The 143,578-nt window shown below is 49.5% G+C and overlaps 1 protein-coding gene across 5 annotated transcripts; it reads right to left on the bottom strand.

The window, feature by feature from the left end:
• Positions 1-86,850: 86,850 nt before the first annotated feature.
• Positions 86,851-140,709, bottom strand: TNS1 (tensin 1). 5 transcript variants are annotated; one of them, XM_032692681.1, is made up of 32 exons: positions 140,519-140,709; positions 132,680-132,718; positions 130,473-130,514; positions 127,654-127,703; positions 127,116-127,287; positions 126,739-126,789; positions 126,094-126,216; positions 125,722-125,786; positions 125,526-125,609; positions 125,292-125,404; positions 124,711-124,771; positions 123,423-123,498; positions 123,174-123,303; positions 122,739-122,804; positions 122,028-122,189; positions 111,827-113,527; positions 109,345-109,425; positions 105,645-105,829; positions 105,252-105,390; positions 102,864-102,956; positions 101,924-101,959; positions 98,419-98,593; positions 96,808-97,676; positions 95,366-95,452; positions 94,587-94,718; positions 94,078-94,170; positions 93,472-93,549; positions 93,298-93,369; positions 93,050-93,218; positions 92,753-92,821; positions 92,412-92,444; positions 86,851-91,373 (listed from the first exon to the last, which is right to left on the bottom strand). In XM_032692681.1, the coding sequence occupies exons 1-32, from the start codon at positions 140,543-140,545 to the stop codon at positions 91,229-91,231; spliced, it is 5,418 nt and encodes a 1,805-aa protein (XP_032548572.1). In that variant the 5' UTR covers positions 140,546-140,709; the 3' UTR covers positions 86,851-91,228. The 5 variants fall into 5 exon arrangements, with proteins under 5 accessions (XP_032548572.1, XP_032548568.1, XP_032548569.1 ...); XM_032692677.1 differs by lacking the exon at positions 140,519-140,709 and having other exon boundaries at positions 105,315-105,390; positions 132,680-132,715; XM_032692678.1 differs by lacking the exons at positions 109,345-109,425; positions 140,519-140,709 and having other exon boundaries at positions 132,680-132,715.
• Positions 140,710-143,578: the final 2,869 nt, after the last annotated feature.

The raw sequence follows: 143,578 nt of genomic DNA, 5'->3' as shown, positions 1-143,578 counted from the left end.
GGCATAGCTGGATCTCTCACATTAGGTGTTTGGAAATGTGTCTACAAAGACGTATGCCCTGCAATGTTTACTTTTCAAGTATTACTTAGAAATTATATGATGGATAACTGATACTTTTTTTTCATCCCCTCTTGGCTGAGGGTTTCCCTGGAACTTGAGACATGTCTCTGCTGAAAAAAGTCACTCAACATTTATGAAGAACAAAAGAAAGAGAAGGTTATTCAGCGTGTCATGTAGTTTCACCTGACCCCCAGTGGTTTCAGGGTGTATGAGACATACCAAGCATCTTGTTCAAGTCAAAATCAGACTGCTTGTAAAACTTAGACTAATTCTAGTGATGCCAGTAATCTGCATGAGCTGTTTGAATAACTTCTCTCTAATACAGCTGTTAACTGAGGGGAGAAGGATATGGGCTAAGAATCAGCAGATTCGGGGATCAGTAATCTTTGCTGACTCAAGTAACTTTGGGAGCCTCCCTTCATTTCCCTGGAGCCCTTCCTCTCTCTTCTTGTCTGAAGCTTCTTCAATTCAGAGAATTTTTTCCACATTTGTTGTGCCTTGTTCTTACACAGCACATGGTACAGGGAGCCCTCAGCCATCACTGGGATCCACTGTAGGCACTGAGTTAATTTAGAAATAGTATTAGGCTGCAGCATTTGGACAAATGACATTGGTGAAGAGCAGCCACTGGGGGAGGTTGGACTGCACCATGAAGCTGAACAGCTGGAGGAAAGTAGAGTCTGGTGTTTTGAGAAAAGTCCTTTTAAAAGCCAGCATGTGCTTAGGATTCAGTAAATAGTCACTGAGGGGCAAATTCACCCTTGGCAAAACCCTGACCCACGGTCACATTGGAGGTAAGCGTGCTTCCCTTCTATCAGAGGGATTTGCAAGCAGAAAGAATTTTAACAAGGTCTTCAGACGTGACTAAAGACCCTGTTTGTTTTAGATCAAGCTCACTCCACCCCAGAGCCCTGAATATATCTCTTGTTCATAAAATATCGAAAGCGCAGCTATGCGTTTGTTTTCAGGGGAGACTCCTCCCCCACACTCAGCCCAGTTCACCTGTTAAAAGCTCATGAGAAATTGTATCCATGTCATTCCTGTCCCTGTAACACTGGTGCATGGTGAAAGCCAGCAAGCTGGTTCTCCTCATGTGAATATGCTGTCTTTTAAGCCTGTCTTTATCTGAAGCACACTGACTCTGTTCCAGGGTCAGAACTTATGCATCTTAAAACACAGAAAAACACTCTCAGAGACTCTCTAGGAAACAAAATAACAATGATGATGATGATGATGTTAATAGTAGTAATAATGATAGCCTTTGAGTCTGCTGCTGTACCCCCCACAGCTCCTTCTGTTAGTGAGAATCTTATTTCATGGGCTCAAATGAGAAGTCACAAACAATTCAATTACTCGAGAGTAATATCCTTTATAAAGAAGAGCCCCTGCTGCTATTCCTTTGGAGGGTTCTCCTTTCCTGCTCTAAGCAGCTGTGTTGGTATTTAGACATAGGATACCAGCTCAGACTCTACTTCCAGCACAACTTCAACTTATATCCTTCAGGCTTTATAACTCCCCAGATGGTCCATAATGCTTGTGTAGCAGTTAGCCAGCCAAACAGTGCTTGCTGCTTATCTGGTGTATAACTCTCTGGAATGCGTGTGTGGGGAGAATGAGAAAAAATGCCAGATCATCTTCCCACAGAACATTTCCTTTCTTGTCCTCAGCCTCCCCTCTCTAAGCCCAGACAGAAACAAAACACCAGCTAGGGAATCGGCCACATTTGCGTTGCAATGGACTTGATCCTCGTGTCTTTTCAGAAGCAGCCTGGTCTTTTGTGGCTGTGAACCTTTGATGCCAGGGCATTTATGCTGATCTCTGAGCGTGTGACAACCTGTTTAGCTCTAGCTTAAATGACAGCACCAGATGGAAGTTAGTAACAAAGCATGTCCAAAGCTAGCAATTTTCAAAATAATGGAAATTCAGAGGATTCCTGCTGGCAAAGAAAAAGAGGACAAGAGAGAAAGAAGTTGCAGGAAAGGGTGCACCACACTGCTAACTTTCATAAATTTTGTGAGGGTCTTTTGCTAGATTACCCTTTAGTCTCAGCTTTAGCTTGGGTCTTCCTTCACCCTATATAGAGCCACACTGGTAGCCCCCAGCATTCCTGGTTTAGTTCTTGAGATTGGCTAGTAGATGTGTCTAGAGTGAAGGAAATATTTTGGGCAATGAATAAATCAGGAATACCTACAGTGAGTATAAAGATTACTGAAGGTGTCTCCAGTTCTATTTTATTCTGCTCCCCTAGCAGAGACCTGATTTTGCCTGCTTGTTTGTTCTATTCTTGACTTAACCAGTATTGGCAACATTGGGTAATCCCCATCCTAACACTGTGGGCAAATGAGACATTTATTTCTTTTGCCAGCGTTGGTCTGTTCTGATATTCAGCTACCCTGGAGCAAAGTAAGGGAGGCCAGGGGAACACACGGAGACACAGATGGAGGTTTTCATTTCAGATTCACAGCTTCAGAGATTCCACACTTTAATACAGAAAGGGAAACTTCTGTTTAGTGTGAAAAACAAATTAGTAAATGTTGCTGTTGTTGCTCAGTTTTTTGTTTTCATGAATAACTGCTGAATTCAGAAAGTGTTGGTCTTGAATGTCTCTTGTGGCTGGGCAAGTGGAATGAACAGATATCACTGGTGGTGGACATCTCAGGAGAAAGAGCAGGTTGTCACAGAATGTTTTGTTACACAAGAAAAAAAAAACACAGGGTCAACCACTTGCCCTGGGTTCCAAACACTGTGACATTCCCGAGTAGGAACTCTGGACTCTAAAGAGTGGGACACTGATTAATAAAAAATACAAATGTACTAAATAGAGGACAGCAGCGGCAAAAGAGCAGTTTCATATTCTCTTGGTGTGATGGTGCTGATATATATTGTGACACTCCAGTACGTAACCATCCCCAGCCTCATTACCAAGTATTGCATAAACACATGAAAATGTATTCAGCCTTCTATTTCTTAGTGGGAGTTCCTAAGTTTCTTTATGATTTTATCTTCTGTGGTTAAGACCTTAAATAAGAGGGACTGTGGACAAGGGTAAAGTGGAACAGAAGATGAGTCACAGAAAGATCACTGAAATATTTTGGTTTCTTTTTCCTAGTATTTTCAAAGGACTTTAGGACAACATTCACATGATACAGAATTCGTAAATCCCCAGTTGTAGGTAAGCAAGGATATTTAGTTATCTAGCTTCCATTTTACTCAGTGCCTGAGTCTCCCTGGGGTTTGCTGTCCAGAGCCCCAATGACAGTATGTTGGCCACCAAAATCCCTCAGTTGTTAGTTGTTCCTTGATGGCTGAATGAGTGCACTGAAAGAATTAATTCAAAATATATCTCATTGTCTTGGTGTTTCCACCTTTTATTGTAACTTTTTCTTAGTGCCTGCTGAGTGTCTGTAAAATGGTCCCTTCTCTTCCACACTATATGACCCATATAGTAGACATCAGACAACTGAGCTGGCCAATGAGTGTTCTCTCCCAGCAACACAGCACTCACCTAAAAATACAAGACTTGCACTACCATGCAGCAGTCCTCTTGCTGACATGCTTTGAGGGTGGCATACTACTTCTCCCTTTTTCCTGAAATTATTCCACAGGCTTTAAGCCTCTACCAGGAAAACAGAGGGAGTGGAGAGACAAAAAACGTGACATTAAAATTCAGATGCCAAGTTCAGTAGCATGAATAAAAATTGTCTTAACCTCTGAGGTCAGGAGGTCACCAGCTGGAAGCGGAAAATCACCACCAGTAAATTGCTGTGGGTTGGAATGATGAATGCCCGTTAGTACCAGTGAATTTCAGAAGAATCTCAGCTGTAGGGAGACAGGGCATCTTGGAACAAGGCTGAACAATTCCCAACTGTGTTTTCTTTCTTCTTCAGTCTGTCTTGTGCTCTTTCTGCTTCCACAGATTTCTCAGTTGAGGCAGCAGAAGATTAAACCCTTGTGGGAAAGTCTTGTGGCACATAATAGGAGTGAAAGCAGTGAGATTCCATAGGGATTGAGTGGTATTTTAAGATAATTGCTCTCAGATCCTATGGATCTCAAGAGAGGGGGAAAGTGCTTCAGAACTTGTGATTTGCAAAGTTGGCTGGAGCACAGAGGTGGGTCCATTGCCCTAGTAAGATAAGATCACTGCCACTTACGTCAAAGTACAGCCCGGTCCAACTGCAAGCACCCTGTACCATGTACATTCTCCTTGCTTGAGCCTAAGTTAGAAACAGTCCAAGTTAGGAAGGTGCTGAGTTGATCTTGATGGAATCTAACAGTCCATCTTTATCTTGTAGGGTAAACATGGGCACATTTTGTCTGGGTTCCCCATTTTGTTGCCATCATTCATCATTCCATTGCTGTGAATGTCAGCTTGTAGCCTTGTGGGATGTCACTGCTTCACCACTATCCAGAGTAATGGGTTCTTGCTCTGTTCATAAGATGTAAAGCAGTGAAGTAATACAAATTAATGAATATCTATACAAGTGAATAGATGTGTCCAAATCACTCAGGCTAGTCCAGAATTCTAGGGTGGGGAATATTTCAGGTTAAGGAGATTGGACCACACCACAAAATCCTCCAGTAATGATACAATTCTCTACAACACTTTATGGGACACTTGAATATAAGCCCTTACTATTAAATTTGGTTTGAGGTTTCCATAAGGGAAAGGAGCCAGCTTGCATTTCAGATGTCATTTGTGTAGGGGAAGCTGGACAAAAAGCAGAAAGTTGGCAGCAAAAAGTACCAGGCTTATTTCTCCTTCCTTCCACCCTTCTCCAACCTCTTTGGCTAATCCCCAAACCATGGCAGAAGCTGAACACTACTTTTCATTGAGTGACATACCTGGCTCTAGAAGAACACGCCCTTGTGGAATTGGCACTCGGGCAACATTTCCATTCCTGCTGTACAACACTTTTCTTTAATGCCTTCCAAACTAAAACAAAACCATGAGGATCTGCTACCATGTTCTGCTCATTATATTGGTTTTATGAGGGTGTGGAGTTTTCTTGCACCATGGCAGGATGGATTTGTCACTGAAACCTAAAATACAGCCATCCGGCTTTTTATGGTTTTGGTTTGTTTCTTGAATATTTACCATTTCACCCCAAATCAATCCACAATCATTTCATGTGCTTTTTCAGGAATGTGTTCAGCCTTTAGAGCTAGAACACCATTGGGAAATCAGACATCCTGGACTCCCTGTGTGGAAAATACAAAGGATCATAGCAAACAAGACTGCCAGAGACCTCCAAAAGTCACTGGAAAAAGTCATTCCAGTGCAGCATGGTTATACCTGTGCCATTTCTATCCTCCTCTTCCAGATTTTAAGGCTTGTAATTCAAGAAGCCCTGATAGACATATTTCCCCATGTGATGTGTACATTGTCCCCAAGTCACTAGAGCTGTTTGTTTCAGTTTTAACCCATTGCCTCTCACTCTCTCTGCATTGACAGGCAAAGCAGGTTGTTCCTTTTTTTTTTTTTGCAGCTTTGTGTGTGCACAAAGATATCTATCATAGATCCCTTCAGTTTCTCTTCTCTAGACTAAACAACCCTACTTCTTTCAATCTTTCTTTCTAAGTAAGATCTTCAATTATTCCTGTTACGTTCCAGCTGGTTTACATCTTTCCTGAAAAGCAGTAACCAAAACTGCACTCAGTATTTAAACTGAGGCCCTACTAATGGCTATATGAGCGGAAGAATTGCTTCATACTTACAGGCAGTTCTCCCACTTATCCATCACAATATGGTGCTTGTCTCTTTCCACACACCATGATTATGTTGGATTATGCCCAATATCCAACCTTCTCCAGGCAATTCTACTCCATCCTCTGGCAACTCAGCTGATCATTCTGCTTAAGGACAACATCCTGCATGTTTCTTTATTGAAATTTATCTTATTGTCCCTCTACCTTACCCAATGTCCTCTGAAGCGAACAGAAAGAATAGACTCTGTACTTACATTGTGATCCATCTGCTCTGTGAGCATTCTCCATGAAAGACATGCGACATGCAGAATTTGCCAACTGGACATTAGAGGAGCATTTAGAGACGTAATTAAGAAAGCTACGTTCTTGACCAGGATACACCACCCTGCTGTTGCATGGCACTTCATCCTGTTATCCTCCTCAAGAACTTCTGAAGCCTGATTCAACTATAGGGAGATTAAGAGTTCATAGGGATATAAGGAAATTACTTTCAGGTCTTATGGGCTGCAAGGGGGACTGAAATAGTTCCTTGAGCTACTTGAGGGAATCTCTCTAGTAAATACATAAAACGTGTGTCCCAAAGGACATCTACCGAGGCCGTGAATTTTGAAATTAAACTCACAGTTACATATAGGTATTATGTTGACTTTGCCACTTCCCATACTGTGCAAAGGGCTTTGAGATCCCCGGGTAGGAAGCTGATGTGGGAAACCAAAGTTCTCATTCCTTCAGCTGGTTGAAGGTCTGGATTTCAGTTGAAAGGTTTTTATAGTACATATGTTTTTTAGTGGTGGGATAGGTTATTCCAAGCTCTCACATGAGTAAAAGACAGGAGTAAAAGTAAATTGAGGCAGATGGTTTGCTTCCCTAAGCTGGCATTCCTAATAAACAGCTGTGTTTGCACAAAGCTTCAGTAGACACACGGATGGGGAACAATATAGCTGGAAAGATGTCATATTAGCACTGCCACCTTCCAGCTCCTCCATGGGTTAAAGAGTCCAGCATGGTCCATTGCTCCTCCTCCTTCCTTCTTTTCCTAAAAGTCTTGTAATGTGTTTCACAGAAAGTACCTTTTCTCTTCCTTTTGGTGTAATATTAATCTTGGGGGGAAGGGAGGAGGGGTTGGGGGAGGGGACATAGTGTTTTGAGGTTCATATTCCCCTTGCAGTTAATCTCTTTAACAAACTCCTTTAACAAATGAAAGGTCTGACAGGAGGCAGAGTCATTAAAATGAATTAAAATGCATCCAGGAGAGATTAGTAACGAAGCCACTCACCAGACAATGCCCTTTTTCTTCTCCATGTGGACTGCTAGGAAATATCCCAGATTACAGAACAAAAAAAAACAGTTGAAAATGCTGATCCTTGAAAGATGCACTGTGTTCTCTTCTGTCCTCGACTCCTTGCCCTACACAAGTACATCTGCAGCCAAGAGAACCAAGCATAATCTCCTCAGGGGGAGGGTCGGAGGGATTAGATTTAAGTACCATAGAGCTTGCAAACCCTTACACACACTGAGGACAGGTCAGCAGACAGTGATGGTGAGCCCAGTGGTACACGATATTGTCTACCATGCTGGTGTGGTAAGACACCCAAACACATCTACCCCACTGAGGACCAGGTCCAAAGGATAAAGACGGAGAGTATGGCACAGGAGAGGGGCCAGGGTGGAGTCTGCAGTGGATGCTGCACACAAGCTTCAAAAGAGAATTTTGGGGAGGGGGGGGAGGGAGCAGGCAGGGGAGGAACAAGAGCAGTCACCAGTGCCTTGGGGAGGAACAAGAGCAGTCACTAGTGCCTTGATGGACATAGACAATGGTAATGAGAAATGCAGCTGTAGGGAGAGAAACTAACTGGAATTTAAAAATAAGTTTTCCTAACTCCATACAGTGGTCATCCAGTATTCCAAACGAGGCTATATAGATCCTCTTTGCTTCAAGAAATCTATTATTTAGCCAAAAACTATCCTGTGTTCTGGTCCATGATGGAGAGAGACCCCAAATACAAAGCTACATACCATATGCAACAATGCTAACAAAGACAGTGATATTTGGATGATCTTTTCCTCCAGCTCCTGTTGAAGGCAGAGACTTGTGATAAGGTGTGGGAGTGTAGCCTGTGCTGTCAGGTGAAGTCAGTCAATTTGTGACCCACATGCTCACCTTACCATCAGCAGCAAAAGAGACAAGATAAAATCCAGTGCACTAAAGCTGGTCTGCAGGACTCAAGCCTTCACAGAAAGGGCTGAGAGGTCAGAAATCAACAGTAGGTTGATAACAAGTCCTCTAAGTGAATGATAAAAAAATAGACAGATAAAACCTGGAGGGAAAGAAATCAGATTTCAAAATCTCCTAAGATTTTAAAAATATTATTTTCACTGTGGGAAGGTCTCTCCACCACTGCTCTATCTTGGTTCTTTCAGATCTCTTCTGCTTTTCTTTACAGTTGGAAAAGGGTGCAGAAGTTCCCTAAACATCCAGCCACCACCTTGGCAGTTTCTACAAACCAGAGCAAAACCACCTTCTACTTCCTAAGGTGATAAAATAATAACAAGAAAAATATCTTTAGTTTTGAACAGTCAAATCCAGCTGATAGAGCCTGAGTTTCCCAACTAGCCCATATTTCTGCCTGGAAAATTGCAGCTCCTGTATCTCAGGTCAAGGCTATTGATGAATAAAGATTCCCATCTGCAGCTGGAAACTCAGCAAAACTTCCAGGGAAATAAAAAGCCATAATAAGCTTCTCTGCTGACATGAATGAAACTCTGAGCTATGTCAACCGAGACTATATCCCAAAGTTTGCTGCTGACAGAAAAACAATGAGATAGTGAATTGATGAGGGACCCATTTCACTTGTGGTCTGCAGAGTTATTATATCAAAATATGTCTGGCAGAGTTTAATAGTGTCAGCATTTAATGTTCAGCATAATGTCATTCCTACAGACCAAGACAGACACTTCCCATAGGTGATTAATCTTTTACAAGCAATTTAGCCATCGTAAGCAAAAAGGGATGAAATGTATTAATGGGGGGAAAGGCTAGGGGCAAACCATGCATGGAGAAACATTTCTCTGCATTAGTCCCACAAAATTACAAGTGAGTTACAACTGATAGATTTAGGACAGTTCCTGTTGAGTAATTGTATTCCATGAGGGTTTTCAATACAATATGATATTCATTTTCACTTTATACAGTAGAGACAATAACGGCTACAGGTGCACAGGCTGTCTTGCTGGGAGGAATAAAACTGTGATTGTTTAACATCTGACTTTTCTCACACAGTTACAGCCTTTAGATTCGAGCTATATTTTGCATATACCTCAGACTTGGATTGTTGGGGTTTTTTTATACTCCAAGAGTCTAATTCTAAAAAATGCAGGCTCTAAAGACCCATTGTCAAATGAAACACATTTCCCTTGTTTGATTTGTTTTTTCCTCTCTTGCAATATCAGCTTTCACTACAGAAATGCAGACAACCCCATGTTTGGGTAGAGAAATGAAACCACCAGCACACGCAGGATGTACAGGTGCCAGCCCAGGCTCCCAAAACCCAAATCCCAAAACAGGGACTTTTGTGTGCACTTCTGAAAACCTGGACATCCCTGTAAACATCTCTCCGTCCTGCAGGACTTTATACTGTTGCTTTTTGCTTTGGCACCTGATCACAGTTCTGCTGTGTCCTTCTGGGACTTTCCTGGTCTCTCAAACAAGAATAACAACAACAAATCCAACAAGCCAAGCAAAGAGAGAGTCTGAACTTTCTCCTGGAGAAGATAGTATGCCTGCCAGCTGCCTCCTGTCCCAGAAATGAACTCTCCTTCCTTCTGCTCCCCAAAGACACACCACACTTGCTTGTGACACAATTGCCATTAACCATATCCACCTGCCAGGGTGACTCTATTTCCTTACAAAGGACACAGCATCTGAGCTGAAGGTGGGACAGGAGGGAAGCCCAGCAGTGTCTAGCAAAAACTTCCTGTAGGGTTTTCTCTCCACCAGAAAAGCTGTAGGTTCATTCTGATCAGGAAGTAACTCAGGACTTTTTCGTGTGAAAATGCTGGATCATTTTATTATGTTTATACCCGATATTTCATTTTAGGGAGAAAACTGATTGCCCCAAAAATTGTTGTGGTTTCCCTGCCATGAAACACTGAATTATGTCTTCCTTCATACTTCAGAAAATTAAAACATATCTTAAACACTAACTTTTTCTATTTGCTGGGAGGGGGGAAAAAGTGGGTAAAATCAAGTTAAGAAGAACTTTATTTTTTCAAACAAAGAGTGGTACTGTTATGGCAAAATGGATTTTTTTATTATTTTTTAAAGGAAAAAAAATCCCTCCCTCAACTCCTTTGATTTAGGGAAATACTGAGTTTCAACAGATTTATCTTTTGTAAGTGTCTCCAGGTTAACTGCCTCTGGACTTTGCTCTTTTGCACCTCTCCAGGAAGAAAATAAATCCTGTCAGTTTTGCTTCTAGGCTTGTAGGGACCAGCAATAAAACTTCCCAAACCATCTTGGTGGCCTGGGAACATAAGCTCTCCATCCACTCCCTGGGCCGAGTATCCAGAGTTCCCTTTTGACCGTTTTCCTTGTATTCTTGTAACTCCTGCTATGTGCTGTTCACAACAGCTCTGTATGAGATTACACTAGTGCTGATTTTATGTACTTTTTCTCTCCATCCCTGTGCCTTAAGGTGCAAATTCCCATCACAGTTTTCCCCGTGGATGAAACAAAATGTCTTTGTTGTGTGTGAGCAGAGGCATCCTCGTCCTCCCACCTGCACCATAGTGAGAGCCGGGGTCTCTTCAGCTGCCAAGTTTTCTCAGAGCTTTTAGAAATGTAGCATTGTTGGTAGCCATGCTTGTCTCGCAGATGGGAGGCAAACCAGGACTCAGAAAGTCCTGGGAATGGCACAGACAGAGGGACACACACACAGCCATGCAAGCACAGAAAGAGCCAGGTAGCACAGGCTTTGCTTCTTTAGGAAACAAGGCTTAAAACAACCAGTAAAACCCATGCACCCAGTGTAAATCATACAATAGCATTCACTCATGCCAGGATTTCTGAACCTGTTTTTAGAGCATTATGCTTAGACCCAGAATTAGCTGAGGGTCTTGTTGCTCATCTGAAACCATTAAGCTGTTCCCCTTGTGAACTCTAATCAACATCTGAACCCGTGTATCCTCAGCATAATGTGTCACCTTCCCCACTCTTGGGAAACGAAGCCCTCCAACGAGTGCTGAGGGGATGAAATATGGATTGCAGATGTTGAACCAAAATAGGGCTCAGAAACAAGTTTGTGGAACTGAAATACAACTTCCAAAACCTGTTCCCCTCTAACATTTCAGTCAGCTGTTCAACAAGTCTTTGGGGGGAAAAGGACTGCTGTTTCTTCCCTTCTTCTTCCTCTCCCTTTTCAATTTTGTATTTTTGAACAATTATTTATTCTCTTTTATCTCTAATTATTTATTTTCTGTGCTTTAACATCAGCATACATTTTGGAAGTCATCTCCAAAGTTTAGTTTTGTCATTGCTTGTTGAAATGTGGGAACCTGAAATAGATCCGCTGCGGTGGAGGCAGAGAAAGTGCTGGGCTCTTCCAGACCATATGCATTTGTTTACTTTAACTTAAATTCATCTTTTGTAGGGAATAATTCTAGTGGACACTGAAGGACACATCTGAGCATGCGTTGCACGCATCCAGAGCAGGAGAAGGCTCCTGAGCTGGTCAGGTGTTTCCACTCATACAGTCCAAAAGCAGGACTCTAGTTGAAGGCATTTTGAGCAGAACAGGCTCTGGAGCCCAAGCAAGTCATTAGCAGTCTTTCAACTGACTTTGAAGCAGGTCTCTGAGACCCAATCTGTTTTATATGGTGGAATGTGGAAAAACAACCACTGCAGCTAATAAAAAGAAGGGGAACAAAGCAATATTCCTGTGCGTCTGCCAGCCCTGGCTTCTCCTGCCCCTTTGGTGCCTGCAACTGGCCAGACTGTACCCCTTCCCCACTTGACTCCTGTAATTTTCTGACCAATTTAAGTATGACCTGTAACTTCCCCTTTTACATCACTCATGAATTTGAATGCCTCCTAATTTTAGTTGCACCTTATAAATCCAGTGGAAGTGACTGTGTGATCATAAAACCTTGGACTGACTCCCAGAGGAGCTACTCTGGTTGTGAGCAATACGCCTGACACCCAAAATGGATCCCTTTGGGACTAACGCACAGGCACACACCCTGCACGCTCTATACATGAGGACACACTCACGCACACCCACATGAGCTAAAGCTACAACAAAACCTGAAGCAGGAGGTATGAACCATGACTGCACACATGAAGCTTCCATATCATACACGTGTTTTTCCACCTCTGTCCATTTCACAGCCAGATCTCTCTGGACAGCTTCACACCTTCGTAAATAAAGAGCATTTAAAAATAGCTCTCCCGAAGGCTCGCCTGAATGAAAAAGATCAGGGCTGAGGGCTGATACGGATCAGAGGAGTGGAGGGAAAAGGCACTGCCCTTCCAGCCTCGTGGCCTGCGACACACACAGAAGTGTCAGCAGTCGGTGCAGGTAGCTGGAGGCTGACGTTTATTTTGGCACCTGCCAAGGTGACTTTGTTGTTGGGATCTGGGCTTGGCCAGCAAACTGTGCTGGTAGGACAGCATCCAGACTAATGTAATAAGCCGTGTCTTGAGGGAAGCCAAAAGAAAAGACAAAAAAGACCACACACAACTTGGGGTTGGTGCCTGGATTTTACAGGAGATTGTGGGGGGCGGTTCTTTTTTTATTATTGTTTTTTGTTTTGGTTTGGTTTTTTGTTTTAAACTACTGTCCTTATTTTTCTCCTTTTTGTGAAAATACTTAGGGACTTGGGAAAAGATTTGAGTCATTATGAAAATGTAATTCTATCTCACGATACAGCTGCAGTGAACCAGGGCAGCTAGATCTGGGGGAGTCAGCAAATCAGGCTCTCTGATCAGGAAGTAGGGAGGCCTTTGGTCAAATTTAATAGAAATAGACTTGTTATATTTGGAACATTTTATCAGAGAACATGTTGTCTCTTTAATGTTTTGTATCTTCTTGTCAGGCACTGGGACACTTCCCGCAATAAGAGCAGGCTCTCAAGAAGACTCAGAGATGTGGCTGGGCGGGGGAGAAGGAGCTGTTAAGATGATTTCTGGCTATCAGAAAACTTTGTCCAGGCTGAGAGGAAAGGTTAACATTTACGTAGTATGGGTTGCCTGTAGGAATCTCTCTCCCTCCAATAACATAGGGAAAAAAAAGCCTTTTACTTGTCTCATCTGTCAGCTAAAATCAAAGCAAAACACACCTCATGATATTTACAGGTTAGGTTTTAGACAACTGGCTAGTCTCTCTCCTCCCTGGTGAACCACTGCTATTGATTTAATGAGCTTTAATGCAGCAAATAAACAGTAAAAGTCAGTCCAGCTAAAACCATCAAAACCACTGGGAAATCCTCAGGTCTTTGCAGTGGTGTTGCCAGCCTGTACAATGATGGACAGAGACTCTCTGCCAGTCCAGTTCAGGGGCAAATAAGAAAAGATTTGCACAGCACTTAGCTCTAAGTGACTGTCTATGGAAAGCAGAAATAGCAAAGGAGACAGTGAGGCAGTGTAGTTTTAAATTATTCCAGAAAGTTATAATTTCCCTCAATTCTTTACTCAAGAGTCTCCATCTGAAATACTTTGGACAGTTTTGGGCCCCCAGTATGAGAGAAATTTAGAGCAGGTGAAGAGGAGTCAGTAGAGAGCCTCTGAGATGGCTGGAGGGCATGAACACAATGTCCAAAGAAGGGTAGAAGCAGGAAGTTGGGCTTGAGATATCCACCAGCTTCAGAGCATAAAGGGTAGGCTGGTGAACATCCTTTAATAGGAAGAATCTATCTTCCCAGACCCCAAAAATCCCATTGGATAGATTGTGCTGGATTTCACTGGAGGACTTCCAAAAGGAGATTTTTCTTGTCTGATTCTCTTTTGGTTGTCTGTTATGACAGATCTTCATGGAGTCTATATCTCCTATGTCTCGATCTTGTGTTTAGCCAGGAGCAATCTCTCTAGACTTGCCATCCACTCTGATATCACAAACTACAGGAGGCCTCCTGTGAAAACTTCTTTGACTAGGAAAAAAATCTGATGAGCATCTGCAACATTTCCTTAGAAAACAAAACTAAGCTAAATGTGGAAAAACAAAGTGTTTCTCCTCACAATAGAGAGTATCCACTGTAAGGAGCTGCTTGGTTATCAGTTTATTTTAGAGAGCAGATGTCCAAAATGGAAAGACCTTGACAAGTTCCTCTTTATACTGTTACATCTGATAGCAGAGATGTCAACTGAATGTCTCTGATAGCAGAGATGTCAACTCCTGAGGGGCTCCATCACCTTCAGACACAAAGCACAGGACTTCTCTTGAAGTTTGGGACTTTCTCTAACCTGCAGATGCAATTGCCTGCTGGATTCTTAATACCATATATGAACAGACAGATAGTAACAACTTTCCCTTCCTTCTCTTTCCTGTCTATTTTTATCTGAGTAGTCTGAAAAGTCCATCGCCTGAAGGTATAAAAAAGGTTGGTGATAAAACTGCGTGTATTTCCATCTGTTGTTGTTTCTTGCACTCAGACATTCTGCCTGTTCAGAGTTAATTGTACGTTGGCTTTACTTCTCATAAAGGACCCAAAGGACTTTGACCCTTGGCACTTACACAGGTTTTTTACTGTAGTCTTATGCACATAGATTATGCACTCTGTGTGGAAAGGAAGTAGTTCTCTGAACCTGACTTCAGAAGTCATGAACTCCAGTGCATGTACTGGCATATAAGGAGACCCTAGGAATTTAGCATTTCCATCTCATTTTGCAACATGAGTATCCCCATTCTGATACAAAACACCTACAGACTTAATCTACCCTTGGGTGAAATGAATTTTCTCATAACTGTAGCTTAGCCCAAATAATTGTATGTGCTATAGACACTTGACACAGTGGGGTAGAATTAATAAACCAGAGCTGCATAGACCATTCCTGTGGTTTAGCTTTAGAACCTCTCTATCGAAAACTTAGGAAATGAAGAGTTAAAAAGGAAATCCACATGTGTTTATAGCCAAATGGACTATAATGAACGTGTGAAATGAATTACCAAGAAAAGCCTTTGGTAAATTATGGTTTAAGCATAAAGGCCAGTCAAAAAAACCAGGTTGAATGAGAAAATGAAAGACATAAAGTTCAGAGGGCAACAGTTACAGACAGCTGACAGGCTTGTCAGAACCAGCATACTTCTTCTCTGCAGTGACTCACGGTTTTCATCTGTTACCATGTGTGTCCTCTCAGAAAGAGAGCAGACCACCTATGAGATGCTGAGCTTTCCCTCCACGTGCATAGAGATGTGCCCATACATTTATAATCAGAAAGCTGTGTGGTCTAGGATTTCAAGGGGGAAATAAAAGTTGAATTCAAGATCCTGAGTTTTAATCCCAGTGGTTCCCAAAGGCTCATTGCACCAAACCTGAGAAAGTCACTTGCTTCTATCTGCAGTTAAGGAATATGAGACCTTTGGGGAACCATGTTTTCTAATGAGTAGATCTTTCTTGTTTCCTTGCTTATTTCTGACGAGGATAATAAATACAAAATGGGCCTATTTAGATAGTACATCTTTATGTTTCCATTCATTCACTTCTTTGTTTGCTTGCTTTGTCAAGTGGTCCAGGCTACAAGTAGGAAAATATTTTAAGAGATGCCCAGCTTTATGCACAAAACTTCTACCTGAAGATTTGGCTGCTGGTCCTTGTGAGTCAGTCCCAGACCTTAAAACTACCACAACCACGTACCTTTACCCTGCTTGCCTGACTCTCCTGAAATCAATCAGAGCTGCTTACCCAAAGTCCTCACCTCCTTGTTGTTGCTGATGGCTAAAAATTGGTGCAAGTCCCAAAAGAAGCAGGATAAAAGACATTTGTTACCCTTTCATGCTAAGGCAATCTTGTTCCCCTTAGGTGCTTTCTCTAGGCTAGTTTTGAATAGTTGAGCAATAAGAAATTTTCATCGCTGCAGATTATAAGGCTGCAGACTGATGGCATCTTCTTGTCTTGGCTTAGCAATGTAGTCAAGACAGTCCAAACTGTCTTTGCATCATTTTCTTGAAACTGATGGCCTTCAGAAATGTACAGGTGGCTTCCCTGGCTGACATGCATTGGAGGCTCCTGGGCATGCTAAGCCTCATAGTATGTAAGAGTCACTGGAGGCAGAGATGGTGCCAGACTTGTATTTGTATTGGAAAGGACAGTTGTTTCTCAGGGCACTCTTTTGTATCATGCAAAATATAAATTTCTTCAAAATTTCCAGCCATGGAAGGAAGAAAGTTTTTCCAACTGAAAACATGAAAACTTTCCATTAAATGCCAGATTGTGTGATACAAAGCACTGATAGCCCTCTGGCCACAGCTGCTTCTGTTTAGTCATAGTGTGAGCAAAAAGACACTCAAATAACACATTTGCACTGGAACAGCCCTTGCTCTAACTTGCATTACTGCAGCTGGACTCACATCAAAACCCAATGCACCGTGTGGAAAGCAATTACCCACTGCAAAATGGTGGAATGAAAAGCACTCTTCAATATCCCCTTTCTTAATGGTGCTGAACCAGATCCGGCAACACAACAAAATACTTGAGACTCTTTCTCTCTCCCCCTCCTCCTCTTTCTTTCCCTCTTTTCCTCTGTTTTCAGCTGCATTGTAAGATCCATCAGGCATGCTAAGCTGAGAGCAATTTTACCAGAGCTTTTATCGGCCCATCCAGGTTCTTGACTGGCCTGGCAAGACTTGTGTAACTCCTTGTAAAACTGTGAGGATTCTGGTTAGGGGCCACATTGCACTAATTTACAGGATATAAACAGATATTGTGAGACCAACCATGAGATATGGGGAGGATTCAGCTAAGCTTCTTGAACAGACTCTGGGGCCCAGCTGGTGGCCAGACGTAACCCGGACACATAGTTTTGAATCTGGGAAGGGATGAGTCGGGGAGCTGTGGGAGCAAAGGTCTGCAGAACCCATGGCAGAAAAAAAAACACTATGTGAAGCCTTTTAAGAGATGAGTTGTTAGAGGTCCCATTTCACAAAACAGGTGCTTGTTTTTCTTCAGCAAAACACATACATGAGAAAACAAATTGCTGTAGACCAAAACGACAGCCTTGTGATACAAAAGAGGGAGTTTGCTGAAACAGCTTTGCATCTTCAAGTGCGTCCAATGGTGTGCCTTATTTGGGAGATGCAGCCTGTCAGGTTCAAGTGAATTAGATCATTGATTTTCTGATGCAGGAAGCACAGTAAGATTTCCCAGCAGCCAGGAGGGTGGTTTGTTTGGGTTGGGGTTTTTTTATTATTAGAATTCCTGTTTTTCCTTGCTGATAAAATTTATGTCAGAATACAATGGCATTTGTAATCTAAATAATTTATAGCCTCTTTTTTTTTTTCAGTTGTTCTCCTTATTTTGTTTCCCACCTCCCTATGGGAAAGGACCCCACGTTTGGAGTAAAACATCTCCATTCAGTGGCTTGGGGGTTTCTTTTGCCACCTTTAATACTATCTGTCACCTACTAGCAGGCTAGAAAGCTAGTGCCCTATCAAAACCCTATACCTCATTCTAGATGATACATAATCCCAAATGAAAAGGTAGTTCCTTCCTCAGAGAGGTTGCTATTTACCCCCACAATAAAAAATGCAATATAGATGAGCACTAACAAAGTAAAGAGGACACAGAATTAGTACTCCACATGGAGAGATATCCAGGTCACCCAATTTCAGACACTGCCCCTTGTTGTCCTTCACTTCTGTCATCTCAGCATGGCCCATGACAACACTCAGATTTCCCATTCCATAGTAATTGCTGGTTTGCCAAGAGTATAAGTCTTGACGTAGTCTTACCCCAAAGGGCAACACTTGTAACACACCAACCCATGTGGTACACCGACCCCATGAGTGCAACAGAGTGTGTGCCACCCACTACAAGTGATAACCTGGGGTGGCAATTTGCAGAACACACAAACTTTTCCCCACCAGCTGGTGAGTGGACTGCTGAGTATGAAGTGGATCTGCTTTTTCTGAGCTGCTGTGGTGGCTGGTCAACATCAGGGGTATCTCCCCACTGAGAAGTGACTGTGTGATGGTTAGGCAGGGCCAGCACCAATAAGGAGCTGTGGAAGTTGCTAAAGGCATTTTAAATGAGCGGGACATGAAGAATATATCTCTGCACTCGAGAGGTGGATACTCAGCAGTTTTGGGGACAGGCACAGAGTAAAGAAGAGGAGCTGTGTCTCAAAAGCTGCCATTGAGAAGCCCTGTTGTAGTGAGTGCACAAGGACTTGGGGGAGGATTAAAAGGAGAGCCTACTGGGAAAGCAGAAGGAGCTAGCGAGAAGAGCAGCGAACAAACGCGCTAATTGCAAGAGCAGCAAGGAAAATATGACAGGGAAAAGAGTCAAGGGGAAGCCAGAGGGGCCCCATCAGCCTGCTGCTTGGTCGGGTGCAAATGGTTTCAGCAGAGGCAGCTCACAGCTGTAGGGAGCAGGTGCAAGGGCAGACGGATGCTGCCCTGAACCTGGGGAGAAGGCTGTAGGCAGGAAGGAAACTGGTTTTCCCAAGCTCCAAACAACAGCACGCGAAAGAGAGAGAAGAAAGGAGAGCAACGTTCAGACAGAGGAGAAACAGTTCTGTCACTCTCCACTTCAGGAGCATGATGGGCAGATGAAAGATGAATTTACTTCAGCCAGTCCTGTCAGATGTTTCTGAGCTATGGGACTTATCAGCTGTCAGAATAGAAAAGAATAAGCTAAACAAAAAGCTTTCACAACCCTCATTCCCAAATCTGTGCGTCATAGTGTGCCACAAAAAATGATTTCTGGCTTTTTCTTTTTCTTTCTTTTTTTTACCCCCTTTTCTCTGCTACTACTAAATACTTTTTCCTTTCTCTCACTGGACAGCTGGAGAGAATCCAGACGGCTGCTGTTTTTGTGACTGCACAGTGAATGCAATGTGGGGATGCTTGTAGGTGGCTTTCCAAGTAGCCAAACACAATGGTAGCAAGGGGCAATGTGTGTGGGGAGCAGAGAGTTTTCTCTGGACTGAAATGGCAGAGGCGATGGCAGTGTGGGAATTCAGGGCTTCCTATCTCTTCATTCTTCCTTTATCTACCTCAAAACCTTCTGCTTCTCTTCCCCTGTGCCACCTCCTTTCAAGGGCCAGCCTGTTCAGATGGGTGCCACCACACAAAGCCCGGATGTCTCTGCACAACAGTCTCCCTGTGGATTCAGCTGGTGGCTTGTTCTAATTAATTGCTTTTAAGATGGAGTCTGGAGGTAATTGTCAGTCCAGATACTCTTGACTAGCTCAGATGAATACTCAGTACTGGGCTGGAAGAGAAGGACGTAAAAGGAGCTCTGCTGTGACAGACCAACACCCCAGTGATGCCCCCAAATCAACAAGTAGATTGAGTACTGAGGACTCCTAAGGACTCTTGTAATTGAATTATCTGATGATCCAGCAAAATGTCATCTCTGCAGCAGAGGCCTGGGGCAGGTTGCTGGGGAATAGGACTTGCATGGAGTTGTCCTTCCCTTGCACGGTTCATGTCTCAGCAGAAAAATCTCACACAAGAACCTCTGAACCACAGGCTGCGGAAACTTTTAATCATTCCTGGCTCTTCTGATAGCATTTTAAGGTTATTTTCTAGATTAGCCCTCACTGAGTGTCCAAGAGAATCTGAGTAGCAAGGTTCAAAGAGCAGAAACGCTTAACAGCTTGACCCAATGGGGAGCCTGGCTTGAAGAGAGAAATCAAACCTCACATTCTTTATCCACCAGACACAAAGGGGTAACGCTTCCTTCCAGTTTATCATGGCTTTATGGATTATTAAGCATCAGCTAAGCTACTATATCAGTCTACATCAGCAGTCTCAGTGTAACAAACACAAGGGAATGTGGTAACCTATGTAAAAGAAGGATCTCAGATAAGCTTTGTTACCCTTTGCTTGGTTCAGGCCAACAGTAAACACCCAGGTGGTTCCTTTAGCTCTGCCGATGCCTGGTAACTTGCCATGCTCTTTATCATTTGATTATGACCATCACACTCACCCTGTGGACTTGGTTGACAAGTTTCCTTCCTTGTTTTTCTCTGCATTTTGGCTGTGTCTTCACATCCTGTCCCTGGTTTGTTTCTGTCAATTCTTTAAACAGCTGCTGAGTTCTGCTCCAGAGGTGGCTGCATTCCAGCAGTGGGGAATGTGACTCCTGACATATGGGAGAGCTGGTGCCATGTGTCAGGAGCTGTGAAGCTGAGAGATGTGACACATCCATGTCAGCTTGTCAGCACTGTGCAGCCCCAGAAGAGGTCCCAGTTTGGACATCCATTTTATTATCTTCATGTACTTCAGCTTGGTTTCTAGCAACAGTTCCTTGTGTTCATTTCCCGGCCTTTAACTGGAATCATGCCCTCTGAAAATCTCAGCAGTTGCTGTACACTGAATAGGCTTCACACATGAAATCCCATGCTGGAAATGACCCTCAGTCATCAACTGCATGCAGCACCAGAGAACAGAGCTGCTGAGTGTGATACTGGTGTCAAGTATCCAAGCAGCTGGGATGCTCTTTGCTTTCCCCATACTGTGTTAGGAAGGGTCATGCTGCATTTGCCACGCTGAGTTGGGTCCCCATTTTCAAAATATTTTCTGGGCTTCTCAGGAATCTCCCTCTGGCTCCCTCAGTTATTAGCAGGTGCTTCACCACATCCCTCTTCTTTCTCTCTTGCAGTCAGCTAGTGCCAATGCCCTCCACAAACAAGGGTATCTTCACCCATTCGCTGCTGCCCCTTGTGTCCAGCGGGTTCCAATGTGTCTGAAGCCTCCTCTGCTTTTTTTCCCAGAACAGAAACAGGATGTTGGCTGTGCAAGAAAGGATCTGTGGGTTTGCTGCGTTCATTTTTTTCTCTGTTGTTTCACAAGCCATCATCTGAATTCTCATGGACCAGCAGTGATCTGTGAGCCATCAGCTGGGAGAGTCAGAAGCAGAGAATAAAATCTATGACTCAGTTTCCCACAACTCAATTCCTTTCATGCCATTACTGACCAGTATCAGTATCACGAACTCCAAAACTGCACAACCTACTCACACACTGTGGACAGTGATTCTACTAGCACAGAATAACATTCCAACATGGAGAGGAGGCTGAGAACATGGCAGAAAAGCTGAAGTCACTGTATCTAGCAGAAACGCCTAACAGCTTGACCCAATGGGGAGCCCGGCTTGAAGAGAGAAATCAAATCTACTTACAGCAGAAGAACATGAATTTGTAGAGCTCCACCCTTTCCAGCTGAGAAATTTGCCAGAGTCCTTCTACTTTAGCCAATATACTGTCTCTGCATCCCCTTCCCTCCAGAAGATCTCTTTTCGACAGCTGCTTAAATGGACCCTCTGCTTAGTCCTTTTTTCAAGCCGTTCAGGCCAGCCTCACCAATAAAGCTCATCAGTTAAGCCTCAGAGAGAGTCATCTGCTTCTCCCCAGGAGATGCATGGCCATTTCCATGGATTAATATCCCTATTCCACTGTAAAATCAGCCTACAATTAGGACAGTTAGGACACACTGTGTAGCAGATTGTCATGAAAGCTGTTGCTGGCCTCAACTCAGCTTAAGGGGAGAGGAGGAAGAGGATCTTCAGCTTGGCCCACAGAACAGGTCCTACTGCCATTCCCTAGGGCCAGGAACAGACTTTGCTCAGATGATTTCAGTGCCAGGACACATAGAAGAGAAACAAGCCTCTACAGCAGGGTCAAACTAGGGTCTAAGCTCTGTATACCTGGAACATGCTCCAAATTGCTGGAAGTAGAACAAGGACCATTTTGCTAGCCAAGAAGGATTGTGATCCCCAAGCACTGGGGTGGCAACCCAGAGAAATTATGTGAAATGGGAACCCAGTCATGCAGAATCAAAGAATATAACTTCTCTTTCTTTTCAATAGAACATGTTTCCTATGCTTCACTTCTGTCCTTTAGCTGGAATAGAGCAGAACGAGGCAGCCTGTGTGTGCTTTAGCTCAGAACAATGAGGACATATGTCTTTGGGGATGAGAGAGATATTCATGTCAAATTAAAAAGTAAAGACTGTTGGAATAGCCCAAAGTACAGCTGTAAGCCAGAGATATAAACATTTCCAGCCTCCAGGAACAAGGAAGGGGGCAAAACAGGCAAGCACAGAACCAGGAGTCACACATGGGCACTCTGCACTTACATCCATCACTTACTAGTACCACTAAAACCCAGTCCACTAAACTTTTACAGCAGGAAGAGGAAAACCATGCCTAAGCAGAGCCATTTCTTGAGACATTTCCACATGAGCCTCTCCTCCACCAAACCAGCAAAGCCTTATTATTTTTACACGTTATACCTCTACAAACTCTGGTCCTTGCTTATTTCTCTCCCCTCTGTTCGTTCCCTTGCATGATGAGTGGCAAAGCCCTAAGCTCCAAAGATAATGCTGTGCCAAGGCACTTAGACACGGCTATGTCTGGACATAGAATATTTTTCTCTGATTCTCAACAGTGTTGTCTGAATATGTCACTGCTTGCATGGAGACAGGACTTCTCAACCTCTTTATAATACAGCACAGGGCTTTTGCTCACCCAGGGAAGCTGAGGCACAATAGAATCTATCCAAAGTGCCTCCCACAGCCCCTGAAATAGACTTTAAATCCTACTGTGATGTCAAAGTTCAAGAGAGCAACTGAAAGTTTCTGCCATCAAGAGTTTTGGGGAACCTGAATCACATCTGGGATTGATGGTAAGGCTGATGGTTGCAGTCATGGTCGTCATACCTTGCCTTGCTATCTCAAACACTCTAGAGCTGGGAGGTTATTAACATCTCCTGAGCAGTTATATTCATGTACACAACAAGAGGCTTAACTTCAAGATGGCCACAAAGCCAACAGAAGCACCTCTGGTACAAACAGAGATGGAAAAAATACAAAATCGGTCAGAATTAGTTGAAAGTTCTTCTGAATTAAAAGGATGAGGACAGGATTTTGCATACAACAAAAAAAAAAACCAGAGAGCAGTAGCACCTGTGTCTTATCTTAAAATTGATTTTATACTACTGGAGTGTATGCAGATGAAACACAACTCAGTATCACAAACTAGCAACAGAGATGTTCATGACACAAACACGATTATTATTACATTATACATACAGCAGTATACATACAGCAAGAACAAGAGGCTGTAACTACTAAAGGAAAAGTGTAAATTGAAACTATCAGCACAAGCCACAAGCTGCTGATCTGTGTTTCCTACAGCAGTGATGAAAACATCACTGCTGGCTCACTGCTAAATACATGCAAACACTTACCAGAGGTAAAGTTGGTGCTATAGAGTGATGCACTTGTAGTGGTGTCAGCGCTATACAGTTTCTCTCTAGCTCAAGAAGGTATATTCCCTTTCACACCAAAGGATCAGAAGATTAACTGTGTACAGCTATTGCAGAGTCTATAAGAAAATAATAAACTACAGCACAATGCTGTTCTTGTTGTGGAGTCAAATGGCAGTGATTTCTTTGCTCACCAGTGAAATCAATCCTACATCTACAGGACTGCTTTCTTGGGCCAGAATGCTCAAACATGATATTAGACAACCAGAGATGTTGAGGGGCTTTTTCTTATACTAAGCCAACACAAGGATAAATTTCAGTTCATGCATTATTTTTCCTGGTTTGTCTTTACATTGGCTTATCAAATTGTGAACATCATCACCTGCCAGGATGGAGGAGATGTTTTCACAGACAGATCACCTAATTTATATTTCCTAGATTCATGGATTTTAGGACCACTATTCCAGTTTCCTTAGTAGTACAGATTAAAATCAAGAATGGTGTAAAATATCAATACCATTGAAAGCAGGACAAGAGCACACATCTACAACTGCAAGAGGGCATTACAGAGGTCTAAACAAAGAGATTGATAGGAGGTGATTGTAGCTTGGCCCTCCTAATGTAAGGCTGAAAGGAGACAGGCTCATAACAAAGAAAATTAAGCCCTCCACATAATTCATCACTGAACAGTTCATGTCTGACACCAGACACTGAGAAAACGGAAAGCTTGCATGGATTTAATAACTGAATTGATAGATTAATGGAAAAACAATCCATCAAGGGGTCCTACTCACAGATACAGCACCTGTGAGCCACCAGATGCTAGCAGAGTTACCTATGATGCATCTTCCTTCACCAGGCACCCACTGTTGGCTTCTGTCAGAGAGAGGGTTTGGGGCAGCTGGACTTTTGGTTTGATATGGCTCAGTCTCTCTTATGTGGAAAGCACTGACAGGCCACACTGAATTTTCAGGACCATTCTGAGCCTGACACCAGACTTTTCATCTCTACCTGTAGGCAGTGGATCTGTCAGCATAGTCCAAGGTTATACTGAATCTGAGGCTGGGGCACCATGTGTTCCATCAGGCTTGACCCCTGCTTCCCCCCGAAGTGGCTGAACAGATTCGAATGGGTTGATCTGGGATCATCCCCCCAGTCATTCACAAAACTACACTTCAGTGCAATGCAGACACAGCCCCTGGGACTTGTGCTCCTCTGTTTGAAGTACAAACCCTTCACATTAGTTGTCTTCTAGCCTTGGAAAAATACTTAAGGTGCTTGAGCATGAAACCAAGCGAGTCTCCCCCTTCGTCCCCGCCAGGAAGCGCTCCAGAGGGGTGAAATTTGTTTTTCTGATTAGACTTCATGCAGCACGACCTTTGCCATCTCCAAGCCAGGTCAGCCTGATTAATGGGCTGTTGTCCCAGCACAATGAGGACCAGAGGGTGTGAGGTTGCTAGGACATTCTCCTAACAGCTTATGCAGAAGAATCACTCTTGGATTGCTCTGCACCATTAAGCAAAGAACCTGGGGGTCTTTAATTTATCAGGTGGGAAGTGAGGATAATTACTTTTCAAGCAGCCAATATACCCAACGTGCACTCACAGCGGAAGCAAAGCAGGGAAGCTGGGGGATTCAGACACTGTTTACATTCCAGTGAAACTGGATCTCAGAGCTATACACCAAAATTGGGAAGGGAGTGTCGGACTGGGATGGAGAGGAGGACAGGCTGTTATATAGAGTGACTGACAGATTAATCTAATAGTCTGGACTCTGAGGCTCCACAGGTGTTCAGACCAGTGATCAGACCAGCCAAATTTGCAGACAATAAATCCCAAACCTGCATGGGGCCATTGTGACTAATTTTGCTAGGGGCAATGTCAGGTGTGCGATAGGATACAGGGCCCCCCTCCCACACGAGGACTGAAAGGATCCAGTGAATATTGAGAGCATTTTGAAAAATTAATTTCTTGCTCCTTTCCTACCTCTCTCTGGTTTTGATATCACACTTTATTGTCAGGATCTTTGGTCATCACATAAACATAAAGAGAATCAAATCCTGAAGAGGGACAACAGTTTCCCTTCTGAGCAGAAGGCTGGAATTGTTTCCTGTCACAACAGGACTGCAGTTACTGTTCATTTAACTTTCAGGAGAGGGATTGAAAGCATAAATGTTACATGATGGTCTCACCCAAGAAAAGCTTGCCTTATATGTTAGCCTGGGTCCAGGACCTCCCTGCACTCTTTTCCTAAAGTGAAGCAGTCGTTTGACCAGTGACTGGTCTCTGGAACTGAGGTGGGTCAGGTGTACCCCACCTGGGAAATCATTTGGGATAAGCACGGACAATGAGGGATGATAGATTCCTCCCAGCTGTCTGAGAAGGAGGACCAGTGAGGCTTGCTGTCATGCTCAGGAAGATAACCATTGGGAAGGAAGCAGCTGAAAAAGAGGAAATCTAAATGTGCCTTTAAATACCAAAACAGCTCCAAAGCTGACCAAGAAGTAGGAAGAACTTTGTAGGACGCACAAGAGGGTTGGAGAAAACACAGATCTTATCTGAGAGGAAAAGTGACTGAAATCTTGCTATGAATGTTGCTGATAAGCCTAGCACACAGTCTTTCCTCACATTCTATACAACCAGAAGACACAAGACTTCGTATTTTGAGTCTCTCTGTGTGACATCCCACCATTGCATAAAGGGAGCTAACACTGAGTTATCACATCCCTCTCCCCTTCTCTGCACCATCCCACAAGAGACATGTAAACATCATACCTCTTCCAGCCTTTAGGTGAAACCAACTCATCAATGATATCTTCATAATATTTAGCAGATGCTTGCACCTCTCCTGGGCTCAATAAATACATTCTGGGCTCATCTCCTATCCCTCTTAAAAGCACTACTTAAAAGAACAGAAGAGGGGAAAAAATAACCCCAGATGCAGTGCAGTGCCCTGCGGTCTCAGAGCCTTCCTCACACTGAAATCCCCCACGAATGAAATATGTCTCACTTGGGGCAAGAGGTAAAGAAATGGTGATCTATCAGCTGCTAAAATGCGTCAGCACCAAGCAAGGAAGGGGAGAAGCAGGCCCTGCGAGGACAGGCGGGGATCACTCAACAGCACAGGCAGCAGTGCTAGCTGCAAAGGCATTTACGGAGGCCATCAATCCTCCTGTTTCTAGGTCTGGGCGGCCCATCAGCTGGGATCCAGCAAGAGTTTCCTCCCCTGCATCATGCAGCACTGGTGCCAAGGACTTGAGTTATGATGCTGAGTAGTGTAGGGGAAAAGGGCTTTTTGTCTTTTGTAATATACAGTGTTGGCTCTCCATCAAAAACAGTATAACAGGCTGCACAGAGCATCAGACTGGGATGTCCAAGTCTTGAAGCAGCAGGATGGCTGCAGGTGGCGACAAGACAGTTGTATATAAGCACATTGCATTTGTGTTTCCAGCTCCCTGGGAGAACAGACAGGATGATATCATTACTCCTTCCTCTGGAGTGCCAACAGAGGTCCACAGGAATCACTCTATTAAATGCCAAGGGAGGCTCTACTTCTGTGGTGGTGAAAGGAGCTCCTGATCCATGACAAAGACTGGGCTGCAGGTATGCCTTTCACCCGTTGTGCTGTTTTCCCCATTTTCCAGGACTGCCCTGTGACCCAGGTGCTGTATGTGAGGTCTTTAGGCACAGGATGAAGGCTTTGCCATGTGCTTGGCAATGCCTGGCAGCTAAAGCTGTTCTCCATGCAGAGCAAAGAGGCACTGGTTCCCCAGCACTAGAAATAGTAAAATACCACAAGCATAGTGTAGTTTCAGTAAAGAAATGTAACCACACGTGAGCAGGGGGAATTCAGCTTTCTGGTGGAAATAAAAGGGTAAAGCAATGCTCTTAAGACTAATGAAATTATCCTGGCTGTCATCAGGGCTGGCTGAAAAAAAAAGGGGCTTTTCCTGTTGATTTTGCTATTTCCTCTAGACAGTACTTATTTCCTTCATTTTCTCTAAGCTGTCACACCTTACCCTAGTAATCTCAGTGGTTGCAAGGATCCCACTCTATGTATTTGAAAAGGTCCATTTAGACACAGAAAACTCTGTACTTTATATGAGCAAAGTCGTATGAGTAAATCGTCGGTTCTTTTAGGAATTTATATGGGCAGAAAGTCAATTCCTGGTAAAATGGCGTTAGACAGTCATCTTTAACTTCCTCAGTTTTTCTTCTTGCCTAACAGTAAACTGTCATGTTTTCAGGTGATTAGAAAGAGATGGGCACCTCCTACACACACACACACACACACACACACACACACACACGCAGTTTGTTAGCCTGTGAATTTAACTGAATCATGAACTTACCTGCATGTGATAAAATGGGATCCTCACGTAGGATTTTCCATGGACCTTATCACACATCACACTCATCATTATGCTACACAAAGCTCTAGAGATTCAGCTTACTAAATCGCCAGTTATCTCCATATTACCTCTGACATTTAAAGATCCTGACCAGCTGCAAAGAGTATGGTTGGGTAAGGCTGCAGATAACCTCTTGCCCCTCTGTCTTCTGAATGGAGTAGCCACCTGGTCAAGGTAGAAATGTGACCTCCACAAAGGTATTGAAAATGGGCATTAACATGGGTAACATGGCACTTGACAAGTTAGAGAGAAAGACTCTGTTAAAAAAAGGCCTAAAATGTTTGTAGCCTAGTCAAGAGCTTTGAGCGAGCAGATGGCCTGACTGCAGCTCTACTAAGTCAGTTGAAATGGTTTCATGGCTGTGAACAACTTAAAGGAACTGTTTGCAACACCCGCCACAGTACATATGCTTAAATAACACCACTTGACCTGACGACTACACAAACAGAATCCCCTTTAGAGGACCGTCTTGTAGCACCTGTCAAAGATCCTCCTGATACTCTAATGCGAGGTCTAAGTGAAGAGATGGGGAATCTAACACCACACCCACATGCTGTCTAACCCCACAGAGAAAACACAGGCAATGTGAAATCCTTCCCAATCTGTCATCCACAACCAACCTGCCAGAAAGCAGCACGTATCTGTAAATACACTGTGGGAAGGAAAACTCATTGTTGCTACACATAAAAACGTGTTTCCATCAGGAGAGAGGACTGAAATGTGTTCAAGGCTAGTTCAAGGTTAGTCAGAGCAAGAGGGTCTCCAAAGTACATGCTTCCTAAGAGCTCTCAGTCCTTTCCACTGTAAGCACCGAGCATGGCTTGAATCAATATTGCCAGTGCAAAATGTGTTCTTCATCAATGGCACAATGTTAAGGTGAGCCTATGCTTTGCCTTGCCTCTCTGTAAGAATGGATGTCAATCGTCAGTTGCTAGGATCATGATTTAACTCTCTGGAAGATAGCAATGAGATTCCTGAGGGCAGTTCATTCATGTGGGAGTTTTTCTGCATTTGTCACTAGGTGGAGGTAGACTTTTCCAATAGATCATATATTTTACAACTTTACTTTCCCTGGGTAAGTGATGTTCCTGTCAGAGCAGCAGAATTTGGCAGTGCTGCTCTGAACCTCTTTCTCTCTAGCTCCACCAGTTTGATTAACAATTGCTGAGATGAAGAGTTCTGTTTCTTTCCCTAGTTATGTTTAAGGTTTAGCACAGTGGGGCTTTCTGATCACTAGAGATTTTAAGTGTTATGTAAATATCATAATACTTTATCATGTCATTGATTGCTCTTGGGGATGGTCTGGGTATTTTCAGGGTTGGATGCTACTTACAGATATGGAGCCCTAAGTAGTGTCTACATGCAAGACATGAGACTAAGGTCCCAATTAATTAATGGAAATATAACATGAACTGTCAATACATGACCAGAGAACTGGTGAGATGACGAAACTTAGGTGCCTACTCTGTTTATAAAGCATACAAATATGTAGCCTAGAGAAAAGAAAGAGGGGATGTGATGTCTAGAATATCTCAAAGATCTGTGAAACAAATATATTGACTAGATAGAGAGATGGTAGCAAAAAAACTCTTTCCCACAGATGAGAAGTACATTCCACAGAAGATGAAGTACTGTCACTGTAAGTAAGGGAAAGATGTGGCATCCTGCGAAAAGAGAACTTTGCCTATGTATTTGGCCTTAGTATACTGTACCACAAAAATTGGCTGTATCATTGATCTGAAAATGCAGGACCGGCAGAACTCACTGGGGAGAGAGTTCATTCATAGCAGAGGATGTTAAGTCATTTCTCTGAGTTAAGCAGTAATGGAAAAAGTACACCTGTAAGGACTGTTTGTAGGCATCCCTATGAAACATACCAGGGAAGAGATGGAAGAGATTACTCAGTCCAGACTACAGACAACTCCATCACCAAAGCTGTGAGACCAAGCCTGTGATCTGGGCCTAGGAAGGTGATCTACCCTTCCTTTCTCAAGGCTCCCCACTGCAATGGAAGAAAGCCATTTCCTTTTAAAGTTTCTTTGCCTGGTCTATGAATTAAGGCACTGCTCTCCAGGGATATCCATCTGGAATGCATCTGACATATTTCTCCAGTGTTGCATTTGGCTCATGGGAATTGCTGTCGTCCCAAATAAGATCAGGGGTCCATCTACCCCATCTGCCTGTCTCCATAAACAGACAACACCAGATGCTGGAGGTGAAGCTGCAGGAAACCCCTGTGGTCAGGAGTTATAGGATATCCTACCAGGGGAGACATTTTCCTTCAAAAATCCTATTGCTGAATGTTAACGAATGGGCAGGAACGTGAGGTTTCTGCCTTCTCTAAGAATATGTGCCTGTGCGTGAACACAAGAAGTTACTATTTATGGGTTACTCTCCCTCAGCTGAGCTGCTGTAAATAACCATATATGCCGATAGCCTGCTCCTGCTGAGAGAGAATATGTGTTCGCTTAAAACTCAATGAACTCCTGGTTCAACCCTGGCTCTTCCTAAAGAAATAAACTGCAATAAAATAAGAGTTTGGCTCATGTTTGATCCATCTGAACACACCCCACTGTTCTTGAATCAAGTATGCATTGAAGCAAGATCATACTGGAATTGCACAGCAAGTGAAACTGTGAGAGCTGGCTGTGTTAGGTGCAGTGCTTTCACAACAGGACATAAATCTTCTCTTGAGAGCAGGAGGACAAAGGGAAGTTAAAAAGAAGAGGAAAAACAAGGTGATGTTCTTATTTTCTACGAAGAACTCAGACAGAAAATGCAAGCTTGAAGTCTTGACATGATGTGCTTAGGTTCATATTTTTGTTTTACAGAGTGAAAAAAATAATAAAAGCCTTACATTCCACAGCAGCAAGTCAGGACAAAGAGGAGACTGAAACCATGTCTGCAGGAGGAGAAACTGCAAAGATGCAAGACAGTTACCAAGTGAGAAAAGGAGCCAGCACTGTGGGAGTGTGAGCTGTACCTCCAGGGCTGACTACTTGGAGACTGAAAGTAACCTTCCAGTAAAGGCCTGATCCACAGAGCAATGTGGGTGCCCGAACCCAGGAGTTCCCACTGACTAACTCCTTCCTCTGAAAAGGAGTTGACTGCAAATAATCTCTAGGAAACAGAGGGAAAACGCACCTTCTGCAACTCCATGAATTTCAGCATAGGATGATGTGGAAATCATTCTACAAGACTCGTCAAACTGTGTTTGATTGTTTGCACCTACTATAAGGCATTGAATGTCTGAAATCTTGTCAGCAGCAGTGAGAGCAATGGCCAGAGTTCCAGAAGGAGAGGTGTTACATACATGATGGATGAGAAAGGGTTAGGTCTGATACAGTGCTCTTGGACTTGATCACAATTATCTACCTTGTGCCAGTTTTCTGATCAGGCAAAACCAAACACAACTCTGTGGCTTTTCAGGTCTCAGCAAGTGTCCTATCCTTGGCACCACTGGATGGAGTCAGGCTGGCTTAGCCAGCAGGTAATGCGTAGCTAAGCAGGTCATTTGGCAGACACGATGACTGCTGAATCCCGGGGTTCCTATGGCTTTGTGCCTCATGAGTCATCACCCATCCCAATTAGCTGGTATTAGAAAAGACTGAGCTTTCTCCAGAAATAGGAAGTGAAAGAGTTTCCCTTTTCAGCCAATTTTTCATCTCATAATACAATTCAATACACATGAGATGGTCAAGCATTGAAACAGGCTGCCCAGAGAGGTGGTGGAGTCATCATCCCTGGAGGTATTTAAAAGATGTGTAGATGTGGTGCTTGGATACATGGTTTACTGGTAAACATGGCAGTGCTGCGTTAATGGTTGGACTTAATGATATTAGAGGTCTTCTCCAGCCTTGAAGATTCAGTATTATGGGGGAAGAAAGACAAAGCCACACAGTGTAGTCTTGTTGCTTTAGGAACCAGGGTGGACAAGACAACAGCCCTCCTTGAAATTACTGCCTCTGAGAAATCACCCACTCCTGGTCTGCAACTGAGACAGAGCCAATGCTGCCAACCCTTGCCAGACAAACCCTCTGGCCTGCTCTTAAGGAATCCTAGACTTCCACATGTCCAGCCTCTCCCAGCAGCTTGTAAAGTTTCAGTGTTATTCCGCCCACCTGAAGAAGAAAACATAATATTGAACAGAATAAGACCCTGAGCAACTTGACCCAACTTTGAAGTGAGCCCTGTTTTGAGCAGTAGTTTGGATTAGAGTCCTCCTGAAGCACCTAAACTGTCCCAATACAGACAAAGTGCCTCCAAGGGGACAACCACTGCTGGAGATGTGTCGCAAGATTCCTGCTGTTGGGATGCAATCAGGCATTGATATGATGAGCCTCCACAGCAATGCGCTGGTTTGATTGCTGAAAGACAGCTGCCTCCAGCAAAGGTGGAAAAGGCAGTCTCCATTTATTGGGTTTATTTAATCCTCCCAAAACTTGTGCCAATCAACACAAAAGAGCTTCTCTCAGCAGGGGGAGGGGGGAAAAAAATTACTTAGCCCTCATTCAAGGAGCTAACCGTCTTGTCAGCCTAACACTTGAAGCTCCTGAGGACTACCTTGTATCTCATCTCTCCTCTTGCATTTCAGCTTCTGGATTTCTCTTTTCCCTCCTCTCCCATTACAACAGTCTTTGAGCCAGTCCTGGCATCTCTCTCCCTCTTGTGCAATGTTTGCCTACTACATGATCCGCTTTCCAGCAAGAAGTTTCTCCTGCAGTAATGAAAGCTGACAGCAAACAGGGACCAAGACTCTTTTTCTGCAGAAATGCACACACCTCGCAGATTCCTACATGCTTCTTGCTGTTGGCCATAATAAATTCTCCTGGCAGTCATAAGCAGAATTAATGTACGTTTGAGTCCCCAGCTGGGGGGGCTGATGGCACAGTAGATAAAATAAAAACAACTATTGTATTTCCAAAACAGCACTGGGGGAGATGTCTTTTCATGTGACACCACATCGCAAGAAATCACATGGATTTTCTCTAATGTGAAGCTTCAGGGGATTATTGTGTGAAACAGAGAGGCAATGGCTTTCTACAGCTCTGCATCTGAGTCATTTCCAATTGTCTATGCTCTCACATGTATCAAAGGCTAAATCTAGAAAAATCTAGGCAGGATATAAGGCATTCAGGAAGGAGATATTTCCGGAATAAGATCTAATTGGTATCTGAGACCCCACAGCACAGAGCTTACTAGGTAAATCCAGCAATGTCCGAGATTGCTTTATGTCCTTTGCACTTATTGCAGAGTTGACCATGAGGCAGGGATGTATGTTCCTCTGCCTTTCCTTTCTCCTTCCAGCCAGGATAATGAACTGAGCTCCCACAACACACTCACTTCCAAGAGATTCCACAAACATTTTCAATAGCAACCCTCTCCTCCCTGCTGGATACCACCTCATGTTGGTGAAACATGGTGGGTGTTTAAACAGTCTTGACCTCATAGAGCAGATTAACCCAAGGGGTCAGAAGCATTTCCTCCAGCCAAAGAAGAAGGAAGTCTTTGGGAAGAGCAGCATGCAGTTAACCAGGTAGTAATAAGGTAAAGGCAACAGAAGCCTTTCCTGCAAGACTTTTCCACAATGCTTTTGCTGACTGAAAGAAGACTGTGTCCCTTTGCTACGTATAGGTATGTGCCTCTAAGCAACTATCCATCTCTCTCATCCACTGCATGAACAGCTGAGTCTGCACGGTAGGAGGCCCTACCAACACAGACTGCAGAGCTCTCAGTGCTGCAGTGAGCTGTTGAGCACTCATCTGCATGAATTAGATGCAGAAAAACAATAAACCAAGTTCAGAGTTCCTGGAGCTAGCTCCTGTTCACTATCCAGATGAAGACTTGAGTGCTTTCCTTGCAATCTACACTGCAAAAATTTATTCATTGGGATACTCGGGCCATTTGCATTGCTGTACACTGTGCTACAACACTCCTGGGAGACAGCATCTTCTCTTTTCCAAACCACTAGGCTAGCGATGCATTGACCTACAAGACAGTCCAGCCAGGCAAATCTAGCACTTGTCCCTAGTAGATTTTAGGGGAGCAATGGCAAAATGCCACCAAACACCCAGGGTCTAAATGAGTTGTGCACTAAGCAGATCAAGTGAGAGACTATCTTTGCACTGAAACCATTATAACAGTACAGAGAGGTTAATTTAATGAAAAGATGGTGGTATTTCCCCAAGGGAAATGCTTAGCTGTAAGAGCAGTGGTGAGGGCAGGTTTTGGAGATACCTGTCTCATTAGCTTGAACCTCAGAGATCTATTTCAACCTCACCTATCCTACAGTTCTATAAGGAGTCCACACTACTGACTTAGGTTAGGCACTTGGTTTGTAGACAGCAAATCCCATGGCTAAGTGACTTTCCTGAGCTCCAGTGAGGTTCCTGGCTGAATCATGCACTGGATCCCCGTTCTTCATATCTAAGTCTATCCATCCCTCCCATCACCTGAATTTGCTGGTTTTGTCAAAGCTTCCTGAAAATGAACAAAACTGCAGAATTCAAAGCTCTGTCTCTTTAAGCACCACAGTTTTCCCAAAGGACAAAAGTCAGTCCCATACAAATGGCTAGTACCAGCAGTTAAATGGTTTTCTGAACTTCTGCTAGTTCCATCTTCATGTCTGACTTCCATCTCCAAAAACTGAGCTTACACAGGTCTGTGTTTCTGCTCACAGTGCCAACATTTTGCCCCTCTTCTTTTGTTCAAAACTGCTGGAAAAGGAAGACTGTTTCTTCATCGGTTATTTGAAACCTTGGTGATTATATTTTTCATTTCACAAGAGAATGGAAGAAGTGGGAATTAGACACTGCCTATAGCAAACTAGCAGTATTTCACTACCTCTGCAATGACAGAGTTTACAAACCTACATAATCTGCTCATGAAAGAACACACTGACAGTGAACTTATTTCTTCCAATATAATTTGCTAGCTTTGACCTTAGACCTTCCTTCTGGTTTGGGATATTGGCTGAAATCTTGCTGTTGGGATTAATATCTCTCTCTCTAACTGAACTCTGGAAGGGAAAACAAGGTTTGCCTTACAGGGAATTAAGAAAAGTTTTGCAAAACACCCAGAAAACAATTAATGAGCCTTTTCCCTATGCACAGCAGTGTCACTGAAATAGAGACATGTCACATGATGACTCAGACCCAAAAGGAGTAGGGAGCATGAAGCACTTTTCCTGTTGGAATCAGTTTTCTCATTTCTATATTTTATCAGTTTGGCTGGGAGAGGAGAATGGGAAGCACAAGTGGTGTGTCTGTAGCCACAGAGTGACTCAGTCCCGGATCTGAGACTACGAATGCCCCTTCTTCTCTTAGCCTCCTGTCTTACTCAGTCAAGGCCACACAGTGTCCTTAGGCTGCTGACAGTTCCTCAGCAGCTGAGCCGTAGTTTATTCCTATAGGCTTTTATGGCTACATATATCATCCTGAGACAATTTAATCTCTAAGTATCATCAAGTTTATTTTCTTTGATCTGACAAATCCAACCTCTTTTTTTCTTTTCTTTTCAACAGTCTCTGTGGTTAATCTTTTGCCCGCTGCAATGTTGTTTCTCTGCAACTGTAGCAAGTCAGGGACCTCAGCTGCTGACTCTGCAAACATTGTTCTTAATCATTATTTTACGTGTTTTCATCCATAATGACAGCCAAAAATCCATGAGCAGAGATCCTGTTCCATCATATGAGTTACCTGACTTAGGACAGTTGGACCGAAAAAAACTACAAACACACACGCAAAACCTACAGCAAGGACTAAGTGGGCTATAAGAGAAAGCCACTTTTTTCACAGTAACCTCCAACCAGGAAGCTTATGCCCAGCTGGTCAGCTGAATTCCCTTCTTTTCAATGACCCAATTCACTCCTATCACTTATGAATCAGAGGCATCCTTCAGGATTTGGCAAGAGAAGGGGTGCAAGATTCTTGGTCCAATCCCATCTGACGAACCCATAGTCCATTCTTCCTTCGTAAGCCCCAGTCCAGCAAAGCCCTTAAGCACATGCAAAAACCCCCTTGACTTCAGTGGAATTTCTCACTGGCTTAACGCTAAGCATGTGGTTGCGTTCGTGCCACTGCCTCAGCGTGTTTCTCCAACAGCTCTGTAACGTGCCCATGACCTGGTAAGCAGCTGACACATTCCACCCAGCAGCAGTTCTCCACTCTGCAAAGTGATTCCTGCATCCAGAGAGTGGGCAATCCTTCAGCACAATAAAAGCCTAATTGCTAAATATCCTTTTATTTCTTATCTTCATGCCCAGTCCTCAGCAATATATTGAACTGTCAGAAGGTAAGGGAGAGGAGGAAAATTCCTGATTACTTTCCTTCTTATCAGTCACCGAAACAGGCTTGTAAGAGGAGAGGCAGCACAAGAACTGGAGTAAAACAGACACAAGTAGGTCCACCCCGTGCAAGAATCATAAGGATGTTACATGAGGGAGGGAGAAAGAGATCTAACACCTTGAGGAAAAGATATTGAGTTTAAAGAGAGCTGGGAGCAGGCAGAAATCTGCCCATAGGAAACTTGCCTGACAGCTGAGAAAAAGAGAACTCAGCAGATGACAAATCCATGACCAAAACTTCATGTCTCCTTGATCCTTTCTTTTAAGAGCAGCCATGCTTTTTCCAGCTGCTTTTCTTCATCCTTTTTCCTTAGGGTCCTTTTGGCCCCCCAAAAAAAGTTTTTCTCACCTGCAGTGCTTGTCCTTCCCTCCCAAAACTGTGTTGGACAAAGAAACATCACACTTTGGAGGCCAGCTACAGAGATGCCTAAGGAAGCATTGCATGGAAATTACAACAGGGATGGATGGGGCAGGATTAAGAACCTGCTACAGAGAAAAAGACTGAAAAGTTCTTCCAGGAACATTTCATTTAAAACATTGGTCTGCCTACAGCTTAAGCCCATGCCTGTTCTGCCACATATCCAGTTCCATCTCACCAACATGAACACACTGAGGAGGATCTTAAGCAACCCAGACTAGCAAGATTTGTTCAAATGTTTCCCACAGGAGAGAGCTGAACCTGGCCAACTTCTATTGATCTTTCACCTGTACCTGTGTCAGAGGACTTAGTAAAATACACTGACTTTGTGTTGCCTTTATTTGTTGACCTCACTGGATTTCACTGCTACAGCTCTACTGTCCAAGCCATGTGTATGCTTTGGCAGAGGGTGAATAACTTCTAAAATGCTGACATCTGCCCCATGTTTTCTTAGCAGGGTTTGGAGTTCAAGGGCAATCTTTACTTTTGGGAAGCTGTGGGGAGAAAGTTTTTGACTGAGACAAATGACTCAACAAACAAAAGGCTTGAGCTTGAAATGTGAGGTATACCGAATTCTTCCCCTTGCTAGAAGGGCTACAGTAATTTTTAAGAGATAAGAAATCATGTAAACTTGTACAGCCCATCCCCACCTTCCTTCTATTTGCTTTGCAATATTCAAGCTATAAATATTTAAAGAGCTTTGTGTAGCAAGAGCAGTCACAGGGCTTGAATTCTTCAAAGCCTTTCTGACTTTCCACTGACCAGTTCATTTAGAAATTATTTTGCCCTGTGAAGAAACATCTGTCATTAGTCACCATTGGCAAAGCAGTGACATGAACATGGAGGGAATACCCCATTTTGGTATGGTGCTTCTACAGACCCAGGCAGCACAGATATTGACGGAAAAGAACAAGACTAGGATAGGAAACATTCCCATAATCCCCGTTCCTCTAGACCAATAGATGAAACAGATGTCTTTATGTCATGACCTAAGCATCTTTAAGCAGTTAGCACACCCCTAGAATGTTTTTCTTACCCATCCATCCATCTATCCATCCACCAAAAATGCTACCCTACTTTTTTCTCATGTCCAGCCTAGGTGATCCAAAGACCCACTTGTTATTAGAAAGGACACCAAACAGGACTGAGCTACTGCTTGGGTAGATATCCATGGGAAACTTGTATTTCAAATCCTATCTTGAAAGGCTAAATTAAGACTTTCCAGCTGAAGATTGTGGTATATGAAATTTGACAATACAAAGGAGGTGTTTACCCTGTGTGGGTTACTGGCTACAGCTCACATGACGGACTGAAAGTTGCTGAGAGAAGGTAGGTGTGACTGTTTCTGCCATAAATGTGTGTCTGACTTGGCAAGAAGATAACTTTTTTTCTGCAGTAAAAGGATATAAAAGAATATTTTGTCATAATCTCTGCACCAGGATGGAAATACATCAAAATAAATCCAAATGAAAATTGCCAGCTGGTCACAGCTGACAAGGAAAATTTTGGAGGAGAAAAATGGTTGTGTTAGTTTTTCAATTCCTTATTTCTTCAAATAAAAGCAAGTTGAGATCGTGTGATGGACCAGTGGAAGATTCAGAAGTGTAATGTTGGTCTTCATAAGAATCCCCTTCTCTGGAAGGAATATTTTCATCTGTCCCACTTCCAAAATGGATTAACCAGAAGTAGTATAGTGTGTCTTCTGGTAAAAGATCTAAGACAAACATCCTTAGAGTTAATGACTTAGCCTTAGATTAGTCTCCCAGGAGAGAAAAAAACACTGGTCCCCTTTTGTAAAACATTCTAAACTAATCATATAGCTGTGATAATTAATGATTTATCCTTTCAGTGGACAGAGAGAACAGATGAGAAGATTTATAGCTTTATTACATCTCCACTTTGATATCTGTAATTTCATAAACATGGTACTCATGTTGAGTGTTCATCAAAGTAAATAATAATGCATTTTGAAACCATGTAGAAAAATGGATAAATGTTCCATGACCACAGGTCTTCAGGGGATGGCAGAAAGCAGCTTGTTTTTAAGGGCTAGCTTCATATAATACAAGTTCAAATTATGCACAAGAGATTTACTTGGTGATTGCAGCTCTTTCTCTTAGCAACTGGTCATAACCAAGACCTCAGTATTCTCAGAAATGTTCAGTATGGAATATTTATTTGTGAATTTCTTAAGCAAGCAAATTTTGTTCCTCTAATTATTAATATCTCCAACTGTTTTAGAATACTAATACTTCTTGACTCTTTGGCTAGCCTGACAGCAGTATATGGGAAGCTTTATGAATTTTGCAAGTCTCTATTGTAAAACAAAATAAAATAGATGCAATGTTACTATTTTGCTCTCATTACCACCTAACTTAAAAATTCACTTTAGAAGGGAGAAAAAGATCCTCTAACGGTACCAGTCCTTCACCTTTGACTGTAGCATGACCCTAGAGAATGAAAAAAGATTACATCTGCTTAAAGCTCAGGATAAAGTGTTGTGAAACAAATTCCACTTCTAATTTCATCCTATGCTGCATTTTCTCACTCCTAGCTGTAAGTGGATTTGCACTGAAGAAAAGTTTTACTTCATGGCCATCATCAAATGTGACTCTCACTGATTTGAAATCTTTGTGGAGCACCTTTCCAAGAAAAGCTAAGCCTCCACAACTCTGAGGGGAACCCTCACTATCTCACTACATTGGCTCCTTCACTAGTTGGTGTCCTTGCTGCCAGCAGCATTGCATTTCAGTGGCATATGCTTTTCCACACGGAGAAACACAAGTAGCAGGTGCACACAAAGTTTATTAGACCTGTCTCCAAATCAGCATACAGATGAAAAATGTGACACTGATTTACGGTTTACTAATTATTGTGCAGATTCACATAATAGAGGAGAGAAAATCCTCTGTATCTTTAATGACTGATAAGCCAAGAGCCATGAGGAATGAGGAATGAAAAATGTAATCTAGATACTACCACCAAAGCAAAAAGAGTAAATTTCTGGAACAGATGGCCTGGAAAGTTTGTGAAATCTCCGTCATGGAGGGATATTAAGAGCAGTCCAGGCAAAGGCCACTTTCAGTTGAGCTGCCATTGTCTTGGCAAAGGTCAGTGCAATGAACTGCCTCTCATGATCCCTCCCATCTGTTTACCATGGCTCTAAGAGTTCCCTGTTCTCTGAAACACTCAAGATGTATTTGCACACAAGACCCAGGTGCACTAAAGTGTTCCAAAGGCATGCAGCTTTCTTGTAAATAGTTTCTCGACATATTGCCTTGTCTACACCTCTGTGCCCAGCAGCTAGAAACACCTAGGCACCCTTGGGACGCTTTAATAAACACCCTGACCAAATCTGTTTCAGAAACAACAGCCCATTTCTCCTGGAGAGCAGCATGCTAGACCTTCCCGGGACACAGCAGCCATAAGATGACAGCACGACCACAGGACACTCTCAGCCCCGAATCTCTGCTGCCAGGTCAAGATCTCCCAGCACACCTCTCCTGTCCCGGGCCAGACGTGAGGGAACTGCAGCTATCCTGTTGTCCGCCACCACTGCTGACAGCGTTTCTCTCCAGTGAAAATGACACAAGCAGCAGCCTCCTGCCCTCCCCGGCTGGCCGATCCCAGCCTCTCCCCGAAGGCAGGGAGGAATAGCTCTCCACAGTTGACTCCTTCGTTCCAAGGCAGAACTCAGGTCGCAGCAGAGTCATTTGTTTGCTTATATTTAGAAAGAGGGGGTGGAAGGGAGGAAAGGAGGAGATGAGACGGGAGATACACAAACTTTTTGTTTTCACGCAGAGCAAGAGCACCCTCTGCAGCTGAATGCCCAGAGAACAGGCGGGCTCTGAACAGGAAGGTGGATGCCTCCAGCTCTGCCCACCTCAGGGAGACGGATTCAAACCTGTTAAGCAGACCAAGGCACATGTAGGCTTCCAAGGGTGTCCACTGCCAGAGGGCCTGGGGTTCAAGGCAAGGTCACAATCACTTTGATTCATCACAATTCTGACCTGGAAAGGTATTTGTACCTCTGCATCTAAACATGAACTGAAAGGCCTATAATACTCCTTTTTCACCTCACTTCTAGACACATTTTGCCTTCATGACAGGTCTTGGAAAGATGGACTATGCTTTCTGCAGCACAGTTGTACAGGCTCCTGTGGTAGTGCTGTGAACATGGCAACATCTCTATGTCTTCTTGAGGCCAGGAACTTCACCTACATCCTGCAGGTGCTCTTGCTGGTCTCCCACAGCACTTCCCAGATGTCAATCCAGGAGGAACAGAGAGGATAACTTGGAGTCAGTCTCCTGCTTGCGCAGGCAAAAGTACCAGGTTTTCTGAAGGTACAGAATGCCTGGTGCTACTGGGAAAGTCAGGAGGCCTCTACCATTTGAATGCTACAAGAAAAGCATGCTGAGATTTTTTTCAGTGCTGCAAAAAGTCTGGAACTGTTTTGTTCAAGTCAGGTTCATTGATGCCCTGCTCATCTCTTGCACACACAGAGAGCTGTTTGTCCTTAGTTAGTTTTCAATGCAACTTATCCCTTAAGCAGGTGCTCTGGTCACAACCCCAGGCAGGACAAAGCCTCTCATCCCAACAGGGAGCAGCCCAGACAATCCAAGCAGAGAAAAGCGCCCCTCAAACCACAGGGATCTGACTGTTCTTTTCATTTAAATTCTGTGTTCTTTTTGCATAATACCTCATTTTGCATTTCAAAAGCCAAACCCTAACCTTTCTTCTTGCAGGTAATTAGCTGGAAAAATGTCAATAAGTCCCAGTGTCTTTTTTGAAGCCCATAAGGAGTTATAATATTCCTGATCCAGCTCTGTGTATCTCCTCATTAAAATCAAAGGCATCCTCGGCAGCTGACCTTGATAACTGCATAGGGCAAGTTCTCCTTGATGTGTACCTTAACTTTCTGATTTGGGGGTCATGCATTGGTGATGCTCTACCCACCATTAGGTGGAGGAACACTTTCAAGGGAAACCATGGAATCACAGTGCCACCATACCCTAGACAAGGTGAGGCAGCAATACTGAATGTTCACCCACGAAATGTCATCTGCAGACACCAAGCATCCTCCATCTGAGTTTCAACATGTTCCTTCAAAAAGGCCTGATTATGGTACTCCCTGTGTGGCCTCAGCAGCGGCTGCTGGGATCACAGAAAGCAGCCTAAAATCATGGGTGGCTATGGTTAAACAGTAGCTACACAAGCCTCAGTTGCAACAAGAGGGGATTGTAAATTGAAGAGAAATAGACCCGTTCCAAGGGGAAAACATGAGATTCCACCCATGTTTAGGCTGTGCCTAGTTGACAAGGATAGTTAGGCATAATTACCTTCAATTTTCAAAAGAAGGGAGGAAAACACGGAGGTTAAGACTTTTGCCCAAGGGCACTTTATGTTACACAGTGTTTCAAAGACCAGCATTTTGAGTTTGGACTCTAAAGCACTGGTTTCAAAACTGGGATTTGAAAGGATTTTCAGGCAAGTATCTTTGGTAAAACAAAGAATGTCACAGCCCAGAAAACCAGCACAGGCTTTCTCACTCCTGACAAATAGTACTATTCTTTGGGCCAAACAGATCTTCTCCGAGATGCCTAATGTTTGTCACAATTGAACAACTAGCATATCTATGACTACTACAAGTGCAAGTGATAAAAAGTAAATAACCTCTCTGTTTTCCATTTTATGGAATTCTGATAGCTTCAAAGAAGTTAGTTGAGCAATTAGATGTGCATTTTGCATGCACACTTGCACATCTATACTGTCTAGAATCTGGTTCCAGGCTAATGCTTGCCAACAGTATTGGGCCACCAGTGTTTAAGCAGGATGCAATGTGGCTCACATTCAAATGATATGTCTCACTTCTATACTGATGGTTTCTTCTGTATGTCCACATCCAAACAGCAACATTGTCAGTTCCCTGCAGCCCCTGCTGTCCAAGAGCTACTGTGTCTCCTGGTCATCCAAGGCAAGAGACCTCTCTCTCACTCCAAAGCCAGCTTACATGACTCCAAATTTTGCCCTAATTTCCGTAATCAAACTGGGGATGTGTTTGGATATGATTTCTTCACTCTGTAGTCTCTCCTGTCATGGCCACATGCTCCTCATTTTGCATGACATTTTTGCTTGCACAAACAATCCTTTGTACGTGCAAAAGCTCACATTTGTGCTTGCCAGTCAAGCAAGCCATTGTCCACTCAGCCTGTCTTTGTGCTTGCAAAAATTCTAGGGCAAATGCAAAGGCTGAACAGAAGAGCCTTTGGGACTCCCAATTTTCTTAGCAGCCAAAACCAAACGCATTTCTAACTCACAACAACATCATTGCAGTGAATGCAAGCACACATCCATCCATCCATCCATCCATCCATCCATCCATCCATCCCAGCAAAAAGGCAGAAGTCCTGGTCCTGTACAAGCTGATGGGAGCCCTGCCTCTGTTTTCTAAGAGATGCCTGAACTTCCCTGGACTTCTTTTCAAGTCTCCCTTTAGCAGAAATGATGCTCCTCAGTTGCATGTGCTTTGCCACTTGCAGCAGCAGAGGCAGCCACATGACCCAAAGTAATTAAGGCACCGAGCACTCCGACCAGCTTGCTGTCGCATTCTGTTTGGTCACAAAAGAGCAGTCATGGACCATTTCGACCGAAAACAGACCTGAACACAGAGACTTCATTGTCCTGAGGCCAGAAGAGATGGCTGCTGGGAAGAATTTGAAAGGCATAGGTTTCAGTATGTATGTTGCTTTTCCATGAAACTATATACACTTTTGCAAATTATAAACTGTTTCCTGTCTATGTTCCAGCACTTTGGGCTCAAATTAAAATCTCCTTAAAATTGGACCAGCAGGAGGGGGAAGAAGGAGGAGGTGTTTGCTGGAGTTCTTGAGCAAATGGGAGGAATTTAAGGTCTTGTCCTCTGTAATTCCTCCCCTCTAAAGGAATGTACTTCACCAGGTTGCTACATACTGAAATAAACTTGGCAGCAGTGAGAGAAGCAATGTTTTCCTTCAGGTTTTTAATGCTTTTGGCTTGGACTGCATTCTCATTGCTTCTTCCTATTGCATTCTCCTGCCTTTCCATCCAGGTGCCACTTAACATACTGGCCATTTTGCCCAGGGACACAGCAATAAAAGAAACCATTCCACCAGGCTGTGATGTTTTTCTTCCCCTTTGCCACTGGCGACCAGCAGGCCTCCAGGCACCAGGCGCTGGCCAAGGGATAGGTAATGTTTTATATGCCCCTTGCATGGAGTTTGCTTGAATACCAATTAAAGCCTGGGGTGCCTCTGTCCCCCCAAGGACTGAGAACATCTGGAAGCATTCACAGGCCAAGAACAATCTGGCTCCAGTCCCAAATTGGAGGGAAAACAAATCAGGGAGCCCAGGAAGTCATCAGATTGAGGTTCACTGAGGCACATCAGGGACCTGTCTCCAATGTTTCTTCTCCTCTCTCTGCTGTGTTATGGGAGTGCTATGAGGTGAAGAGATCCACCTGTCTACTGACCCCATACTGTGCCTCTGCAATCACAAGGGATACTGTCATTCATGCAGTGGATCTATTTCTTGGACTACTTTCCTTCTGTCTTCAAGAAGGACTCACTATCCTGATCTCAAAATCAGTATTCAAACATTTCAAGCCTTGAACTTTTCCAGCCTTCTGAAACTGGTGTCCTGTTTCCCAGCATCAGATTTCCCAGTGCATCCTGGGTACCTTGAGAGAGCAATAAGCCCCACTGAGACATGGACAGGCACTTCAGCTCACAAGGAAGGACTGTTCTCTCTAACACCAGTGCTCAGTCATGGCCCATTTTCAGGTACCTTTTTCAGCCAGTGGAAACCGTTCAGCACCTGACAGAGGATTATTCAGGCCGTGCACTTTACACACTGTAATGCCCATGTGATGCCCTGAGAAACTGATCTGCCCTTGCTGACGTTGCTCTGGAGGGATGGACACTCCTTTCCAAATTGATGCTGCAACAGTGCCTGCAACACAGTGCAGGCAGAGTGCTCAGTGGCAGCTGACTGGGAGAGCAGAGAGGTCAGCGCACAGTAACCCACCCCACTTCTGAGGTGAGTTTTCTAGGCCATGTTGGTCCATCTGGATCAGTACTGTGCTCCAGACCTCTGGTTTAAAAGCTGAAACTCAAACAACTGAGGAAACCAAAGAGAATACTTCGGTGTAGAAGAAAATATGGACTGGTCTTCAATATTTTTTCCTGGTAGTTGTGATCATAATGAAAAATGATGCCATAGCAGAGGCATCTATGGACCAAATATGTGCATGATTTATAGCCCAGCATGAGTTCTCAGTTCAGATTTGCCTCCAAGATTACAGAAACCAGGAACAGTCTTTCTAGGGATATCCTCAGAGGAAAACAGTGGGGAAAATGTGGAGAAAGTTTTGGATTATTTTCTTTGGCTTCTGTTATGTTCCACACACACATAAAGGCAAAGAGATGAAGACAGGAAGTAGGTAGTTAATATGTTGGTTTGCTACTCTAATTGGAGTAGCAGAGTCCTACGAGGCATGCAGCACAACTGTGGTCTGATCCCACCTCAGCTTTCCGGACTAAGTTCAACTGCAGCAGACCATTGCTTTATTTGCAGATGGCTCAGAGTAAAGTACATTTCAGAGGAATAGCAGCAGAATCTACGTCCTCCTAATCTGGAGTAGGGAGAGGAGAGGAGAGAGATTTTGCAGTGTCTGATGCCTACAGCTCATGCTCCCACAGGACACTGGCCTTGGTAACTCCAAATCTTGAGCTTTTCAACATGGTGGGAACAGCAATCTGTGTTTCTTTAAGTCATGTTGGGTGGGGGTTGTTACTCTGCCAGCTCTGTTTGACCCTTGTTGATTTACCTGATGCCCCCCCTTGCACACTAGTGTTCATAACTGAATATTGTTCCTTTCTTTTTTGACATACCTGCAATTTCAAAGGCAGAGTAGATGGTTGCTCTCATGAATCCATCCCAGGAGAGAACAAAGGAGGAAAGAGAAAATCTGGTGGAGAGAGCATCCTATAGCAAGCGTAAAGGAGGTGAAAAGTCCTCTACCAGGACACAGGTATCGTGATAGACAAGGGTATATATTTATTTCAGACAATATAAATCAGGATTCAATTGTTTCAAGTTTTATGTGGGGAATTTCATGGCAACAGATAGGCTTGTAGTCTGGGAGACTAAGACAAGTCCATATATGAGGTCATCACAAGCAGGTACAGAACCAGCAAAAAAACTGTTTCTCTTCCTGTGTTCGCAGCTGGCTTCAGCTCTGCTGCTAAGGTTAAGTAACACCGAGAATAAAGAAATTCCTTCATTTTTGCAGTTTCAACTGGAAGGCCCAGAGATCTGAACTCAGCTAAATAAGCCAATTTTTCCAAAGCTGAATTTTATAAAGGAGAAAAACTAATACAGAGAGCACAGTAATACAGAAAACGTGCTGTCACTCCTCCATGCCACGGTGTGCCTTCTGCTGGAGAGCGCAGAGGCTCAGAGTGGATGTGCAGAGCTCAAAGGAGTGTCCTTCCACCTCATCCAAAAACAGTTGCCCTGGGAAGAGTACATTTGTAGGTCCACATCTGCTCTGGCCCCACGTCCATGCTGAAGGCAAAGGAGCTTATAGCTGCAGCAGGCAACTTCCCAGTCCCCAGCTGCTCTTGGGGCCAAGTTACTGCTCTGCTCCCCTTGTTCATGATCAGCTGCTTGGGATGTGTTGCGCAGGTTCCCCTGCTTTGCACCTCATCACAACCTGAGGTATTATTCAGTCCTAAAAGAGTTGGTAGATCTCTCATGTTATTGTGGGGTTTTTCCCCCCATACAAAGCAAAACACAAAAACCTCTGCTGAAAGGCCTGTCACAGACAGGTATATTTGTCAGGGTGCTTAGAAAAGGTACTGACAAAGCAGATTTTTACCAATGAGGGAAAGAAAGAAGGAGAGAAAAAAAACCCTGGGGAATCCCCTTCCATTTACTTCCATTATCTTTTCCACTTGAACAAATAAAACCAGGTAACTTTTGGTACAGCATTTGGGATTTTTCTAATCAGGATGATTAAGTGCTGCCTGAAATCAATGCAATGTTTTGTCAATGCTCCATGTGCCAACCTTAAATGCTACAACCAAGGTGGGTATTAAGTGTGCAGTTGAATTGGGTCATGCCCTTCTCCCCGTTTTGCGAGAGCACCAGGGCAAAGACTGGTCTGTGAACACTCTGTGCATGCTAGAGAAGATGGAACATCCATGTGTTCCAGTAGAGGCTGAAGGTGAGAGAGATTTATAGTCCCTGTTCTAGGTCCCTGATCAGGCTAGAATTCTGGAGACCTACCATTGACCAGGGCAGAACTGACTGTTGTTATATCTGGCTGCTCAAAGCTCTGTTTGTAGACAGGGAAATTAGCATCTTCAGAGATCAGTTTATCCAGCCTTTCTTGCTTTGTTCCTGAAAGGCAATGAACCCTTCCAGTCCAAAAAAAAATTCATTCTCTGTTAATTGATCCCAAGTTTTCCTATGCTAAGCAACACATGCTGTATACTCTTAATTTGATTTCAAAAAAACAAACAAGCAAGCGAACACCAGTGGATGCATATATGGACTTTATCTCACTCCTGATTGCCCATAGCAGGAGGACTCCTTTAGCTCCGTTTCCTCACGGAACAGGAGCACAACTTGAAGGTATCGAGTTCCAACCCACAGGGAGAGTTTATGAGCCGGACATAAGAGCCTGAAATGCGACTCCAAGATGTGTTTTTGAGAATATTGCCACTGAAAGCCTCTCAACGGAAAATGCTTCATATAAAACTGTCATCAGAGCAGCTAAAAGAGAATGCTGGTGTCTGAGTATGAACTGAGGAATCAGCAAATTCATCTGAAATTCAGATGCCAGCACTACGACACATATGGAAACAGGCCCTATCCTTTCTAATATATATGATCATGGGGATCAGGTTCCTTGCAGGACCCAGGCCTCAGACAGACAGGGGATTTAGGCAATGGATGACCTTGAAAATGCCGCAGCATAAATCACCATGCAAACCCAGGAGGGTGGGTCTGTTTTCCCCATATGAATATTTAAAGAACACTCATTTTTTCTAAGTGATAGATGACAAGCAGGTGGCCTGAAAACTGGACGTATTCTTGCCATTTGTTCCGGGAGATTTCTTCACAGGTTTTGCATTTACTTCTTTATCTACTTATTTATTTATTGGTGGTTTGCCATCTTATTCTCTAAGGCCAGGAGTTGGTTTTGGAAACTTTCCTGGAGAACGGCGTTCCTGTTCTGGGACTGCTTTCTAAGCCTGGTTTTGATTTTAAGCAAGCAAGATCTGATTTCCCTGCTTTCCTCCAAGCTACCTTGCAAACCACGCTTTGGACCAGATCCTCAGTGCTTGCTCCATGGTTGGGACTGTGCTGATTTCATTAGCATGTGAGTACAGCCAGATCTGATCAGCCCAAAGGACACAATACCTTTTCTTTGACATTATGCAGTAACAGGTGCCCAGAGAAGAATAGGTAAGTGCCAGGTAAGTGCATAGTGATGCTTTCCTGGAGTAATCTCCCACTCTCCAGTAAGCAAGTGGCTTTGTGTTCAAAAGCTTCTTATTTATCCAGTTAGTTTTTGAAATCATGCCAGCTTTCTTACCTTTCCTGGTCTCCTGTGGCAAGGAGCTCCTTTGGTTAATTTTTGGGAGTTTATATTTGCCTCCTTGATAGTTTGTGTTCTTCAAATATTTCCTGCTTTTACAGATATTTATAAAATCCTCCCTTGGCTACCTGGTTTCCCAGCTTAAGAGTTCCAGCCTGCTTAATTCTCTTACAAAAGCTCTTCCTTGCTTCTGACCACCCCTGTCAAAGATGCATGAGACACAGGTATGAAATCCATCAATAAGTCCCACCACATAGTGGGTCTGGGGAGTGGGGCAAGGCTGTTCATACCTCTACTACAGCAGAGCCTGTATACATACACAACACATCTCTAAGCAGCACAAACATGTCTATAGAGGGCATCTTCTAACTCAGTAGTTTTACAACATAAATAGGAACAGGAGGGAGTAAAGCAAGTCACAAATCATAAGGCACAGGGCAAGATATTTTCCTCAGATAACCTGGTGACTTCAAAGTCCGACTGCAGGGTAAGTTAAGGAAAAAAATGCCTAAGATATATTAGCCGAGCATTAATGGAGACATCTGCCAAGGCCATTTTCTGGACCCAAGCATAGATTTAGGAGCGGGCAGATGAACAGCACTGTGAAAGCACTCTCCACTGGAAAAAGTGGTGCTGAGACAAGGCCTAGAGAGATACTGGCAGCGAGAAAGCAGTTCATGAGCCTCAGTCTGCCCTGGCTGATTTCCTCCCCCTCCTCATTAGCATGAACAATAATGAAGTAACATGAAGAGGGGGCATTGCTGGCAAGGCTAGTGACAGAGCTACTGAGTCCCTAAGGAAAGCATATGCAATTATCTGAATGAATTAAGACTGAAGCCAGAGATAACCAGTATGAATAAATGAGCAGAGATGAGATCAGGCTGATGTCATTCACCTCAGGCAAATTTTAGATATCTCTCCAGGCGGAAGTTTTGCTAACCAGCACAGTGGAAATAGGAAATTAAAAACAAGCCTCCGAACCATGAATTTCACCATTGAGTGCTAACACAACTCTCTCCCCAAAGCCAAGGAAGAGGCCAAGTGGGGGAGAAAATATCAGGTTCCCATTTATCTCAGAACTATCTCCTAGTGTCCAGCAGTGCTTTGACATGGTTGTGTGGCTTCCAATGGGTAATTCCCTTCAGCCTCCCCTTCCAACTTTCCTCCACCATGCTGGGCTCATGGAGGTAAGATACAAACCCCCACACAGTGGTCAAACCTAACAGTCCTGACATTTGCCAAAGCTCCAGCAATTGTGCTAGCAATTTTTTGGAAGTGTTAAGCACTACTTGACAGCAACACAAATCAGGAAACTCAACAAACTTTTAAGCAAAGCCAGAAAAGAAAATTGAGCTACTGCTGTCTTTTTTTTTTCTTTTTTCAGTGGAAGCATATGAATTGAGAGCAGAGCTGCTGACTGGTCTCACGGTGACTGACATGCAACCTCTTGGTGAAGCCATTAGCCATGGATGCAAAAGGGAGCATTCTTGTGCATTGTTTCCTTCATTTATCTCACCAGCTGTATTTACGGATTTGCAGAATGCTTTCTACAGTTTGCAAATGACTGCCTCATACAACTCTCTCCATCTTTAAGATTTTTATGATGTGGAGACAATCCACCGTCTAGACCAATAATGACAGCTCACATCTCAGCCAAGCCTTTTCTTAATTGTCCATGGGGCTGCCAAGGAAATCTAAACATTCATACAAACAGCGGCATTACTAAAAAGACTTTGACCAGCTGGCATCTTTCCCTGCCAGTCCTGGGGCAGCTTCATACTGTATATTTCCTAGAGCTCAATCCAGTCTGGTCTTAAAATAGCTCAGATGATGGTGGTTCCCTGAAAAAAGAGAGTATCTGCAGAAAATGTAATGCCTTCTGACTCTGTCCATTGGGGTAAAGCTTTGTTACTCCTTTACTCACATGTTGACCTCTCAGCTTTTTTGAAACAGTGTGGCAGGGCCAGAGTTTTGAAGTTCCTTCTCCTGCGCTGATGGAGCCACGTCTCTTATGTTGAAGCTCCAGAGCCATGGGATGTTCCAGTGTCAGCTGCAAAGTGTCCCTGATCCCATTTAGGATCTACAGGAGCTACCATAGTGCAAAAATATCATTGTCTCAAAAAATCATAGTTTGTATGGGAGAAAGTTTGGCTGTCCCACAAAGACATATGCCTATGCAATCCCTTTCTTAAACTGTATCCTGTTCTTCTGGACCCTCAGCATCTCCTGAAGAAGATTATGTCCTTTGTTCGCAGTACAGATTTCTATCACTTCTTTTCCCAGCCAGCTGTCCTGCAAATTGGTGATTTTCTCAATCTTCCACAGTTTCTCCCTCTCACTTTCTCTCTGTTCTCCCATTTTGGCTGTGTACCATTGCCAAAAGCAGGTCCAAGGCCAAGTGTATCACACCTGATACAGGTGTGACTGTATCATCAGCCCTGACAAATCCTTCCCTAAATTTCTTCAAGACTGAGATCCTTGCAAAGATTGTCATGAAATCCTAAGACCATGTGGTCTTGTGCTTTTGTGTTCATCTCTCTATATCCACCTATTTTTGTATTGCAGGAGATTGTAAATTGGCTGGTATGGGGTTTTACTCTTAATTTTGTGGTTTAAGTAACATCAGGCAAAAGGAGATAGGAGTGGGGAACGGAAGGAGTCTGATTCCTCAGTGTTCCCTCCATGGCAATGAATATTAATAAGATGAAGAAACAAACTGCCCATCTCTTGCACTTACAGGAAGAACCCCACCTCATCAGCCCAGACCTTGTGTACCCCATTCCAGCAGGGCCTAAGCTTCATTTGAAGTACAACTCAAGCTATACTTTGTGGCATTAAATGGGAGTTAAGTACTGAGCAGACGTTATGCAAAGTCTGTGCAGAGAGGGAAATCTCACCACAGCAGCATTATCAGGGATCGCTGACTCAACTGCTGCAGCACCTCATTTTCAATTGCACAAAAGCTGAAGGATCCAAACTTCGATGCTGGGGGGCCAGGGGCTTCAGGGTTTTGGTTGGGGCCTATGTCCCCTTGCAAATTACCCTTTGAAGACGCAAGCAAAGCTGTGGGCTTTATATAATATATAATATGAGACATTTTACTGCAGATGGGTTGGGGTTTTAAAATAACATGATACCATGCAATGAGCAGTTGGGAAACAGAGTTAGACAGTGCCACTCCAAGCCTTGCCCACTGGAAGACAGCAGCAGAGCCAAGAATTAAACCCACAGCTCCCAAGACCCAGACTAGCAACTGAGCCACAGGATCATTCCTCTACCCCTCCTACAATCACAGCAATCGCCCCATCTGAGAGCCTGCAAGTTCCCTGCTGTACCAGGATCCCTCAGGCAGAGTAGCCTTCCAAAACATCCCTGCCAGAAAGACTGAAACAATGCTGGGGCTTGTCCCTGTGGAACAGAAAGTGCTCTGTCTGCCACCCAAGACATAATCTCTCTACACCTCACTGCCAGGCTTGCTGGCAGAGCCCAAGGAAGGTGCAGTTGCTTCCACCTTCTAAGTATTCGGCTTCCTTTCTCAGATACTAGAAACACAGGGAGTTCAGTTTTCTTCATCCTCTACAAAGATTCTTCCCACACCACTAAAAAAATGCAACCATCCCATTTCATCTGCACAGTAAGAGAAGGATCATACCAGCCCTGCATGCCATCAGGTTGTCTGTTCATGGTCACCATGTGTTCTCTTTGGTTTCTGATAACCCCATGGAAGCACTTAGGTGCTGAGTTCATGCAATGACAAGTGCTCACTTTGCCGCTGAACTCCAATGGAGGTGGGTTTCAAATGTTCACCAGTGAACAATTTCCACTGTGCCCCAAGTCATTCAGAAACCTTACAGAAAGAAAAAAAAAAAAAAAAATATATATATATACCACCATGTCTAAATGAATGTTGCACAGGAAGACTATTTCCAGATATTTCTGATCTCCTGACCTTGAGTTTGCAAGCAGAGCACTCTATTCACTTCATTTTTATTTGGTGTAATATCAGCAGAATTCCTTCATGTCTCTTTCTCAAAGAATTGTGTCAGCTCTTCTAACCACATCATTGCACTAGGAATGTGTATTCAGCTGCACATTCACCATAAACCCTGTCTTTTGCATAGTCACCATCTTTGGGAGAACAGCTTTTCCTTTCTTTCCAGTTTGCCTTTCCTTTCTGTTCATAGATAGTATGTGCATAGATACATGCATGTGGCCCCGTTAAAACCCACTTCCATATGCAACCAACTGTTCAGCTGGTTATTAGCAGCCAAGAGATGGACACATCACTGCAAACTTGTGGTAATGACAACATTGCCCTGGTACACAAATGATAGGGTTTCTCACGTCCTCTGCTTCATTGTTCCTTAGAAGTCTAGGTCTTCCAGACTGGAACACAGTGGTCTGAGTAACTAGGGGCATTGGTACTATAGAAACAAAATGGATGGGTGGATAGATGGTTGGAGACTCACCAGGCCAACAAAAATAGCTAAGCAATACCACAGCTTAAGCCAAGAATGGATACGTTCTAAATTCTTAAGATACTCCTGTATTCCCTACCAGGTGTTCAGGCAGCAGGCAGATGCAGCTTAACGTTGCAACTTTCCTAATAAACCCTACCAGACCTAGCATGGGTCTACATTATTCCCAAAATAAACACTCCCAGGATGGTAGGTCCTCCTGTGAACTGAATATTGGGACCTGCATCCAACTTTTGGGTTGTCTGTTAGTCAACCTTAAACAATCTAAACAGAGAAAGTGAACATGGGATGCAGCCTTCTCTCTCATTTGACAATGCTTCTGTTTGTAATGACGTAAGGAAAACAGCACACATTAAGCAGACCATAAACTGCTCTAGGCAGTTGATTCCACACAACATTTCTCACATTTGGAGCATGACATCAATTTGGATCAGTGGTCACATGAATTCCCAGGCCTGCATCGCTCCTCTCTTTTTTGCTTCTTGGGTTGTTGCTTACAGACGAACTCACATTGACCCCATTCCCCAAAGACTACAGAAGAAGCAAGAGCAAGGACAGGGTTGTTTTTGCCCCAAGGCTAGAGGCAGCTCCAGAAGTGTGATATAGAATTGACAAGTCCATCTTCAAGGGGGAGGAAAGAAGATCACAATTGCTTTGGGACAAACCTGGCATAGCTGTTCTTTGTTTGACACCCAGTGTGCAGCCTACCTGGCCTAGGCAGGACCTTCCTGCAGGAATGTTTCATTGTCTGTCTGCATACACAAAGGGCTGCAGTTATAGGTCATAGGTCATCACCTGTTTATAGGGACACAAGACTGAGGTTTAGCAGGTCCATTCCTCAGTGGGCCACAGACCATTTTGAGGAAAGTAAATAAAACCCATTTCTACCTGTAAATGGTAGACTATTTCTTTTTAGACCTTCTTTGCCAATTAAATTTATAATCCATTTATGGTCATAGTCCAAAAAGCACCCCATAGCATGCATACCCAGTTTCACACAGAGCCATTTAGGTTGGAAAAGAGCCTCAAGATCATTGAGTCCAACCATTAACCCAGCACTGCCAAGTCCACCATATAATCGTGTCCCTAAAAGCCACAGCTACAGGTCTTTTAAATACCTCCAGGAATGTGACTCAACCACTTCCCTGGGCAGCCTGTTCCAGCGTTTGACAATCATTTTGGTGAAGAAATTTTTCCTAATATCCAATCTATACCTCTCCTGGTGCAACTTGAGGCCATTTCCTCTTGTCAAATTGCTTGTTACTAGGGCTAAACACCCCCAGCTCCCTCAGCCGCTCCTCATAGGACACTAGACACATCATCCCCACCACTTCTGACCTGCCCAGTCAGAGCAAAAAGGTAGCTTTTTACTCAGGGTTTGGCAGGAAGTTTTTTGTTTGTTCTAAGTGTGAAAGAAAATATGAACTCAAAGCCCTGGACCTGCAGCAAAATGCTTGATTTGCTTTCATATCTTGTTCCATCTGAAAACAGCTAATTACAAACTAAACAAAAAGAACAATGTCAGTTCTTCTCTGTGTACATGCTTGGATAAATGTAATGCATAGGTCTCCAATATGTGCAACTCTACCTAAAGTAGCAGTGATGTAGCTCTGAATCAACCAGAACTCTTAAAGAAATGCCATGGTAAGCAGGAAACTGGGACAGTCATTCCTAGAGCTAACAGCAGGAAATTAAATTTGACACCTTTCTGGCTATAAAATGCAAACTTAAAATACTGTGCACTCACTTTTGGAATAACTTCGTTGGAACTGCAACAGATTTTCCATCCTTTGAAGCCTTCAGAGAAAGACTGAACCCATAATCAGATGACCTACTCTTGATGCTTCATTTAGTCATTGCGCATGCTACTCACACAAAAAAAAGGCGAGGAATTCTGGTTGTATTCTCTCCAGGGCTATAAGATCATTGGATCTCTATGCAGTCAGTGAAGAGAGATAGTCATGGCATTAAGTCAGCTTCCTGGAATTGTTGGCCTGCATTTGGTTGTGGTCACTTTTTTCCATGATAGGTTTTGGCTTTACCTCAAACTGGTGAATTCAACAAACTAATCGCCAGAGAAATTTTTACAGGGTTTGGTTTATTTGCCACATGTCAGAATTTACCTTCATAATTGTCTTTTCCAACCTTACTGTTCAGGGACCACCTCACAAAAAGGCTTTGGGAAGAACTGAGGAACATCATAGAGATTTTCAACTGAATAAACGACAGTCAGCTAATACTCTGTTAGGGGACTTCCTGCTGGGGCTACAGCCTGGGGAAGGGTTGTCAGCTAGGACAGGGAAAAGGAGAAAATCAGAACAATGACTTCCCCCTTCTGCGGGATGAATGTATCCAACAGCTCCCTAATCTGTCCCCATCCCTCTATTCCATGCGTGAACACCATAACAGGAGTAATCCAATCACCATTTGTGTTCAGCAAAGAAAGGGTTAAGTAGGGCCAAGAGCACCTTGTAAACAGATTGAAAGCATAACCTTTGCTTATAAATCATGAGTTCAGCCCCAGAACATGCCTTTAATCCTGTAATTACATTCAGACTTGCTGTTTCAGTTAAGGAAATACTAGCTCCTCTCCAAATGGCACTAGGGCTGACCTTAAATGATATGTTAGCTCCCCAAAAAGGCCGCAGAGCTCCACTGCTTCCAACATCTCATTCCTGGGCAGCGGGACAGGGAGGAGGACACGCCCAGCTGTGTCACCCTGAGTTCTCTGAAGCTTGCCTGTGGGGCCCTGCCTCCAGCCAGCAGTTCCCCGAGAGAGGAAAACTGCCCACAGGGTCGGGTTGGCTTTGCTGTTGTGGCTGACGGGAGCCCAGATCCTCAGCATCTTGGGAACACTCAGGACCTTAGCCACTGGCAGTAGAGCAATGGGACAGGCATTACTGGTGGAGTATGGCATGCCCTCTTTTGCAGCTCTGCTCCCTCTGTGGGCACAGCCTGTCCCCACAATCCCTGGGGAATGAGCAATGGTCAAGAGCAGCATGAGGGCAACCAGCTCCCTCTCTAGTCCCAGCTCTGTGCTAGCCTCTCCCTGCGAGCAGACTGATATCTCTCTCTGGTCACTGCATGGCTGCAACAGGCAACACTGCTCACCAGACCATCCTCAGGATGGTCCCCAGTTAGAGTTCTGCCTATACCGCTCAACTCTTACTCACAGACAGCCCAGGAATTTAAAAAGAGTTTTCCACCACAATAGCAATGTGATGGTCACCTGCTCTTGGGCAGCTGTATAACGGTAACTGTGTAGACAAGGTTTTAATTTATTTCTAGGGCATCTATATTGTCTTCTTTTGGTGAACCTAGGGATTATTTTCACCTCCATTCACTCCTCTCCATATCTGTTTCTTGCAGAATATGTGCAACAACAACTTCTTACATGTGCTTGGAAAAGTTTTTCAGACCTGATCAAAAATCTTCCATAGATATGTTTTTCTCCACTAATTTCAGAGCTTCTGTGGGTGGACCAGCAAGAAAAAAAATTATAAAAAAGGAGAACCAGAGTGGCAGTATGTCACCTAGCCCCCAGATGATCTGCCCTGGGATAATTATTTGAGCTAAAACTTGCTGAATTAGAGCTTTCAGTTTTCATTGGGAAGTGAAGCAAAGTTCTAGACCCATTAGTCTTCCTTGAGATGTAACAATGTACTGTTTATGAGGCATCGCAGTTGACAAATGAAGCACAGAGCCATTATCTCTGAAGAGTGGCTGGCAAGATCCTACAATGACCAGATGTTCTGCCAGCACCTCCTGAATTTCTGGAGTTCTTAACATTGTAAACAGGGTTATCACATTGCAATGAACTCAAAGATCTCTCTGGATTGGATCCATTTTCCATCCCCTCCATGGGAGTGATCCAGGAGCTGGATGATTCATTAGCGGCAACTGGCCAGAGCATGCAGCAACAGCACATCTCCTTGATTTTTATGGGAGTAGTTGTATTAGTAATAGAGTATTGTCCTCGCTGCAGAAACACTGGTGAATTTCACCTCACATCTGCCTCACTGCTGTCCTTACTGGAAGATCTTGCCTTCCCCTTATATTTGCTTTGCCAAGCACCTAAAGGGCAGAGAATGCCAAAGACAAAGCTGGACCAGCAGGTCACGGTCTGTTAGTGGCACATCAAACAACAGAGTCTCAGATGTTACTTTGCAAAACACGCACCCACAGTTCCTCTTTAAATCGTGTGTCCTTCACAGTGGGCAAGCAATTCAAATATTCACATCCCCTCTCCCAAAAACCTACAACATCTGCAGGGGTGATGTGGTGGTGTGACTATCTGTCTGAGATCAGATGAACCCTGATGCAGAGACTACCACTGTTTTATCCAGGGCATGTAGGTAACTATGTGTTTCATTGTTTGTACCTGCTGGGATACCACAACAGCCTGTCAGCCTAGAAGGAAAAGCAAGATCCTGGGCTATCCTGGGCTATTCTGCTTTGCAAATATAATGAAAGGGCAGAGGGTAATACAAACAGTTTGATGCTGGTTGATGCAGTTCTGTAGAACTGGCTGTTGAAGTCACACTTGGTTTTCAAATTTGCTGTTGAAAACACTTCTTACAATTGAGCCAGTTCGTATCAAATTCATGAGTCCTAACCTCTAACTCAGGGACTAGGAATTCACTCCCTTCCTCTTAGAAAACTTGAGCATAGTAGTTCTGCAAGGATCCTGAATTTCTAAATGCATGATAATCTTTAACCTTTGCTCAGAGTCAAGTAATTTCTTTCTTGAAAAGCCTCCTTCAGTTTTTAAAGCCTATCTCCCCAAATACACTCTTATTTCCTCTCTTCTCCATTGAGAAATGTTAGCATCCAGACTAGACCTGTGCCATTCCAGCAACACATGGCTGATAGCCTTTGAGGCTTGGCTCCCCTTCTGGGGAAGATTGCTAGAGCTGATCTGTCCCCCATTGCTGAGGAGCAGAGATTGCAGCTAAACAGCCTTTTTCAGAGTTACATCCCAATTTTTTTCAGGCCAAAAATACTGAACCTTGCCCGAAGCACTGGAGAAATCTTCCATCTTATGCATGGGATATGTGCTACCGAGTTTTACTATTTGTCTGTAATTCCTTCTAAGCCCATGTATTCCAGGTGACAGCAAGGCAGATCCATTCAATTTAGTACAGAGAAAGGAAGAAGAAAATACCTCTTCTTTATCTGAGGGTCCCCATCCTGCTGCTCCCACAGAATGTATTTGTACAATTTAAACTGACCTCCATTCGCACCCTGTCCTTCTGAGATAATACCGCAGCACCATATCAATTTAGATTGTCAAACTTTGGCTGCAGTGGTATGGCAGGACCATTGTAGAACTGATTTATTTATGTGACCAAATGGATGTGGTGTGGTTGAATTTGGCTTCAGAAATCATAGCTTTTCCACAAGACCTCCTCCTCTTCCCTCTAGGTCTGCTGTGAGATTTTAGCAGCACAGATAGCTCCAGGATGAGAGGAAGTGGACCTCACATTATGGGGTTTTTTTCTGCCATGCAATTTGGGGAAGGCGGAACCAAGGAAAAGGAGATCTCAGACTCTACTCACTGACTCGCACAGGAGTGGAAAATTGGCTGCAGAGCAAGAACCATCAGATAATTCTCAATGGAATTCTTTCTAAGCGGGAAGGAAGTTACTTATGGAATACCACAAGGATTAGCACTGGGCCTGCACAGCTTTTAATTATTTATATTGTATAAATTAGAGCCACGGAGCACTTGGAGCGGAAAAAAATTCCTTACCTGGCAAGCCAACTCTTCTTCCTCCAAACCAAGCTTTTGCTCTCTTTCATGCCTATTCTCTCCCTTCTTTCTCCTTTTCTGACCTCTACTGTCCTTTATTATCTACCTTCTTTTCTCTCCTATTTACCTTCTTTTGCTTCAAGATTGTATGACATGATGCTATGCTCTGATACAGTCTGTATATATTGCAACTCCACCAGCTTGTGAACTCAAAGGGAGGCACAGTCAAGGCTGTGCTGGCATTTTGACTTTTAACCTGTTCATTGCCAGTCATAGTGATATGCAATTCATCAGATCTCTGCTTCAGTAGGTCACTGTGCCCTCCTATAACAGGTGAGAGTTCTGCCCTCAAAAGCCAAGGAGCCATGAGTCATGTCTAGGCAGGAACTTCACATTGCAGCTGATCTCTCTGTCCCAAGTACTGCTCTAGTTATGTTCTCATGATACCTGAGCATGACACAGTCCAGACAGGACTTGTACGGACTGGTCGGCTTGACAGCCTGAAGGGCAATGCCCGCTCAACCCAGCAGGTATTGAAGGAAGTGGATCTGGAGGTCTGGGCTATATTTGATGCCCAACCTACCAGTGACCAATATTTTGGATGAGTGAGGTGTTCAGGCCAAGTGGGACCAGACCCTGGAAGCAGGTCATTTTCAGACTTGCTATGCCAAAAATCTCTGGTGCAGTGACACCTAAGAGGTGACAGAAGACAAGCTCACTTCATGCCATCATCACTCCCATGCTGTTGATTCCAAGCTGTGCAGAATGATATCACCACTTTCAAGGGGTATTTTTATTTCCAGTCCCAATGGAAAAGGGAGCTGGGATCTGTTCATTAGTTCAAAGAAGTGACAGGAAACTGGTCGCCCCTTAGCTTTGCAGAGCTGGGACCTGAGGTTTCTGTAAAGCTGTCACACGTCAGTGGGTCAGCTGGCTGCAGAGGCTGAGGGCTGAACGTGAGCCATCTGCAGAGCCTGACTTCTAGCACTCTCTTCTTTCTCAACTGAGGCAGTACCACTATTCAGTGATCAAACCAACACAATCTGCAGCTTCACAGGGTGAACGTGCAACTGGGAGGAAAAGTCAGGAGCCATGAATTTTGCAGTGCAAAGGAATCATTTGAGCACTCATTTGACTCATCTTGCATTTTCCCTGAAAAGTCTTTTTTTTTTGAAGACCTGAACTAAAACATATGAGAAAGATACACAGCCTTGATTTAGGGGCAGATGAACTGCTTTCTTCAGATAAGACTAAAGAAATAAATGTTCGGCCTGGGAGTAACTCCATCAGCTCCTACACAGTCACACCAAGTCTGAATCTGATTCACAGAACGGAAGAAAACAAACAAATTAAATCCAAAAAGGTCAAACAGCCAAAGAAAGTGAGAAGAGTGGAATGGGAAACCCAGTCAGTGTTTTCCCTCATGTCCCGAACTCTCATAGGCCTCAACCCTGAACCCACAACGTAAGTACAGACATTTTTCATTACAACAGAGGTATTTCAAAGCATTGGGAACTTTGGCAATTGAGCTTAATTCTACATATACAGCCCCCACCAGGAGCCAAAGGGGATCAGTTTCATAGCTAAGGTGGTTAACTAGGATCAGATGAGGACTGAGGTTTGGGGTTGCTTGTCCTTATATTCTACAGGCACTTATCCAGCAGCAAGGCAGGTAGAAAGTGATGGGGTGGAAATGGATGTTCGTCTCAGACTGACCTTTCCTGAGAAAAGCAAATTTGTTGAGGTAAAACCTTTTCTGGCCCCGGTACATTCTCGTCCAATGAAATACTGGCACTTTCACTCACAGGAATGAAGATTTCCATCCCAAACCAACGTGCTGATATCCTTTCTCTGACAGCAGCCAAAACTTAATGCCTTGGAGGAAAGCAATAAACTGCCACAATGCACCTGGCCAATTTTATGTGGCTAAAAGGAGCAGAGGAATGGGCTAATTCCTTCCTGGCTCCCAGGACGATCCCTCTGCTGATGCCCAAGATCTCATTACTTTCCTATTCCCTTGCACAACTGCAAATGTTCAAATGTTTCTGACCCAGTGTTTATCCTGCCACACTGTTAAACTTGCAGCGAGACTGTTGGGTTGAATTAAATGAATGACCACCTTTCCTCCAAGCATCAGAGCATCTCAGCAGGCACAGATTCTGACCCAGCTGTGCCTTCCTCCATCTAGAGACCTATGTCCCATACAAAATTAACGTTGGCACTCTCCAGACCCATTGCAAAGTTTCTATCACTATACTTGTGATCTTGCAGTCATCTAGTCCTGAATAGGAACCCAGCAAAGGCAGAGGAAGCATGTGATCAAATGAGGCCCAGGAAGACTCAGCACACCCAAGGAGATGTGAGAGCCAGAGAGTTAGCCTGTGGCACGTACAGTATTCTGCAAGGGCTTAGGGAATGGCTTTCACTTGCCTGGAAGGGGTCCAGAAGTTCCTCCATGTGTTGCCCATTTCCATCTAAAAACATGTAATGAGCTAAGGACACAGGCAAAGGCCATCTGGTTTGAATGCCAGAGATGCCTACCAGCACATCAACAGCAATTGCCACCATCAACACCAAAAAGGGAGGCTGCCAATATGGCCTACTGTGAGAGAAGGCATGGGGAAACTGAGGCAAGGCATTGTTTTAAATAGCAGTGTCTCTGATGAGACAGAAGTACAGCCAGACCAAGAACACAACCCAGCTCTTGAGCCTCCCCAGTCTAGTTCTGGAGCCGAAAGATTTTATGTTTTCCTGTTTATACATGTACAGTCAAAACCTGTCTCAACAACCTGCCAAGCTCATCAGTACAAACTCCAATCCTCCCTATGTACTGGATATTTGTTAGCTGAATCTCCCAAGTACACTCCATCCCAGCGGTCACATAACATTAGCATTAGCTGATCCACAATCATAGACAGACTCAAGGTTGGGGACACAGATGTTCTGCAGTACATTTGCAGGCTCCCTCAGATGACATGACAAAGAGACACATCTGCACTTCACCATGTTGCAAGCCACCACATTTCTGAGAATTTCTGGTGTCTGCTCTTCATTCTGCATGCCATGCAAGCCCATCTCCATCTGTTATGACTAGCTGTACCAGCCAAATCCCTTGTGTAATCACTGAGGTGGGAAACAGAGCATCCCATGTGTCCGTATAGACACACAGAATAAAATCTCCATAGCTTTGGTTTGCTCGGACACAAACTACATCACCTCCAAGCCCACAGAAGGGTTGTATAGTCATCTCAGAGGGTGACGCTCACTTTGTGCCATGCAGTCACAGACCATAGCCAGGACTTACGTGTTTTCATTTACCACCTTCTGTTACCATGACTTCCTCAGAAACATGACTGGTGTGATGCAGGTTTCCTCTACCATGTGTAATTTTTAACCCAACTGGTTTTTTTCAATCAGCTTCCATAATAGGAGCTCAGAGTAATAGGTAGACACTGACATTTGGGAGTGTTCATCTCAAATTGAATCCTAGTCTTACAAGGGAAATGTGATTAGCCATCAGTGCATCTACAAGAGACACCCCACACTCTTTGAAGTACCTTAGCCATGTGACAAATTTCAGCAAGAAGCTTCTGAGAAAGCAAAATGAACCAGACGTGAGACAGAGCTCTGCAGGTACTCTGGTACCCATCATCCTGCCCTGCCCCCTTCTGATACAGAGCAGAGTGACCTATTAGAAGGAAGCAGGATGAAAGAGAGCACAGGATGCAGCAGTAGCACCAGGGCATACCCAAACAGCATAAAAAAAATCCCTGCATGGGAAGACACTCAACCTGCCTTCAAGAGGCTCAGCCCAAGGGCTATGTAGAGGAAGGGCAGAAAGGGTCTTTCCAGTGAAGTCAAGCTGCAGTGGAAAAGCTTTGGCTAGGAGAGGAAAAACTTTTCTGTAGATGTTTAATTATGCGCATGATGCATCCTTTCTGAGGAAGGTCGAAGTGGGCAAAGTGTTTCCATTGAAACAATAGCAGAAAGGGAAAGTTTCCATGACCCTGTTCTCAGGATAAACAGAGGGATGGGTGGCAAGGGCTCATAGTCTATTGTTTGCCAACAACTTTACTTTGTATTTCTGAAACCAACCAATCAAGAACCCAGATGGCTGCCAGGCTGCCTGCAAACCCCGCCTTCCCATCCCTCTTATTTTACAAAGTGCCTTTTATTTCTAACATGATTCCCTAAATGAACAGGCTTATGCAATCTCACTGCCTGCATGTCACACATTCTCCATCTGTCCCTCTGCTTAGCAGCTCTAATACCCTTTCCACTGAGTTTGCCCGAAGGAAAGAGATCCCAAAGATAAAACTACTGCCAGACTTGTGAAAAGAAGGATTCAGAGAGAGGATACAGCCTACATTAAGAATCCTGCGGCACAGCAGAGTGAGAGATGAGCTCAGCCATATCAATCCACATACAGGCACACCATCACTTACTATACTACATTTAGGCCCAAAGGCCAGGCTGCTCAAAGGTCACAGCTTTGATCAAAGTGTAGCAAGGGCTAATATGCAGCAAGCCAAAACCAAACCATGCTCCCTGTAGCATCTGAGGTGCTGCACCCCTCTGAGTCCGCATGTTGCTGGGCTTGGAGATGCCTCTGGGCCACCCATGGGAATACAAGAAGGCTTTGCTGTAGTTAAAACAGCCGGTAGAACCTCACTAGGAGCCACAGGCAGAATGTAAACTCGGTGCCAAAGCATTCGCAGCCTGTGAAACTTCATCTTGAGCATCCCAACTGCCCTGCTAGGGCTGTCTCTTCCCGCAAGGGGCGGGAAGGGCCAGCTATGCCTCCTTACAGAGAGCCTGGCAGAAGCTGGTGAATGCATCTGGGTGGCCTCACTCTTTGAGAGGAGGTCATCTCCAGCAAAGCGGAATCAAAGGCATTACAAAGCTCATGATTTTATGGATACTGTGCTCTGGGATTTCTCTGGTACAAGTCACTGGTGAGGAGGAATAAGGACTATCCGCTGAGTTTCTGACCTGGCCCCGGGGAAACAGTTCATGGTAATGTCCCTCACAGATTGGTTTAATGTTCTTGTACCTCGGGGCTGTGTCTGGTGGTCTCATTTTCTTTGATGGGAGGACAGTTCTCCTCTATTGCCTCAAGGAAGATACTATTGTGCAATGTTTCCATCACCACAGAAGGGAAAAACAAGAAGCTGCCCCATGGATCTATGGCATGGCTGGACTCAGAAACACTCAGCCAGAGGTCTTATACTGTTAGCAACAAATCCTTGCCAGCCCCTCCGTGCCTAATATTTCCAGCAAAGCCCTCTGAATCCTATTGCTCCTCCAGCTGCAACGCTCAGGTCCCAGCAACGCTGGGATTGACGCCAGTAGATTTGTTACAGCCTCCCTCATTTTGCAAGACTGTTTCAGGCACTCTTCTTGCCTTGGGGCGTTACTGATGTGCCCAAACAGAATCACCAGCAGAGGCCAAGTTTCTCAAGCTGCCACCCCCTGTTGCAGCAGCAAGAAACCAAATGAACAAGCCTTGGTTTCAGGGAAGGGGTTGAGCCTAGCAGCTGTCTCACACCACCATGGGAGAGCAAAGCTGAGCAAACCAGCCCTTTTTTCAGCACCAACCAAGGAGTGGGTGCTGTGGGCATGAAGCATATCTCTGTGGTTCAGAGAAGCCAGCTTCCTGTGACAAGGGGTACTCCCAGTCAGATGGCTTCCCAATGTTTTCCCCATTTCTGTCTCTTTGCCAGCCAAAGTCCATCTCCCTAGTTGCTGCTTTGTCATGTGCTTTCTCATTCCGAGCTGTGCTGGGGCTTCTCTATCCACTATCAGGCAGCGGAGCTCACCACAAATTGCTGATTCCCTGTGTCTGCAGGAAACATGCCCCATCATTGGGGGGTGGGCAAGAATAGGAGAAGAGGTCCTTAGCTCTATGCCAAGTACACACACCCTCCAACTCTGATTGTTTTCCCTGCAAAGCTGCCACAGCTCCAAGGAAAGCTCCCTGAACCCACAGAGCAGCTACTGGCTCAGGCAGCACGGCTTCAGGGTCCCAAGCCCAGTTGTGGCTCTGTGCCCCAGCCCCTGTGATCACACACACTTTCCACTTCACACAGGTGCTGGCTGCTCAGCTAACCAGACACCAGGCTGCAGGAGTCAGCAAACCTTCAAAGGGGAGGCCAGGAAGGAAGGAGAGGACACTGCTATTTGCTCTGGGGCAGGCAGCCCCTCTGGCCCGAGCATCCCTCTCAGCAAGGAGCAGTGCTGCATGCCAAGGTGCCTGCACAGGAGGCACCTCTCGCCATCCTCCTGATGGTGTAATTCAAGAACAAACCTCTGTCTGCAGCTACTTTACCTCCCCCCACTCGCTGCAGAGCAATTTCAGTCACTGACAGTATGTCCTTTTCCTTCTTTTTCCCCAGGACAGCTCTGCAACCAAGCTGAAACCCATCAGCCCTTTCCTGGGACTGCGGGCACCTGTTGGCCTCTCTAGGATGGAGAAGACCATTTTTTACTCCTGCTTCACTAAAGAGTTATGGGAAGATTCAGAGCCTGGAACTTTGCTTCTCTCCTGTCTCCTCAAACAAATGGAACTGGAATTGAGGCTGAGGGCAGAGGCTTCAGCTGAGACCCTTGGAAAGACAAAATAACCATTAACCTTCCAGGACTGATATGAAGAAACACTGTCCAGCCTATTCTTCCAGAGGTTATTTTGAAAGATCTGGGGTGGCTATCCTACTTGCCAAACCAAAACTGAGAAACGTCAGTGACTCCAGACTCCCTTCCTTCCTAGGAGGGACCAGGTAAAATATCTTGCCCTAGCTTGGCTAGGAGAGCTCTCAAGAACTCTACATTTTTAATGTGCTCATGGCTTCCTTAAAAATAGATAAAATGTAAGATCTGCTGTCTCCCCCAAAACCACTGAAACATTTTGTATACATGTACTGCTGTCAAGCCCAGGCCAGGGTAGTCAGGACTGGTGTTAAGCTGGCCTTTACCACTTGGATTCACACCCCAGCTCTTCCTACCAGCATTGTTTTATCTTTCATTGCTGTTCATGCTCCACCATGGCCATTGCTCAGAGCTGAATCAGCAAAGCCTGGGTTTCTCCAGGTAAGCACCTGATAATTTGGGCTCTATGCTGACACTTGAGAAGTGAATACACAGCGTCCACCTGAGCCACACTTCTTTGTGTGACCAAGGTCACATTTGAACTTAAACTCCCCAGTAAACAATACCTTATCACTTCTGCTCTACTTCTTTTGGTTTATGCCCTACACAAGATGTGCTTCTTAGTGTGTCCCAGTGTCTATCCACAAGAATTCTTAAATACAGAAGAACTGTCAAGCAAACAGGGTTGAGTTTGGTGCAAGGGGAAGACTGTTTTGCTGGAGTTGTCTGTGTGAACTACTTCAAATACAGGAAAGGCTGTGAATGCCCCCTATACCTCAGCATCATTTACCAGAATGCCTTCAGTGTCATTTACCAGCATACCTTCCCCTTCACTCAATGAGTGGAAAGTGTCTGAGTTTGCAGTTGCTGGAAGGTGACTGGGTAAACATGCAAAAAAAACTTAAAAAAAAAACCCCTAAACAAATAATGTTTTGAAATATGATGATGTCATTTAAGCAGCACAGTCACAGTCTCAGTGTAGGCTCCACCAAAGGGTAACCAAGAACCCAGGAAGGAAAGCAGAGCTTGGTCTCATCTGCAATTTCTGACATCAACATGAAAAATTAAATCCCCAGATGGGCAAGAGGTGAAAGTCCTGCATTGCTTTGTCCAGTGTTTGCTGATGTCTCTAAGAGGGGGACGGGTAGGAAAGAAGCCCAAAGATATTACATGAGGATCACTTGGTAAATAAATAAATAAATAAATAAATAAATAAATAACGTTGAGTCCTGACAGCAGATTTATTACAATAGAGTGTGGTTTTTTCATTATTGGGCTAAACACCAGAAACGGGAAACACAAGTCATGTTGGCCAAAAGGCCATTGAAGGCTTAGCTGGCTGGAGGGCTGACACAGATCATAAAGGTGAACAGCAGGAACCCATGTGCCTCACACTGACACATGAATCAGGGGAGGTCTGTTCACCTGGGCTTGTCAGCAGGCCACATTTCCCAATTCCCTCTTCATGCATCCTCTCCCTGACCAGATGACTGAGCAACTGAGTGTGGAGTTACCATAACTCCCAGAAATGAGATGAACTACCTGTGCTATCCAGGACCTAGCCTGATAAATAGAAGGCAAAGAAGCAAGAAACCGGGTTTTCTGCCCTGTTCTCACTTAGGCAGGTAACTATCCTTGATGTCCCCGCCTAAGAAGTGCAGATGATTTGTTGACATACTGTGCAGTTACATTCCCCTCCTGATGTGACAATACAGCAAGGGGGTTGTATATTTCCTCAGAAATTCCTCATGGCTTATCACCATCAAAATGTCTGCTGTGTGTCTAGGCTCTCAGACATCCTCTGCAGTATGACCACATGGTGCTGCCCAGGGAATTTAGATGCATCACTCCAAAGCAAATGCTTGCTTGGCTTCATAACAGTATCTTTGCAAGATCAATCACACTGCTTCCTGCCTTCCCCATCCAAGAGCAGCATTTACAACCGGAGCTTTTATTTTACAAAGCAGAGCTGCACCCTGACCTCAGAGGGAAAGGAGAAGATGCCTTCTCTCTCCTGGAAGGAAGTCTGTTCTTGGTCTCAGTCTGGAATAGCATGGATGAGTTCAGCAGGGGCAGAATCCAGTGATGGGAGGAACAATCCCTTTGACACAGCCCATTTGAGGTTTGGGGTGAGGATCAGTGGTGGGAAGGAATTAAACACCATAAAAACGTAAAAGGAGTGCTAAAGACACACACTGCCATTTAAATAGGTCGGCATGATTAAAACCTGATGTGTTGTAAGATCTTATGGGCATCTCATTAAAAACCTATTACTTAAAAAACACAGCTTAGATGGGAATGTTGTTAAAGGGCAACTTAAAATAAAACTGACCATCTGGTCCTCATTAGGCAATTGTCTATAACCACCATGTTATTATAAAATCCACTGTGTGCTCCACATCTGCTTATCTCCTGCCTGCCCCTAAAAGGGTAACATTGGCTGACACTCAAAGTCTGGAAGGAGTATGGTCTGGGGGAGACGTAGGGGGTCTGGGTGACAGGGATCAGCTCTTCCCACATTACCAGTCTGTTCATGCACCTCATTATTTTATTTATCCCCATGCCTTCTATGGGGATACATCCTTGCATACATCCTTGCATAGTATTTCTGTTGCAGTACCCACCTTTTTTGTTTGTTTCCCTGTTTAAATCACCTAGCTTTCTACTTCATCCCTGCTTTCAGCTTTGGCCAGTGCCCACAGCATACCTAAAGCACACTCAGTTAGTGACCTGCATTGGACCAAGGACTCCAGGTTCTTTCACCCCAACCCACAACAGTGTGCTTCCAAAACCAATGCCCTATGCTGCAGCCCCAGACCACCCACACTGCAGAAGTGTGGAATGGGTCAGTGTCAGAAGAGGAACGTGAAAGACAAGAACCCATCAATAAACAGTAGCCTGATAAGTGCAATGTTTCCTGACGGTGTTGAACTCAGATGGGGTGTTTAGCTACCAAGCACAGGCTCCACCACGGATTCTTTGTCCCAAGGCAGCTCTAGTGGAATAACGTACCAGTGATTTGCATTTTGCTCCAAGGATTCACCCTGACACAGTGCTCTGTGTTTACCACCAAGGTACACTTCCTGCCCCTAGGCTCCGGAGAGCGGGGTCAGATGCTTTTTCAGGAACAAGGGGGGGGGCGGTGTTTCTGTGTGCTTGTTTGTTTGTTTGTTTGTCATTGGGATGTTGTGGAGGCTGCTTGGTTTGTTTGTTTGTTTCCTAAATCTCCCAGGGGAAATTTCTGGCAGAAAGCACCTCCTGAGCAAGCTTGGGTTGTGGTGTGCTTTGGCTGGGAACTGATGCGATCTGCATATGAAGAAACAAGAGGTAAAGAGGAGATATATCAGGCCAGCAGGCTAAGGATTTGGGCTTTGCTATGCAATGTACTCATCAGGCAGGGACAAAAACGATCAGAAAATCAGAAACAAGCTTTACCCACAACACAACTTGAACCTCAGAAAAAGCCATTGGAAATATTTTCCTTTCAATTTTCTGCCACTATTGGGCCTCCTGTGTGTTTTATGTAACAGGGGCTACTCTGGTTCCTATTGAGATCAGTGGGAACCAGCCTACTTCAGTCTGAAACTCTGTCAACCCCCTGCTTTGAGAGAGATTGAGAGATGTTAATGCCGCCTAAAACGTCTCAGAGATGTTGGAGATGTTTTTTTCTTGGTTTTGCATCCAACACAATTAAAATTCCCTACAGGAGCTCCTGTCAGCCAGTCTTACCTTTTCCACTTGTTGAAACGCTTCTGCAGGGACTTTTCCCACAAAGATATCCACAGAGCTCAAAAATACACCTGATGGAAAAATCTCCAGACAGAAGGAAGAGCCAGAGGGCTGGCTTACTGCTGTCACAGTAGTCAAAGAAACGTGCTCTGTGCCTTCTGAGCTATCATAAAGCCATAGGAGCTGTGGGGAGCTGCAGTTTTCATGCAGTGGCTCTGCAAGCCACCTCAGCTGACCATATCATTGGCTTCAAAGTAGTTGGACATGTGGAAAATAGAGCTACCTTTCCTGTTCGCTGTTTCCCTTGGGATAAACAAATATTGCACAGATCACTACAAAGAAATCTTTCTAATGAGATGCCCGGTCCCATCTGCTCTGGGAGAAATCACACTCCTGCATTCAAAAATGCTGATGGAAGTAACAGATTATGTACTAATGATCCTTGGGGCTTTTAGACAGGTTTACTTAGGAAACCAGGCATGTGAGATCACACTGTCTTTTAGTCTGCCAATACATTTGTCTGAGTCCTTCCTAATAGCTTTTTAACACACAGGTCAGTTTTAAGAAAATATAACAGAAGAGTATAAGTCTCCAGAATAGGAACTTTCTATGAGTTTCATGAAAACTATTGACCAAGTGGAGGAAGAAAAGAGAAGAGCGTTGGTCTAATAAAAACACCTACTGCTGCATGATCTCAAGCCCTTTACAAGGCTTCAGAGAATCCACAGAGATGCTCACCCTAAAGTTGCATTAGAAACATAGCTCCCTTAGTTTTCCTGTTCACACAATGATTTAGGACATTTTTAGGCTTTAGGTTCTCCATAAATGCATGCCCTTGTCCCCTTTATCATACAATGTGTCTATTCAGGTCAGAACTGAGTTGGATCCAGCCTGCCCCAAAGATGTTGCACTGCAGCCTATATAAGGACATAGGCAGGTAAGGTTCATGGAGCTCCTGCTAGGGAAACAGCGAGGGAAAAATCCATATAATTCTTAAACATCAAAATAATTATGCAGATTTTGGCACATTCACCTCATATCGTATCTGAACGTTGTTTGCTTTTCATCCCACAAGCTCTAATGTAAAGGAATCTGCCTTAAAAAAAATTTACTTACATGTTCATTGTAATCTTCTTGGGGAAAAAAAGCAACGCTTAAACAAAAAAGAGGCTAAATAAGGTTTAAGAAGGCTCTCAAAATGGGTGATACAGACCATCATTTGAAGAACCAGCATGCCATCTGCATCTTGCACACCAGTTCTCTGGGTGGTGAGGAAGGAAATACAGAAAGTGAGTGGAAGATGCAAACTCCAGTGCCCAAGGGATCATCAGCATTGTGTCAATTACTGTGTCAATTACTGTAGCTGATGTTAACACAGGTGCATCTCTCATGGTAGCCTCTGGAAGCACATGCCTGGGAAGTACAAGAGCACTGATGTCAAGCAAAATTCTTTCCTCGTTTTTCAAATGGCCTCAATGCTCTCTCTCCCTTTCTTAGCACCCCTCTTTTCACTGATCACATCACTGATTTGGAGGACAGGTTTCTGCAGTTTTCCCTCCAGAGGCTGATGCAAGAGGAGACCCACCAGGGTCAGCGTATGGCCATATACAGCAGAGGACTTGATCTCCTCGTCCCACCTGCTGCTTCTCATCATACACTCGATACTCTTCGTGTATTAATGTCTGGAATGCCACCTCTGCCACTTTATCCTGGGCTTCCTTGCCCAGCTATGTCAAGCACAAAAAGCCTTTTCCTTTCCTAATCTCCTTCTGACCTGGCACATATGTGTGGAAAGAGAGGGACGGATGGTAAGATACTTATTTTCTTTTTCCTTTTTTTTCTTTTGTATCATCTAAACATTTCAGTGGTGAAAGAAACTCTGTCAATATGCTGTGGGTGATGAAGTGTAGTGTCGGGTTAGCTGTGAACAGACGGCAAGTTGTGGTCACCATCCCTGGCCAGCTGGGAATTGCACATCTCCTATCATATTTATTGGTCCCCCATCTTCTGTCACCTCCTCCTTCCCATTTACCCGTCATCCAGCTGCTGTCTCTCATCTTTGAAATCTCTGGGACATGGAAATCCAATTAAGATGATTATAGCCATGTAAGAGCCTTCAGCTGCCTTCTAAAATACATATTTCTAATAATATTTACACACTCGTTTCCATTCAAAGGCATTGTCAAACTTGACTTCCTATGTTGATATACATAAGCAGAAAGTCAGAGATCTACCCAAGGCTCAGAAGCCCAAGGAAAATGGATTTAAGGAGCTGTAAAGTACAGATTCACACCACCGGCAATGACATACCCTGAGTTATTTTGGGCACATCCAGAGTGTCTGAAGATGAATGGATCAGCCAGCACATATTTTAGAAAACCCTTTGAACCTATGTTAAGATATTCTAACAATGTTATACATCAAAATTAGTTAAGCAAATTCCTAGAGCAACTCAAGCAAAATACTCATTCAGCTTGTTATGAAAACTATAAATAAGGTAGAAAAGCATATTGTATATTATTGCCCTTTACACACAAACAATTAACAAAGTGGGGGACACTTTATGATTGACTCCATTTGAAAAATGGATTATACAAGAGCAGTATATTCTTGATGTCATCTTGTAAACATTTTTTGTCTGAATTTTTTTTAAAGTCTAGTTTCCTTTAATAACAGTGGTATGCCATTTTTTTGCTGGAAATTCTCTACGTAAATTCCCTATGTTGCTCCTAACTTTGTTTCCAGAAAACCTCCTATCTTTTTTTGCTTCTTTGCAGGTTATGTCCTCACTGCACAGGTAGTTCAGAACTTGTCTCAATTGTAACTTACTATCTCTATTCCATTTCTACAGAAAAGAAAAAAAAAAAAAAAAGAAAAAAAAATCCTAGACTTGAGTTTGGAGGTGCTTTGAACCTGGGCAGACTTAGCTGGCTGACATTCATCAGAGCTCTCCCACTTTAAAGCAAAGGATCTGACAAAATCACAAGGGTGCTGATAGTCCTCCTGTCCATGTTTTCACACAGTTGCTCCTGAAGGACAGTCAAAATTCTTCTGAAATGAACTCAAGAGATGGGGGAAAAAACATAGCAGAGAAGTTGGTGGGAATTCACCTGCCAACAAAGTTATGAAGAAGTAGGGGTGAAGAAGAGCTGTATATTGGTGGTATATTTCACCATCAAAAGCTGGAAGACTTTTCCCCAATGCAGCCAACCTTCTGGCATACCCAAATCTCCTTATGGCCAAAAATGTAGACTGAACCTTTGAGGGCTAAGGTGCAAGACAGCTTCACAGGATGTCTGCAGTCAGGAGACGGTAATAGCTGTCGAAGGGGGTACTCCACTCCATAGCTGGGAAAAAACTGAACAGAATGTGATGCTGGATTCAGGGCAATCCAGAGATATCTGGGTTAAGATACACAGAGGTATTTATATCTGGCTGTCTTCAAGATTTCACATCACCAGTATAGCCCAGGGACAGGTGATGCTAAACTTCCACTACTCCAAATGCTGCCTCTTGCAATACATGCAAGAAACAAAGCAGATGACCTTTTAACAGCCAGTGGAGCGCCTCAACCTGGATGCATCTTAGCACTCAGGAGTCACATGAGCAGAGAACCTGTTTTAGAAGAGTGAAGTGATGAAAAGATGTGCAGGTTCATTGTAATCTGAAGGAAAAGTACCTGCAGGAAGAGCCAAGCACTCTTCTTCTACACTAATGAAGTGTAGGAGTCCCTCAGCCTAGACCCAACTTCTGCAGTCTATCTGTGATGCATCAGGATGTCTCTGAGCCCATAGCAGAATTAGACCTTATTCGCACAAGCTCACTTTAGAGATTGCATGGGCACAAGGAAGACAGTCAGCATTTGGCCATACATGAAGCTCCCTTGAAATTCAGTTATATAGAAGCAGACAGAAGTTATCTGTGTCTGTGCTGCTTTTGCTGTGCCCATAGCTACTGCTCACTGTATCTCTGCAGGCTCCTCTCTCCATCCTGGAAGAGGTGGAGGAGAAAGGGGAGATGTTTGTTTCTCCCGGTCATGCTTGGAAGATGTATTGTGCCCATGCACAGCATTCCTCTCCCCCTCTGCCATCCCTTCCCCAGGGTTGCTCCTGGTGACCACAATAAGAGGTTAGCCAGACTATTTCAATTAGTGGCAAACCGTGTGGCGTGACTCCAGTGCCTCCATATGTTCATAAGTATATGCAACCACACTTTCCTTGACGCATTCCTCATTCCAGGGAAAGGCCACATCTCCACAGCTTGCTGGCACAAGTCACACAGGCAACTGCAGAAGAGATGGGATAATAAATACACACTCACATATATACACACATATATACATAGGAAAACTTGGCACCCTCCCACCCTCTCCCGTGTTGACTGCCACATGGTCCCCATCAATTTTTGTCAGAGCCAGCAAGCCAGCCAACAGCTCACAGATGCTGACAAGGCAATTTCAACAGCTGAAGGGACTTCTCTGCTTTCCTCCTCCAACCCGTAGGATTTTGGTTGGGGTTTTTTTGTGTGTTTGTTTGTTTGTTTTAAAGGCATCTGGTCCTGGAAGATGTTTCCCAGACATAGTATTACCATCTTCCCGGGTGCTCCTTGGCTAGGGTGCCACTTTCTGCATCTGAGGATCAGCAGATTCCACTTCATCCTGTGTGCAGATGGGGTCTAAAGCAAAGAGGTCATCATAATGTGCTACCTCCACTATCTCAAGCATCGCCAGAGGAGACTGAAGATCTCCCAATCTAGTTGCTGCCATTTATCCCATATTGGCTGCAGGAGCACAGATTCCATCTACTCCTCCTCCCTGAACAAAGCTGCTACCTTCCGGGGAGTCTCAAGGATACATCTGAGTGTCCAAGAGGTCCTCCTGTGAGGGGCTTCTCCTTCCATGTTATGTTTTCAGGGCTTTCTGCAGATGACCAAGAGTTTGTGTCTGGAGCCAAAGTCAGACCTGAATTAATGGAGATCTCCAAGAAGATATCCGACACATTTCAACAAATTTGCTAACACTTAATGAGACAACACATACTAGCAATGGCCCCTAGGCTTAGGTGAAGGGCAGGAACCACACTCAAGAGAAAGGGATACAGAAATATTTGGGGGAGAAAATGGAAAGCAGTGGTGGCAGAATGAGACTTTCAGTGAAATCCTGGTCCCACTGAAGCCCTGGCACCTCAAGCCTATCCTGGGTGAAGCTCAAGAACATCAGTCTGATGCCATGTAGGTTGGCGTTTTCAGTCCCATGAGAAGAGGCATTTTTGTGTCCTAGGCCTGAAGTTTCCCACCCATCACCTGTGCAAATCCTTCATATCTGACCCTTCTTACCCAGCTCAGTCCTACCCCAGGTCAGGAGAAGGGTCTATATTTGAAATGTGGTTCAACACAGGGAGAAATCCCCTGGTCAGGCGCCATCCTCCAACCATGACTTTGAAACACAGCTGTGGGGGCTGCATTTTGGAGGTAGGAATGCTCGCTCAGATGCCCAGAAACATCTGTGCAGGCAATAAGACTAACACGCACATGGTGGGAGGGAAGAGGGGTGAGAGCAGGACTGGAGAGACTGGGAAAGGACTGAAGTGAACTGTTTCAGAAGAGCGAGTGAAGTTTGGCAAGTCTTCAGAACTGAGGTGCAAAAGCAGGCCTGGCAGAATTATCCAGCTAGCAAAGGAGTGCTCGTCTTCCTCCACCCCAGCCTTGTGTCTATAATGGACAGGACAACTGAAACCTCTTCCTCATCGCTGAATGTCAGGTCATGTCAGCCCTTGCCTTGCAGTCAAATAAACCACACCACTCAAGTAGTCCAATTTCTCACAGCTGGAGGCAGCTGAACCTAGGAGATACTCAAGGAAATACTAAGTTCAGTGAGCATCTCGAGCCTAGATGGGGTCATGGGTAGAGGCAAGGCAATTAGGAGGAAGTGCTCTGACCACAAGCACACACTGCCTGTCACTTCCACCAAGAGACACATCTTCTGACATGAACAGGGATGTTATTAGCTGTCCAGACCCTGAAAACCATCCAAAGCTGATGAACCTTATCCAAACCACTATCCTGGGCTCAAGATGCAGCATCATAGGATTTCCCTATACCTATAGTATCATGGTGCTCAACTCTACGCATTATGGTATTTTTATATTTCTCTCAGAAGCCTTAGGTGTTGATCCCAAGTGATGACAGAAGGGGCAAGGATGACCATCAGCTTGGAGCTTGAGACTACAAGCTTTGGGAATTGGGCTGGGCAGCCTGGTCTCACAGAGCAAAATATCACCATTTCCAAGGACACAGAGAGTGAAAGATAAAGCACTGGGATAAGCTGAGGAATCAGGAACCCTACAACACTGCATTTTGTTCAGTGCTCTGTCTGAGTCTAAGGTGGGATGTAGAAACTTGTCCGTGACAGGGAGAGGGGCTACAACTGGAAAAGAAGCTAGAGGGTGAAAGCCATGAAGGCTGTCAATGCACAAGAATTAGGCAGCTTCCCCGAGCTCTTTATTGGACTGCCCACTGCAACTATAGAGCTGTCTCATGAAGCCAAAGTCAGGTGTATCAGCAGTGATTTGAGATGGATGAGCAGGGAAAAGGAATCTGACAGGAATCTGGCAAGTGACCATGGGAAGTACTGTTCCATCTTGCAGCTGGCAATGAGATCCACAGTAGAAGAAATTGGTTGTTCCTGCCACAGTTCAGGACTTCTAGTCATCTTCCTGAGCATGGATCCTGCATTGGAATTGAAAAAGAAACATCCCAGATTAACTCTTTGGTGTTTGGTCTGTGAAACATTCCCAGAAGAAGACTCTTTGGTGCATGATGTGGAACCTGTCCCCTGTATCTCACTCTTGAGATGCTCTTCTTCCACATTCCTGCCTACACATCTGGAAATATTAGAAAAATATCAGGAGAAACTTGAGGAAGTTTTAGAGAAAGCACAATGTGTAGGGAACTCTGTCCCATATTTCCAGATGACCGGTGACTTCAAGAGATCACTGCTGCCTCAGTGTCTGGGGTGAATCCCTGTTGCTGCTCTGCAGGTTAACAGCAGAGACACATGGTCCGAGAAAGCATGGATATGGGAATTTTACTTCTGTTGGTCCAAGTCTTTCTCCAGTCAGACCTGAAATACCCACATCCTTCTGTATCACAGTTGAGAGTAACAAATATCATCTGCAGGGAGGTAGGTAAAACAGAAGGAATAATTTGATTTGTCAACACTGTCAAACTCATCTAAGGCTAATTGTCCCTATCTCTGCCTAGGTCAGAGCTAAACCTCATCATCAGTCTAAAATCTTACTTACTGACCACACCTGGGTGGCTGGAGCCAGCCAGAGAACAGGGGCATGCAGACAGTTGGAAAGACATCCAAGCAGAGTTCAAGGAAAGATCTTGAGTTTCACTGTTAGTTGAATGAAATGAGCTGATTTTGCCAGTTGTCAGGCAGCAATCATAGCCCTGATGAATGACAGAATAAAACAAGTTCCTTCTGCAGCCAAATTCCATTGACACCTCCACAGAGTTGGCTTTCACCATCCATCACGACATCTGCTGATGTCCATGGGAAGGGGAGACAGTGTAGCTCTCCATCCCACCCTGGTTATTTTTACAGCTGGGAAAGGAGGTGGTGAACCTGGACGAGAGGGTTGGAGACTTTTCTAAGGCAGCTCACAAAAGCTGTGGAACCAGAGCCCCAGATCCCCAGACCTGCAGCTCCAAATGTGTCACTGGCAATGAACCCAGAAGGGCCAGGTTCCCCAGAAAGGAATTTCCCAAGTTCTGCCCAAGCAGAATTTTTCTATAGACAAATAAAACCTCCCAGCCAAGTACCTGTCTCCCCACTGGTGTAGAAACCTGAAATAGATGCTTAGAACTCATAAGCATCTCAACCCTCCAGGAGGACACAGCCTCAGGGGGTAAAGGCAGGACATTGGGACAGAGAGACCATCTATGACATGCAAACCTTTTGCCTGTACAGATAAGAGACTTTTGGAAAATACCCAACCAAACAAAGACAACGGAGCTGTGCTGATTTACATCAGATGAAGATGGGTCCCTTGAAAATCAATTCCAGGTGAGCTGTGTGGAGTGCCCAGAAGTTGCTTGCTAGTTTCTCTCACTCTCCCCATTCCCTGTTGCCATAACACGTTGAAGCTGAGGATTCATAGGCAGTGAAGAATGGTTCCCTCAGGAGGACTCGTTCCACACATGCCTTCCCAATAAGCAGAGTGGCAATGTTTAGAAACCAAATTGGTCATTGCTGGCAATTGTAAAAACAGACAAAAATAACAGAAAAAAATTTCACAATTTCCTGCATATTTTTCCTGATTGTTCCACAAAAAAAAAAAATGTTGGGTTATCCAAAAAAGAATGGCTTAAACAAGCAAAACATCAGTAATCACCTGCTTTGCTAAGTGTTTGCAAATAACATAAACTGTTTTTCTTAGCCAAATGTCATTCCTTTCCACAACTATCACCCCCTTCTCCCAGTTACTCATTGTGACTAACGGGAGGAGAAAGAGATTGTTGCCTTTTATTCACCAATGGATTTTAAATTCAAAAACTTTCATTTTAGTTGGAAAGCACTCTCCTTGCCTCCTCTTTGCCCCCCCCCCCCCCAGGATGGGTGACACCATCACGTCTGTGGCACAAAATCCTGTGGTTTTGGTCACTTAAACATTCATCAGTAGAAGGTAGTATCTAGCTAAGTCCCCTTTGGCAAACTAGGAGTGGTGGAACAAGACCTCTTAGCTTTTAACACTCCTCCAAGATGGCCAAGGTTCCTCAGCACATCCTTCATCAAATTCTCAGTTCTGCTAATTGACCTATCAAAGCCATGTTGGAAGAGAGAACTGTTTATGTTTATTTTTTTTCTGGGTTATAAATCTTGCCAGTAGAGCCTTCAAAATAAGAAAAGAAAAACCTTCTGACTTGCTGCCCAGAAACTCAATCCCAAAAGCCTCCTCCCAACCTCTGTTTACAAAATTATAAGCTTTCTTTGTCCTAACCATTTTCCTGTTACAATAATATTCTTCATTTTCTATCTGACTTTTTTTGGTGCATGGAAAATATGATTTCATTGTGAAAGGATTTCTTATGAATCAATACAGCAAAAAGAACACAGAGATGTTTGCAGTAAATCACTCTCAAAGTAGAGACACATAGAAAATGAGCTACAAGAAAAAGTAGATAATCCCAAGCCATTTCCAGATGGAAGAAGGTTATATTTTCCATACACTGTATCTGGTTTTTGTGTCACAAAACATGCTGATATTTATTTAATGTATTTTTTCTTGCACTGTGGAGTTATGATTATATGAAATGAGTTTCCAAAAATTACAAAAATTGGCCTGGTTTAGGTAATAAATGGAAGAACTGAGATACTGAGTTCAAACCAGCTAAGGCTCAGCCCCTTTGGAAGTTAAGAGCCAAGTCCAACAGCAGGAGGCTGACTTCCATCCACCGAAGTTCCCTCTGCTGCTGGGACAGCAATGACCAGGGTAGAGATCTGATTTTCCAGCAATTTTTGCAGTTTCTTTCATCCACTTCTCTGTGGCTAGCAGGGATGACACTTGGAGGTAGGCTGGCTTTTCCCCTTCTGTAAAGTGAACTCTGTCATCACCATCTCTTCGGAGAAGGCTTGGCAGGACTGAACGCCTGGCAACATGAGGAAGCCACTGGATCATGGAGTTCTTGGAAACACTGGACAGGGAACAGCCTGTTTGAGCAATGCATCAAACTGGGTGTTAGGTACCAAGACATTTCCCTAAAGGAGAGACATCTGAGAGCCATTTAGAGAGCATCTGGATGGAATCACTCTGGCTGAGAGGGACTGGGGTGTATCTGAATGGGTCACTCTTGCAGTGACCTAAAACTTAGACAGGTAAATGAGGGAACTACATCCCCCTTCCAAAAACTCCCTGAGACCTGAAAATCTGGTGAAAAACCATCCCATGGGCTCTTCATGGAACCATGGTTCATCAACACTGAGGGTGTGTAGCATCCTGCAAAACAACTGAGAAACCTGTGACTGTAATTGATACAATCCCAGACATGCAAGCAGAAAAGCAACTTGGGAAGAAATAAAAGTAAAACCAGACTTCTTTAAGCTGAGTCTAGCTGTGGGCAAACAGTACAGGAAGGTTCCTGTGCAGACATTTGGGGGTAAAATGCTCTAGAAAGGGTAGAGAGTTCTTGAATTTTAAAAACTAGTGAGAAAGATTGTTGTGCTGTTCACATAAAAAACGCACTGTGAGTCCAAGTTCCCTTTAGCAGTATCCCATATCCATCCAGGTTGGGAGGTGGCTGGGTGCTGGCCCAGGAAGCCATTTGCACTCTTGCTGGTGTTTTCTGCCTTGTAATTAAATTTCTGGCTCCAAAAAAGCAATATAGCTCTGCTGGTTATGTCTCACATGTTATTTGGATAAAGCACCAGCAAGAAGAGCTGGGATCACATAGGCCAGTGCGACAGGCAGGCAGCATAAAGGGTGGTTTCAGGGGGAGTAACTGATGTGCCAAAGCTCCTGTCCTTCATTATCCAGTTAATGCAACATTCACAACAAACCTGTCATCGGCTTTTCAGTTTTGTTGAACTGAAGAAAGACTCCAAATAATACATATAGATGCTCTGTAGATGGGCAGAACTGAGCAAAGGGGGAACTGGATCTTCACTATGTTCTTCTGCTATGAATTCCTAATCCTAAACGCACTGACAGGGGGTGGGACCCAGACCTGGTGGTTATGAGAGTTGCATGCTCAGTGAAAGTTCCTGAGGGCACGACCAGGTCCTAAGCAATGGGGGAGTGCACCAGCGCTAACACCTTCTCCATCAGGCTGTGGGTGACTTTCTTCGCCTTTCCATTGGCTGGGGCTGCCTCGGAGGCAGCCAGAGTTCTGTGTGCACCAGCTGCCTGCTCCAATTTTTTTTCTTTTCCAGGAAAAGCTGGCACTCTGGCTATTCCAGCCCTCCCCTGCTCTTAAAGACCTGACATTTTTGTAGTGCATCAGATACACCGATCTAGAAGAAGAGTAGCACCAAGCCTGGAAAGCTGGCCCTGGGCTGGAAGAAATGTCAATAGGAGAGGAAGTGTTTATTACACACGCGCGCGCGCGCACACACGCACACACAAAGCTCCATCAGCCAAGCTGTTTGCTGTCATCTTTGGACTGCTGCTCCCTTCTTCTGCTTCCAGCGATCCCATCGATGGGGACCGGCCGACCTCTAGTGGTGTGAACCCACAGCGCTGGCAAGGAGGAGCAGGGAAGGCGTCTACATTCAGAGCAGAGCATCTTCTGTGTTTATAGGTTCTTCCCCTGAATAATAAAAAGTCTCACAGGACTGGAGAAACCAAGAAGAGTGGGAGATCATCTTGGAGACCATAGGGAAGCAGTCACAAGAGCTCAGATTTCCAGCATCCCCTTGGGACTTGCATTACCAAACCTTTCAACATCTTCCCCAGAGGTGTTCCTCAAGTGCTGGTGGCTCTGAGAGGACACTTAGTTAAAATGAGGTTGAGAGAGAGAGCAGAGATGGGATAGCAGGATGCTGACCTTGAAGGGGGCTTGTGAGGTCAGGAGGAGAGTGGTCGGGGCCTCTGGGTTCACATGGGTTCACATCCCATGCTTTACAAAGCCATTTTTCTTTCCCTCATGCAAAAGTTTCTGAATCATATAAAGAGGAGGTGTCTCCCTAGCTCTCAGCAGTGCAAAGAGGAGGGAAGCCAGGAATGAGCATCAGAGCTCTGAGAAAGCTCACAGCCAAGCATTTTCTCCTTCTGGAATGTATTTAGGATCTCCCTTTGAGTGGGGCTGAGGCTGGAGCTGGGGGTCCCTGGGAATGAAGGATAGCCATTGCTTACAACCCTGCAAGCTGAGGCAGAGAGCAGCCAGACAGAGCAAGGCTGAGTTTTCTCTCACGTGGAACTCTGAGTTATAAAGATGTGCGAAACTTTATCTTCAGTGCTATCCATATCAAAGATTTCAAAGGGGGCTGCTTTAAGATGGGATCTTGACACAGGTTCCTGCTTCTCCTCACGTCTTACCAAATGACACTCTGCCAAAATGGCAGCTTGGCTGCTCCATATGTCCCAGGCATCCCAGGCATGTCCTACAAACCTTTCCAGTGCTCCCAGGGAGATCACTGCCTCCACAAACAGCCTCTCCTCTCAGCTGTGGAGGGTCCCAGTGGCCCCTGAGCACAATTTCCCCAGCTGAGGAACAAGAGGAGTGTCTTCCCTGAAGTGCCAGAAACAAGGGCTGGGAACATACATTAAAAGGTCTCTGAGAACAGCAGTAGCAAATTGTGCGCAGGGACTCCCTTTTTCCCTTCCACCCAGAGTGAGCACAGGGAATCTGTGGGGAACCAAGGAGGACAAGGCAAAGCTGGTGGATATGAACTTGACTTACTAGTACCAGTGAAAGAAGACATTTCAGCTGAGGTGCTCATGGCCATAGGTATCCAAGGACCTTGAACACTCACAAGGAGCCAGAGGCTAGCAAAGCTGGAGTGTTTGGAAACCATTCCATGCACGTAAGCCATGGCGGCATCTCCTAGGGACCATCCAAAATACCGCAGTAAAACCCTAGAGAGACTACAGAAAGCCCCCTTATGCTGTCCTGAGATCAATACAAGCTGTCTCAACAGGAGAAGGCTATATTTTGAGTCTCCACAACCATTTTCTCCCATCCCTCCCAGGCTTTCCTCTTTGTTTTTGCCCTTCTCAGCCCAGTGCACTTGCAAAATCCCAGTCCAGAGAGGGAGGCCACAAGAGCAGAAGCCTTTCAAGATTACCCCAAGGCTAGTGGGTGAGTGTTTTCCCCCTGCTCTCCCAGCTGGAGGAACAGGCAAGACTGACTCAACAAAGATACCCAGCAGCACTGGAAAAACTGGGATCTCAGTAAAGCCAAAGGCATTTGCTAAGCATCTCCTATTAGGACAGATTGCTCTCACACAAGCTGCCCCACAGACAGCCAAGACAATGAGGTGCTTCAGCAACAAACCTCTCTTCTCCTCTCCCCCCCAGCCCTCCTGGATGAGTGCAGTGCATCCCAGCAGAGCTCCCCTACACCAGGGCCAAGGTCGCTGCTGCACTCTGCTTTGATTCCAAACAATCTCCCCTCCCACATGCTGTTTTCATTAGAGCCTGGATCTTCTGGCAAGGGCACTGTGCACAGTCACGAGAAGCTGCTCACTGGTGGCTTGTTTTATCCAGTTGTTGGAGGCTTAAAGCAATGAGCTTGCAAATACTTCATTCCTCCCCCACACTCTTTCTTTCTTTCTTTCCTTCTTTCCTTCTTTCTTTCTTTCTTTCCTTCTTTCCTTCTTTCTTTCTTTCTTTCTTTCTTTCTTTCTTTCTTTCTTTTTCTTTCTTTCTTTCTTTCTTTCTTTTTCTTTCTTTCTTTCTTTCTTTCTTTCTTTCTTTCTTTCTTTCTTTCTTTTCTTTCTTTCTTTTCTTTCTTTCTTTCTTTCTCTCTTTCCCCCTCTCCTCCTTTCTTTTTCTTTTTTTCCCTTTTTGTTTTTTTTAAGAGAAAGAGGAGGGTTACTTAGCAGATAGCACTGGAGCTTGGGATTAGGAGGGATGAGAGAAAAAAGATCAGATGGGTCTTTCTGTCCTGTTGTGAATGCACATGCATATGAGCATAATTGTTTGTGTGCATGTGTGTCTCATACCTGGCCTCTCAGAGCACTCTTCCAGCTGCCCAGCATCATCACAAACTGCACATGTATGTTGTTGCCCTGAATCAGGCAAGAAAGCTCAGATCAGGAGTCCTGTCACCACTGCTAGAAAGATGCCCCATGCTGAAGCTACACAGCTGTCACTGTGTCACCAGGACAGAGGCACATTGCTCTGTGCTTTCGCTCTGACAGGCCCAGACATGGAGAGGAAGGAGCCTGAAGTCCAAAAGGGTGACCCCCATTTTGGCACCAAACACTCTCTTCTCTGCCTTTGACTGGGAAATTTCTGCTGGGACTAGCTGTCGTCAAGACATACTGATGCCCCAAGCCACAGGTAATGTGTGAGAAAGGCTTCGTTTTGACTGGAGGTTGAACTTCATGCCTGTTTCTGCCTGAGCTCTCTGTAGGGATGAGGGGTGCAAGCAATGGGACAGGGCAAATATGAGGGGGCAGCCAAGAGGCAAGAGGGTGTGAATCACCCTGAGCCCATCAAGGCATGAGAAGGCAGAGGACAGTTCCACTTCGGTTATCCCACCAGAAGAACATGAGGGTACAGCCAGCTGGAGGCCATCGTTGTGGTAGTTTGAAGCAGACACAAGGCAGAGCATGAATGAGGTGGGAAATGAAGGACCACTGAGTGTGTTATAAAAAACCTTGCCCTGTGCTGGGGCACAGACGCTGTGAAGAAGTTGCTTCATAACCCTTCATGGCACACATTGCTTTCTTTAGCCTGGCTGTAGCATGCTGGGACAGTCGGAACTCTTATTTGTCTCTACTTCGTGACTGCCTAAAACTGCTGGATAAGGGGCATCCAAGGAAGGACAATGACATAAAATCATAGAATCATTTAGGTTGGATCCTAAATTATCCTAAGATCCTAAAATCTTAGGATCATTGCGTCCAGCCGTTAACCCAGAACTGCCAAGTCCACCATGTAACTATGTGCGTAACTGTCACATCTACACGTCTTGTAAATACCGGCAGGGATGGTGACTCAACCACTTCCCTGAGCAGCCTGTTCCAATGCCTGACCACCCTTTTGGTGAGGAAATTTTTTCCAATACCCAATCTAAACCTCCCCTGGCACAACTTGAGGCTATTTCCTCTTGTCCTATCACTTGTTACTTGGGAGAAGAGATGGACCCCCACTTGGCTACAACCTCCTTTCAGGTAGTTGTAGGGAGTGATAAGGTCTCCCTGAGCCTCCTTTTCTTCAAGCCAAACACCCCCAGCTCCCTCAGCCACTCCTCACAGGACTTTTCTTCCACACCCTTCACTAACTTCATTGCCCTTTCTTGGGCAGGTCATTGGACATGGTGAGCATCAACTAACCAGGAAGAAGAAACCTGGCTAGCGCCAGGTCATCTGAGCTTTTGAATTAAGCTGACTGCCCGATTTGCTTGGACTGCATGGTCCTGTGGGAGCTGAGGCTGCTCAGTACTGCTATGGAGTGATAAGAGTTGCTGGCACTGAAGCCCTGCACAGGGTCATCTTTGGGCTGTACTCATGTGAAAGACAAGCAGGTTCTGGAAGAGGCTGCACAGAGCACACAAGTCTGGGACCAGCAGCGCTGGGAGTGCTCTGCACCCAGCTCAGGTGCCCTGACTGTGCGTCAGTCCTGCAGCCACCAGAGTGGCTCCCAGCCCCTTTGTCTCAGGGAGGTACAAACCCAGATTCATCTGAGCATCTGTCATCTCTGTCCATCTCAGGACCTCTGTTTATCTCAGGGATGTACAAACCCAACTGTCCATTGCAGAGCAGCAGGAGCATGACTCAGAGGTGTGCTGCGGGAGAAGAGCCACAGAAGAAGTTGGCTGCAGGCAAGGAGACATCACCTCCTGTCCAGACAGTTTTGGGTGTGCAGCAGTCCAATGCCTCCATCACTTGAAGACACATCCCTGTAGATGGAGCCAGAACCTCACAAGGCAGAAAGACAGCCCAGTCCTACCCATCACCCTCTCCAATTGCTCTGCTCTGAAAAGGGACTAGCCCAGCCTCTCTCTTCCCTGCCCTCAAACACTCCAGAGTTTTGTTTCCCCTCCCTCTCCAGGTCAACGATTCCCGAGTCTCACATTGCCCCTCTTTATTCAGTATTTAGCCCAAAACCCTTTCTGTTGTCTTTTCCTGTTCACCACAGCCATGGAGAGCGGGTAATTCCAGCAGCACAGGTTGCATGTTGATGCCCTCCTCTGAGCAGTAACATTCCCCCAGGATGATAATGAAGCCCCCAGAATCATTTCTGGGCTGGTTTTTCCTACCACCAGCCCTATGATGGACTTCCCATGCCCTGCTGGTTTGAATGAGCGCTCCTCCTGGTTTGGTGCTGCTCAGTTCCAGTCTGTGCATTGATAAGAACCCCAGACACTTGGGCAAGGGACCCTTGTCTCTCTAGCAATCGGTCTGAGTGCCACCATTGCATGCAGGGGTTGAGCAGCTCAGGGATGCAGTAATTCAGCAGCAGCATCCTGGACACCATGACAGAGTTTGCAGCTCACAGGGAGACACTACTGTTCCCATGAGTATGGCATGAGCACAGGTAACACCAGCCTCACAGTGGCTCCACAATTCCCACCCTGTGGAAGTCGTCTGGTTCCTCACCTTTGCCCAGACACGATGCTCAGGAAAAGTCATGTTGTATCACACTTTCTGTCCCCTGGGGACACTTCCAAGGGGGACTCAGCACTGCTGAGTAAAAGAAGTGAAAGGAGATGAAACTGCTCCATCCCCACTCCATGACCCTAGTTTTGTTCCAGATCTGAGGGTTGCTTCCAGCTTAGTCAAGCATAAACGATGGAGGCAGGGGACAAACCCACTAGCAGGGTTTCTCAGCCCAGGGTTTCCTAACTGTCTGACAGCATATCCACCCTTTTCTCCTGAGGCAGGAGACAGAGAGGAGAGAGGAACTTTGACGCCTTTCACAACCTCACAAGAAACATTCCCTGGATGGCCCAGGGTCTCCAGAGCTGGGGTTGAAATGAGAAAACAACACTGATTTGGGAACATGAAGGTGGAGACTCAATAGACATGGGAAGATGTCACGGAGGCAAGGTTTCCCAGAGTGGAGCTGGTGGGACCTGCCTTTCCCAGTGGTCACACCAGAGCCACTAGCCTGGCCTGGGGACAGCAGCAAGCTGCACAGAGGAAGACATTGAAAAGCCTGTACTGTGAGAGCTGGCGAGGGGTGGCAGATAAGAACATGCTGAGGAAAAACACAAACCAGAAGTTCCGGAGGAATTTTGGAAAGGAAATGGGGAATTAACTGCAGAAAAGGAGAGGGGGGCGGAATGCGAGGCAACAAATAGTCTGTCTGTGCCACCTCGACAGGCACTCACCGCCTCTCCTTCCTGCCCAGCAATGGCCGCCCCAGCTGGACAGGAGCAGTAGAAATGGGCAGGTGGCTGGTGCTGGTTCCTGGGGAGTTGATTCCAGCAGGAATCAGGGAAGAAACAAAACCAAGAGAAGCTTGCAAGAAAATACCATCCTGCAGTGTCAGAAAGAGCTAGGAGGTTGCAGGTCCCATCTTGCTTGCAGGTAGATGAGGGACAACTGAGGCCGAGGCCAACAGATGCCAGGTACCTCACATGGTCCTGTGGTGCAGCCTGGCTTGGAGGGCATTTGGTCACTTGGGTGCCCACCCACAGCCCCACAGATATTTCTGGGGGACCAGAAATCTTCTCCCCTTTCTTTTTTTACCTCTCTTGCCTTTGTCTCCCAGCACAAGCCCCACAGCACATGGTCCCTACGCAAGCAGCCCCCTCAATCCGCCCCTCGCCCTGCAGCTATTTTAGAGTATTTAGAGTAAGGCAGGAGGTATTTTTAGTGCTGCCGGCTCCCGGGAGAAGCTCTGAGCCTCTGAGCCGCAGCAGTGCTGGCGCCAGAGAAACTGCTGCTGCTCTGGCTGATATTTCTTGTATAATTAAACTCAATCCATGCCGGGGGCTGGGTCTTGGCCACCAACTCAGCAAGGAGGGGAAGGAGCGGAGCCAGAGAACCAGGGGCTGAGGGCTCTGATGGATACTGGGTATTGCTCCACAAATGCTGGAAAAGCCTGGCCTTGAGACTTTAGGGGAAGTTTTGCCAGGCACAGGGGAGCAGGATGGCTCTGAAAGGGGTAGAGAGTGGGATTTAATGGGAGCAGAGCCCAAACCACCACCTCAGCAAAGGCAAAGACCCCATACCAGCATCATCCTATCCAGCTCCCCTGTGGGAGATGGACCCAAAGGAGTTGCCCAAGGCTGAACAGACAGCACTTAAAGGCAACCTGGGAAAAAGCAACAGGATTTGAAGAGCACCCAGTGCCAGGGCAAGCTGGAGAGATCCCTTCTGGTAAACAAAAGCCCAAGCTGGAGCTGGAGCCATGTCGGAAGTTTGGGGGCTGTCTGGTTAGCCAGCATCTGGTGAACACAAGCTGCGGCTGGAGGCTGACAAGCAGCAGCACAACCCCTCCTTCTTCCCACACCCACCGCCCCGCGTCTGTCCGGGGGCCCCAATCTGCCATCGAGGAACAGGGGGAATGACAGCCCAGAGAAAACACTGCACCCACCAGCCTTTAGTTTGGGTTTGGGGGGTTTTTTCCCTGTGCAAAAAGAACAGAACATTTATTCCTACGCTCCCTTAAATTTCAAGGTACAGTTCCAGCAATCCAGACACCAAGCTGGCATTCCAAGCAACAGTATATTTTATATAACTGGGGTTTGGGGGTTTTTTCTTTGTTTTTACCACTTTATAAAGCCATACAATGAACTGCAAAGAATCCAACATCTGTACAATGGGAAGACAACAGAGGAGTGACATTCACACACAGACATGGTGCGACCGAAGTCATCCTTACACGCACAACAACATTATGGGCATAAAGATACAAAATATAATGTATTTTTTTTCCATCTATATAAATACACAGAAATGGGCGAGTCTAAAAGTTTGAAACTGTTAACACTGATTAGCAAATAAATCTGTAACATTTCCAAAGTAACAAAGACAACAATGACAAAAAAAAAAAACACGCATAACACGACGGCACAGGATCCGCCAACAGAAATGTCGTATTGCTTCCTTTCTTTTTTTTTTTTCCCTTTTTAAGGAAAAGAAAAAAAATTAGTAACCCCAAACCAACCTCGCAATTTGCAAAACAAACGAACGAAATGAAACAAGCCCCTGCGGGCTCCTTTGCTGTCTGATCCTCCTGCCTGCTCCAACGGGAATGGTTGCCTTTTGTTGATGCTGTTGTCTGGGTTTTTTGGGGCAGCTGGTTTCTTTACCTGCCCGACCTGCTGGGTGGGGATTTACTTTACACTTCGGTTCAGGTGGTTGAACTCGCTGGAAAATCAATGCCTGGAGGCTAGGTTGGGTTTTTCTCCCTACCTAGTTTGTTTTCCATGTGTGATTTGACCAGGAGGCAGGCAGCAAATGCTGCATCCAGAGCAACCCCAAACTTTACTCAAAACCATGAGCCCCCCCCATCTCCACCAGCAATGAGGGGCTGGCAAAGACCATGCGATGGGTACATCCCATCAGCAGATAACGACATGGATCATCTCCCAGAACAGCTCCCGGGGGGCAGAGCCAGACGCAGCCCATCGAATGGGAGCCCCACATTTCATGCATTGCAGGTGCCACTCTGTGGCACAGACAGCAAATTACCGCCCCAGGGAGCATTTCCCAATAGACAGCAATATCAACAGCAAAGGGAGGACGGGTGGGAAGGGGCTTCTCTGAAGAACAAACTGACACAAAAAGGGCACGTACAATAAACTTACACACACACAAAAAATAATATATATATATGTGGGGGAAAGTGCGTTTTTAAGGATATCTTTGGCAAGAATATATGCAGTTCTTTGTGCACGAAGGAGGGGTGTGTTTGTGTGTGTGTGTGAGCGAGAGAGAGATACCATCCGGCTGCTGACAACGGCAGTGTGATTACAACAAAACATATGCTGGGCTTAACTCGCGCAAGCTCGAATCTCAAATAGCATGACTGCGCTTAAAAAAAAAACCAAAGAAAAAAGAACAGATTATTTTCTGTCCCTTTTGTAAGGAAAAAATATCAACACTAGGTCCCCACCAGCCCCAGGACCTGGGCAATCCTCAATGCCACTGACGGTCTCTCCCGGGTACAGAAAGGGTAGTTACACCTAAAAACGTAACTTAAAAAAGGAGCTAAAAGGAAAAAAAAGTGCCTTTAAAGGGAGCTGATAAACACCCGGCTACATCATTGGAAGGTGATTAGCTGTGTGTTAAAAAAATAATATAATCATCAGATAATTTTGTTAGTGTTTGAGATTTGGCTACGGTCTAAATCTTCAGCTAGTGGGTTAGTGGGGAAGCCGTGAGTGGCTCGGGGCCCGAAGCAGGCATGATGCTATTGGCAGGTATCTGCTGGGGTCGGCTTCTACACAACATCTCTGGGGTGCTTAGATCTGTTTCATTTGTACGGGGAGAAAAAGAGGAATGGGAGTTTCAAGCACCGGTTTCCAAGGCAGCAGATTAAAATAAAATTACATTATTATCATCTCTTTTCTTAGCAGTGAGAAACCAAGTCTGAAAAATAGAGGCTTTCAAAAATATATCTTTATATATCTATAAACACAGTGTTTTCTCTGATGGGTGAACGGCAGGGTGAAGAGATCACGGGTGAGATTGTCTCTTGTCTCGCTTGAATTTCGCAGAAGGAGGGAATCGCTTTTTGGAAATATCAAAAATTAAAAGGTCTCAGCATCTGTGTGGCCAGGGAGCTGGGCGGGGGGAAACCCCCCCCAGACTCCCTTGTCCCACCACCATCTCACAACCAACGCCTTGCTACCCATCCTTTCACACTCGCTTCAGTACATCAGCACAGCCTCCGGCCCTGGCAGCCCTCTCTGGCCGCCCACACCGCTCACTCCCCCACGCACACACACACACACACACACACACACATCGCTCACACACACCACCCTGACACAGGGGGCCCCTGTCTCTTCCCCCATCTGTATTTTATCTTGCTCTGGATTTTCTTTTAACGTGCAGGTGTTTCCCCAGGGCAGGGGAAGGGGGGGATATAATGGGGGAGATATGATGCGCAGAAAGCAATATGGCAAAAATAAATATTTTCAGAGTGTAAATTTAACTTTTCCTCCTTAGAATTTCATTAGCTTACAGTATTTTGTCAATATAGCTCGTATATATATTATAGCTATCAAGGCAAGGGCGGTCCAAGGGAGATAAGCTCTCCGAGGGACTGCAGTGCTATGTTTCTAATTTTTGTCCCCAGTAGACTATCTGGGCCACTTTGCATTGAAAACTTCTCCCAGAAAGCTCTTGGGGGGAATATTTGCAGCAGAGGGCCAAGCAATGACCCCACAGCTCCAGCCAGATCATTGTCCCTGCCCCAAACCTGCACATGTGACTGAAGCATCCTCTGCCCTCTCCCCGGCATCACGGGGCTGGGACCTCCACCTGCTGCCCCCCAACCATGATCTCTCTCCCTGCAGCAGCATGGAGGCCCTTCACCCCTGTCACCTCCTGGCTTGCCCTCCTCACTTTCCAAAGAAAAGGGAAAAGCTGACAGCACTGAAGTCACTGCAAAACTATGGTGCATTTGAGGGGCACAAGCCTCAAGCCAGAAGGCTTTGGGGTTATGCATGTGTCAACCAGGGTGGCTCTCAGAGGACCTGTTACCTCCCCACTGAGCCAAAGTTGCCCAGTCACTGCAGATCCTTTCCTTTTTTTCTTTTTTTAATTTTAATTCTCTTCCTTTTCTTTTTTTAACGTGGCCTCCAAAACAAAAGGAGAAAAAAGCGCCTGAGTTACTTGCAGTCATTTGCCTTTCGTGCAACTTGAATGTCCATGCAATTTAAAAACCGCTTGCGTGTCTCTGAAGAGATAGACAGGGGTAGCCACGGGTCTGCTGCTTCACACAGGGAACCCACCTGTGCCAGCATCCGCTATTATTATAATTATTATTATTATTACATTGTATTACTTTCCTTTCTGTTTTGCTTTTTTGTGTTAAGAGAATGTGACAGGCCGCAGAAGAAAACTGCCAAAGAGGACTAGTGAGGGGAGGGAAAAGGGGAAGATGGGAGAGGAGGCAACTTTCTGCATCCTCCAGGTTCCCGGGGAGTATCTGCCTTCCCCAGGTGGAGGGCAGCAGGAGCCCCCACATCTCCTCGCAGGCTGGAGGGCACAACCACCCCTGCAGTGGTGGGGAAACGCCATGACCTGCCTCTCTGGGTGGACTCACAGCGTCTCACCTGTGACTGGCGCTGGGCTCCGGGTCAGCCCATGGCAGAGCTCCCCAGGGATAGGAAGGATCAGGACCAAGTTCCCCCATGTCCCCAGCAAGTTGCCAGGTAGTGAGCAGGTTTTGGGGGAAGCACAGGGACTGGTGAGGACTCTCCTCTGCAGCTGGACAAGTGAAGGTTTCTGAGAGCATCTCCTCTGGTGTCCCATAGACTCAGCCCACATCGTTATCTCCTATGGGTCATTACAAACACACAGCAGACATCTGCTGATGGAGATGCTGGGATAGAGCTTCTTCCACAGTTTTGCCAGTTGGTTCTTTTTTTTTCCAGATGGAAGACACCAGTCCTGGTCCCGCATTCGGTCCCAAATGGATGTCACTAGTCAGGCCATGATGCTGAAAGCTGGGAACACACCTCTCACTGCCGCCTTTGCTTTGGTCACCTTCCCCGCGATGGGACATGCATCCTGTCTGGCGTGACTTTGTGGCTCTCTTATGTAGGCGCGTGGTTTTGGTTCTTCTACGTGTGTGTTTGGCTTGTGTTGAGTTTTTAGGGGTTTCTTTGGGGTTTTTTTTGTTGTTTGCCGTTTTCCTCCAAAATTCCAACCCTTTTCCCCCCCCAATTCACTTCCCTCTCCCACAATGCACTTCCTCACACTCCTTCTCGGATCAGCTCCAAGTCCTTCTCCAAAATTCAAGAATCACCCGCAAGCACCACCTCATCTCTTCTGGCCAGAGCCAAGCATGACCCTGGAGACAAAGTTGACGATGGCTGCAGCTGGCTGGTCTGGGTCCAACTCAGCAAAGAGGTGGCAGACGTTGTCTGTGGTGCTCCCTTGCTTCCTGGCCACAAAGCCAAAGAGCCTAGGTGGGAAGAAGGCAAGAGGCTCATTAAGGTTTGCCAACCTTGCCCCCACAAGGAACACCACCATCCTCTTCCAGCATGGTCTTGTCCAACTTCCCCTCTTCAACCTCTCACAACACAGGGGGATACATCCCAAACCAGCCTGCACGAAGGCCCATCTCCCCTTTGCTGCAGTTTCTTTGAAGGTCAGTTTTTCATCATCTCTTGGCCAAACTCCCCTTGATCTGAACATCTCTGCCCCCCCCCCAGTCCACACCCAAGAAGGGACCTTCCAGATGATCACAGAATTGCCTTGGTTTGGGTGAGGACACTTGAAGCCAGAGGTGTGACGGGCTGACTATTGGGGTAAACCCTCTATGAGAGGAAGGCCTTGCAAGGACACAGGAAGCTGAATGAGACCATCTGGTTATTTCTGTCTGTCTCTCCCTTGATGAATAAAATGTCCCCTTTTTTTTTTTTAATTAGAACATGCAAACTCAAGTTATAAATACAGGGGGAACAGAATGTGAGACAGGCCCAGGCTATGGCATTTCTAATTGGGGAGGGGAAATATCCCAGCAGCTGGACATCCTAATAAAAACCCCTTCGCTAACACAATGGCTAAAATTAGTGGGAACTGGTCCCTGTAAATGGGCTCAGCCAGCAGCTCTGTGCTTCCATGGGTCAGGACAGGGAAGACAGCAGGAAAGGGAAGAGATAACTGGTGGCTCACACACCATCAGCATAACCCCAGCTCTGCTCCGTAAGCTGGTTCCCACTGACTGCTGGGAGAGTTTCCAGTAAGGTCAGTTCATCAAGGGCCATGCCTGCTCTGACTAGGAATTTGGGGCTGAAAAGTACTTCCAGAGTCCCCAGGACCATGGTCTCATGCTTGGGTGAAACACTTCTGCATTCTGCAGTGAGGAGCTGAGCCCGTCTCACACACGGCCAAGAGGTTGTCCGGCATAGGGAATCTCCCAGCCAATACCCAAACACGGGCAGGAGCTACTTCAACAGCAGCTGGGAGAAATCTGCTAGGAAGTACAGAAAGTACTTACTTGGCTGGGCCACTGCCATCAGTTTTAGTCCACCTGCAAGGACAAGAGAAGGTGTGAGGGTGATGCCTTCTGCCTCCCACAGACAGGGTCATGATGAGGGCCACTGCACCAGTGCTGAAAGGCCAGCCTGGCTTTGCACAGGCTTGGTTTTATGGAAAAATGATGCACCTCTCCCTCAACATGAAGCAGCTGGTGTTGCCCCACAGTATTGAAGGAGACCTTGCGTCCGTGCCCTCCTCAAGAGCAAGGGGGACAGAGGTAGCAAAGACCCTGCTCCAAGCATCCCAGAAGCCTAGGGGAGTGAAAGGGGTCATGTGCTAGCCCCAAGTTAGGGCACTCACTTTCTTTCCTGGGGGTCCAAGTCGCAGAAGGTGACAGTGTTGAGGGGGTAGTGTCGTCGGAAGAACAATCTGAAACACAAAGCAGGGAATGTCAGGGCCAGGGAGCCTTCATCTCTGTCCCAGCACAGCCCAGCCCCACCAGCACAGGGGACACTCCCATAGGTCTCCCACAGAACAAAGTCCAGCCCTGCCCATGACCACGTTGATGCCACCCCAGGGACATCCATCACCAAGACACTCCCTGAATCACAGCCCCACTGGCTTTTGGAGCCCAGGGACATGGCCATGGAGACTTACTTTCTCTGGTTGTCCGTTAAGGTGATGCCTTGTGCAGAGACTTTGAAGTGAACAATGGTAGCAGTGGGTGTGGGGTCAGCCACCAGTGTCTCAGCAACAGCCTTCGAGATGGCCTGGGGGCCTGTCAGCGACTCCATCTCCACTGAATTGATGAAGAGGACATTGCAGGCTGGAAAGGGAGACAGCAGACGTGGGGTCAACCACTGCTCCGAGCCCCATTCACCCCGTAACATCCCCTCTCTACTCACCCGCACCCTGCTTGAGGAGGTCCGTGGCCGAGTTGGTGGCTGATGCAGAGTCTTTCTTTTCCTCCATGGGATCTAGAAGACATGGGATGGTTAAAGTTGCTCCCTGCTTGGAAACCTACCACGTCCCCACAGGCCATGGGGACAGATGCAATACCTTCTGGTCCTGGCTCTTACCTCGGTCAGGAATGACCAGTTTGCAGGGTAGAGCCAAGGGCATGATGGAGTGCTGGTACACCAGAGCTGAGAGACAGCCTGGGGAGAGAGAGAAGATGGTCAGCACAGAGCCAGGGACATCTGTTTCCTCAGTTAGGTCATCGTTGTTCCAGGTGGATGGGAACGGCTTTTAGGTGGGTTTCTGCACTAATGGTCCTAATGCCACATGTGGCAATTTGTCTTGCTGAAACCACTATGCCTACAGAGGGCTCAGAGAGGGGGCTGAGATGCCAGGGCCATCTTAGGAACAATGAATTGGGCAGCTCCTCAGAGAACATTAGTCATAGGATAAATGGAACAAGGGGAGCCCCTGCCCTCCACCCTGACCAGCAGCATTTGTCCTATACATGTGTGCAGAAAACTATGCACCTATGCATGCAGGCACATTTGTGTGCTCTCATGAGTGTGCATGACCTTAGAGGCTCCAAATGCCCACAGGATTCACCCAGGCACGAGAGGCAATTACAGGCTCTCCCAGACACCCAAGAGTTTTGCTTTGACAGTCTGGTAAAGGAAAGGCCCTCCCAGCCCAACCTCACATGTGGGAAGCACCCTGGGGGCACTTACCAAAATTAGGCTCGTTGGGACATCCTTTTAGTTTCACACCCCGAGGGCTGGTCTCGATGAGGAAGTGCCTCACCAGCTCGTTGGTCATGTCTCCTAAGAAGAGATGGGATGTTCTCACACCAGAGTCACCCTCCTCCTCCTATTACTATGCAGTCCCATTAGGAAACCAGTGCCCCAACTCAAGGGAGGGGTCCCTACCAGTGCACATACCCTCCCCAAATCAGGACCTTTACACAGGGTCAACCCCAAGCCAAGCTTCCCCACAGCGCTGGTGAGCTGGAGAGGCTCATACCTCATACCAAAGCCCAAGATGCAGGTGCCCCTGAGCCCTCCACAGCTCAGGGTAAGAGGGTATCTGGTGCTTCCCTGTGCCCTGGGACAGAGGGATCCTGCCACATCAGCACATACGCAAGAGCACAACTGACTCAGCAGACCTGGCTGCCCGCTCACCCCAGCTGAACAATGGAAAGAAAGCATCTTGGCGTGGGAAGGAGAAGGGCACACAATACCTTTCTTGTTCTGCTGCATGACCGTGGGAGGCGGAGAAGCTACTTTCATGGCGAGGCCGTAGGCTCCCCGGAAAGAGTGGCTGTCTCGGATGATGAAAGCCCCAGGCTCCCTGTCCTTCAGCAGTGCAATGGCTGCAGGACAGAATGGCAGAGCTCAGAGATGGCATGGTGAGAACCAACACACCCTCAGAAACCAGTAAGTGTGGGTTGGGATGGGGCGCCCCAGATCCACAGCCTCACAGCTGGGCACTGCAATGTTACCATGCCCCCTGCACTTCTGGATGGGGGTCTGGAGTGGGTCTGTGGCCAGTCACAGGCTCCTCCCAATCTCCACTGCCCTTGCATGGGCATCTCAGAGCACCAACTCCCACCCTGCCTAGCTCTGAGCAACCAAGCACTGGAGAGCAAGCAGAAACCAATGGACCAAACGCCAAGACCTTGATCCTGAGGGCATCCTGCCCCCTCCTTGTTCTCTTCGCTTATTTTAGCCATGACTCCAAGACCTCTCTGAGCTCTGTCAACTCAAGACCTGGGTGCTTTGCATCCCAAATTGCATAGTTCCACTGCACACTGAGGGGACTGGTGCTCCTCCACCAAGAGGAAGGTTTGAGGAGCCCACATCACGCAAACCTGCAGCTGAACTGAGCTTCAACCCCATCTGCAACAGTCTAAGCATCCATAATACACCTTCACTCTCAACCCAGCCCCTAAAGGATATCTTTGGTAATCCCTGTGATCCCAGACATAGCGCAACTCCCAATCCTGTGTCATCTACCTACCCTGCTCCCTGGAGATGTCTGGTTTGTACCAGTACTTGGAAGTGTCCTGCACAAACTTGACATTGGCACGAGTCTCAGGGCTGTTGTCTGCAAGAAAGGGAAGAAAATGCAAGGAAAAAGTTAAAAGATGCTGTATCTGAAACTCTACATGTGGCTAAAGTGTCAATACCTCCACCTCCTTTCAGCTCCAGCACATCGCACTAACCTCAACCCAGTCCTCCATACCCAGACAGGCTGATCATCATCTGGAGCTTACGGGGCTGCTGGGCACCTAAAGCTAAATCCAAGCACACGGGCCCTCCAAGGGCTGTGTTGGATGAGCCTCTCTGGCACACAGCCAGAGACAAAATGGGAATTCATCATTTAAAAGGAAGCTGGCCAGGTGAAATAAAAGCTGTTGGAGGAAAGAGGTATGTCCAGAGGGTGCTGGGGGATCCTCTGACTTCAAAGGACCTTCACTGCTCTCTAATGTTCAAGATTTGGGCCAAAGATCATAAAAATAAATTTCTTCCCTTATTTTTGCTCCCTGCAGAGGAACTGGATAGGTCGACCTACCCTGAGCAAAGCCTGACCCTAGCCCCAGCCTGACCGTACCTCATTCAGTGTCCATCAGTGGCACAGCTCCCAGTGGGAGCTTGTGCTCTGGCCGTGAAGCTGTCATTCACTCAGGCAACACTTCCAACCATCTGCTTTCCAAAAACCACCAAGCAACCAACCCAGAGGGCTGGATAGCATTTCTGCTGGAGATGTTATCAACCCTCAGCTATTTGGTCATCTTCAGAGAGGCGGGGGGCCCGCTCCCCTCTTCAGGTCATTCATTAATTGTTACGGTTTTTAATTGCTCATGCTTCCCCACTGGGAAAGATCCCTGGCCACAGGAGTCACAAGACAGGACAGGTGCCAGTGTGCCCACAAAGGGCTGCCTGCTCAGCAGTGAAACAGGCCCAGCAGTCAGAGCCACTGCTGCCCAAAGCTTTATTCCCCCGGTCCTATCAGCCTGATCTTGGCGTCACCAAGGTGTCCTGTAATGGGAGCTAGCAAAGGTGTTCCAGGCACGGTGGTACCTGGGGCACTGCACACCATTTGAAATGAGGAGGCAGCGCCACAGAGGGGTCTCAGTGGGGTAAAGGCCACCGGGAATGGGGCCAGAGGTCAGCGCATCCCCACATCAGAGAAAAGTCATCTCCAGGAGCTTTGATCTCCCCATACACATCTCTGGGCACTGTTTACACCAGCAATGCCAGTTGGTGTTTTTCCTGTTTGGATTTGTCAGAAAGCGCAGGAAATGGCCCAAGCCCCAGGAGTGCCGGTGGTTTGCAGATGGACAGGAGGGGTAAATCAGGACATGGCTGAAATCCCTTCCCCACTGGCCGGAAAGGAGGAGGAGGGGAGAGCCTTGGGCAGGGTGGTAGGATACAGGGACCTCTGAGGGCATCCCATACCTGGCATGGAGAACTTGGAGAAGTCCGGCAGAGTGTGGGAGAAGGCGACAGCAGTCCCACCACTGGGGCTGGACATGCCACTGGAGAGGGGTGAGGACACCTTGCCATTGACAGTGGCATAGTTGGGGAGGCTGTTGGAGCGGTCCCCAGCTGACATCCGCCGCTTCTCAGGCAGTGCGGGCTGCAGTGTGGGGCTGCCCTGGCGGTAGGCAGCCGAGTCCGGGGAGGAGGAGTGCGGTGTGCTCGTGCCAGGGTAGTACGCCGGTGAGACAGGGAAGGACGGCGTGGAGGGAGGCTGGTAGCCAGAGGAGCTGCTCTGCCGAGACAACGTCAGGTGCCTCTCCTCTGGGCTGGAGTAGCCATACAGGGGGCTGCCAGGGGAGGTGGCTGCTGCAATTTGATGCCTGGCCAGGCTGGGGCTCCCCGGTGGGGCCACCAGGTTGCCATGGGCTGCAACAGCATGTCTGCCCAGCCCAGGGCTGCCAGGAGCTCCGCTCACGCTGGGGTTGATGGCTCTTCGCCCAAAGCCAGGGCTGGGTGGTGTATTTGTAGCCACTGTCCGGTGCAAGGTGCGAGGGCTCCCTGGCAGGGCATGGACCCCCACCACGTTAACCTGTGGCTGTGGCCGAGCTTGGGGTTCCAGCTGGATGCCGGCTCGGCCATCGGGGTAGTCGGGGCTGCTGTATGTCGAGCCTGGGACCCCCCCTTGGACCATTGCAAGGGAAGATGGAGACGAGTTTTGATAGCTGCTGTGAGCAGAGGGCATCTGCGAGCCAACAGGTGACCGGTACGCAGGCTCAACCGAGGTGTGGGGAGGTGTAACTGTGCCGTGGGGGCTGCCCTCTGACGGGTAGCTGCGGAGGGAGGCCCTGAGGAGAGATGAAGAAAAGGAGGATTCAACTATACTGCTCATTCCTGCTGCTGGCTGGCACCCTCCTGCAAGTGGGGCAAAGGGAAACTGAGGCACAGAGCAAGTCAGTTGCTCGGTTCTTCAGAGGTAAAACAGTGGGGTGGGTCCTGCCATGAAAGCAACTAGAAGCAGCCTTAGTTCTACTGTGCATCCCTATTCCATCTCAAAATATGACTTTCTGGGAGGCAGAGTCTTTTTGCAGCTCTGCTCCCAGCAAAACGCGTGATTCATTCTGCCCTGCAAGGTTTGGCAGGCTGGGCAGGTGCAGAACACTCCGTGGGCAGGGTAGACAGGGGACAGGGACAATGGTTCCATCTCACCACAAAGGACCAATGTTAAGCCTAACCCAGGGCTAGGGGCCCCATCTCTCCTCCCACCCCAGGGGCCAGGTTCCCAGTGACCAGCAGTGACCTAGACTTCTGTTTTCAGGGCACTGAGGCGAATGGATGGCCAGGATCCCCAAACCCTGTGTGGAGAGATGACGGTCCTTCCAAAGGCAGTTTCAATGTAGGAGGAAGCACCATCCCAGGAGGTGTTCAAGAAATAGCTGGATGTGGCACTTAGTGCTCTGGTTTAGTTGGCTTGGTGGTGTTTGGTTGGAGGTCTTTTCCAACCTTAATGATTCTGTGATTCTAAGCCTGGCACCAGGCAGAGTTCAGCCCTGTGCCACAAGTCCCCGCGACCTGCACCCACTGTCTTACCCGTCCACGCTGTGAATGGGGCTGCTGGTGGAGACGGGGCTGGGGGCGATGAAGGAGTTGGACAAGGTGCCATTCCTGGTGGGCACCTCTGAGCCCCCAGGCTGGGCAGCCGGCAGGGTCCCTCCCCTGCCTGTCGTGGCTGTGCGGGCCACCGACTCGACATAGCTCCTGGGCTCTGTGGCAAAAGAGAAGCAGAAACAGATGAGCCCACAGCTTGGATGGGAAGGGGGCCACACCTTCCAGTATCCACATTTCACACCAGTGAAGGTGCTTGAGCTGAGCTCCTCCAGCTGAACATTTCCCTCATATCTCTTCCATCAAGGGTTGTGTAAAAACACATTTGGCTCATCTGGACTTTTAAGATGCTTCCAGAATGCTGAAGACCCCAGCCAGGGCAAAGGGAAGGGGGTCATACCCACCCCTTTCCCTGAGGGAACCAGAGCACATGATCCCTTCCCATGCCACAGCCCCTCCACCCTGCTCTGATTCAGCGTCCCTCCCACCCAGGATGCCACACAGAACACATCCTGCTCCCTGCTCATCCACAGCCTCTAAAAATAGAGTCAGTGACTCTGCCCAGACTGCGCTGACTCACACAGGACTGATGACGATACCCTGTGGTCCCTGCCCTCTGTGGCCCACCTCTGCCAGCCATCTCCAACAGCAGACCATAGGGCAACTCCAACTATTTCCACTGCAGCATCCAACACTCTCACTCCCAGCCCAGCTTGAAACCAGAGCCCATGAACACAATCAAGAAAAGCAATTTTCCTTTGGAGTTGCCAAGCTGTCCCGTGCCAGGAGCAGCAGGCTGGGTTGGCCATTACCAGCAGATGCCAGACCCAGCCCTCTGTTATACCTTTCCCCCTGCCTCCTACTCCATCCAGGCTGATCCCCACCCCTATGACAGCTGTCACAGTCTCCAGGCCTCCCCAAAACCTGCACCAGAAGAAAGGGCTGCAGCTTCAGCCCCATTTCCCCATGTCCTGCAGCCATGTCACACCTCAGCTGGAAAATACGTGCCCTATGCAAGACCCACTGGCATCAAATGCTATGGGCCAGGCAACCTTGCAGGTCTCCAGCTCCAGGAACTCCAGGCTGGCCATGCCTAAGCAGCTCTGCAGTTGTAATTAGCATGACAAACATTATTATTATTAGTAATAACAGCTGGGCTCTGGCTAAGCCTTCCAGCAAGCTGGCCTGCTCACAGGCAGCCACGCCAATGCACAGCTCCACATTCAGTGCCGGAGCAGGGGCATGTAAGGAAAAAGACTGTCATAGGTCCCCCTCCTTCCCCCACAGCATCATCTGTCTGTACACAGGGGAGGAGGAGTCCATCCCTCAGGCTGATCTCCCTGCCCAGCCCTGCTGAACCACCTCAGGAAAGATCTGAGCCAAAACCAGATGATGGACCCTCAACACAGGCTGGGTACCACCATCCAAGGCAGGACATCCTGAGTGACAGGGATGAGGCACTGCCCAGGAGGACGTCCAGGGCAGCTGCAAGAAATTCATCACAGCTTAGGTAATTAAATTAATTTCATAGCTACTCACTTTTCCCCTCCCCTGCTCCCCAGCCCAGACTAAAATTAGCCAGACAGTACATATGAGTCAGTCTGCAAGAGGTTAAGACCAAAAGGCTGTGAAAATGCCATCCCCTCCTGAAAACGAGGGGGCTGAAGCAGGCAGGAGCAGGGGCCTCAGCCTCAGGGAAGGGGGACAGCGTAGGAGTGTCACAATGAGGTGTGTGACCATGGGCACACGTTACAGACATTTGGTTCAATAGGGGTAAAAAGAAGGAAAAAGAAAGCTAGCAAGTTTCAGGCAGGATTTTTTTAGGTTGAAAAATCCAATCTTGCCTCCTTGTGTTTTCTTGGAGATGGATGGGAGAATAGAGAAGCTGTGAGTCACCAGGGAGGTGGGCATTTGTTCGGGAATCCCAAATCTGAGCAGGGCTGGCCAAGCGCTGAATCTGTGCCAGTCTGTTTTAAAGCCTCCTCAGAGGTGGCAGCCAGATCCCAAGCTCTCGTGCTGCCAGAGCATCCCCCAGCCCCATGCACAGCCCAGCCATGTAGGTTGGGATCTGCTGAGCAGAGCACAGAGGGGCAGAGATCCTCCTGGAGTGTGTGGCTGGGAGCAGAGGGTCCTAAGCCAGAGCTTTGTTAAGCCAGAACACCAGTCCCTTCTCAGAACTGTAGATTCAACCCCCAAAATACATAATTTTATTAGAGAATGAAGTAGAGCAAGAGGCTCATTGTGGCTACTCAGCCTGGGCAGTGCAGGGTCACTGGACATCCTTGCCTGAGAGTCAACCACCATGCAAGGGAACAGAGAAGCAGCACAGCTTGAGCTCCTGAGGGTTTGGTGGGAAGGAGAGGAGAGGCAATGTTTAGGTTTTTGGAGGCTTAAAGCTGGACAGATATGGTAAAGCCTGGGGGAACTCAGGAAGGAAAATCCTGGTTTTATCCCAGCTTTTCCTCCTTTAAAGTATCCAAGAAGCCATCACTGAAAAATTAATTCTGGAAGTAGAACATTTTTTTCAAGCAAACACTTTCTCCAGTACTATGCAATGTTCAGATTCGGATTGTGTGCCTTTTGAGGAACTTCTGAGGAGAAATGCTGACAGCTCCCAGGGCCACAGGAAGGACCTCACTCACCAAGAAGAGACATTCTCTCCTCAAAACCCATCCTGAACATACAGTTCCTCATCTCAGCCCTGAGGGCCCAAAAATTCATAAAAGAAGAAAGCAAAACCACACAACAACTGTTATCTAGCAGGCAGCACTCTGGGGAATCACAGCCACTCCTAAAGCTTCCACCCCCAGAGACTTGCCACCCCACATCCCACAGTGCATCCTGCATCAGTACAGCCAATCCTGAGTTGACACCCGAGCTCAGCCCCATCCTTGGCATCCCCAAAAAGGTGCAACTTGGAGACAGGAGAGGTGGGGGATATTTGGGCAGCTGCCTGGTCAGCAGAAGACGTGCACCAGCTGCTGGTGCTGTGCCGCTGCCCAGTCGGCTGAGCCGGCAACACACTGGTGGCCTCTGCGCCTGCTGACCTTTTGTGCTGCACTTTGGTTTATTTTCCCTCTGAACAGCAGAAGCAAAGCCAGAAGGGGAGGGCAGGAGACTAAAACTGGCGCTGCTTCTCCCAGCACCCCACCAGGCTCATCCAAAGCTGGCCGCAACGTGCCAGCATCCCCAGAGTGCCACTGGTAAGGATGCCACACACTGACAAAGAGCTTTCAGTCCCCATGGATGATTGCCACCCAACATGACAGACCTTCAGGTCCAACTTGGACATTGGCAAATCCTACCATGACACAAGGCATGATGCGCCCCTCCTCAAAAGAGAGCTGGACAGACAAGACTCAGGCTCTTACATCCCTGAAGGACAGTGCAAGGGAAGGCTGCTGGCACAGACACCAGAGGCTGCTCTGAGTGACAGTCCCAACAATGAGGTTGAGTGAGGAAGAGACAGAGAAAGAAAAGCTTTTCTTACCTTCTTCAGAGTCACCGCCCGCTTCCCCTTCTAGCTCTGAGATGGAGGGACAGAGGTGTGATGGGAGCAGGAAGAGGAGGAAGAAGAGAGGTGCAAGACAGAAAGAGAAATCAGAGTTAAGCAGCTTTGCCTTGCTTGGGCAGGGGCACACAGAACACATAGGAGAGCCCTACACCTTCCCAACACTGTGCTCCAAACTGGATCCCAGGCCCCAGACACCGCCATGGTTCACCTCAGCAGATGTTGTCCAAAACCCAGGGGGTTGGCTTCAGATGGGGAAGAGGGAACAATGCAGCAGAGAGCAACCAATGGGCTGTTTCAAGAAGCCCAGCAAGCACCAAAAAAAGCATAAGGTTGCCCTTGAGGGCAGAGCAAGAAGGTTCTTGATGGGTGGGCTCAACCAAGCTGTGACCCCCAGGCTCAGACAGGTTTAGGGAGGTTACACTCAGCCTTGAGATGGTTCAGGAAGGGGCCCTGTGTGCTGGGGAGCAGCAAGGTCTGGCTTGCCAGGCTACTCCAGGACACGTCCCCAGGACAGCAGGGCCTTTACACACAAGGACTGATGTCCAGGATGGAAAGAGCTCTGGATACTGTTCTGGCTGACAGGCTCAGCTCCCAGAGAGCAAACTGTCTCCAGCTGTGCTAGAGAGGAGAAGGAATGGAGGGGGTGAGAGAGGGAAGAATATGGGCCTGGGCAGGAAACAGGACAAGGTTTTTCTTCCCTTCACCACTGAACCCTTCTGTGCTGAGCCCTCAGGGCAGCACCAACATCTCCTACCCTTACACAGTCCCAGAGTCCCCACAAAAGCTGACAAGGACTCCCACAGCCACTTGGCCCCAAAAGGGAGGCAGAAGTGCCTTCTCCAGACAGGGGACCCTTCCAGGAGAACCCTCACAGATGCCCCTCCAAAAAAACTGCAGCCCCCAAGCCCACACTCACCTCCCACTGGATGCAGCAGGATCTCAGCTGGGTTGTGGGGTTTCAGCCCCAGTGCCGAGAGTGGGGTCTTGGCCAGGCCAGGGGGCGAACGCACTGTAGGCACAGTGGACACAAGAACATTAGTGGAGGGGTGGGAAATGAAGCTTCAGAAAGGCTGGAACTGCGATGGGTTCAGAGCCCCATAACCCATCCCACCCACTGGCTTCAAGGAAGAGTAGATGCCCTTATATGAAGCAACACTCTGGGGATGGACACTGACCTCCCTCCCCATTTTGGAGAGGACACAGGGCAGGATGCAACTGGGAACAAGCACCCTGCCCTATCACAAGCCTGGCAGGATGGAGAAAGGGGGCAGACCTCTCCCCACCAGGAGAGGTCCATCTCCCAGCACTGTCCCCACAAAGGCTTGAAGCCCCTTTCATTCCCCCTGTGTGAGCAGCCATTCCCCCAGCCCAGCTCTCCCACACCTGAACTCCTCTCTGCCAATACCCATATCTGGATGAGCTGGAACCCAGCTGTGCTGGAGCAGCTCATCACCCCCATGAAAGGGCCAGAAGGATTGCCAAAAGAACCCTGTCCTCCAGACCAGCTCAGTGAGTGGGTGAAGATGTACACACAGAGGGGTGGCAATGTACACATGAGGTCTGCACTCCTGTACTCATACATACATACCAGGAGGGGCTGCATATGTATGTATGGCTACGGTATGGATGGCGGTGGGGTTTCACAGGGCAGGGTAGACCTCCCCAGGCAGATTGCACCTCCTCTCCCCTCCTACCTCCTGGGTTTACACCATCTCCCTGATGCTGCATTTTCCCACATCAGGGGAAACCACAGGGCATCAACTTCAGCAAGAGGGACCAAAGGCCATGAGCCTCCAGCAGTGTTTGAACATCCCCGACCAGTGGCACAGGTACGGGGCCTGCGGCGAGGCTGGGAGGCAGTGGGTGGTGGGAGCTCCAGGGAAAGCCAGATCCTCGCCCTGTGGCCAGGTCCCCCCAGCAGCCTGGGGCTGGAGCAGCCAAGCAGCTAAGTCCCTGGGAAACCAAGATGGCAGCACCTTCCCCAGTCGGTGTCTGATTTCCCTAAATCCAGCTGACTGCAAGCCTCAATGTCGGCTCACACCTCAGCTGGCTGATGAGCAGCTGGGTCCTCCAGGGCAGGGAATTCTCCCAGGACCACTATTTGCCCATGGAGGGGAATTGCTCCTGTATCCCCCAGGGGCACTTTGACGACACCCAAAAGCTGCAACTTCAAGTTTCCCAGGCTTCCCTAGCTGGCGCTCATTAAGCAGCACTGCCTCAAAGCCATGACCCCAGCCAGGCTGTTCCTGTCACCCCTGCGAGTGACTCATCCTCCAAAGCCACTGTCCCACTGCCAAAGGAGCTGCTGCTGCCCCAGGGCCGAGCTCTCAGTCCTCAGGAACAACAGGGCCATTTCCGAGCTGCCAAGCACCCTGGGGACGCTCCCACACTCCAGTCACTGCATCCCATGAGACAGAGCTCAAACAACAGAGGGTTGCAGGGAAGGAAGAGCAACAGTACAGAAGAAAACAGCCCCAGGCCCCATGGGCTCAGCTATGGGGGGCAGGTGGCCCCAGCTGCAACCAGGACATGGCATCAGAGGGGGCTGTGCTCAGCCCAAGCATCCCCAGCCCTACAGCATCCCTCAGCCCTCAGCCTACAAAAGCGTTTTAAAGGGGATGTAGGGGGCTGCCATCTTTTTAATGGGTTTCCCAGTTGACTGGCTGCTCCATTGCACTGGCCCAGCCTGTGTCATGCTGTGCCAACGTGCGGCTGCTCATCAGGGTTCGTCGTTCAAGCTGGTCACACAAACCCAGTCCACACAAACCCACCGCTACTGCAGTCAGGGTTAGTCAGAAAGGAGAGATAACGCAGGGAGAAGCTGCATGCAAAGGACATGCATCCTAGCCTTTTTCCCCCTCCTGCCCTTGAAACAGCAAGCAAGAAGTGGTATGATGTGTGAGTCTGCCCTCCTGATCTTCAGTACCTCCCACTCGCCTGCTACCGTGGTCTTGCTTCCCTTCTTGTCATGCCGGCAGGAAAGATGGGGAGATGCAGGACCAGGATGGAGCGAAAGCATGCCCCTCTCCTCATCCCACCTTGAAATCCCATCCAAAAAACACCCCAGTGAGTGGAGAGCAGAAAAAAGCAAATAGGAATGTGCAAAGCATGGGATGCTGAAGGAAGTGGGATGCTGATGGCAGCATGGAGTAATGGGATGTGGAGGAGAGAGGAGGATGGAGAGGGGGAGCGGTTAACATGGCGGTGGGTGTCTGGAGCCTGGAGCTGTCTGACCCTTGGCAAATTTCTGGCTTGCCCAGAGCCACCCACTGAGCCCCTGTGCTCCCGGAGCCAAGGCACTTACAGGTGCTGGAGTAAGGGGTTTGTGGTGAGACGGGGAAGGCTGGGGTGGGGGGAGAAATCTCACCGCCGCTGGAGGGTGGGCTGGTGGGGGAGGCACCCTCCATCTCTTCGAAGGCTTCCTTGTAGCTGTGAAGGTGAGGCTGGGGAGAGCAGGAGAAAGGGTCAGTCCTGTCCCTATGATGGGCACAACCCCCGAGGAGAGGGCAAAGGGGACAGAGGGAAGGGTTGCACCTCCTGCCTGCTAGCCATCACCACCACCACTACCACAAACAGCATCACAGTTCTCCAATTCTATGGATGCTATGAATGCTGACTAAGCCTTCCCCCTCCCTGGAGTCATCTGCGCCCAGACAGCCAACCCCCCCCCACCCAGCATTCCCCCACCCCAGCGCACCTCTTTGGGCCTCCCTCCAGGGTTGGCTGCGATGGTGCTGACCACCTCAGGTGAGAGGACAGTGGGGCTGCGAGGCGAGCTGGGCTCTGGTGAGCTCTTCTCATAGTGGCTGTCACTGGGGGTCCGCTTGCGGGCAGGGACAGCACTCTCCTCCGCAGGAGGAGACTTCTCCCGGGACTGCACCCCTGCAGGGCAAGCACAGGGTTGGAGATGGGTGAAGAGCTGCCAGCTGAGATGGGGACCAGCAGGAAATGCCCCAGAGAGATCTCCCCAGGACTATGTGCGCAGAAGGGACTCTGCCCAGCAGAGATAGCAGCTTCAGGACTCACCTGCACCTAACCCCCAGACCAGCATAAGCAGTTATGAGCTAGAGCAGATACACCCTACAGTGGTGGCCCTGGACCAGGCCAGAAAGCAAGGCAGGATTGTGCTAATGGCTGAATTGCTGCACTAGCCCTCCCAAGCACAAATAGGCTCTCAGGGGCAAGAGCACCTTGACAATAGCCCAGAGAGCCCAGCCCTGCAGAGCTGGGGAGCAGCAGGACCTCCTGACAGCATCACACTGGGAAAGGACTGAATCCCCCAGCACTAGGACAGCTGTATTCAGCTGCATCCCTGCTCCCACAGCCAGATGTGGCTTCAACCACAGCAGCAGAAAAAGCCTGGTTTTTGAGTCCTCAAGGCAGAGGGAGCACTGAGTCAAGAAGAAAGAACCCAACAGAGGTGTGGTGCAGGAACCCCAACAAACCACTTCTGATCTCCTGTCTCCAGTGCAAAGCCTTTCTAAAAGGGGAGATCAGCATCTCCTCTCCGTCTACCCCCAGATCTCCTTCCCCAGACCCCAGTGGTATGAGCCACCAACGCCTGCAGCCTGGGAGGAAGAAGAGAGAGAGCAAGTCACCACAGGACAATGGGTTTCTTGGGCTGTGCAGTCTGGTAGATCCCCGTTGGCTGGGGTAAAGTTGAGGAACAGGGAAAAAGTTGGCACAGGGCAAGGGGGCTCAACTCTCCCAGCACCTAACAGGGCCCAAACACACTCTCTACTCAATCTCGCCTGATGAAGAGGTTAATCAGGCCTCATGGACAATGGTGCCAGGTTCAGTGCCCAAGAATGCCACAGAACATCACAGGCACAGCTCAGAGCCCCGTGAGATTCCTGCACCTCCCTGAGACTCACTCATCCCCACTAACAGAGATGACAGCACTGTCCCCTTCACCTTTTCCGCAGAGCCAGAGAGCACTCACACTCTCCTTGATCAGCATATTAGGGAAGAAAAAAAGAGAAAAAGGAGAAAAAAAGAAAGAGAGAGGCCAGTATCACGCTCCAGGAAATGCACTTTTCAAACACCAACTCCTTTCCCACGGGCTGGCGGAGGAAAACCAGCCATCAGCTGCTTCCCCTCGCTCCCCGGGGTTCCACACAGGACCTACGCCTCACGCCCGCTGACCTCCCCTCTTCACCACTCGGCACCCTCACCAGAGTTTTCCTGGCCCTGGGGAAAGGGCTGCAAGTGGGGAAAGGGCTGGGAGCACAGAAGGGAAGGAGGTGGCCTGGATGCATTTCTAAATAATCAGCCCAGTGAATGGCAACAACAATAAAATCACGGCTCGGGGGGAGAGGAGGCCAGGCCGCGAGGCGGGGGACGCGAGCCAACGGGGCTGGCTCCAGTCGCGGAGGCGGCCTGGAAAATTCCACTAAGAGCAGCTTTGAAACACAACTCCCGATCCCTTCTGCAGGTGCTCGCCGGCATGGGGCACGGCCATTAAAAAGACCCGGGGAGGGAACAAGGAGACAGAGAAGGTCCCTGAGAAGCTGCCTTGCAGGCATTGGCAGCATTGTATAGGGTCACCCTATATCTTTTGTCCTGCCCTCCACTGTAAGGGAGTGAAGCTCAAAGTTGTAAGCATATGGAGAAACAAGATGTTGGAGAACAACAAAGCAAACTCTTATATTTTCTTTTTTCCCTTCCACTTTGTGCACTGTGGATTCTCCTGTATACCCAGCCCATCCTAAAGTGAGCTGTAGGGCCCAAGCACTTCACAGAGGCAGGGACTGCCTCCTCAAGCTGTGCATGGCTGCCTTGCTTTGCATTTTCCATTTGGGAAGCCCTAACAGCAGACTGCCGGAGCCTGGCTATCAGTGCACTTTACACATCTACAGCGGAGGTCCCCCTGCTCCATCCCCAGGGCTGCGTGTCACATAGCAGCAGGGTGCTGGATCTGGCCCACTGGGATACTAAGGAACTCACCAAGCTTTGGCTGCTCCACTCCCCAGACATGGAAAGCGGCCGGGGCCGCAGAGAGGGGAGGGAGGAGAGGGGAAAAAAGGGACTCATTGTTCAGGAGCTGAGAGTGGGAAACTTCACAGGCCGCCCGGAGCAAAGCCTGGAGGAAACCCAGGCTCTGAGCATGGCTCCCCCAACCCCCTGGGTGATTTATGGGCTGGAAACTATGCTTGAAAAACAAACTCTACTTTCTCTCACTTGCTGTGCCCCCTCAGCAGACACACAGCCTCCCTTAGCCATGGTACTGTCACTGTCTCAAGAATGCCCTGGCCAGCTGCGGGATATGAGATTCCCCTTCATAAAGAGGGAGCAGCAGCCTGCATCCCACTCCTCACCCTCACACCCAACACCTGTGGGACTGTCACCCCTTCTGCTGCTCATTTAAGTCCCTAATTTGGTACCAACCCACTGCCCTTGGACTCAGTACAGCTCTAGGGCTGGTGAAGGGCAGGGGCACAACAGCAAGGGAAGGAGGATGACAAACCCAGCTCATTTTGCAGCTAGGAAGCCAGGTTTCTAAGACAAATCACGAGGCAGCTGCTTTTGGGCCATGAGATGCTGGAACTACTTCCGGACAAAGCCCTCGAGATGTGGCACTGAGCAGTTAAAGTCAGACAGGGACACACAGCACCCAGTGTGCTGTACTGCTCCCTGTCAGAGCCCAGCTCATTCCATCCTGCCAGACACAGACACGTCTACCACTCCCCACCTCCCAGCCTGATCACTCCACCTGGGCACAACAAAATAACTTACTCTGTGCTGAGGACTGGGAGGGTTCGAATCTCTTTGGTCCTCCTGGGGAGAAATGCAGGGTGCCAGCAGAGAGACAAAAGTCACACAGAAAGCTGGTGACTCCCCACCCCACTCTTTGCCCCCAGCCCAATGCCATTTCCCTCCTCCTGCTTGCCCTGGGACAAGTGGGTGCACAACAAGCACCAAGCAGGTCCCCAGCACTCATCACCCAGGGCAGACCCAGGAGGTGAGACATGGTCAGGGCAAAGCTTGGAGGGGCTGGAGCAGATCTGGCCCAGAAATGAAAACCTCACCAGCGAGCAGTGCCAGGCTTGGATGAGATGCAAAAGCCAGGCAGGGGAGTCTGTACCCAGGGCCAGGGGCTCCCCCATCCCTGGAGGAGGTCAAGGGGAGCTCTGACCATCACTCTGCTAAGAAAGGGGATAAATCCTGCATGGGGAGGGTCTCCTGAACCTCCCTCAGTTTCACATCCATGCAACACACAGAGCACTCAGCATGCAGGGATAGAAAAGGAAAGAGGGGGGGAAAGAGGGATGAGGGGGAAGGAGGGAGAGAGAAGAGAGGTAAAGGAAGGAAGGATGAGAGGGAAGAATGCAGGAGAGGGAAGGAGAATGATGAATGGGGAAGGTTGGAGGACAAGGAAGGAGGTGGAATGAACAAACCGGAGAAGGACCGTTGCTGGTTCAGAGGAGGACGGGGGACTTTGATGGTCTTGTTGAGTTCCCTGAGCTTGGCGTTGTACTCTGCCAGCATACCAGGACAGGGAATGCAAGGAGAGTGGGAGATCACAGAGGACAGACACAATCCCCCAAGGAGAGAGAAAGGGGCAGACAGGACAAATGTCACGAGATACGATAAGGAGAGAGAGGGAAAGAGAGAAAAGAAGAGAAAATATTAGATGGGCTCCAACAGATGAGGCTGGGGTCACTTGGGGTCTGAGGGAGCTCAGTCCTTGCTTGGAGATGCTTTCCCATCAGCCAACTTGCTTGGGTCCACGCACCACATAAACCCGTATGAGAAATCAGTGGTGGCTCCCAGCCACCTTGTGCAACACCACAAATGCCCCATCACCATTTCCTTGGGGATGGCACCATGCAGGTCCCCTCCATCACGGGGTGCTCAGGGCTGGGACATGAAGAGATGACCCCAAATGCCTTGTTGGGAGATGAAGATGACTTGAAAGATGACAGGACCACCTCCTCTCTGTGGGGAGATGCTGGGCATGCCAGCACTGCCCTGTGCCATCTCTTCCCCTCCATCATCAGCAGGAAGCGGGAATGGGAGCGTTCCCTCCCCAAGAACGGAGGAGGTGTGAGATGCTCCTCATCTCTGCACTAGGACAGGCAGGCAATTTATAGCAGCAGGGAATGTAAACAAACCCGTCTGTGTCCCACTGTCCCTGTCAACCGTCCCCTCCCAGCACTGGCTTCAGGACACCTTGTTCCCGCCAGAGGTCAGGCCACCCGCCTGCGCTGTCCCCACCTCAGCTCCAGTGGAGACAGGTGGCAACAGGCTTGGGACCATCCCACAGATGCCTCCCTCCTCCCTGGGAAGCCCAGTGGCTGCAGAAGGATGACAGTGACACCAGCCTAGCCCTGAGGCCCTAACCCCAGGGTTGGGGAGGTGGATTTTTTTTTGGTAGACACCATCAAACATCCATTTCCCACACACTGCAAATACTGTTCCTCCTCTCCTTAGAACTGTTCTCTTTTCCAGCCCATTTTTTATACTTATATGGGGCGGTAGGGGAGAGCAGGCATGTGCTCCTTATAATATTAAGTCCAGACACACAGTGTGGTTTGGGCATCCATGTGTTCTTAGGTTTGTTTAAATTCTCTGCAAAAGCCTTGTGACCCTTTGTGAATCTCGTCTGGATCACTGAGGTCGAGTTCAGATGGATGCAAACTTCCTCCAACACCTCTGTGACCCTCCTCATTCCCATCCCTGCTACTGGCACCCTGCCTGCCTCCCACCCTGTGACTCAACCCCCACTCCTGGGAGGTTGGTGCTGTTGGATTTTTCCAGCCAAGCCTCTTCCCCCTCCCTCTAATGCCGGGCGAGTTTCTGGACTGAGCACAGAGTTGGAAAGGACAGAGCTGCCAAGCCCAGCATCACGAGCTGGCCCACAGCCCCGAGCCCTTCCCAAATGTCGCTTCACAATTCAACAACTGCAGCCAAAGCAGCGGGGAGGGAGGGCACCGAGCTGCCACAGAGCCATGGCACCTTCTTCCCGGGGGGCTGTGACACTCCTGTGTCCCCAAAGCCCCTGAGCTGGAGCTGCAGGAGGACAGGGGATCAGAGGATGCAGTTTCCCCTCCGCAGCACAGAGCTAATGCCATCATCCAGCCACAGAACCAACGCTCAGCACTGCACCCAGCCAAGCACCAAACCCCTCTGGCAGGACTGGGAAGACATTTCCCAGCCCCTGACCACTGCCCCAAGGCTAAGTCCAGGTTCAAACTACCCCAGGCCAAGCTGGCTGGGCCACTGGGGCAGAATTTCAGCTGCCAGACAACAGCCTAGTCCATGCTCCAGCAGCACCCCAGCTACTCAGGGAGGAGGTCTGAGCACTGAACCCAGCACTCCGGGGGGGGGGAGCAGAGGCTGAAATCAGGGATGAGCTCAGCTACGTCAAACAAAAGGCAAGTTTTCTGCTGGGATCTTACACCAGAGCACGCTCCACGCAGGGAGAGCATTATGTCCAAGTGGGGTCCAGGCAGGACACCCTCCACCAGAGATGAAAACATCTTCCCAAATTCTGCCATATTCTCCCTAAAATAAAGCAAGCCCCCTGAGACCCAGTCACTGGTCCTGCCACCAGGGAGAGACCAGCCCTGTACTCTAAAGGGGTGAGGACTGGGGCAGGTCTGACACCCTCAGCTACCCCTTCCTACCTCTGGGCAATGCTGCTGCAGACGGCAAGCTGCAAGAGGGGATCTTAGCAAAGAAGAGCAGCACAGGCTGTCCCCACGCAGCCCAGAATGCCCTCATGGCAGGTGATTCAGTCCCAAGCCCAGATCTGGCATGGACAAGGCATTGCCGCATCACTCCTCCCCAGCTCCACCATGCATTCCACCCCCATGGGCTCCGGCACTTTGGGGCATGCGATCCTCCCCATCCCCCCAAGGAATCAAAGAATCCTACCTGCCACCCTGTGGGCCACCAGGCCCTCCAGATTCAAGGGCTCTTCTGCCGACCTCGACAGGTCTTCATAGCTCTCCGGTCCCTTGAGGGGCATCTGGATTTGTGCTGGGATGGTGGGGGAAGGCGGGGAGGACGTGAGGAGCTGTTGAGACCCCACAGGACTGTAGGAGGTGCTGACTGATGGGAGAGTGCCCATCTGTGTTCCTGCCGGAGCATGGCTGTAGCTCCTCGGATCCGGCAGTGGTGCTAGCTGGTAGTTGTAAGGCAAATAGGCTTCCCGATACTCATGCACCCCACAGTCCATCTCTCCAGGAGAATAGGCTTTGCCCCCAGGCTCACAGACCACGGGGCTCACAGATGTGCCAAAAGACCTCGGCTGGGCCACCTGCGGAGATGGCCGGGCATAGAGGCCAGACACAGCCTGGGTCGAGAGGGAGGAGGGCAGGGGTCCCACCGGCTTATCCTGACGGGTGGTGGCAGGCACACTCTGCGACTTGTGGACGGCAGGTGCAAGGTCCAGCATGAGGACATCAAGGGCTTCAATGGACTGCTCAATTTCCCGGCGAGAGGGTGCCCGGGGGAACTCAGGCATGCTGTGGCTGTGTGGGGGCACCATCTGCAGTGGGCTGGGCTGGGGGCTGCAGCTGGAGATGCTGGGGCTATGGCTCTCCGTGCCTCCCTCCTGCAGCCGGGAAGGTGGTCGGCTTCCTCCTTGTTGTTGCCAGGAGTTCAAGCCCCTCTGCACGGCCTCCCGGCTGCTTGTGCTGCGAGCTGGGGCCTGGGGCAGCGCTGGGTTTACATCATATTTAGCAGTGTCCACCGCTGGGAAGGACCGGGAGCGGTAGGTTCCGGGGTGGTCATAGCCATACAGGTAGGGCTGGGAGCTCGGCAGAGGCTGGGGCTGGAGCCAGCCCGGGGCATGGGAGCCCGGTGGGCGCTGTGGGTAGCCAGTCAGGTGCTCTTGAGTGGATGCTGATGGCCACAAGGAAGGCAGCGGGTCACGGAGGTGGTGGCCCATCAGGGTGTTCTGGTTGTTGTAGGGGTAGCCGCCATTGGAGAGCGGCTCGCCATCATACAGCCCCTCCTTCAGCAGCTTCTCAGCCCCATTGCAGCTCGAGGGGCCATTGGGCAGGGAGGAGAGGCTGCCCACCCGGGGTGCCTCCTGGTAGCCAGTCTCACTGGCAGTGGTGGTGCCATCCAAGGAGGAAAGCGTGCCAAGGCTGCCCACGCTGTGCCCATCCTGGTTGGGCAGCTCATCATCTAAGATATCCGTCTCCCGCTCAGCCACCAGCACTGCAGCATTCCCATTGACGTGCACCTGAGCCGGCACGACGTGGCGGCCTGGCATGGCGGGCAGGCGTGCTGGCACGGGGCCGGGCACGTGGTTGTGCATGGGCGGTGCACTCTCCAAGCCAAAGCCGACAAGGAGACGATCCAGCTCCTGCTTCTCCTCGGGGCTCAGCACCGCCTGGCCAGTGGGCACCCCGGTCACCCCCGGCTCATCCGTCCGGTCGGTCTTGGTGGAGGCAGTGGAGTTGCCTGAGTCGCTGCTCACTGAGAGTGTGTGCTCAACGTGGTTGGGCGCTGCCGAGAGCGGGAGACGGGCAGCGTTGACGGCACCAGTGCTGCCGTGGAGGGAGTCTTTCTTCTTCACTTTAGCGTAGAGGCTCCCATCCAGGGGCCCTTGCGTGTGCCCAACCTCTGCAGGGGGAGAAACGAACACGAGACCCCAGATCAATTGCTGGCTCTCTGCACGGAGCTAATGGGTGCCATTAGCTGGTGGTTTCGATTTCTTCTGTGTGCCAGCATGCTTAACGACCAGCATCGCCGTCTCCTCGGCACCCTCCACAATCCCATGGGCGCCACCATGCAGAGACATCGGAGCCAGATCCCCCCAACCCCATACCCCCACAGCCCCCCAGTTCGCACGCAAGCACCGCCTGCTCTACTGGGATTCACCAAATATCCCCTGCCCTGTTTCCAGGTATAATTCCCAGCAATTCCTCTCCACAGCCGGCAAGGGGTGGCGCTCCCCACACAGTCAGCCATCGCTGCTCCACAGGGCTCAGCCAGCCCCAAAAGGCCGTGTGGCACCAGGGAGGTGACCAGGGAGGATGGAGAAGATGCACCACAGGCCATAGGAGGACAGGCAGCAGCAGTCAAGATCTGGCCTCGTAGTTCTTTTTAGCTCCAGCTGGATGGATGTACTCAGCCCATGGGTGAAGGACAGACGAACCACAGACCCACCTCCCTGCCTGCTCTCCTCCCAGATGATTCATGGATCCAGTCAGCCAGACATCCTTGACATTTTCTTCCCTGGCTACAGCCGGGCTCCCATACTTTCTGTTCTTCCCCTTTCCACTCTCAGGCCAGGTCGATCTGCCCCAAAGTTCCCACACAGGCAGCACCTCTGCCCAACCCTGAACAGGCAGCATCTGCTCCTGGGGAGGCCCTGGTGCCATGAATTAAGGCCAGTGTGGGCAGTTGGCTCTGCAGCCCCTAAAGTCTTGGGGGCAGACAGGGTACAGCAGCATCACCACCAGCAATCCTGCACTCCAGTTCTGAGCCCCCCAGCTCCCATCACCCCCGGCAGCATCAACATCACAACTGGCTGCACCTTTTAAACCTTTCTAAGTGGAGCAGACAGATTTTGGGGACAGAGAGGGACCTCAGCCACTGAGAGCAATGGGGATAGTTCCCAAGCCATGTCCCCCCCACCAGAGCAAGCGCAGCACCAACCAGGCTGCAGACTCTTGTTTTTCCAGCTCCCTGCCGAGGTTTCCTGGAAGGTCCCGCAAGCAGTGTTAAACACTTTCTTTTGGAGGAAAAAATGACTCTTCCCTGGCAGGGGGCCAGGCAGCTGACTCAGGGACGGAAGACGGCCCTAACACGATAGTGTGAAATCAGAGCGGTCCTATCTGCAAGCAAAACACTTCCGAGCCGGGACAGCTTAACCAGTCCCACACCACCACACCCGCACTCCAGCAGCTCCCACACCACCACCAACCCCTCACCATAAGGGAGAGGGGGGCAATAACACCAAGCTCAAGTCCTACCAAGTCAGAGCCCCCTCCTTGTCGCTAATTTTCCACTCCTGAATCTCCACTGGCAGTATCCCAAGGAGGCAGCTGAGCCCCAAAGCCTCCCTTTGGCTTGAAGATGTCCCAGGACCAAGCAGTGAGCTCGTCTTTGGGCACTCAGTGCAGGAAAGGATGAGACTTTCTCCTAGAGACTCAGAGCTCCTTCATCCAGTCAGTATAGCCAGGAACTGCTAGCATTTGACTCCACAACACCTCCCATTCTGGGGAAAAGGGGGAGAGAAGGAGGGAAACCCTCCCCATGGAGAGAGAAAGGAAAAAGAAGAATGTCCAGCGGCAGTGTAAATGCTGGACAGGCTGACATTGCTTGGAGATGGGGAAAAGGCACAGCCCTCCCATCTGATGGCAGCAATGGATGCTGGCCAGTCTTGGGAAACAGGGCAAAAGCCAGAGTGGGGGCTGAGATAAATAGGGTAGAGGAATAGAAAGGAAAAGGGAATAAATAAATATAAATGAAAGCATGTAGTGCCAAGGGAGAAAATAGATGGCAAAGGCTTTAATTGCACTTTGGGCTATGCACTGCCCCATGGCCACTGAGAGCCATGGAGAGCTGAGAGAAATATCTCCAAGAGGGGTCAGGATAGGGCACAATGAAGTTCATGACAGAGGCAGAAAGCCTCGAGTGCCCCGTCCCACCTTCCCTAGACCCTTTGGCCAGGCAGGAACATGGGGGGTCCGGTGGCTGCCCTCCCGCCAAGAGCAATAACAGAGTGGCAAGCAAGGAAGGGGCTGTGACACCTCCACCATCAGCCAAGCCCTCATCCTGTGGCTGCTCTGCCCCACACCTGACTGCTCATCCTGTCTTCAACCCCACATACCCCCTGGGCTCTGATGCCATGAGAAAAATCCTGCTACTCACAACCACTCCCAGGCCCCCTCCACCACCCTAAGGCCACACTATCACTCATATGACTATCTATTGTTTGTCACCTGAGAAGCTGAATAAAATAAAGACTAAGGGATGAGGGGACAGATTGCCTTAGCCAAAGCAGCCATCCTCAAAGCAGTAGGCTCCCAGGATCCCATTTGCAAAGTGTCTGCAGCTACCAGCAAGGTCAGATTTCATCCTGAAGGTCAGAGAAGCTCCAGCCTGGCAGGCTGTGCCATCTCATCGTGGGTTGGGTTTGCCCTGGGCTCAGCCCCAGACACAGCTCTGCTCCAGCTCTATCTTCTCTGGCTATAAGGAGGCAGCTGGGGGAAGCGCTGAGACTAGCCTGGTCCCAGCTCTGCTGCCAGGCTCGCTGCCCCAGCAGGGCACTCTGTCCTCTCCCTGCCAAGCACCCGGCAAAAACACGGGTCCAGGACAAGCATGACAATGTGAAGGGGGTCAGCTCCCATCCCCAAAATCCCAGCCATCTACTTCACGCACTGTGGGGTGCACCATACAGAAACGTGCACCAGCACAAATCCTGTCCAGGGTTCTGCACGGTGCAGAAGACAAGGCTGAGGCACCACCATGTCTCCCCTTGTTCTGCCCCCAGCAGCATCCCACCTGCTGCCTTCAGTCCCCACCACCCAGAGCCCTGACCCCACTGCATCTCTGGAGCATCAGCCCACAAGGAAGATCCTAAGGTCCCGGGCCCCTTTGTAGGATGAAGGGTGTGAGTTAAATCCCACAGAGAAGAGCTTAGCCTCCTCAACTCTGTTTTCATCCTGTGTCCAGATATGACGGCAATGAGCAACCACAGCCCCTGAGCCATGGGTCTCCACAGCCACAAATTCCCTACCCACCCCCCAGCCCAAAGAAAAACGAAGTCAGGACTTACCAAAAGGGACGGGGAAGAAAGGATCACAGGCGAAGGGAAGGAGCAGGCAGCAAAATCCCTTTCCTTCACCCCTTCCAGCACCAGAGCCTTCCAGGGACACCTGGTGTGGTGGCAGCTCGAACGGCGTCCGCAGCCGGCTCCGTGTGTCCGTCCAGGACAGGAGCCGACGGCCCGGAGCTGGCTTCGGTTGGCGTTTGTCCCTTTGGCTTTGCCTTCCCTCTCGCGGAGGGAGCTATTCCCTTCCCAGCGCCGTGTCCCGCGGGGCCGCGAGAGGGGCACCCCGACGGCGGCGGGGTGCCGGAAGAGGTGGGATACGGGAAACCTTAGGACACGGGGAGCCGGAGGGGAGGATGGAGGAGCCGAAGGTGGCAGAGGCAGGAGATGGGTTGGAAGTAAGGAGGTGCGGCTGTGCTCCCCTCCGCGCCAGACCACACAGGGATCACAGGGAGGAGCGGGAGGGGAAGGGGAGAGGCTCGTAGAGAGCGGCGGGGCCGCCCAAGCCCCAGCCCCAGCCCAAGTTAACCTCAGTGAGGTGCGGAGAGGGTGGGAGCCATGGAGGGAGGACAGCCAGACAGACAGCTTCCAGCTATGAATATTAACTACTTCCTCCACGGGCAGGGCTCCGCCGCGTTAACTGTTTCCTAGGCAGGACGGACAGCCGGACAGCTGGACAGCCTACCCGCCTCCCACGGGCCGCTGAGCATCACCCCCCTGGATGACACCCTCATTTGAGACACCCAGCCCTGCCTGCCTCCTGCGTGCACACATCACACCTGTCCCCAGAAAGATGTGACCCATTCGGGGTGAGGATGTCCTTCCAGGCCCCATGGGATGTTGAAACCCAGCCAGGTCTGCAAACCCAAATGCCCTGCTGGAGACTTGAGTTTCTCCATCTTAAAAAACAGCCGAAGAGGGGCGGAAAGCAAGCCATGGACAGTCGACCCTGCTGACCCATTTTCACAACCCTCTTGCCTGCCCGGCCAGCACCACAGGCACAGCATGGATGTGCCAGCACTGTTTGCAGGATGCGCGTGCTGCCCTGTCCCGTGGCAGGAGGAATGGCATGGATCCCATCCACCCCAGAGCTGTCTGAGACCACACTGCTCCATCCCAAGCAAAATCCATGCTGGGATGGTGCTGACAATTCACTGCTCCAAGTGACAGTAAGCCCACCCCGTGTCCGGGCCCCTGCCTGAACCCATGCTCAGGACTCCACTCCTCAGTTGTTCCAAAATATTCAGCAAAACGTGAGGCTCCTTCCACTCTAATCCCCCCAATCGTGTGTTTCCCATACCCCCATGGATGACGACAGGATGAGAGCAGTGTTTCCAGCCAGCCCCCTGACTCACAGCCCTGTTTGCTCCCAGATAGTAGCACATGCCAAGCCAGTATCCTTCCAGAACTTCCAAAGTTTGCTTGCTTCTCCGCCTTATTTTTTGTCTCAGCTGTGTGGCTGCGGCAGGGCAGATACAAAGCTCCCCAGTCCTGCCTGGAGACAGCCCCAGCTCTACACATACACACTGCTGCAAGTTTTGACTTCAAGGACAGTTCAAAGGGGGAAAAGAAAGGGCTGAGCTTCCACTAGCCAGTCTCTCTCTATCTGCATCCCAGTCCCAGCGGGAACAAACCTTACCCAACCCCCACCCCACATCACAACCCCAAATACCAGGTCAGAGGACAGATCCTGCCCTGGGAATAGCCACACTCCAGCTAAAATGTCTAGCCAAGCCTGTAGATGCTTCAGCATTTCTCCCATGGGGAATAACTAGAAGCAAGGGGGACACTCCCTATGGATCCCCTTCAAGCCCAGCCAGGTCCCCACTGCCCCACAAAACGCCCACCCCAATAAGCCCTTACCTTGCTGCTGACAGAGCAGAGAGCAGCAGACAGGGGCAGAATGACGGGGGGGAAGCAGATTCCTTCAGCTTTAGTCAGCTGGTGAAGGCAAGAGGAGAGCCAGTGACCCCCAGTCCCCATCGAGCCTGGCCAGGGACAGATCCATCTGGGGGGGAGAGCAGCAGCCTGCCAGCAGCTCCAGCAATGGATTTAACAGCTCTGGCCTGGCCCATTTGGCTCTCTGCCTCTGCACTGCCTGGCTTGCCCTCCTGGGCAGCCTCAGTCCCTGATAAGTGGGGTAGGATTTGACCCCACTAGGGAAGGTGTACCCCATGAGATGCCCAACCCACGGGTGACCAACAAATGACAGTGACCCCATAAAGGGGCTTTCTGCCCATGGAAAGATGCAGGATCAGCATCCAGCTCAATCTGTGGGAGTCTGGGACTCCCTGACCTTTGCCACATGGGGTTCAGGGTCTGCTGTGATCTCCCCTCACTGGACTGGTGAGATGCTCATCCCAGTCCCTATCTCAGCCAGCCCTGCCCCGCAAGTGGGGATGAGCTGCAGGAGAGTTCTACGCCAGAACCATGACTCAGGTGGGGATTTAGCAACTCTCTTGCAGATGTTGGATTTGGCCAGGCCCCAGCCACCCTCTTCCAGCCCCAATAAAAAGAGGAGGCAGGAAGGGCCAGCCCAGAGTGGGTCCAAGGGCCAGTCGTTATACGGAGCTGCTGGGTTGGGGACACACGCCCGGCCCTTTAGCATTTTCTCACTCCACCCCAGGGTGGCAGAGCTTGGGGTCCCCCTGCAACAGTCACATATTCGGACCTTAGCGACAACCCCTCCACTGACTCTATGCCAGACCCAGCACCCTGTTCTCCATCAGCACTGGTTTTCTCAGCAAAACCAAACCAGGCCATAAATGTTCTCCATCCAGATTTGCCCACCTGCATCTGCAGTACCCCAAAAATTTCTCTGCAGTGATCCTCCAACCAGCTGCAAACCCAGCAGTGCCACATCCAGCTGCCAGTCTCCTCTTGCCTTCCTGAAGCTAGTTTGATACTCCAAGGAAAGCCACCACAGTGCTGGCAACCACAAAAACAGCCAGAGGAAGAAGCACGCCATCGACTTCCTTCAGCCTTCAAATACCCTCTCAGCCAACTAATGGCTATGGGGACTGCAGCAGGAATCTGCCATGGAGCCATCACTGACCCCAAAGCCCCTCTGAGGAGGAGGAAGGAGGGCAGGCAGAGCCCATGACATATGGACATGCATGATGGGCAGAGGGACAGGCTGTGGGGGTATCCCAGCACTCCCCACTCTCCCTAAGGACCATAGGGCAGCCCAAGCCTAGTGGGCAGCAGAGACCCTGCCTGGGTAAAGCGGGAGGGTGAGTCCGCTGACAGGACCAGCCTTTGCAGTGGGTGTGGTTGACAGAGACCCCACCTGTTGAATCCAGTTGGGTCCCCTCTGCCAGAGTGCAAGATGTGGGGGTTCAGATCCCCCTCTCATGACCCCCGCTCTGGACAAGCTTGGTCAGCCGACAACCTTGCTGCAGCTCAGTTTCCCCTTCCCCAAGTCCCCGCAGATAAGCACAGCAGAGGCATGGGGAACACTAGGACAGGCACCATCCCCAGTCACCCACCTACCCCTCCAGCTTTGGGGTCCCACAGGACCATCCCACCCTGTCAGGCACCTCCAGCCCATATGGTTCCCATGCTGAGACAAAGCTGCTGGAGAAAGGGCATTCACCTCCACCAAGCGCAGCTGTGACCAGCAGAGACGCTGCCTGGGGGGACCCACCGTTTGGCAGGCGATGCCGATCCCGTTGGCCTGGGCTGCGGCGACGGTCTGTGGGGAGCCTTCACCGAGTGGCAGGACGGGCAGTGGCAGGGACAAGGAGCAGCGGCTGATCCCAGCCCCGTGTGGGTCCCGGTGCCAACCTCACCCCCCTCCGCCCCCGGACACCACTCGCTCACGCCTGGTGGTGCCAAAAATGTGGCGTGCAATTCCCTGACCAAATAAGGCAAGAACAACCATAAACAGGGACCCCCCTTGCACAGCCGGGCACCAGGGTCCCTAACCCAGCTTGGGACAGGCTGGATAAAAGTGCTGACAGAGAGGAAGGAAGGTGAGAGCCCCCCTAAGCCCACACTGACTCTCTCTGCTGCTGCTCAAGGTGCCCCATGGGGCAGCCAGGGAGAGACCCCTATAGATGGGTTTTTCGCAGCTGTTTTGCTGGCATGGGTCAGAAGGCAGCCTCCTGCCTCTGGCTTCACCCTTCGTCAGTCCCGGCTCATCTCCAAACTGGGGCAGTGTTTACAAATCCAAGGTGCCCTCATTCCCTATTGCCATCCTCCTGCAGGGAGGACAGCCCAGTCAGCGCATGGAGATACCTCCGCAGCCCTGACACCTGTCTAGACCCCCCAAGAGGGGATGGAGAGGAGCCCTGGGGTACTTCTGCAGCCAGGACCCCCATGAGAGGACAAAGATGAGTGCTGGAGTAGCCCTGCAAGGGGCTGGGAGTGCAGAAGCTCTGCCCAGGGGGCCAGAGGGGAACACATGCAATGAAGTACTCAGGCCTCTGCAGGCCGGAGGGGGCTGCCAGGCAGTCTTGACAGCTTGGGGCCCAACCTGCAGCTTCCCAGCTCCCCATCACATAGCTGAGCCTGGACATCACGAGTTGCCTGTTTACTGCCCACTGCCAAGGCAAGTGCCTGTGCCAGCTCTGCACTGCTGCCCCAGGTCCGGCTCTACCACCAGAGCAGAGACACTCTCACCTGCCTCAGGCACCCAGAGCCCCCACCCTGCGCTGTGAGCATGGCCACCCACAGCTCCCACTTGAAGCAGCCGGTGACCTTCAGGGACATCAGGGATGGCAGCTGTTCCTGCTCCAGGGACGCCTCTCCAGATCGGGCCAGGAAAGCCCAGGCATCTGCTCAGCCACGGGCAGCCTTACCACCGGGACAGGGTCCATCACCCTTCGACATACAAGTCCTGCCCATTCCTGCCAAGTGGGTGAGGACAGTCAACTTGCTGCAGCCAAACCGGTGCTCAAGGGGCTCTTCCCAGCTCTGAGAGATGCTGCATACTCTTCAAGGCCAGTGAGACATTCTCATGCCCCAGGGATAACTAAGGCACAGCTACATCCTGCCACATCTGCGCCATGAGAAAGGAGCTGAGATACCTAATTGTCCCCCCATGAAGTCCTGCAGACCTGGGGTTTGGGTTTCCCAAAGCTCTGGGGCATAAACCAGGAGTGGACCCTGCTCATGCAAACAGGATTTTGAGAGTGAAAGTGCTGGAAAAAGAGTGTAAGCTCTCTGGCACTGAAGCGGGAGTCAAAGTCCACAAGATCTTCCTCTCCCATCCCACAGCCACACTCCTCCCAGCAGCAGCCATCTGCCCTCAGCTCTGCTGCCCACTGGTGTCCCCTTTCCTGGGGTGAGGGGGATTCCCACAGGGACACTTTGGCCACTGAGCACCCTGTGAGCCCTAACCTTTCTCCAGGTGCTTGCTGGGCAGGGGTGGCTCAGCCCAGGCCCCCTCCGCGCTGTCCTCACGTTGGATGTTGAAGTTCTCGTAGGAGTCCCACCGGATGAGTGGGTCAGATGTGTTGTAGTCCACGGAAACGCTGGGCCCGTTCTCCAGGTGCTCCATGCCTGGGAATAGGCAAGACAGTCAGTTGGGGTAACAATAGAACCAGCAAGGGTAGGACAGGGGGAGGAGATGGAGAAAGGTTCAGGCAAGGAAAAAAGAGAAGGAGCCGTAGGGTAAGGCAGGAGAGTCCTACAGGAAGGGCAGCATTAAGGATGGGCACAGGATGTACATCAAAACCCACAAACAAAGTGTATAAGACTGTCCAGGGCTTTTGGGATTGCCTAGAGACAAGCACACAGGCTGATAGTGAGTGCGCATGGTCTGGAATTTTTGGGCAGGGAGTCCTTCATTCTCAAGCACTCCCTCTTTCTCTCCTGGGCCAGCAAGTGCTTTGGAGAGCAGCCTCCTGGGGAAACAAGAGAGAGTGATAGGGCATCCATGGGTGCTCCTAGATTAGCCTCACTGCCTGGACCCCTCATCCTACCCTGGTGACAAAGAGGCTGCAATGGGGCAGGAGGAGGTTGCAAGGGAGACAGCAGGGGATATAGCTGAGGAAAGGGAAAGGAAACGGCATCCAGCTCCAAACTCCCAAGGCAGTGAGTCAGCCATACCTTGGATCTTCTCAGGGCCATAAGAGAACACAAACTCCACCTTCCCATACTCAGGAAAGCGGTCATCTGTCAGGGAGAGAGCAGAGTAAAGGGACCATCTCCATCTATGCTTCCAGTAGCACCCACACAGTCACCCCAAACATGCTCCACAGCTTAAGGCAGGGAGTTGGCAGGGATATCCCTGCATGGGGCAGTGCATCTCAGCCCCCAGAACAACCCCAAAGCAGCCACTATGCATCAGTACTGGTTTTGGTAATGAAAGGGATGACGGTGCCACCAGTCCACACGCAGCACCACACCCTGCAGATGGAGTAGGGGTGCCCTGCTTGGTAGCAGTGGATCTGGGATGGGTGCCCAGATGCCTCACGATGAGACTAGAGTTACAGGGGCAGGAGGATGAGGGAGTTTGGAGAAGGGAGGTGCTGGGGCAGTTACCTCTGAAGGCCTCATCCAGGTCCTCCTTGCCAAAGACAACGTCAAGGTCGTGCACAGCGCACGTGTGGAACTGCACACGGAAAATCACATCACGGGTAGGACTGCGAAACTTCTTGTGGTAGCACTTCAGCTGCAGAGGGGAGTGGGGATGGGCCATCAGGATAAGCCCCCAGAGCTTGGCAAAGGGGAATCTGGGGATCCCGACACAAGGCCTGTCCCCTGGCTGCTTTCTACGCGGAGGATCCTTACCAAGATATCGCCCTTGAGCAGCAAGCCGGGCTCAATGGTGATGCAGATCCCTGTCTGGCTGTCTCCTTGCACGTTGCTGCAGAGAGGGATGGTGGGAGGATGTGAGCTGTGGTGCAGAGGCCTCCAAGAGCTCCCAGCACCACCTCAACCAGCCCTTCTACCCAAATCCGACCAGGAAAGGTGCAAAGCTGCCCCCCCCCCCCCCACTGACAGAGAAGGGTTCCATCCATCACCCCAAGGGGCACCCATTCCCAGAGGAAGGAGGACAGGAAGCAGAAACTGAGGCACAGCTCAGTAAGGGTGGGAAAAATGCTAGGTGGGAGGGTTTGACCAGGGTCCAAGTGCTGAGACTGGGCTATCAGCCATCTGTCCAGCTCCCTTAGTCAAGCAGGGCATTGGACACAGAGGGAATCTCAGGGAAGACTCTCCTCCCTGCCTCAGTTGCCCTGACAGAAGCCCTCCCCTTCACAGTGTACCGCCGAGGGGCTGCCTCTGGGTGGTGGCGTCAGCAGTCGCAGACAAAGGAAGAAAGGAGTTGGATTTCACAGGCAAGATAAACCTGGAGTTTATTACAGGCATCCCATAAACAGTCTATTAAAAGCTGAAAGGCGAGACTGGGATGGCAGTAAATCTCAGCTAACGGGGACTGCAGGGAAGGGAGATTCTGGTCCAGGGGGTTAAAATGGGAATACCCCAGAGGTGAGGTGCTCTGCTCCCTCCAGGGAGGCCAGGAGCCATGGGTCTCAGACTGGGGTGTGACGCTGGCAGAGTGTATGGGAGGCTGGAGAAACTGACTCCTGCTTTGCCTTCGCCAGTGCCTGCTCCCAGGAGTAGTGTCAGAAAAGAATTGTGCGGAGATTAAAACAGGAGGAAAATATTTTTTTGGAGAAAGAAAGAGGGCTTTTAGGACTAATCCAAGCAGGAGGAGCAGTTCTTTGGGCAGGGAGAGAAAAAATGCCTTCATCACACCTGGGACGTGTCCCCATCTCTGTCCCCATTCCCTCTAGGGACACCCAGCCTCAGGCTCCGCGCAGCCCCAGGCTCCCTCTGCTGATACACAGAGTCACTACAGCCCTCCCGGCAGAAGGGCCCAGTAAGGCCCAGTACAGCCAGATACCACCTCCAAAGAAAAGGACGCCCCGTTTTTTCAGTTCCCTGGACCACAAACAGACTAAGCGCAGAGCACCAGACTGCAGGGGACTTGGCCTTGACCCTCTCCATCTTCCCCTGCTTGTCTTGCCCCCCATGCTGGGGAGGAGGAAAGCCCCCATGGCAAGGAGATAGTTACTAGATCCCCGAGGTGTAGACGGGCTGCATGGCCTGGTAGATTTTCAGGAAGGGACGACAACCTGGAAGACATCAAGGCGGGAAGAAAAGGCACACTCCTGTTAGGCGGCTGGGTGGAGGGGCCAGGGCAGGGATTAGTCACAGGGGAGAAATCCAAACAGGGAGGGAGCCAAGGCAAACAGCCGCTCCCCATCCCAACCAGCCCGCACCAACCACGGGCAACGTCTGAGATGGGCAGAAAGGGATGCTCTGGATGAGCTGGGAAAGGCGAAAGCCCCTGCAGCCCAGTTTGGGTCCTGCATGCCAAACCCCATCTTCATCTGGTGCCATCCTCCCGAAAGCTGGTAGAAAAGCACTGTCACCCCACAGCTCAGGTTAGTGCCCAGCACGGGGAGGGCACCCCCCGAGGGCAAGGTAGCACCCTGCCAATAGGAGTGAACAATCTCTGAAAGGGAAGGGAAATTCAAATTGCCGAGGAAATAATGAGGAAAATATTGCCCATTGAGGACAAGCCTGGCCATGCAGTGTGGGGTGGTGGGGTGGTGGGGAATGAGGCTGGGGGAAGGAGTCGGGGGCACCTACCGCCTTTCGACTCAAAGTTGGGGATGCCGTGCATGATGACGTGGTGGAGGAAGAGGGGCTTGTTGTTCATCTTGATGCTGCCAGAGAGGAGCCCACTGAAGTAATGGATGTACCTGAAGGAAAGACAGGCAGCTCAAGAGCAGGACCCACAAAGAGCATCCGCCTTGGACCCTGCATCCAACCACTCTGGCTCTGGGGACAAAACCCAGTCTGCAACGGCTTGCCAGAACCCACCTCTTTTGGGATGGCTGTCCCACTGGCACCACCTTGTCCTCATAGAAGCGTTTCATGGCAAACCTGTCCAGAGCCTGGTCAGCGCTGTGGGGCAGATGAGGTTGAAGGAAAGTACTGGCACCAGCACCCCAGCACCACTGGTGTGGAGGTCAGCAGTGGGCCCCAGGGCCACCCCAGGATCGCATGTCCCTCTCACCTGGCTGAGATGTTGCTGTAGTGCATGTAGGCAGCCACCACCACCCCCAGCCGGCCACGGTTCCCCTGCGGGCACACAGCAGAAGGGGTGTCATGGGGGCAGTGGTGCCTGCGAGCGACCGGGCACAGCCGTCCCACACTGAGGCAGGCACACACTGGTCCCTATACGCACACACCAGCACGCACACCCCCCAACCCTTATTAGACACACACTAATCTATGCATACATGCTGACACCTACCCACATACCAAGCCACCAACCACCACATTCCCTGCATCCTTTGGCCTCTGAGGCCACTCGGCCTCATCTCTGTAGCCCCGCAGACCTCCAGTGCCCCCATCACTGCACACCCTGGGAATGGGTCCAGCCCACCTTGTTGTGCAGCACCACCACATTGTGTGCCGCCGCATTGAGCCACGTGTCCATGGCTTTGCAAATGCTGCAAATCTTCTCCAGCGCTGGGGTGTGCATGTCAGGCCACCCAAAATCCAGCACCTGAGCAGGGGGAACAGCCAGAGGTCACATCCACATGCACTCCCTGCAGAGTCCTCAGCCTGCCCGTGTGCAAAGCCCAGGGCATGTACCCAGGGTGGGCACCACTGTGTTGCTCTGATGTGCCCCTCCCAACCCCAACCCTGCACCCCACTGCCCAGGCCCCTGGCCCAGGGAGGCCATCATGGTCCCAGATCTCAGGCCCCTCACCCCAGGTCACTTGGCTCAGCTGCTCAGGGTTCCCCCATGGTCACAGGGATAAGGACAATGCCTTATGGAGGTCTCCAAGAGATCCCGAACAGCCAGGTTTGGGCTGGGAATGGGAGAGGGGGAAGGCAATGGGAGTCAGGCTGAGATACCACAAACCCAGTGGGAACTCTCAGTGCTTTTCTCAGGGTGGGTTCTAGCTGGGTGGAATAGAGAAGGCTGTTCCTCCCCCAGACATCTTATAGCAGGGAGTTGGTCCTGCAAACAGCCCTGCCCTCAGGCCCAAGATTCCCTCTGCTTCCCACAGCTGTGACCCACCTTGGGGTGAAGTTTGTTGACATCACGTCTCCGTTCAGATAGGTTGAAAAGCTTCAGAGAAGAGGAAAAACAGAGTGAGGGGACATCTTCCTACCTCGCTGCTACCTCTCACCTCTTCCTCACCCCAAAGCCTCCCCAAATCCTGCCATTAGAGTAACACCTTGCCACAGGGAGACACAATCATCAAAAACTCCCAGGGTGAGTTTCAAAGAAGGAAAAAAATCTATCCACCTTAGTGCAAAGACCCTCCCCTCACCAGAGCTAAGCCCAGATAGAGACAAGGATGCAGTATCCACCCCCTGCAAGCACCCCATCCCTAGGGTCTGAGCACCCCAGCCCCTTCCCCAGTCTGACAGGGACGCAGCTGTGCCCCTCACCACGTAGTTGTTCCCATGCTTGGACTTCAGCATGTGAGCCACTTCACGGAGGTTGCTGCAGTAACTCTGCTCCTCAGCCACACTGGGGTAGGAGACGGCAATGATCCGCTCCGTGATGTACACCAGGTCCAGCTCACAGCTGCTCTCCATGGCCGTAGTCAGGCTCATGCTCCTGGGCAAGAGGGACCGCTGTCAAGGAATGGCATGGGGAGGGGACACAGTGACCCTTCCCCAACCTGTGGGATGGGCTGGGACACATGGGGACACAGCAGCAGAGCTGCCTGCACCCTTTCCCCTGCTCCCAGTCCCATTGGGGTGTCTAGGGGACTCAAGGATGGTGGATCATAACCCCTGTATCTTCTCCATTGGGAGCATCTCCCAGGTGTAGCACATCTGGAGAAGCAAAGTGTTGGCAGAGAGGGGGAGCTTCATGCAATGCAGAGATGGTCACCAGAAAGGTGCCAAAAAAAAACTGCTAAGGAAAAACACACTTGCAGCTCATTACAGTATCTCCAGAAAGTGAAATTGAGGCATCTACCTGGATGTTTTGCAGCGTGACTGCCCACTCCTGGAGGATTTTGTGGCATCCTAAAGAACCAGAGAGGAAAAGCAAGTTACTGCCACAACCCAGTCACAGACAGCACAGGGGTCCTGCTGGGGCTGGGTGTGATGGTGCTGCCGACGCATCCCACCCCCACCACACTGCACTGCACATGGTAACACCCCCAAAAAATCTCCAGATATTACCCACCAAGCATCCCAGTGGCACAAACACCTTGACACCATCATTGTCCCCCCTCATCCCACAAGCAAAACCCAAGTCTCACAACCACAGCAGCTGGGACCAGCCACCACAGGCACTGTGGGACTGGTGCCTTGGCAAAGGGTCCCAGGGGACCTTTTGGGAGGATGCTGAGCATGTAGACACAGTCTAAGGCATGTCAGAAGTCTCTCCTGTCTCTGTTAGGCTGCGTACACACACCTGGTGGGACAGAGCTGCTTTGGCCCTACCCAGAGCAGAGGCAGGTTCGCTGCCCAAGCAGCATTGAGGAGCCAGCCAGGCACAGCAGTTTGCTTTGGCCCCAGCTCTCCCGAGCCAAATGCCTGGAGGAAATGTTTGAGCTCTCAGAGCAGGAAACTTCTATTTATGCATGTTCCCCGGCCTCGAGAATTTCATCTGCAGCCGGCTTGCTCAGTGACTTTGTGACCTCAGCCGAAAAACAAAGCAGGGTTTCCAAAAAAAACTGCTAAGGAAAAACACACTCGCAGCTCATTAGTTATAGTATCTCCAGCTAATAAGCAGGAGTCATTTAAAGACTAATATTGGGCAGACAACATGTCCCAAGCACCTGGAAGGATCAGAAATAAGAGATGCATCCTGCAGCTGTTTCCCAGGATGCCCCTTCTGTCCATGAAGCTGCAGGACCTGCTGCCACTCTCCTCGGGCTGCAGCATCCCACAACCATTACATCAAAGGGAAGTGGGAGAGAGGTTTCCGACACTTTTCACCTGCCATCTCCCATCCAGTGCAGTCCCAGAGCTGCTCCGGTGGGCAGCCAGCGTCACCCTCCCTTGCTCCTTTCAAGGTCAGGCTGCCTGGTGGAGCAGGGCCAGGCTCAGTAGCCCCAGAGCCTAGGGACAACAGTCTCCCCTCCCAGCCAAAGCTGCTCCAGAAGGCAGCAGCCCTGCCTGAGCGCCCAAGGGTGCTTGGGCAGGAGTGACAATTCCCCCTCCAGGTTCTCCTCAGGGTGCCCCAAATTTCCTGCTCACCCCAGAAACACCCCAGCATTGCTGAGAGCAAATAAGGAGTTAAAATGCAGCAAAAAGAGAAGTAAAACCTTTCCTGGGAGAGCTAGGGTGTATGGAACAAGCCTGACCCAGAATGTGGGCTCGTCCCTGCATCACCCACCAGTGACCAGGATAAGATCTCCACTGTGGACCCTGCTCTGCCCCAAACCTTTGTAACAGAGACATCTGGGGTCCCCCACCCACACCACCAGCCAGGAGAGCCCACATCACCACACCCAGACACAGCAGCCTCCCAGTCCAGCCTTGCCCAAAGGAGATCTGACATGGGGCAACACAGACTCATGCTCCTCTCCCATGGAGTAAACTGAGGCACAGGAGAGCGAGCCAGATGGGAACACCAGAGCCCCTCTCCCTCACCATACCTTGACAGCAGTGAGACCCTTGCTAATCCATTTCCATGCCATGGCAGCTCCACTCCTGACACTCTCCAGGCCCAGGAGAGTGGGTGCTCGCAGAGAGGGCCCTCCAGTGTCCCCTGCCCCATCAAGAGCCCTCAGGCTCTGCCCTGCTCCCTGAGCTCTGCCCTACTCCCCCTGATCTAACCACAGCTGCACTGACAGCTCTACCACCAGCCCCTGCACGAGGAAGAGTCAGCCTGCGATCAGCTGATAGGAGAAAACGCTCATGTTATTAAACACTCCTGCCCGCCACTGGACTGGGAGATCCTGCAAACATCCTCTCTGGAGGAGAGACTCCAGCCAAGCCAGTATAGGCCAGTCCAGCCCAGCACAGGACAGGCTGGTCCCAGTCACATTGGGTTGAAGACCCCTCTGGCAACACCATCGAGAATATGCCTCCCAGTCCCAAGCTAACTTGGCATGTCCTCAGGCTCCTGGAAGCATCCAAAACCCAGAGGTCCCTTCTACTTGGAAAGGGTGATGAGAGGCACAAGAAAGGCTGCAAAAATACCAAGAAACTTCCCCAAAAGAGAGCAAAGCCAGCAAAGGAGGCTCCTGATTGGATTTTTCTAGCTGTGGGTGCTCTTTCTCCAGCTCAGACAAGGGCAGCAAACATGTCCTGGATAACCAAAGGGATGAGGCAAAGCCAGATCCCAGGTGAGGAAGGCTTTCACCCTCTTCCTCATGGGAACCATCATGCCTCCATCCCTTGGGTCCCAGCCCCAGTGCACAGGGAGGCCAGCAAGCTGGCTGTGGGCAAGGGCGGGGGAAGCCGTCCACGTTGACTTTGGCAGTGCATTTGTCTACACTGTCTTAGCAATTTCATGTCCATAGATTAAATAACAGATCCCCGGCTCTGAGACAGGAAAGCCAGCTTTGCAGCAAAAGCCCTGGCCCCCACTACGCCAGTCTCCACCATAACCTCTTCCACCAACCCTGGGCATCTCACTTGGCCTTTGGCATGGCCATCATCACCTTGGCTGGCAGGGAGGGAGGGCTGGGGGGTCCCAGGGATATTGGGAGACCACAGGAGCATCCTGGATTGAGGGATTTTGGCTTCAGGGGGTGCTTGCAGCAATGGGACAGGCACGAGTAGCCCCTCCAGGAGGCCTTGAGGCAGAGATCAGCCTCCATGACTGGTCGCACTTACCAGGGTGTCTACCTGCTTGGTGATGCTCTCCCCCGGGGATGGCTGCAGGCAGGAGGAAGGGGAGAGAGAAAAAGGCAAGCAAGAGAGAAGGAGAGATTGAGAGACATGCACACAGAGCAGGGACCACAGCCAAAATTCCCCCCTAGCTATTTCTGGTCCTTCCTAGGAAATGCTCGATGGTCCCACTTCCTTCCTTGCACACCAATATATCCACTCTTCCTAAAGGCTGGGAATCCCTCAAAACCTAAGCACAGAACTGGGGCAATACTCAGGTACCAAGGATGCTGCCATCCTGCCTCCCAGCAGCCACCTCTCACACTCAACCAGTGTCACAGATTGGGAGCACTCAGCTAAACCCTCAGCTTGCTCCATGATGGGCACCCAGTGCCCTCCACATCCCCAGGGTCCCAGATAGATCCTCCATGGTCAGACCCTACAGCCAGCAGGTAAACAATGGGGCAAGCCTGTGCAGTCCCATACCCAGCCTGGCCACTGGCCACCAGCAGGCTCACCTCCTCAAGACAAAACCGGCCCCACAGAGCCAGTAAAGGACCCCGATGGGAGCAGAACCAGGGTCTGAGATCTTCAAAGTAGGCAAATTTAGTGACACGCCACTGGAGTCTACAGAGAGCTCTGAAACAGGGCTGGAGACAGGAATTAACTTCCTGAGGTTGGGGAGAGCATCTGGACCCCAAATACAGGGAGCAGAGGACAGATACCTCTGCCTGAGGATGGTGGTTGGGGTGACTGAGGGTGGCACAGCAAAGGGACCCAGCTTGGTGGTTTATATGAGTCTTGGGACCAGGAAGATGGAGGGAACCCCCAAAACCAGGCTGCTCCAGCCCTGGCAGCAGGGCCAGGGCAGATATTTCCAGCCACGGGACAGGGCAAACCCCTTTTGATTTCCTCTCAAAGCCACAGTAACGGTCCCAGCTCGAAGCCAACATGTTTTTGCTGGTGATAAGTGCCCGGGGAGGTTGGCAGGGGCGGCAGGGTGCAGGCAGAGATTAAACCCGGGGCAGATAACCACCACGGGGCCCCAGGGCAGGCAGCGTGCTCCACTCCCACCCCATCCCCTCACTCATTTGGGCTCTTGCGCTGCTCTGATGAGCTTGCAGAGGGTTGTCTCCTACACCCACCCACCAGGGCCCAGCTATGGGGTGCCCAGCCCAGGGCCCCCTGTGAGGCACAGACACTGCAAGCACTGCCAGGCTGCTGAGCCCGAGCTGAAACCCTGCCAGGGCCTCCTCTCCCCAGCGCCTGCCCCAGCAAGCCTTGGTACACTCCAGAGCAAAAAAAGAAGGGCGGCCACGCTAGCCCCAGGCTCTGCCAGTCTCCCTGCTGCCACGTGCCTGCTTTGCCTGCTGCCACAGGCATTGCCAGGCTGGGCATGGGGCAAGGGAGCTGCTTTGCTGGCAAGACGCTGCCTGGTGGGCACCATCGCATCACACTTCCCAAACCTCTGGCTTGGACATGGCCCTGCTCCAGGTGACATCTCGGTGCCCTTGCTACTCCCAGAGCCTAGTCATGGCCTAGAGCAGTGTGGCAAAGGTCTGTGGCTGCCTGCCCAGTGCCCCTGCACCCATCCTCCTCAGGACAGGGTGAACAGAGATGGCGCGCCCAGCTGCTTTCCTGGTGTCCAGAGAGCACAGGGTGGGAAGGGCTGTGAGTCGCCCTGGCCCCAGCAGATCATTAAAGGTCCCCAGGAGGGACAAAAGGAGATGGTGACAGTAACAAGAGCTGCAAATGCACAGCCTTGGGCGCCCTGAGCCAAAGGCACATCTGGTACAACCATCTCCGGGCGTGCAAGAAACCGCCCTGGCTGTGGCCAGGGAGGGAAGGCCCTCTGTACCGGGGGACCCTGGAGCCCTGGCTGGTCACGTCCCATCTGCCTCTCCCTCTCAGCAACCCTGCAAGTTCCTCTTCCCTGAAAGCTCCAACTCCAGGAGTCCTACAATGGCTGGGCTGCCCCAGCTTGTGCTGCTCAGATGTGGGATGGCCTGCAGCCAGCAATACTGGGGGACACAGCACTGAAATGGGGGGTGCCCTTACCCTCAGCTCAGGATCCCTTTGGTTTTGGGGGTGAAAGATTCACATCCTGAAGCCTCTGGGTAGAGAGAGCCCCACACCCAGTGCAGAACAGGGTGTCCAGTCCCATCTAGCATCCCCAGAGCCCCACTCATGGCTCACAGTGAGGTGTCACTTACCAACTCATAGTTGACAGTGGGGGAGCAGGGGGTCACAGCCTACAAGGAAGCAGAAGAGAGCCAAGATTAGTTCCTGCAGCCCCCTGCACAGCATGGGGCATGGGAAGGGGCTGGGCTGCAGCATTCACCCCCCACCCACTCCCAAGGGCCCACCCAAGGGAGTGACAGGGTCACCCACAGCCCTGCCGTTCCAGGCAGGAGCCCAGGCAGCATCCCTAGGTCAAGGCTGAGCTTCCTGGGAATGGACTCAAGGCCATGGCAGAAGTGCCATTCATCCTTGGCCAGGGAGCCAGGACAGCCCCAGCCCAGTCCGGGTGGGCACGGCGGGCACGGCACAGCACAGCACAGGGCGGATGCTTGATGCCAAGAGCAGCTCCTGGAACAAACTGCAACCCGGCCTCGTGAGCTCCTCCAGCCGCCAGCTGAACAGCCCGGCTATTGTTACCTTAATTACCAGCGGCAATTACTGACAATTAACCTTGGGTTTTGCGTGCACCCCAGTCCGCCGGGAAGCAGCAGCATGCCAGGGTGGGAGAGGCAGCGCCTCGTTGGTGCCGGGGCAGCGGGAAGAGGTGCTCCAGCCCCGTATTGGCCCAGAGATGCCAACAGTAGCTGGAGGGTGTGATTAGGGACACTTTGACCTCTACAAACCCCACCACTGAGTCCCTAGGAGCCGTGACCCCTCCCTTCAGCCATCCCCTGCCCCATGCCAGGATGGAGCCAAGACAGCAAACATCACCCAGGGGCTGGTCCCCCACCACGGCAGCATGGGGACCCCCTGCACCCCACTCAGTCTCTCCTGCCCTGGGCCATAAAAAGAAGGATTTACCACAAGCACCCCACTTGGAGCACCCAAATCCCAGCCCATCCCGGACCCCACAGGGTGATGGCCAGTGCCTGCTCCCCTCCCCGGCTGCCAGCCTGCTCTCATCCCCTCTCGCTGTTTTTTTCAGGGGTTCCGTCTGCTTGTGCTCCCTTCCCCTGTGCATTATTATTATGATTTTATTCTAATGCAGAAACGCTTCCATAAAAGGCCCCTTTCCCTGCCCCGCGGCGCTGGCCCCGCGCCAGCCTCCCTGGAATGTTCTCCGGCAGCGAGCCGCTGCTGCTGCTGCGGACGGAGCTGACGAGGGCTGTGCCGTACCCCGCACCGTGCCCCGCACGCTGCCACACTCTTTCCCTGGGGATGCTCAACCAAGGGCCCCTGGCCCCCACCCAGTCCCAGCTCCAAGGCCAGTGACGGGGGGAGATGCACAGCTCCCCCACCACAGGAATGCTTGTCCCACAGCCAGGTAGGGTTCATGCCCACCCCTCCTCTGCTGTCAGCATGAGGAAGTTTGCAGGCTACAAATGCTCCTCTGGCTGGAAAAGCAAGAAAACTGGGGTGCCTGTGGTTGTATTTCCCTGTCCTAGCGGATTCTCTGATGTCTATATGGGCTTGTGGTCACCCAACACTAGTCTTCCCATCCACAGGAGACACCAACCCAGGTCATATGGCACTCTCTCATCTCAGAAAGGCAGTTTTAAGAGGACTGCAGGAATGTAAAGCTGTTTTCAGCTACCATCCCTCTCTCAAGTTTGGCTCAAACGTGCCCCCAGTTCAAGGAGAAGAGGCAAGACTCTGACCCAGTCAACGGACCACTTCGTAGAATTCCAGCTCCTGACCTAGAGGTGCAGGAGCACCCGTCCTGCCCCATAGGACCGGCGAGAGTATCACTTCATACAGTACCGTGGCAAACCCCAGAACCACCACCATCTCTGCCCTCAGGGATGCCTGCACCTCCCAGTGCAGGGGGTGGTGGGAAAGGCGGGGGGACCTGCACACCCCTGGTCCAGGCTTTGCCTTGCTGTGGCAGACACAGCAGCCTTTCTTCTCCCCCTCACCGGTGTTTGCATTCCTGCCGGCTGGCCCCCGCCGCTGCGACCCCGCCGCCCGGCAGCCCTGCCCAAGAATGTGAGGAACGAGGCGCAGCAGGGCTGCCGCCCACCCCACCAGTCCCCCACGGCCCCCCACCCGGCCCCCCAGGTCGCAGCCCCATCCCTTCCAGCAGCCACATCCCACAAGCTTCTGCCTTGAGACCCGAGTTTTGCCAAGCAGAAAAATCAGTTTCCCTGTGAACAAGACCCTGTGGCCACGAGTGATGGGATTCCCTGATGTCTCATAAAGGGTTGGGCACACCCTGCAGCCTTCCGCTGGAGAGTGGTGATGGGCTCCCTGACTCATCTCCAGCTGTCACTATACCTAGAGATACCTGATACCCTTTAGATGTCCAAGACCAGAATTAAACACCTGGCTGGCAAATCCCTGACAATCCCCAGCCATGCCACCACAGGGTATAGTAGCCCATGAGATCCCTCTTCCACCCTTCCAGCTGCAGCTCGGGGACTGACCTCTGCACCACATATTCCCGACAGGACTTCAGCACCATTTCACAAGCACTGAGCGAGGCTGGAGGAATGCAGATATCCACCACGTACCCAGGGATGAGACACCTCAGAGCCTTCTCCATGCTGCAACCCCCGCTCGCACCTCCTTCCCTCAACACCTCCTTCCTGTCCCTCCTCCTCCCTCAGCAAAATAACCCCTGCACCCGTGGAGGTGCCCAGGGTCATTGCCAGGTCCTGCTCCAGCTGGAGCATCCCCATGAGTTGTAGCCCCAACCTGTAAGATGCCAGCAGGGCTAGGGGAAAACAAACCTCCATGGAGGGGCCCTGCGATTCAGGAACAGGCTGGATCAGTGCAGTAGTGGGCGCACTGGGGTCTCCCCAGCTGGGCTGCTGGAGCGGGGCGAGCGCTGGCCCATGGCCCACAGCATGGCCCGTCTGACTGCCGGTGGGTGATCCAGGCCCATCTCTGACGCATATCCCTTCCTTTGGGTGGCGGTTTTTGTTTTTCCCTTCCCCAGGAGCTCCGATAAACATTCCGGAGCTGGCTGATATCCGGGCTGGTGCTGACCCTTACGATGCCGGGAGCAGATGCAGCCACCTCAGCCCTCACACAGACCCCAGCACACCATAGACACTTCCCATGGCCAGGCACTGAGATGCCAGCAAGCCTGCCCTGCTGGTGTGGTCAGAGCTGGAGACGTGCTGTCAAAAGGGACACTCCAGCATCCTGGACCCTCCCAAAGTGAGCCAGCATCAGGCAGGCACAGCCCTCGTTGCTCTACCACTCAGAAGGGATGTGGACCCCAAAAGAGGGAAGCAAGGCACCCTACTCCCTCCAGCTCTGGTATGGGTTCCCCTGCCCAATCCACTCTGTGGGCTGGAAATGCAGTTGCCAAAGAGTGTAGTGACTCAGTGGCCAGATTGGCATCCCATGAGACAAGGCTGGGTAGCATCAGGGCCAGCTCAGCCCATGTCACCCCACCTCATGGGGTCCAACATCACCACTCAAGGGACCAATTTCTCCCTAGCAAGTTCACCTCAGCTTTGTGCCAATCTTGCCCCAGCTGGGCTGTTAATCACCTCCCCATGCCCCCCACGACTTTCTGCTCACCCCAAGACCCTGCTCCTAGCAAGCAGGGGCCCGGGACAGCCATGGACCACAGCAACCCCCTCAGCCATCCCCAGGGCCCTTCCCCTACTTTCCAGTCCCTCCAGCCCTGACACAGCCACCAAGTCCCATCTTAGCCATGGTATGGGGCAGAGTGTGAGCCACCATCGGGAACCTCACACCAGAAGACACTTTTAAGTGACAGGTTGGGACCACCAAACTGGAGATGTTGGGGAACATTTTTCCCTCTCCAGCACCCCTGTTCCCCCCTTCCCCATGTGACAAGCCGCAGCATCCTTCCCCCCGTCAGGCATAAGGGACTATGGGGTCCAGGCTCTGGCCACCCCCCTGACCTTCACAGGGGTCAGGTACCTCCTGCCTACACCATATGCTGCCTGCTCCTGCCCTCACATTTTTTTGCAGCTCTGGCAAAACTCTTGTTTATGCAATACGTCCCCGGTAGGAGGACGGCATGTTTCCATCCACGCCCCTGCCCTCCCCCCGCCCCACCGCCCCAGCTCCACCCTGCCCAGCACAGCCCCAGTGTGCCAGGAACAGGGCAGGCACGCAGAGCCCCAGCCCTCTGGCACGGGGGTCTCAGGGAGGAGGCAGCACCTCAGCACCACACAGCCCCTCTCTGACTCCACCAGCACTCAGGGGCTCTGCTGCTTTTGGGATTTCTCCCGTCGGGTGGGGATAACTGGCAGATGCGCTGAAGGGCCGGGGAGCGGTTTGGCCAGTAGCTCAGGGTGAGTCATCTGGGCTGATGATGGGGCACAGAGGTCTCACCGCTCCCAGGCTTCCCTCCGAGAATCCCCAACCCTCCCTGCAGCTGGGCCAGGGACTGTCACTGTGCCATCCCCTCCATACCTGGATGCAGCCCCCATGCCAGGGCAGGTTGCCCTGTCCCTGCATTGCCCAAGAGATGCAGGGAGGATACCAGAGGGCAAAGAGCTATCCAGGGATGTTCCCCAAGCTGGGACAGATGCTATCTTCTCTGTCTCTTCCTCGGTATGTCCCCGAGGAGCCGCCCTGTGGCCCATCCCCGCCAGGAAGGCGGCAGCAAGATCAGGACAGAGGTTACCCGGTACATATAGCCTTGCAAATCAGGGATGAAATACCACAGAGGACACCAGCTGTTCCATCCCACAGTGGCCCTGGGGGCCACCACTGGCACCCCAAGGCACTCTGGGACCCATGGCACACTGGGAGCGTGATAGCTCCCAGCAGCCCATGGATGGCCTGGCCAGCAGCCCTGGCACGGGGACATGGGACAGGACAAGGAAAACAACATACAGGGAAGCTTCAAGGGGTTGCGATGGAGGCAGCAGCACCAAAATAGCCCTGGTTTCAACCCAAATAAGGGCAGGTCCCGGCTTTGGGGCGGTTTGAGCAATCAGCCCCGGTGTTGCCAAGTGCAGACTAGGGGAAGGGGGAGAAAGTAGCATCCTTGAGCCTGTTTGGAAGGAAAACGGGGTTTTCAGGGGTCAGGAGGGAGACAGAGGTGCCTCCATATAACCAGGACAGGGTCTGGCCCCACTCTGCCTGCAGGGACTGACTCGGCACAGGGCTGGCCACAGGCAGGGATATGCTGTGCTCCAGTGCCTAAAAAGGCAACATCTGGAGGCAGCAGGTCTGGATCCGGCCCCGCAGGCCAGCACGCGCCTGCCTGGCTCTGGCCCCACAGCCCCAGCCCTGTCCTGCTCTGCTCTGTCCTGCTCTGCCACCAGCACCCACTCATGGGTGCTGCCACCCCACTGTGGGGACATCCCTCACCCCAGTCCTGTGGGGACCCTACATTCAGCCTAAGGGAGAGCATGAGGTCACTGGCCCCCTGCACCAGAATCCCCCAAAGGACAGTGCAGGGATCCCCCCACCCCAACTCCCCAGAGCCAAACTGGCCAGCAGGATCGGCCAGGGAGCAGCTCTGGCACCAGGGATTGGCTGGCAACAGAGTAACAGTGGGACCACCTGGGACAGACTCTGCTGCAGGGGGGTTCACCAGGTCTGGTCAATGAACAGGTTGTTACATTGGATTGGTCAGTGCATGGATTCTTACATGGGACTGGGCAGCAATTGGATTCTCACCTGAGGCTGGTAATGCATGGATTCTCACACAGGATTGGCCAGCACGTGGATTCCTACATGGGATTAGTTACTGCACAGATTCTCACACAGAACTGGCCAGCACATGGATTCCTACATGGGATTAGTTACTGCATACATAGGATTGGTCAAAACATGGATTCTGACAGCTGACTGGTCAGAGCAGTGATTCCCATGCAGGATTGGTCAGAGCAGTGATTCCAGCACAGGATTGGCCAGTGCACAGATTCTCACATGAGACTGATCAGCACACGGATTCTAACATGGGATTGCTTGGAGCACGGTCATTCCTGTGGGATTGGCCGGCACACAGAACTGTCAGCAGTCTGTGCCCCATCCTGAGCACAGTGTGATCCTGTCCCACAGATACCCTCTGCCAGGCTGGTGGAACACCAGGCAAGCCCCTTTTTTGTGCACAGAGACCCAACTGCAGGCTTTGGGCTGCCTTAAAGCATCAGGGGCACCTGCCATTGCCCACACGTCTGTGACCCACGTCGAAGGAGTGGTCAAGGTGCCAAAATAAACCCTGGCTGCTCCAAGGGATCTATGCCCCCACAGCACCAAGCCCACTCGTGAGGGAAAGGTCCAAAGCAGATGGAGACGGGGTCAGTGCTGTGTCCTCACCCTGTGGGACGGAGCTGAATATGCTGCCAGGAAACTGAAATGATGAGCAGCACCTCCAAAACTGGCGTCCCCCATCTGTAGTGTTGAAGAGGTGAGGGAATAGGAGGGAGAAGTGGAGATGGAGCCACTTCCTCCTCCCCAGGGACTGTACTGTGGGGCTGCTCTTTTCCCTGTGTCCCAACATGCAGTAGGGAAGCTCCAATGCTGATCAGGGGCTGCCAGCACTATGATGGGATGCCCTGGGGATGGGCTGCAAGAAGCCAGGGACCAGATAGTGGCAAAGAAAGCAGGAGAGTGGCCCAGGGCCAGAAGCAAATGGACCCCTCAAGTCGGGACCCCAAAAGTAAGCCCCAAGACTCAGCACCCTCCCCAGGGTGGGCATCAGCCCCACAAAGCAGCATCCTGCTCTTCCTGAAACAGCAAGATCACTAATGAAGGGTCTTCGTTAGAAAGGGTGCAGGCTGGAGGCTCATTTTCTATAGCTCCACTTTCCCTGGGGGTGGCTTCAGACTCCAGGCAGGATAAACGTTGTCCTCCCAGTGCCACCACACTGTGGGTACAAGAGGTGCCCACTTGGTTGCCCCCCAAAACCACCCAACTCGAGGTGCCATGCATACCCAGGGGGCGCAGCCACTGTCACCTCCTGTCCCTGCCAGCTGTCCCAGCACCCACACTGGGGTCACGGGTCTCACAACCGGGGCTGACGCCAGTGCTGAGCGGGCTCAGGCGCCCGGGAATGGAGCACTTCTCTTTTTTTTCTTGTTTTCCCCTTAAACCCAAGCGGGCTGATGCCTCCCTCGCTCGGCCGTTTCCTCTCCCAGAAGCACAGCCCAAAAACATCTGCGCCGGGACCTGCCCTGACGGAGTTAACCCTCTGCGGGCCCTGCGGCGCCGAGGGGCCGGGGATCCCTGCCGGGGGTGGCGGCACGGGGGGGCTGGCACCCGCCGACACCTCGCCACTCATTAACTCGGGGTTTAACCATTGACGGTTCCGCGGCGGGACTGGGCAGGGGGGTTAACCCGTGGGCTGCCAGGGTGTCCCGGTCCAGGGACTGCCCCCACCGTGCCCCCCCCCCGCCCGGGTGACAGGCGCCCAGCATCGTCCCCTCGGCTGCGGGGCGGGAGCGGGGTGCCGGGGGCGGACCCCGGTTTCCCGCGCAGACCTCGCTCCCCGGGGACGTGTCCCTACGCACTTCAGGGGAGAGTGGGGGTGACGCAAACTCCAGCGCCTGTGTGTTCCCCTCGGGGGCACCCTGAGAGTCACCGGCCCCGGCGAGGCGGGGAGAGGGGCACGGGGGGCACGGACCCCCCCGGAGCCGCTCACAAGTCCCAGCCGGCAGCAAACCGGTCCTCAGCCCCTCCCCAAATCATCCTCCCTGCGAGCACCGCATCGCCCCTTCCAAGGACCCCCGGCCCCCCCATGCCCCCTCTGGTGACCGACAACTACGGACCCCCCAACACGGGGGGGCAGCACCCCCCCAACCACGCGCCACCCCATCACCGCTCGGATATCACGCGTGGCCCCCGCCCCCTGGAGAGATGACACCGCCTGCAGCACCCCCCTCCTGCCCCGGGGGTCTGAGGACCCCTGCGCCCTCGCCGCCCCCCCGTACCTGGTTCATGACGCTCCCGAAATCCATCCGGGGTCTCGCCTGCCTACATCCGAGAGGGACGGCACCGAAGCCTCACCTGGCCCGGGGGGCGCGGGGGGCGGCCGGAGGGTCCGGGGGGGGCAGGCGAGAGCCCGGCGTCGCCCGGGCGGGCAGGCGTGAAGGCAGACTGCAGGCAGAGCCCCCCTCCCTCCCCGGGCCAAGCCTGGAGAAGGAAGGAAGGAAGGAGGGAGGGAGGAGGGAGGGGAGGGAAGGAGGGGGAGAGCCGAAGGGTTTCTCTCCCCGCAAGCGGGACCCCGGCGATGGAGGGGCGCAGGGGGGTCCCGCCGGCTCCCCGCTCCCCTCCGCAGCCCCGGGGCGGCCGGGGGCTGGGGAGCCCGGGGGCGCCGGCCCCGGCCCTGGGGAGGAAGGGTGTCCCGGATGACTTTTTCCACCGCTCCCCTCCCTTCCCTCGCTTCTTCTCCCTCTTTCTTCTCCTCTTCCCTCTCTCCCCAGCTGCACGGCGCGCTCCAAGTCCGGCCCCGCACCGCTCCCCTCGCCTCCCCTAAAAACGCCCTTAAAGGCAACCGGGAACCTGACTCGAGCGGCTGGCCCTGGGGCGGGGGTGCCGGCAATTGGACAGACGACCCCCCCCCCCAAAAAAAAATTACCCCCCACACCTCCCCCTGCAAACTCCTCGCACCCCGTGCCGAGGGGCCACGGCGGGCAGCGGGCGCAGCGGGGTCGGGCCCTTATCACCCCGTGTGACGCCACCGGCGTCCCTGTGCCCTTGGCGGGGGGGTGGCAGGGACCGGTGTGTGGGGCCCTTCTTGGGGCCTGCCTGGCACCCCCTGGCACAACTTGGTCTCCCCCTGCCACATGCGGGACAAAGTGCCCAATTAATGGTCCTCGGGTGTCCTGCACCCCCAGTGTTGAGGAGGACGTGAAGATTTATCAGCCCATCTCTCAACTAAAAACCAAAGCCAAAATGCTGGAAAAGCCCCATCTGTCCTTCAGCATGTGGAGCCATGCCAGTCCCCCCTTGCCTGTCCCAAACCTGGAGTGTGCCTAGCATCCCCCTGGCTTTCCTCCCGTCTCCCTTCCTCCTTCTTCCTCCTCCTCCTCCTCAGGGGCTGCATGTTTATGGATGGTGCCCCGGTCTCCCTGGCCATCCCTGGGGCAGCCCAGCCCCAGCCTTGCTGTACTCAAATGCAAGTGCCGGGAAACCACAGGGCAAAGAGGGGAAGCCCACCAGCAGTGGCCCAGAGAGTGGCGAGCTGGCCAGGGAGGCAGCGAGCCAGGCACCCGGCCCAGTGCTGTTGACATTTTCTCACCCAACGCCTCCCCATTCCTGTTTGCGTTTCCGTCCTCAAGCCGTGGGCTCAGCCAAAAGGCTGGAGCTGGCTCTGCCGGAGCGGTGAAGAACCCCAACACCCCTCCTACCTTGCTGTCCCCCTCAAAAGTCACCAGGGAGGGGTTTTTGGTAAACGGTTCTCCCTTTGGAACCTTCCAAAACTCCTGTAAGGGGCCCCATCCCTGCGAGTACAGTCCGAGTCCAGGAGATCCTTCCCAGCCCCTCCATGCCTCAGTTTCCACAGCAGCCCAACAGTGCCATGGGATGGGAACACCAACAGGCACTGTGGAGCCTTCCCACTGCCAAGGACAAAGCACCAGAGCCCCAACATCTCTGGAGAGTACCTCCTCACCCCCTTCCCAAGCAAGTACCAGCACCTCTGCCCTCCCCAGCACCCAAGGGCACAGGGCCAGATCCCAACAGCCACCACTCTAGGGACAAAACCCCATGGCCGGGATCCACTGACACCCCTGAACAAGTCCCACCAGCACCATAGCCCACAAAAAGCAGGCATCCCAAAAAGAGGGGAGTGCTGCAACTAGGATGGAGGGCCAATGAACATCCTGCACCAGCGGAAAACAGCTCCAGACTCCAGCTCGGCTCCAGACTCCAGCTCAGCTCCAGCATAGATCCCTGCACAGATCCCGGAGCCCCAGTTCCTTGGGGGGCAGCCACAGGATGGCTCCCAGGCCCTGGGAAACAGCAACAGCAGAAGAGCTAGGGCCAGATGGGAAAGTATCAGCAACCGAACAGGATGGAAATGAGTGGGTGAGCGAAGGGCACTGATAGCACGTCCCTGTCCCATGAGGGCAATGACAGGAGCTGTCCCCTGAGGACATGACGTGTCTCGTTCACAGAACACAGCCAGAGAATTCCTGACAACATCTCTGAACTCCAGCCACCAAAATACCTCCCAGAGCCATTGGGTCAAAGTGCCAGTGGGAGCAGGTCCAGCAGTCAGCAAACTGGCTGCAGTGAGAGGGTCCTCCCAGGACGCCCAGACAAACCACCCCCCACGTAAACCAGCTCCTCCACAACCCAAAACAAACACTCTTGAGCATCGCCACCACAGGTGTCAGCAGAAAAAGGGAGACCTGGGGACCAGAAACCCACATGGGGGTCATCTCCAGAGATGAAAGCACACAGGAGATGAAGCTGCCATGCAGAGTCTGTAGAGCCTCTCTTGAGCCAGATCTTTCGGCTGTTTTGGGATCAGTGCTGCCCCCTTGGAGGAAGCTGGGGGTCCCCAGGGTCCCAGCACCCTTCCGAGGGTAGGTCCCAGGAGGGGTGACCATGGCGGGTGCAAACTGGTCTAGGAAACGAAAAAATCATTGGGAAACGAGGCAGGCCTGGACCCTGCCTCCCACCATGGCAGGGCTCTGGGAAGCTGGATGCAGCTCTGGGAGCTGCCGAGGAGGGAGGCTGGTGGTCTCTGCCACCCCAGCTGTCACCTCCCACGCCAGCTCTGGCCAGTGCTCACCAGTGCAGTGAGTGTGGCCAGTCTCAGCAGCCCATCTCCCCTGCCCACCCTCCCTTTGCAGCACCCGGAGGGTGCAGAGAAGGGCCCCAGCTCCTCTGAGCAGCCGAGCCGACCCCCCACAGGAGCTGAGAGGCCGAATATTTGGGCAGTGACGTAAAGAAGGGGAAAAAAGGAAAGAGGGAGGGGAAAAAAAACAGAACCCCCTCCAGGACCTGATGCATAAACACGACCTGGCACAGCACCGGGGCAG

Source organism: Chiroxiphia lanceolata, chromosome 7 (genome assembly GCF_009829145.1).
Source record: "Chiroxiphia lanceolata isolate bChiLan1 chromosome 7, bChiLan1.pri, whole genome shotgun sequence".
Classification (NCBI taxonomy): Eukaryota; Metazoa; Chordata; class Aves; order Passeriformes; family Pipridae; genus Chiroxiphia; species Chiroxiphia lanceolata.
Note: the sequence above shows the minus strand (reverse complement) of the source record. Positions and strands in the feature narration are given on the sequence as shown.

Excerpts from the sequence above, each read along its gene's own strand:
- TNS1 (XM_032692681.1), bottom strand. The coding sequence starts at position 140,545 with ATGGATTTCGGGAGCGTCATGAACCAG. Across the intron at positions 125,610-125,721 it reads TACAGCAACATCTCAGCCAG|CGCTGACCAGGCTCTGGACA; the intron begins GTGAGAGGGACA and ends TCTGCCCCACAG. Across the intron at positions 93,550-94,077 it reads TCCCAACGAGCCTAATTTTG|GCTGTCTCTCAGCTCTGGTG; the intron begins GTAAGTGCCCCC and ends CTCTCTCCCCAG.